The sequence below is a fragment of the Protopterus annectens genome, chromosome 1.part1 (assembly GCF_019279795.1).
Source record: "Protopterus annectens isolate FY-2018-M chromosome 1.part1, PAN1.0, whole genome shotgun sequence".
Taxonomy (NCBI): Eukaryota; Metazoa; Chordata; order Ceratodontiformes; family Protopteridae; genus Protopterus; species Protopterus annectens.
Window position 1 is genome coordinate 1,382,702,810 of NC_056726.1, and position 144,179 is coordinate 1,382,846,988.

A 144,179-nucleotide genomic window follows, 5' to 3' on the forward strand; every position below is an offset into this window, starting at 1 on the left:
CTCATTTTTCTGCCTCCTCATTGATTCTTAGAAAAAGGTCTCTAAGGAGTAGAAGAACAGAATCCCTTGGCACACAAGCTGTTCCCTTCTTGCTCACATCTGTAGAGTATTTCTTTTACTTTTCAGCCAAATAGAGAAGATCCATCAAATAGAGTACTGATGAATAAAGACTTGAAGGTCTTCACAAATTGGCATAGGTACATGAAAGCATGTCTCCTAATGGCTATGCCTGAACCAGCCACCCTTGAGTTACCCTCTGCTGAGTGAGATATCAAACTCATAGACATGTAAGCTATAGACTTAAGGGTGGCTACTTGTAAAGAGACTCTATTTTGGTCCTCCACAGATATGAACCCAGACATAGATTGAAGATTTCTTTTGTTAAATCTCTTTGTAGTCTCATAAAGTTTGCCAAATAATTGAACTACCACAGAGCAAAGGTCACTGAAGCATAAACACATGTACCTAATCTGTTCAAGGCCCTTGATTCCCTGTTAAGAGGATGTACAGAAGAGCTCTGCTGTGCAAGCTCTTCCTTAATGGCTGTTGCCACAACTATGGCATCAACTGGGACCCCCTTACTCCAGTGTGTCCTGTCCTTCTGGGGAGCAAAGATCTAAAGGTGGTAAAGATATGTGATCAGGAGTGTGCCCTTTCTTTAGGTAAAGAGAAGGCCTTCTCCACAATCTCAAAGGCAGAGTGTCAAAGGGCGACCAAAGCTGGAGGTATGAGAGCCAATATTTCCTGCACTGCAGACCCCTGAATTCCTCGAGGCTCTCCACAAGAGGATGAAGGCAGACCCAAGCTATTCAGCACTCCCCCAGATCTGGTGCTGACACTTCAGCTCCGACAGTCTTCCTCCTCTGAAAGGCTCTGAGCTGGATGGGTCAGGGAAGTTACCGGAGTCGAAGAATAAACTGTCTTTGGATCTGACAAGGACACTCCCAGGAAACTCTGATTCAAGGCTCTGAAACCACAGGCTGGATCTGAGAAAGATAAATTAAAGGAGGACTTGTAATGGTCAGGCTCATGGATCAGATGGGAGATGGACACAGAATTACCCCTATCTGAATGTGAACTCTGAGGAATTTCCTCATCCTCCTAGCCATTTTGGCCTTGTACAAGCTCCTGGAGCACCTGAGTGAGGAAACTAATAGATGGTGGTCTAGAGTGTTCATGTGGAGACTTCTGTAAAAATGGAGAAGGGAGTTGAACTGGATTTGAGGAGATTTTGTTTTTGAAATAGTGGGATCCATGGTAGTCAGATCTGATTTCTTTGAAAATTTTGATGGTGGCTGTAATGATGGACACAACAAAATGGCCAGCACAAATTAGGTGAACCACCAATAACCATTTATTGTAAAAACAATAAATAGACAAAATGCTACAGAATGTTACAGACTGGTTTCAACAAAAGCCTTCTTCAGTGTAAACACAAATAACAATCAAAATCCCATCCACAGTAGCACCTAAATACATAGAACAAGACACACACCCCTACCTTTCACCAATTATAACATATCATTTAAACCTAGAGGAAACAAAGCCCCTAGTTTAATTATCCAATCTGTGCCTACTGGTAACAGAGAAGAACAGTCTATGGAAGGAATATCTTTAATTGGATGTTTCCTATGTGGACACTGCACTGCTAGTTTATTGGCGGCAAACAGCTGCCATCCATCTTATATTGTTAATCATATTCCCAAGTCCCATTTCTTAAGGGTCATCATCTCAAGATGAGCTGCAAAAAATAATCAGGAATTGATTGATAGAGTTCATGCTAGGTGGTATAAGGATACTATTATACATCAGGCTCAATGTTTTGCACAGACTGTGCATAGATCAACTTTGTTGAGATATAAAATATGTTCTAAGGATGACCATCAGATGTGTTTTGTTACAATTTTTGCTGCTAATTCTACAGTTTTGTCAGCTGATTAATAAACATTGGGATATTCTTTTGACAGATAAAAATTTATGTCAAATGTTACCCCTACAATGTCAATACACATATAGAAAAGGGAAAAGTATCAAAAATGTTTTGAATCACTTTAAAAAGTCTGTGCCTACTGGTAATAGAGTACAAAAGTCTATGGAAGGAATACCTTTAATTGGATGTTTCCCATGTGGACACTGCATTGCTTGTCAATATGTTATGAAAATTAAACATTTTTCTTCTGCCAATACATCTGTGGTATGCATTATTAAGTGTTTTGTTAATTGTATTTCAGAGTGGGTGATTTGTTTGGCTGAATGTCAGTGTTCTGCATTTTATGTAGGACAAACTTCTAGACAATTTAAGATTCGTATTTCTGAACATTTCAGTGACATTCGTTTTCAAAGAATGTCTAAAGCTTTATATAGGCATGTTTTGCAACATCCTACTGCTAAGTTTAGATTTACAGCTATTGCTCATATTATTGTTAAAGGAAGTAATAAATTAGGTTGGCACAATATAATGAATAAAAAATAAATTTTTGGATAATTAAGCTAGGGGCTTTGTTCCCTCTAATTTTAAATGATATGTTATAATTGGTGAAAGGTAGGGGATGTGTCTTGCTCTGTGTATTTAGGTGCTATGGTGAATGGGAATCTAGGTGCTTAGGATTTCCCTCTCTCTTCCCCTCTTGGCTGACCTGGTGTGACTTAGTTTGAACTCTACAGTTCCCTACAAGATGGTGTCTACAGGACTGCAATCAGTTTCTCTCAACATTTAAATAGATTGAACTCTACAGTTCCCTACAAAACGGTGTCTACAGGACTGCAATCAGTTTCTGTCAACATTTAAACAGATTGAACTCTACAGTTCCCTACAAAACGATGTCTACAGGACTGCAATCAGTTTCTCTCAACATTTAAACAGATTGAACTCTACAGTTCCCTACAAAACGGTGTCTACAGGACTGCAATCAGTTTCTCTCAACATTTAAACAGATTGAACTCTACAGTTCCCTACAAAACGGTGTCTACAGGACTGCAATCAGTTTCTCTCAACATTTAAACAGATTGAACTCTACAGTTCCTACAAAACGATGTCTACAGGACTGCAATCAGTTTCTCTCAACATTTAAACAGATTGAACTCTACAGTTCCCTACAAAACGGTGTCTACAGGACTGCAATCAGTTTCTCTCAACATTTAAACAGATTGAACTCTACAGTTCTCTACAAAACGGTGTCTACAGGACTGCAATCAGTTTCTCTCAACATTTAAACAGATTGAACTCTACAGTTCCCTACAAAATGGTGTCTACAGGACTGCAATCAGTTTCTCTCAACATTTAAACAAATTGAACTCTACAGTTCCCTACAAAACGGTGTCTACAGGACTGCAATCAGTTTCTCTCAACATTAAACAAAGTAGGTTGCACACACAAAAAGCATTTGTTAAGCTTTCACTTACAGTGCTTTGTAATTAAGCAGGTCACCATATTGGTCAGCCATTGGGCTCTTTGTTTCTAATTGAGTGGTTGCCTCCTTCCCCTGTAACTGAAGTAAATTGACTCTTACATTAAGAGCTGTAATACTTATCTTATAGCTTTAGAACACCTTAGGAAACCTTGTAAACTGACATTTGAACAAGTAACCCTTGTAAAAATTCCCCAAATTGTATACTGTTGGTCTGTTTTTCCTGCTAAACATAAGTGAAATTACAGTGCTGAGTGCAAGTAACATTAAAATTAAAGTACTGAGTGCAAATAACACAGTGCTGAGTGCAGATTTTAGGCCCTTACATTCAACTTATCTCTGGTGTGGTGTCTTGAGTCAATCAGGGTATTCCTGTAACCACTCCCACTGCCTTCTCTTTTCCCCCACCCCCCTCTTTCCTCAAACAGGTTAAACTGCTACAATTCAATACAGGCATCATTTTCAAATCTAGGTGCGTAGGATTTCCCTCTCTCTTCCCCCCTTGGCTGACCTGGTGTGACTTAGTGTAAGTTTCTTCATTGTATGAATCTTTTACTGTTTTTTGTGTAACTGAATGACCTGCTGCTAAATTCTTATTCTGCACAGACTGCTCTATTTTGTTTCAGAGGCTCTATAAGTAGCTAGTGACTTTATTGAATTTCTGTGGTAATATTTGTGTTTAAACTGAACCTGTACCTAGAGAAAGTGTATAATCAGAGCTCCTCCTTGCTGCATGTGTTTTTTAATGTTTAAATTGCACACACACATTGAAGAAGTACTTTTATGACTTGAATAACTTGGGCTAGCTATACCTGAAGTGCTTTTACTGGCAATTTTCCAGTTGTACAATTCTGAATAATTGATTTAGTTTTTCTGGTATATCTTTAAAATCTGGCAAGTGTTTATTTACTGCATTGCTCTCTTGCTTAGGTTTCTTAGCTATAAATCTTAGTTCATTCTGAAGTATGCTACTTTACCCCCCACCCCAACCAAACCTTTCTGAATGCATTATTATATAATAACTGCCTGTTGTTGCCTTCATGCTTACCCTAGAATCTCTGCTTTTCTCTTTTCCTAGTTGAACTCTACAGTTCCCTACAAAACGGTGTCTACAGGACTGCAATCAGTTTCTCTCAACATTTAAACAGAGTAGGTTGCACACACAAAAAGCATCTGTTAAGCTTTCACTTACAGTGCTTTGTAATTAAGCAGGTCACCATATTGTTCAGCCATAGGGCTCTTTGTTTCTACTTGAGTGGTTGCCTCCTTCCCCTGTAACTGAAGTAAATTGACTCTTACATTAAGAGCTGTAATACTTACCTTATAGCTTTAGGACACCTTAGGAAACCTTGTAAACTGCAACAGCCCTGCTATGTTCGCTCCCCTCCCTGCCCCCAATTCCCTCCCGCCCCAGTACCTCTAAATGTATAGTACTATAGCCACTCCCCCACTTTCTAGATCCTATCTGCTTTCATCTGGGATAATTCCACCCACCCCCATTCTACTACCTACATTTTAATAGCACCTATTAGCTTTCATCTGGCATTCTCCCATCCCCCTTCAAGTACCTTTACCTCACCACTCTATATTCTGGTGTTGCATCACCAGGTAAAACAGTTCCTTAACTCACTAGCTGAATCACAGGTAATAATATACTCCTCTTTCCTACCCCTCTTGTTCACACCATACCTCCTTACCTTGTATAAAAAACAGTTTCTCACGGGATTTCAGGTTCCAAAAGGCCATACTATCACCCCAGCTGTAAATCCTTCCACCTTCAACCATACTTACAGTACCAGATCCTATCCAACATCTTGTTCTGTCTATCAACATCTCAACCCCAGGCACATTATCTCTAGATCCAAACACTACCACAAACTAATAAACAAATTCCTCAAGTTCATCACCAAGTATAGACTCAACCTAATACTTGGTGGTGATATTCACCCCAACCCTGGCCCACTCACTTCAGATACACATACCCCCTCTACTTGAAATCTAAGCTACAAACCTACAATTAATAGGCCAACTAACCTCTCTCCTAGTCTGTCATCTTAATATTAGAAGCATTAATAACAAGGTACATGAATTGCATGCACTTCTGGATGTCCACTCCCCTGAGATTCTCTGTTTATCTGAAACCTGGTTAAAACCTAACACTAAAGACAATGAAGTGTTACCACCTGGGTACAACATACACAGGCTGGATCGTGCTTCAAGGAAGGGGGTTGGGGTAGCTGTCCTCTATAAATCTGAGTTGAATGTCACCATAGACGTAATACAACCTCCTCAGATTAATAACTCAGAGATTATTGCCACCAAACTGCAACTTATTAAAAATAAATGCATTAATATCATCTGTATGTACATTCCCCCAGGTAACAATATATCTACATTTGAAGATATCCTGCACTGGCTATCATGTCACTACCCCCAAGAAACCCTACTACTTGGAGACTTTAACATAGACTAGGGCACCTGTTCCACAGAATCCCCAACCACCCATATTAACCTGCATGCATTTACACAAATCATATCCACCCCTACCAGGATAGGTAAACCCAACCAAAAAGAAAGTATACTTGACTGGGTACTCATAAACAGTCACCCCCAACTATACACCTCTGGTACCTTCTTTAATGGCCTAAGCGATCACCTTCTCACATATGTAATTAAGCACAAAACCATTAATTCCCAACAACCCTTACTCAGAAAGATTAGAAACAATAAATGCTTTGACCCTGCCAAATTCCAACAAGAACTAAACTCATGTAATTGGCCTATTCTAAAACACCTCCCCTTAGAGGAAGCAGTAGCATACTTTAACAACAAATTCCTTGAGATCCTTGATTTGCATGCACCTGTTCTTTCAAAGAGAACCAAGGCAAAAACTGCACCATGGCTTTCTATACAGTCTAAACTCAAAATTACCATTAGAAACAAAGCAAGGGCTTTATGGGGTTCTTCTAAAGACCCTCAAGATCACATTAAATACAGGCAATCCAGGAACGAAACCAAAAAATCAATTTTACAAGACAAAAAACAATACTACTGTAATTTACAGACAGTAAATCAAAATAACCCTCAGAAGTTTTGGGCAGGTTTAAATAATCTACTACATCCTGGACAAACTTCAACCCCAATCCCTGCTGCTACTATTGATAAAACCCCTGAAGATGTTTCTGATAGTTTTAACCAATTCTTTACTGAGACAATTCAAGCCCTAGCTAGCCAACTACCTCCTAGCTCCCCTGGTCCTGAAAGTAGCACCCCTAGAAACCTACTCGCGTTCAGCTTCCAACCAGTCACCACTTCACTTATCTGTACCTTGATCAAAAAATTAAAACCCACTACACTTTCTGCTGATCAAATCCCTGCCAAGTACCTACAATAATCAGCTGATGATATTGCTTAACCCGTCTCAATACTAATCAATCGAACCATAGTAGAAGCTAAAATTCCCAACATCTGGAAAATATCCTATGTAATCCCGCTTCACAAAGGAGGCAGCTCTACTGAATTCTCCAATTATAGGCCAATAGCTATACTCTCTCCACTTGCAAAGATTATGGAAAAATGTATTCATAGACAACTCATGCACCACCTAATCCAAAATTGCCTTATGGCAGACACTCAGCATGGCTTCCATCCTCATCACAGCACTACTTCAGCCCTCCTAGCCTTTACTAACACCATAAACCATAATCGCAACAATAATTATATATCCTCAGCCCTCTTTTTGGATCTTTCCAAGGCATTCAATATGGTTGATCACCAACTTTTAATCCACATCCTGCAAACATTCTGTCTAGATACTGAGCCCTCCAATGGTTTCAATCCTACCTGAATGGTTGACAGCAGGCTGTCCTCCGGCAGAACAAACTCTCTAACCTTCTACCTAACACCCTCAGAGTACCACAAGGCTCTATACTAGGGCTCTTGCTGTTCTCCATCTTCATTAATGACCTTTATACTGTCATCCCAAAATTCAGCTGTATCCAATATGCTGATGACTCTACTCAGATTTGCCCAGCCACATCTCCAGTAGAGTTATGGTCAGCTACCCAGACCACCTTTAATACAATAGAAAACTGGCTTTTTGAACATTGTCTGATCCTAAATCCCAAAAAAACTAAAATGCTGTTATTTTCACCAACACATAGGTCTACCGCTTTCACCTTTACCATAAAATCAAATGATGGCACAATAATCTCCCCTGACCCATCTACAAAACTATTAGGTGTCATCATAGACAATAATCTAAAATTTGACCTACATGTTAACCAAACTATCAAAACCATCAATAAAAACTAGGGTCGCTTTACAGAATAAAAGCCTTCCTAACCCCCCCAGCTAAAACTGCCATAGCTCGCTCTCACCTTCTTTCAACCCTTCTGTATGCATCTCCTCTACTCACAAGACTGTCCTTAACAAAATCTCAATTTGCTACAACCACATTGCCAGGTTTGCCACTGGGCTGCCTTTTAGGACACATCATTGCATCAATCTAAATCAGCTTGGGTGGCTTGAACTACCCAGCCTAATCCAGTATAACCAACTGATTATGGCCTATAAAATCCTCTATAATCAGGACAATACTCCTGCACTTAAAAATATTATCACCCCCTATAACAATCCTAGACCGCTTTGATCCTCTAACAAACTACTAATTCAGACTAGCAAATTTAATAACACAGCCGGTGATTCTCTCTTTGCAAACTCTGTAAGTAGATCCTGGAACTCTCTTCCAGCTGATATTATCTTACTTTCCACCTTAGATCAATTTAAAACTAGACTCAAACAACATTTGTCACTTAACTGGCTATGTCAATGTATCAAGCCTGGCTAACTCTCTCTAGAATGTGTAAAAATCTGTTAACTAGTTTACTGTGTAATTTAATTTAATCCTGACTTGTGCTCAGGATTAACTGTAACCTGTGGAACTTGTTTAACTTGCTTACTTATGTAATCTGTGTAAATAGTCTGTTTGTAATATGTAATGCCGGTATTATGTAATGCTGTATCGGCTTACCCTTGGAGCTTTTCTCCCCGGGCCTCTGCTGAAAATGGACATGCATCCAGTCGGACTATCCCAGTCAACAAATGTAAAATAAAATAAAAAAATAAATAAATAAAATTGTTATTTGTGTTTACGCTGAAGAAGGCTTTTGCCAAAACCGGTCTGTAACATTCTGTAGCATTTTGTCTATTTATTGTTTTTACAATAAATAGTTACTGGTGGTTCACCTAATTTGGGCTGGCCATTTTGTGTTGTATCTTTTGGTACTGGTTTGGCCCTGCACTCTTGCCATACCTGTATACTGCTGCTGTGTGTTTGGTTGTAATGATGAAGCCAAAGATGTTGAGGGATCTGGAGACCTCTTCCTGATATCCTTGCCTTTGGAGGATGAGTCAAGCTTCCCTTTGTCTGATTTCTTGGAAGGGATTTGAGCCCCAGTTGAAACTGAAGAACATGAAGGAAGAAAGCCTTTCAAAACTAGTTTGTTCCATCTGTCAGCAAGTGTTCTGCCACTGAAGCCAGCACAGATGAAACATACCAAATCTAAATGAGTAGCACCCAAGCAATAGATGCCTTCCCTGTTGGCATCTGAATTGGATATTTTGTGCCCCAAAAATGCATTTTTTGAAACCAGTTGGCTTGTCTGTCATACCAAAGGCCAAGAAGTTCTAATTAAAAAGGAAAGGCAAAAGGAATATCTTCATTTTATTTTTTATTTATTTATTTATTTAATGAGAAAATTACCAATAATAGTGGTAAGAAGTGCTCTGACATGAGTAGAAAGGGACAAAGGGGAAGAAAAAGAAAGGCCGAAGTATCAACAATGGTAATAGAAAGAAAGAAATACCACACCTTTGGTAGAAGTTAAAGGAAAGACCTGACAAGTAGATGTAAACATGAAAAGTCTGAATTAAGGGAGGAAGGTGAAGAGGAAGTTAAAGGGCAGCCTGCTGAAAAACATTTGATAAAAAACTCACTGTTTTATATTAAATTTCACCTGATAGCTCGAAAGTAAGTGGATCCACACCTGTAGCAATATGGAGGCAAATGAGATCTGGGGTATGTTAGTCTGGCGGGGCATTGTGGGCAAAGGGAGGAGCTCAAGAGTTGGATTCAAGGACCTGGGAGAAGTGTTTAAGTCAGATCCAAGTTGGATCCAAGACCCATCAGTGGAGGAATGAATGAAAATGACATCAGATCAATTATTTTTTAGCACCTTTATTGAATTATCAGTTGTGACACAGGCAAACTTACATTTATATAAAAGTAATCAAACCATATTAACAAGTTGTAATTTACAGAACATTTTTGTGCAAGAAATACTGCCCTGCTGGAGATATTGGGCTTGATTCCAAGATGAGAGCACTTTTGTGATTTCATATTAGTTATCCATTCATAGAAAAATGATTACTGTAACCATTGCTTATTTCCACAAATGACACAAACTGTGGGATCTGAGAAGTTAAGCTGCCTTTTCTTTTGGCCCCATGCACTCCACCCTACACTGCTGTTTATTTTTTTTTCCTTTATAGTTTCTTACCTGTAATATGTAGGGCAGCTATACACTGCACTTTCTCTCTTTTATTTGGCAATCACACACTATAAAATGCAGCTCAAAATTCTGGATACAAGAATTCCAGTTTTTCAGACAAATTATCATACAGCTTCATAGATGTGGATGCTGTATTGAAGACTATCTAAATTAAAATATATGTGCAGAAATGCAAAATTCAATAGACTGGTGGTTTACCGTCTTTCCATGAGCATGAGCTGGAAATGCTTTTACTTTTCAAAAGTGACATATGAAATACAAAAATGTTAAAGTTAACACTTCATCCTAAATTTAACATATATTTTGGCACTTACGCTGCCAGTTGTCAAAATAGAAGGAAACTAATCTCCTTTTGCAACTACTTTGTCTTTTTTTAAGTCTTCTGACACTACTAGAGTGTGATATTCAGAAATAATTGCATTCTTTGTGTCATTAACTTGAATTTGCTGACACAAGGTAATATACTTCTGTTGAAGTATTTCCAGAAAAGGTTATAACAAATAGGTGAAGATTAAGAAGTGCATTTACTTCACTTGATTACTTTAAGTGCTGAAAGTCTGATAACCAAATGAGCTTCCAGCAGAGCTGGTTCCAGTACTAGCTTCCCTAAGCAGTAGCCTAGGGCCCACAGGTTTGCGTGAGGCCCAGTGGCCGAGAGGCTGCCTCAAAACTTACAGTTCTTCTTTCAGATCACATGCAGAGTGCATCCTTATTAGCACCTGTGTGTGCTGCATGTATATTTTAAACATTGGAACACAGACAAGCCATTCCAATTTCTATTATGCAGTGTGTGTGTGTGTGTGTGTGTGTGTGTGTGTGTGTGTGTGTGTGTGTGTGTGTGTGTGTGTGTGTGTGTGTGTGTGTGTGTGTGTAAAATAACCCAGTTAGGAATGGCAGGTTGGTTAACTTAATCAGGCTCGAACATTGTACCTTGAATACAAGACCTTAAAACCTGAATCCTCTATACCGTCTATCAGACTGTCATCAGCAGATGTATTTTCACAGACTGTTGAGTTTCGGTGTATTTATAGGTTCATAGGTAGGTACTAGTATATCTGCCCAAAGGCATTTATAAGCCTAGCCAGAATGTGTTGACTTTCGCCACCCCCTTAGATTAGTCCCCTGTGCCTCTGTCCAGCAGAGCCACTGAAGTGATCCCCGGGGTAAACATTCTGGTTCCCATCCACTCGTCAAGGTTTCTTTTGAAGAATTTTAACGAGGAGCTCTGCCTAAGGTAGATTGGAATCTTGTTCCAAAGCATGGGAAGTCTCTGGGACAGGAATCTATCCCTCCAGCACATCCTATTTATTGTTGTGGTGAGTACAGCTAGAGTTTCTTCAGTCAAGCTGCATAGGGAATCTGTTTGAGAACAGTGATCCTCTTGGTGAGGTACATCTGTGGTCTTTCCAGCTGTTGCAGGTGTCTTACAAGGTACATTCCAAATGGGGCATTGTACTCTCTGATGGGTCTGATGAGAGATGAGTAGAGGGGCACAATGACCTCTTTTGATCTGGATGCGAACCCTTTTGTGATTAGGTGGGCCACATAGCTAACCACTTTGGCAATGTGATTATCAAAGGTGAGATTACTATCTACTTGGGTCCCCAGATCCCTTATTATGTCATCCGTATTTAGGGGACTGCCACCTATGTGGTAGTTTGTGTGTACTTTGTTTTTTCCAAAGGGGATGACTATGCACTTTTTAGCATTTAGCTTGAGGCCATGAGTTTGACACCAGGTATCCGTCTCAGTGAGACCCTTTTGGAGGATGCCTGTGTCAGCTGGAGAATCATTTATAGCCCCTATTTTGCAGTCATCTATGAATTTGGTCAGCCATAGTCCTCCAGTGCTTGCCTGTACCTCTGAGACGTATATGCCGAACAAGAGGGGTCCTAGGACTGAGCCATGGGGAATGCCACTTGTAACCAGTCTAGATTCTGACCTAACTCCTACAACTCTCACCATGTGGGTTCTGTCCGTGAGCCAGTTGGCAACCCATCTTGTGATATAGGGGTTTAGGTTCAGGCTGGTGAGCTTGTCTATAATACCAAAATGGGGAATGGTGTTGAAGGCCTTTGCGAGGTCTAGATAGGCTGTGTGTACCACCTTTCCCTCGTCTATAGCCTTGGTAACTGTCTCAAAGAAGTCCACCAGGTTTAGGAGGCATGATCTCTCCTTAACAAAGCTGAACTGGGTAGGGTCCAGTGTTTGGAAGTTCCCAATGTCTCTGTTAATGACATTGTTAATGGCATTTTCAAAGAATATTGAGTTTCTACATTTTCAAAGAATGCTGGGTTTCTGTGCATTTTCAGAGAATGTTGAGTTTCTTTGTATTATTCAAGGAATGTTGAGTTTCAAGTGAAGAGAAGTTTACTTTTGCTCATGCAAAGTCTGTTTTCAGTGTGTAACTGTTTTGTTTAGCAAATGGCTATCATCAGTGCTTGTGCTATAAAATTTGAACGCAGTGTTACTACCACAGCAGGTAGCATATTTGCCTTTGCTGTAGAAAGCTACCAATTCTACTCTCACACCACGTAGATGGAGTGCTGATATTGCAGTGCCCTTTAAGGAGGGATTGGGGTGCTGCACTCCTGAGTGCCTTCTTTGGATGAGATGCCTAGTAACTATGAACCTGTTGCCAGTTTGACTTGACAACCATTTCCTAATACCATATTAGCAGCGTGCCACTTCTTAATGTAACATGGACAATTTGTTCTTCAAAGGAAGCAGGCACTGAATTTGTACACAAAAGAAGAAAAAGTAATGTTGTTTACCAGCAGCAACCTGTTCATTATTTATAGATCTCTTTAATGTAGAATTATTCAGATGACTTCTTCTGCAGAGATTGTGTATATTAAGTGATATTGATGGATTGTAATGACAGAACTTTGAGTGGCCTTTTGTGGTTGATATGTTTTGTAATAGCTAGTTTTGTCATTATTGGTTCATATGTTTTGTTTCATTGCTTAATGGAAAAATGTTCCAACCTGCAATTTAAAACCTACTCTAACAAGTGTTGCAGTATTATAGAAGGAATATAATATAACACAACCAGAAATGTGAATCAAAGAGCACATACATGTATGCATGGTTCTAAAAATGTGTGCAAGGGACCTATGGTTTGAAAACAGCCCAAAGGTAAATTTAATCTGCCACTGGTCAAAGGCATTTTCATGAATGTGGGTTTCAATTCCATTTCAATAAATGTGAGCTTCAAGGGCAGAGAAGCTTACTGTTTAGCAAATGGCTATCAGTGTTTGTGCTACAAAATTTGAAATAAAACCTTTAAATATCTCTAATAATTGTAGAAGTAAAGCAGAAAATAGTATGCTCACTGAAAGATTTGAACAGTGTTTACGGTAACTGGAGAGAAATAGCCAAATAATGAGACACTGGAGTGGTTAGGGGGTACTGCTGGGGGAGGGGCCCAATTCATTATCCTGCACAGGGCTCCATTTGACCATGATCTGACTTTCAGTCTTAAAGAGATATAATACAACATGCTGCAAGGTGTAAGAACAGGGAGACAGCCTGACAGGAGGAAATTGCACAGTTGAGATATGAAGGTATAAATAGGGAAAATAGGTAAGTGGAAAACTTTCAGATATTAAACGCAAAGACTCATGTTAATCCTACATGAGACTCTAACAGTCTACATGGTAGTACTAGAAGAAAATCTCACACTGGCCTTTATATTATCAGGCAAGGGAAATGACGAGTAGTCTGAGAGAGAGGAAGGATAATTGACCCAGTGCAAATTAAGGCAAAATAGTAATGGTTTTATTTGTGTCCACAGAAAGCATGAAGAGATGATCTGGCCAAGTATTTCATTATGTAAGGAATATACCAGGACTCAAGACCTTAAGGCAATACAGAGACAAGCAGACAGGCTCCTGATGGAAATATCTGATAGAAAACTACAGGCAGTTATTAGGATATTTAAGAATAAAAAATCCTAAGCAATGATGAGTTTGTGAGAAAATTTAATAAACTATATATATTGAGAAACTAATGTGGAAGTTATATGGTTGAGGTATTCTGAGAAGTAAAGAAAAGGAAAATTAGCATTGTATTATGTTCTATCAGTGAGCTTTTTTTCATCAATAGTGGGCTATGTGGTCAGGCAACCTTTCAAAATATGATCTGGTATTCTTTCACTTAGGTGGTGGTATGATCTAGGTTCTACAGGGATAGGTTTGGGACATTTTTCAGTTGTATGAACAGTCTTAATACCATTGCATAGTAAATGGGATTATACAGAATGCTTTTAGGATTAACAGGAGACTTAGACAGGGGTACTCCATATCTTACATACTCCTTTTTATTGTTCATAGAATCCCAGCCGACAGAATTAGGGAAGGACACACATTTCAAGGATCAGGAGTAACAGATGGGTATATAGGATTAGTCAGTGTGCAGAATGTGCCTTGTTTTCAACTGATTTTATTCAGAGCTTCCTTGTTCCTGGGTTGGACACCTGTGACTACAAGACTTGGATTGCTTCTAAAACCATCAGGACCTACACAATTGATATAACTATTTTTTGCAGTTGCTCTTTCAATTCTGTGCTGCATTTATTGATTTTGTTGAATTTATCATTATTTTTCTGCCTACTCTTGTTAAGAAAACACTATCTGTTTGTTAATGTACTGCTCTTAGGTTGTTTTAACAGTATTTTCATATTTCCTAACCTCCTCTGGTACTGAAAAAGCTCTTCTGAGTTTGTCAAAATTCTCCTGAGTCTGCCAAAATATTCTCTTACATTGTGCACTTTTTAATGTATTTTGCTGAACATTTCTCAGGGTTAGTGAATTTATTCTGCAGGAATTCGATAAAGCATTTCTTACTGCACTTGAGCTCAAAACCTGTTCCTTTTACAGGAGGAGGGGTGTTTTGCACTGTGGTGGAAGCAGAGCTGAATTCAACCCATCAGAGTTGGAAACTGCTGGTTTAAAGTTTATTGTGTTTTTATCTGATTGGTTTCCTATGCCTTGTATGTAAGCAAACCTCTCTAGTTTAAAATCCTCTATAGGAGACACTCTCCATAGTCTTCCACTGTTCACATCTGCTCAAAGAGCTGGCGGTTTGTACAGATGGCAATACCACCATACGTCATCTAACAGGAGCTGATCAACATTTGGTGACTTTTGCCACAGGTCTAGAGAAATTCTGCTGAAATCCAAAGCATCCATGGCTAAAATAAAAAAGAAAATAAGTACTTTTTGAGTTTCCTTTGCCCTTTGCTGGCTATATTTTATTATTTTCCTGATTTTGCCACATTTTTCTACACTTTAAAAAAAGCTGTTCTGTTTCCATAAGTAGCTAGTACATAGCATAGACTAGATTCAGATCTGCTGAATCTAGACTGTACTGTTACACTTGAGCACTATTCCAGACATGTTACATTCGGAGGGCCCTGCCTGCACCCTTGTGTCAGAAGTGTGTTGTCTGAACCTCATCTAGTTTGGAGATTACTGGAGGAAAGTTGACTGTACCTTTCCATTGGTAGTTTAGCTTAAACGTGTTTAATTTAATTCCACCTGTATTTAAGCCTCTCATTTGCATGGGTTTACCCTCTTCTAACCAGATATGCTCAACATTTGACGAGTTTTGCCAGAGGTCGAACAAATAAGCATCCTGTGAGTTTCCTCTGCACTTTGCTGACTGTATTTTATCATTTTGCTGATTTTTTACTGTATTTTTCTGCACTTTAAAAAAGCTGTTATGTTGCTTTAAGTAGCTAGTACATAACATAGACTAGATTCATATCTGCTAAATCTCGACTGTATTGTTACACTTGAGCACTATTCCAGCCATTTTACATTAGGAGAGCACTGTCTCCATCCATGTGGCAGAAGTGTGCAGTCTGAGATTCATCTGAGTTGGAGATTACTGGAGGAAAGCTCACTGTGTGCTTTTCCATTGGTAGTTTAGCTTAAAAGTGATTAATTTCACCTGTTTTAAGCCTCACATTTGCATGTAGATGTGAACCTCTCAACAGAGTTCAGTGGTGCTCTTTATAAATGCAAATGTCTTGAAAGGCAATTTTCTCCTAGACATCTGTTAGTGAAGCCTCCCTGCTGTATTGTGGGAAACTCATTTGCACACTGAGAAGTGTTGCCACAGGTTTCACCTCTAGCCTTCAATAGAATAAGTCACTTTGTTAATCCTAGAGCAATATCTGGTCAAACTAGCACACTACCCAATAGTAGTTATGGTAAAAAAACTGCCATAATGGACGGTCAGTTTCCAACTATTTCTCCAGCCAGCCTGATTAACATGGGCATCCTGAGGCAATGTAGCAATTGCCTCATGCTTGCTGACAACCACTTACTCCTAAAAATAACAAACACAATATGTGAAAGACATAGTTACACTATGAATTTGGACTCAGTTGCCTCACATAACAACAAACCGGACATCAAACAGGTCATCTGCACACATACACGTCACCTCTCACACAAAACAAGGTTATGACACATAAACCCACATACATGGAGTTACTGAATAGAAGCCTACCAAAAGATCACAGACCTCCCAAGCATAAACCACTTGCACACACTGCAAAGCAAATAGAATCCATTAAACATAACAACATACACCAGTGTCTCAGCAAATAAGCCCATAAGGCAAAACATCTTAAAACCAAATGTCCTGGTCATAGGCCACACCATAATGAGACACACAGATGCCCTCCTCACCAGGCTGGACAAGGTCATGGTCATTTGCCTGTCAGTTGCCAGGATCAGTCAAATCACACATGCACTCAAGACACTCAACAATTACCGCTATGACTCTGTCATAGTACATGTTGGGGTAAATTATTTGAGACCTACCTCAGCATTAAATGAAAAGAGACATGACTGAACTCTCAGATTATATGTTCCAGGCAGTTATGTCCCTAGCCCTAAGCAGCATTCTACCTTCACCCAGGATAATACCACAATATAGACAAAAATGATTTACTTCAACAATTGGCTTAGCTTCTGGTGTCAAGTCAAGGGGGATTCAGTATCCATCAGTCTCGGAAGACATGGATGACAGACAAATCTGCTTTGCCAGAGATGGTCTTCACCTGTCTCCTCTAAGCTTTCAGATACAGGCAAAGGAACTTGCCTCCCCATAGTGCCTTTTTTAGGCAATGTCAAACAACAAAATATCCAATGTAAAAAAATCCACTCAAGGCAAACTCATAATTATGCTGCTTAATATTATGAGCCTAAACAGGAAACTGCACTCCCTGGAAGGACTCCTCACCTTGGAAGATGCTGACATCTGTGCAGTCACTGAGACATGGTTCAAGGCCGAAGACAGCACCCCGGCGGTGCAAAGCTACAATACCTTCCACACATTTAGACCCCCCAAAATGACTATGAAATAACCAAATGTGAAGGTGTATCCATCTTCATTAAGTCCAAATACACCTTGAGACTGGGCAAACAGCGTGATTCTCTTGAGCTACTCCAAGTCCATCTAACTATAGGTAAAGCACCCTACCACATCATTGCTAGCTACAAGTCCTCCACCATCAACCAAGAGAAGTATACCGCCTACCTGGATTTACTAGAGTCACTCACTACACAGCCAAACATTTTAGTCATGGGTGATTTCAACTATCTTTCCATCTATTTGGTGACATACACAAGCACAAACATGTTTGCCTTGAGGTTCCTGGACTTTGTGGATACAAATGCACTGGAACAGGTAGTCTGCACCACCACAAGGTGCTCAAATGTCCTAGACTTATTACTCACCAACATGGGGGGTCACTGTACTATCCTCTATACGTTGCCCTCCCTGGTAAGGTCAGACCATAAATCTGTCTCATTTGAAGTAACAATGAGACCTGACCCCCCCAAAACAGACACACACACACACACACACACACACACACACACACACACACACACACACACACACACACACACACAAGCAAAAAAATGAAAATTTTCTCAAAAGCAAATTACAGCCTATTAGGTGATGATATAAAAAGTTTCAAACCCCTGCTAACACAGCCAGCAATGACTCCTATGCACAGCAGTACACAGATGCCCTGTTTAACCACCTAAACAACTGTATAGACTCGGCTGTACCAGACTGGATCAAAGTCAAGTCCTCATGTAAAAGAAACAGTCACCCCAGTAGACCTCAAGTATAAATAGGTTATATAACAGAAGGAAGAAACTGATTCATACTAAGCTAACTGCCCTTGTGAGCCATTTTAAGCCTAGCCAATTACTCTTGTGAGACTCGAACCCTACAACTTGTGTTTGTAAGGCAAACATCTTAACCAGTAGGCCACCCTCCTGATGTCTAAGAACAAGAAGGAACTTACTCAGCAGAAGAAGAATGCCCTGCACAGCTTGAACAAGCAAATCAGATATCCTATAAAATCCTCTAAAACTAGTTATGAAGCTAAATTAACATCCCTATTATTATTTATTAACATTTGTTGACGGGGAAAGTCCACTGGGTCTGAGACCCATTTTCAGTGGAGGCCTGAGGAGAAAAGCTCCACAAAGCATTACAGTGACAACAAAGTTTAACATAAGCTTAAAAAGTATTACATGTTAAAGACGCAGAAGAAAACATATGTCAAAAATACAATTTACAGGATTTACATTATTCTACACAAGACACAAGAGAAAAACATATTTCAAAAATACAGTTCTCAGGAATTTGCTTTATTCTACACTAGAAAAGCATGGGCTTTGAAACAGTACTTTCTATGTTAAGAGTATAGTATACAATATAGTAGGTTTCCAGTAGTTGTTGTGAAGACTGGGTTTTGCAAAGATTTGCCAACCCAGTATTTGGTGAAAAGTGCTTTTTAAGGAGGTTAGCTTCTGAGGCAGGTTCAGAATGGATTCTTTAGATAATGTGTTTTTAGAGATAGAAGCAAAATCAAACCAAGAATGAAAACCACTTGGCACCACAGGACCCGGAAGCACGTAAACAAAGGCTTTCAAAATAAGCAGATGAAGAAATCAAACAGCTGCTAGATCTCCAATGAGCTCTTTTAATATAACTAGGCAAAGTAAAAATCCACAATATCTTCCAAGCGCTTTCACTCGACCACTTGCGAGCTTTTTCAAGGCAAAAAACATTGCTGGAAGTTCATTCACATTAAATACTTCCACAATCATCACATGACTTCCTGTGAACCTTTCTCAACAGGAAAATGACCATATAAGGAAATTCTAAAATGCATTCTTATTATCATTAAAAATTAATTTTCTAAAAAAATCTCAGCAACTGGATACCATGTTAAACATAAAATTAAATCAAACTGTTAAAATGTGCCAAAAAACAATTCTGCAAAATATTTTTATAATCACAAATAAGTGCAGTGACCCCTTTTTTTCATCGGGGATAAAATCAAAACTCCAAATTAAAACCTAGAGTTACTGAATAGCATTGTAAAACATTTCTTTTCTAAGTTTCAAGTGTATGACATAACATTCCATATATCTTATTATAAAATTTTGTAAATTCAAAAGTGAATAAAACAGTAAATGTCATGTTGTGCCAAACTGTGTTATAGACGGGCTTGCCTCAATTTCAGAACACTAATAATGTTAAGGGTGTCGTTCAGACCTGGGTATCTAGTAGCGTCTAAACGGAGCTGCCAAAATAGCTCATGGTATTCTAATTTTGACTCCCAACTACCACCTCTTATATCCAGTTGTACCTGTTCCAAAACCATGAACTTTATGTCCATGTCCTTACATGTTAAAGAGTGTTTATAAAAGGCATTACTTTCCTTCCTTGTATTGATGTCATTGAAGTGTTCATAAACTCTTCTCCTAAATACCCTTTCAGTTTTCCCAATGTAAAAACCATGGCACGTAACACAGCATCCAAGATAGACTACCCCCTTAGATCCACAATTAAAATGTTTGTTAGAGTGGAACTTAAATCTTCTAGAGGGAAGGTAGAAGGACCCGAATTCAGCATAGCGTGGCATTGCTTGCACATCCCACATGGATAAGTGCCTAATTTCTTTCTATTCTGATTCTGTGGATCCTCTAACCTAATTTCTAAAAGTTCTTTCAAATTCCTGCCCCTTTTCCTAACAAAAGAAGGGAAACTGGGCATAGAATCCTTAAGATCTTCCTGAAGTCTGAGAATGGGCCAATATTTCTTGATAATCTTCTCGATCTGGTCTGAGTTGTTAGAGAAAGTATGTATAAAACTATTTTTTGACTGTGGAATGTCTTTTGAAGGGTTTGGTAACATCTCATTAACCCCCACCCCCAATAAAGGGGGATATTTATTTGCCCTCTTCTCAGAAATTTCTACAACTAGTGCTTCTACCAGGGCTTCCGGATATTGTTTCTCATTAAAGAATCTCTTTAAAATGGAAACTTCCTCAATGAAGAGTTTGTCCGTGCTGGACATTCGTGAAGCCCTAATTAGTTGGCCCTTCACTATCGCCTTCTTTTGATAGAATGGATGTCCACTGTGATAATTTAGGAATGCATTTGAAAAAGTGCTTTTCCTGTAAATCTTAGACTGAAAGCAAATATTTGAATAGTCCTTAACCAGTGAAATGTCTAAATAATCAAGTTGATGTTTACTGATCTTATAGGTAAACCTAAAAAATGTGGTCGTCATGTTGATGTAATCCATAAATTCCATTAAACTTCCTTCGTTTCCCATCCACATAAAGGAGATGTCGTCCAGAAATCTCCTATAGTACAAAATGTCCTGATACCATGTACTAGAAAAATATATTTCCTTTCCCATTGGTATAATACCAGATTTGCGTACATGGAAGCACAAGAGGCACCCATTGCCACACCTTTTTTCTGACGATAAAATTCCCCCTTAAAATGAATGAAGTTATTTTCTAAAACTAAGTCCATAAATTCCAAAATTAAGTTAGTAAACTTGGCCCCCAGTTGGACTTCATTAGATAAGTAAGTACCTAACCACTCCAGGCCCGTCTTGTGTGGAATACTAGAGAATAAATCGACTACATCAACAGTGACCATAAACATCTCAGGTAAAAATAAACTCTGGTCCACTCCTTTTAGGTAGTCCCACGAATCCTTACATATATGTTTAATTTTCTCTACATGTTGTTTTAAGGAGAAGTTGATAAATTTAGCTAAGGGTTCTGTGACACTTCCACCTCCTGAAACTATAGGTCTAAATTTAAGGGGGTTCAAATTCTTATGTGTCTTTGGAATTCCAAAAATCTGGGCAACCTTGGGTTTTTTTACTAATAAGTAGTTATATAACTTCTCATTAATAGCATTCTGCATTAAATGGTCATATAATAAATAATTTATTTTAGCTTGAGCTATATTGATCTCATTTTTTGAGACAAGTTCATATTGATCGGTATCCTGTAACACCGTGTGCAAAGCAGCCTCATATTCCCAGGTATACATCAAGACAGCCCCTCCCCCCTTGTCTGGTTTCATAACCCTACACCCCTCCATTTTAAGATTTTTAATTAGAGTCAACTCATCCTCAGTAATGTTGTCAGATGTTTCACAATAATCTTTCTCCTTAAGTTTCCTAATGTCAGTCTCAACTAACTCCTCAAAAATTTTGATGGTGGGGTGAACCGGGGGGTTAAAGGTGCTTTTTCTTATGAGAGTCCTTTCTGAGTTTCGTTCATCTTTAAACAATAAATTAAAATTAAGCTGCCTCATGAAAAGCTTTAAATCAATCAAGGTTGTAACCATGGGGGAAGGCCTAAGGGGAACATAATGAAAACCCTTAGAAAGTAAACTAAAAAAATTGTCCGTTATTAATAAGTCGGTGTAATTAAAAATGGTAAAATTGCCTTTCCTATGTTTAATTTGTTTACCTTGAAATAATATGGTACTATTGTCCTCATCAACTGTAGATCTTAAAATTAGTTTGTTGGATGATTCCAACTGTTGTATTGTTCCTCGCCCCTCCCTCTCCTCTGGGGATAATAAAAATCCTGAGTAGACGGGTTCCTGTTCTTCTGTGCTATTCTCTCACTTCTTCTGAGATTGTCATTTCCTCCCCCTATAGGTTCCCCTTGCCTATTACTTTCACCCCTTTCATGAAAGACATTTTCAGTAGTATTGTTGTTACTTCTTCCTTTTATAATTGGGAGGGGGTAGGCTCTACCTTCCTTGTATTCTGTTAAGTCTCTCTCTAATTTCCTAATTTTTCGATTAAGTACCCTAGAACAATGCTGGTCTACATCACTAAACAACTTGTCATAGTCCCTCTTAACTGAGCTAAAAGTTTCATTTTTTAACATGTTTACGTTAAGCTCGTCTAAATCTTTAACAAAACAGTCATTTTTTTCTCATAGTCCATCACCATACATTTTAACATGTCCAAACCTGCTTTGTTGAAAATTTCACAAAGCTGGTCATATAAAACAGAACCATGTTGTACGTTGTTGGGGAACTTAAAAAACCTCAAGCCTTTAGGAATTCTCTGTACATTAATACATTCATTTAGATAATCAACTTCCATCTATTTGTTCTTGTAAGAATACAGTTTGTCTTTAAAGTCAAAAAACACATTTTCAAGATTTTAGTAATTATCATGAAGCACAGTACCTTTTCTGAAATTAAACTGTTGTTTTGTCCAAGATTTGAAGTCAAAGGACTTCCTCTGCTCATTTGACCCAGAAGCAGCCTGGTTGTTTGTTTTAACTTGGTCAAAACAATTCGAATTCAAATTACTAGGATTACATCCTCTCTCAGCGTTCCTTGTAACATTTCCAACCCCAACCACTTCAGCAAGTGTTCTGGGGGAATTGTTAAATTGTTGTTGGTTCCCTGGTATCTGGGAAGCTGTTGGTTGTGTCCGTTGTTCAAACATTGAAGTCAATTGTGTCAATAGTGTTAAAACCTGTTTAAACTCAGCCCTAGAAACTGGGGCTGTGTCAGCATCTTCAGAATCGGCTCTCAGTACTGCCGGAGTGTTGGTGAAGCCGCTGGCTTCCGTTCCTTCTGCCATGTGTAAAAATCGACCAAAAAACACCAAAACTAGAAGCAAAATCAAACCAAGAATGAAAACCACTTGGCACCACAGGACCCGGAAGCACGTAAACAAAGGCTTTCAAAATAAGCAGATGAAGAAATCAAACAGCTGCTAGATCTCCAATGAGCTCCTTTAATATAACTAGGCAAAGTAAAAATCCACAATATCTTCCAAGCGCTTTCACTCGACCACTTGCGAGCTTTTTCAAGGCAAAAAACATTGCTGGAAGTTCATTCACATTAAATACTTCCACAATCATCACATGACTTCCTGTAAACCTTTCCCAACAGGAAAATTACCATATAAGGAAATTCTAAAATGCATTCTTATTATCATTAAAAATTCATTTTCTAAAAAATCAAAGGTTTTAATTTGGAGTTTTGATTTTATCCCCGATGAAAAAAAGGGGTCACTGCACTTATTTGTGATTATAAAAATATTTTGCAGAATTGTTTTTTGGCACATTTTAACAGTTTGATTTAATTTTATGTTTAACATGGTATCCAGTTGCTGAGATTTTTTTAGAAAATGAATTTTTAATGATAATAAGAATGCATTTTAGAATTTCCTTATATGGTAATTTTCCTGTTGGGAAAGGTTCACAGGAAGTCATGTGATGATTGTGGAAGTATTTAATGTGAATGAACTTCCAGCAATATTTTTTGCCTTGAAAAAGCTCGCAAGTGGTCAAGTGAAAGCGCTTGGAAGATATTGTGGATTTTTACTTTGCCTAGTTATATTAAAGGAGCTCATTGGAGATCTAGCAGCTGTTTGATTTCTTCATCTGCTTATTTTGAAAGCCTTTGTTTACGTGCTTCCGGGTCCTGTGGTGCCAAGTGGTTTTCATTCTTGGTTTGATTTTGCTTCTAGTTTTGGTGTTTTTTGGTCGATTTTTACACATGGCAGAAGGAACTGAAGCCAGCGGCTTCACCAACACTCCGGCAGTACTGAGAGCCGATTCTGAAGATGCTGACACAGCCCCAGTTTCTAGGGCTGAGTTTAAACAGGTTTTAACACTATTGACACAATTGACTTCAATGTTTGAACTACGGACACAACCAACAGCTTCCCAGATACCGGGGAACCAACAACAATTTAACAATTCCCCCAGAACACTTGCTGAAGTGGTTGGGGTTGGAAATGTTACAAGGAACGCTGAGAGAGGATGTAATCCTAGTAATTTGAATTCAAATTGTTTTGACCAAGTTAAAACAAACAACCAGGCTGCTTCTGGGTCAAATGAGCAGAGGAAGTCCTTTGACTTCAAATCTTGGACAAAACAACAGTTTAATTTCAGAAAAGGTACTGTGCTTCATGATACTTACAAAAATCTTGAAAATGTGTTTTTTGACTTTAAAGACAAACTGTATTCTTACAAGGACAAACAGATGGAAGTTGATTATCTAAATGAATGTATTAATGTACAGAGAATTCCTAAAGGCTTGAGTTTTTTTAAGTTCCCCAAAAATGTACAACATGGTTCTGTTTTATATGACCAGCTTTGTGAAATTTTCAACAAAGCAGGTTTGGACATGTTAAAATGTATGGTGCTGGACTATGAGAAAAAAATGACTGTTTTGTTAAAAGATTTAGATGAGCTTAACGTAAACATGTTAAAAAATGAAACTTTTAGCTCAGTTAAGAGGGACTATGACAAGTTGTTTAGTGATGTAGACCAGCATTGTTCTAGGGTACTTAATCGAAAAATTAAGAAATTAGAGAGAGACTTAACAGAATACAAGGAAGGTAGAGCCTACCCCCTCCCAATTATAAAAGGAAGAAGTAACAACAATACTACTGAAAATGTCTTTCATGAAAGGGGTGAAAGTAATAGGCAAGGGGAACCTATAGGGGAGGAAATGACAATCTCAGAAGAAGTGAGAGAATAGCACAGAAGAACAGGAACCCGTCTACTCAGGATTTTATTATCCCCAGAGGAGAGGGAGGGGTAGGAACAATACAACAGTTGGAATCATCCAACAAACTAATTTTAAGATCTACAGTTGATGAGGACAATAGTACCATATTATTTCAAGGTAAACAAATTAAACATAGGAAAGGCAATTTTACCATTTTTAATTACACCGACTTATTAATAACGGACAATTTTTTTAGTTTACTTTCTAAGGGTTTTCATTATGTTCCCCTTAGGCCTTCCCCCATGGTTACAACCTTGATTGATTTAAAGCTTTTCATGAGGCAGCTTAATTTTAATTTATTGTTTAAAGATGAATGAAACTCAGAAAGGACTCTCATAAGAAAGAGCACCTTTAACCCCCCGGTTCACCCCACCATCAAAATTTTTGAGGAGTTAGTTGAGACTGACATTAGGAAACTTAAGGAGAAAGATTATTGTGAAACATCTGACAACATTACTGAGGATGAGTTGACTCTAATTAAAATCTTAAAATGGAGGGTGTAGGGTTATGAAACCAGACAAGGGGGGAGGGGCTGTCTTGATGTATACCTGGGAATATGAGGTTGCTTTGCACACGGTGTTACAGGATACCGATCAATATGAACTTGTCTCAAAAAATGAGATCAATATAGCTCAAGCTAAAATAAATTATTTATTATATGACCATTTAATGCAGAATGCTATTAATGAGAAGTTATATAACTACTTATTAGTAAAAAAACCCAAGGTTGCCCAGATTTTTGGAATTCCAAAGACACATAAGAATTTGAACCCCTTAAATTTAGACCTATAGTTTCAGGAGGTGGAAGTGTCACAGAACCCTTAGCTAAATTTATCGACTTCTCCTTAAAACAACATGTAGAGAAAATTAAACATATATGTAAGGATTCATGGGACTACCTAAAAGGAGTGGACCAGAGTTTATTTTTACCTGAGATGTTTATGGTCACTGTTGATGTAGTCGATTTATTCCCTAGTATTCCACACAAGACGGGCCTGGAGTGGTTAGGTACTTACTTATCTAATGAAGTCCAACTGGGGGCCAAGTTTACTAACTTAATTTTGGAATTTATGGACTTAGTTTTAGAAAATAACTTCATTCATTTTAAGGGGGAATTTTATCGTCAGAAAAAAGGTGTGGCAATGGGTGCCTCTTGTGCTTCCATGTATGCAAATCTGGTATTATACCAATGGGAAAAGAAATATATTTTTCTAGTACATGGTATCAGGACATTTTGTACTATAGGAGATTTCTGGATGACATCTCCTTTATGTGGATGGGAAACGAAGGAAGTTTAATGGAATTTATGGATTACATCAACATGACGACCACATTTTTTAGGTTTACCTATAAGATCAGTAAACATCAACTTGATTATTTAGACATTTCACTGGTTAAGGACTATTCAAATATGTGTTTGTTTTCAGTCTAAGATTTACAGGAAAAGCACTTTTTCAAATGCATTCCTAAATTATCACAGTGGGCATCCCTTCTATCAAAAGAAGGCGATAGTGAAGGGCCAACTAATTAGGGCTTCACGAATGTCCAGCACGGACAAACTCTTCAATGAGGAAGTTTCCATTTTAAAGAGATTCTTTAATGAGAAACAATATCCGGAAGCCCTGGTAGAAGCACTAGTTGTAGAAATTTCTGAGAAGAGGGCAAATAAATATCCCTTTATTGGGGGTGGGGGTTAATGAGATGTTACCAAACCCTTCAAAAGACATTCCACAGTCAAAAAATAGTTTTATACATACTTTCTCTAACAACTCAGACCAGATCGAGAAGATTATCAAGAAATATTGGCCCATTCTCAGACTTCAGGAAGATCTTAAGGATTCTATGCCCAGTTTCCCCTCTTTTGTTAGGAAAAGGGGCAGGAATTTGAAAGAACTTTTAGAAATTAGGTTAGAGGATCCACAGAATCAGAATAGAAAGAAATTAGGCACTTATCCATGTGGGATGTGCAAGCAATGCCACGCTAAGCTGAATTCGGGATCCTTCTACCTTCCCTCTAGAAGATTTAAGTTCCACTCTAACAAACATTTTAATTGTGGATCTAAGGGGGTAGTCTATCTTGGATGCTGTGTTACGTGCCATGGTTTTTACATTGGGAAAACTGAAAGGGTGTTTAGGAGAAGAGTTTATGAACACTTCAATGACATCAATACAAGGAAGGAAAGTAATGCCTTTTATAAACACTCTTTAACATGTAAGGACATGGACATAAAGTTCATGGTTTTGGAACAGGTACAACCGGATATAAGAGGTGGTAGTTGGGAGTCAAAATTAGAATACCGTGAGCTATTTTGGCAGCTCCGTTTAGATGCTACTAGATACCCAGGTCTGAACGACACCCTTAACATTATTAGTGTTCTGAAATTGAGGCAAGCCCATCTATAACACAGTTTGGCACAACATGACATTTACTGTTTTATTCACTTTTGAATTTACAAAATTTTATAATAAGATATATGGAATGTTATGTCATACACTTGAAACTTAGAAAAGAAATGTTTTACAATGCTATTCAGTAACTCTAGGTTTTAATTTGGAGTTTTGATTTTATCCCCGATAAAAAAAGGGGTCACTGCACTTATTTGTGATTATAAAAATATTTTGCAGAATTGTTTTTGGCACATTTTAACAGTTTGATTTAATTTTATGTTTAACATGGTATCCAGTTGCTGAGATTTTTTTAGAAAATGAATTTTTAATGATAATAAGAATGCATTTTAGAATTTCCTTATATGGTAATTTTCCTGTTGGGAAAGGTTCACAGGAAGTCATGTGATGATTGTGGAAGTATTTAATGTGAATGAACTTCCAGCAATGTTTTTTGCCTTGAAAAAGCTCGCAAGTGGTCGAGTGAAAGCGCTTGGAAGATATTGTGGATTTTTACTTTGCCTAGTTATATTAAAGGAGCTCATTGGAGATCTAGCAGCTGTTTGATTTCTTCATCTGCTTATTTTGAAAGCCTTTGTTTATGTGCTTCCGGGTCCTGTGGTGCCAAGTGGTTTTCATTCGTGTTTTTAGAGCTACTTTAAAGGTTTCTGGGTGGTCAATTTGGGTTATTTCAGATGGTAGGTTATTCCATAGTTTGGCAATAGAATGGGAGAACAGACATTTTCCAGCTCTTTTGTTGGGTTTTGTTACCGTAAGCAAGAGTTTTCAGGGAGATCTTAGAATTCTTGTAGGGGTGTAAGTTTGTAGGATTGAGTCGAGGGCTGGGCATTCATTAGGTTTATTGATTAGTTTATGGGCTAAGGTTATTTGGGTGTATTTTAGATGGTGGGAAAATTCTATCCATTTTAGTTCAGTGATTCCTTGGCAGTGATGAGAACAGTGTTGTTTTTCGGAGGTGAATTTGGCTATTTTATTGTTGCAGGATTGTAGTTTATTGCTAAGGGTTGTGTGAAGATTGGTAAGAATGGCACTACCATATAGAAGGGAAGGGATGAGTAGGGTATTATCTAGTTTTTTTTTTTTTTTGGTATATTTATCCATGTAGAGCTTGTGGCGATATAGTTTGCCTAGTTTGAAATGAGTTTTCTTTATTGCATTCAGGATGTGTGGTTCATAAGTGAGTTTGTTATCTATTGTTATGCCTAGGAGTGTGGCTGTCTTAACTAGTTTTATTTCTGTGCCATCTTTAGCAATGACTTTGAAGTCAGTGTCAGGTGATTTTGTAGAGAAAAGTACAAGTTTAGTTTTTTGGGGGTTTAGCGTAAGTTGTGCTTTAATAAGCCATGATTCGATAGAAATAAAGGCCTGTTGTGTAACTGTGAGGAGATCTGAGAAGTATTTGGAGGTGGATATCAGAGTTGACTCATCGGCATACTGGATGAGATTCTGAATTCAAGGGGCTTTGTGAAGGACATTGATGAAAATATTGAACGTTAGTGGACCTAAACTGGATCCTTGTGATACTCCTATATTGTTGGGTTGGTAGCCAGTTTGCACATTCAGGCACCTTAGTGATTGTTCCCTGTTCTGTAAGTAAGATGAAAACCAGTTTAGGGATCTTGGAGAGCAGCCTATCCTTGATAGTTGAATTACTAGCTTAGTATATGAGACCGTGTCGAAAGCCTTAGATAGGTCCAGTAGGATTACAGAGGTAGGATGCCCTGCATCTAAGGCTTTGTTGATGTTGTCAGTGAAAGACAGAAGGGCAGTGACAGTGCTATGCCCTGGACAGAAACCATGTTGGGTGGGGGATAGAAGAGCATTACATGAGAGGTGGTTAAGTATTTGTGAGTGAACACATTTTTCCAAGATTTTTGATAGTGGGGAAGAGTATATAGATAGGGCGGTAGTTAGAAAGATCATGGTAGTTTCTCCCTTTATCTAGTGTGGTAATGATACATTTTTTCCATAGAAGAGGAACATAGGATTCAGAAAGAGAGAGATTTGTGAGGATTGTAACTAGGTATGCTACTGCGATAGCTGCTAGTTGCAGATATTCTGGGGGAAGATTATCTGCAAATAGTGAGCAAGGTTTGAGTTGTTTTAAGAGTTTCAGGATTAGGGAGGTGGGTACAGGTTGGATAGTGAAGGAGTTGGCTGGCTGAGTTTTAGTGTAATCTGCAGGGGAGGGGATGTGTTCAGTAGGTTGGGGAAGGTGTGAGTTTGGGCTGGATGGCCAGTCTTTGAGTAGTTTTTGAATGGTAGAAATGAAATGGGTATTAAAATCTTGGGAAATTTGTTGTAGTGTTTTTTTCTGGTGCTGGGGATGGGTTTTGGATGGTGCCTGGGTTAAGAAGAGAGGAGACATATTTCCCACATTTTTGGAGATTGTCGTATGAGGTCTGTGCTTTGCTCCAGCAGAGTGAAGAACAGCAACAGTAATCCCCTTGCACAAAGTGAGTCCATCAACCGATGTATTTCTTGACTGTGAGCAATCAGTATTAATATTCATTCTTAGGATATTTAAAACTGACTTTTGTTTACAGCATTCCCTTGAATTACATTATAACAACATCTTCCTGCAATTACAGTGCCTTACTATCTGCCATAGCAATAAGAGCATTACCAGCTCCAATTCATCTGTGTCATGCTCACATGTTCTTGGACATTCAGTTGTTCAGACCAGAGGCTATAAATAAGACATTTCAAAACAACTTAGGTTATAATTCTATGTAGGTGGGTAAACCTTTCAAATATGCCCTTTTTGATTCCATTACAATTTGTATGAGTTGATAAAATTATTTATTTGTTAACACTGCATGCTCCTCATAATGAAGAAGACCCAATGGGATACAGTACCCACAGTAACTGATAATCATAGTTCAAATTAAGGATGTGATCAATATAGTGAATAGTACCACCTTCATGCTTAGGTTAGAGTTTATTGCCAATGAATATAGACTATGAATCAACTTTGCATTGGCCACCCACTGTGTGTTCTGCTGAATATAGGAAAAGCTGCAATTTTTTGAACTCACACATTCTATATATAAAAAGGTGTATTTATTTCTGCAGAATTTATATTTGGGGTGCAAGTAAACTATGGTGTGGAAATTTTATTTTGAAGGGGCAACATGGTGTCCATCAGCAGGGCACCAACTGCTCAAGCTTCAAATACATCAATGAAATGATTCAGTGAAAAGAATAAACCTGAATCAGCAAAGAATGTAAGTGCATTTAGGAAGATGTGTGGTTTTGTACCATTATTTATCCAAATAAAGAAGTGATTGTTAGTTGTAGTCTACCCTGACATGACATCCGTAATTCTGGCCAATACATTTCCATTACATTGCATAATGTGCATCATGGTCCAGAGTTACTTTTAGGTAAATAAAACAACTGAAAAAACAACAAAATGCCAGGACCTCCAAATAAAAAACTTTATTCTCTCTGGGAGTCAAAGATGGCCACTGTTCTGCAAGCACTGCTAATCCTTAGTTCCTCTATTCATCTGGAATAAAATTAACCCAGAAGACAAACCAGAACATATTTCGACAAAATATCTTGAAACTTCAACTTTAATTAACATTTAAAACAAAATCATCAAGAAGAAGAACCTGATCTAACAACTAAACAACTAAGATTGAAACAGATTCAGTGAGGCAAGAATAAGCCGTGTGCCTGGTAGACCTTGCATTCTGAATTCTACACACAAACCTGGGGATATCATCACCACAAGATGTCGAAAGAAGACAAAAATATGGATACTACTACATCCAAAACTAAACATTCTGACTTACTATCTCCTGAAAAAGACATAAACTCTAAGATACAAAAAATAATAAAACAACCAGATACCTCCAAATCTGGAAACAGAAACAAACCTGATCAACCAGCAAACCTAGAGGATATCAAAACAGCACTACTTCCTATCCAAGAAGCAATAAAAGATCTATATTTGCAACTACAATCATTTGGGGATACATTCAACCAAATAATAGAATGGATACATATGAAGCCAAAATCATTGAAAATGAGGAGAAAATATTTTTAATCACAAAAAAAAACTGATTCTCATGATGTAGAAATACAAAACATCCAAGCAAAGATTACAGATCTGGAAGCAAGGTCCAGAAGGAATAATATTATCATAAGAGGCATCCCAGAATCTGTAACTCACAATGATCTGATTTTTTCCATCACCCAAATCTTCACCATTCTGCTCAATGAACTAGGAAAAGCTCAGCAAATAATAATAGAAAGAGCACATAGAGCTCTGAGAGAAATCCAGGTATCATATAAACCCAGAAAAGTATATGCAAAACTTTTAAACTTTCAAGATGTTAACACAATTTTGTTGTCTGCTAAGAAAAATGGTGGATCTCTTACCTGGAATAATAACACAATATCACTGGCTCAAGACCTTCCCCTTCAAATAAGGCAAGCCAGACAACTTCTTCCCCCTTACTGCAAATTCCTGATTGAAAGGAAAATAAAATTCCAAATGAAATACCCAAACTCTTTAATTTTCTACCTGGATGGAGTCAAACATGTGATCGCTGATCATAAAGAAGCCAAAAATACTTTTCTTGCTGTGTTTAAAAAGGTCCCCACTCTAGATCGATAAATACACTCACCGGAAGGACTTCTGGGCATTAAATGTACATCTGCAAGCATTGCGACAATCCAAGGTCTGCTGTTGCCCTTTGACTCTGGGTTGGGCCTTATTAGGCCTCTAGTAATGGTGTTTTACCATTTTTTCTTCTTTGCCAAGCCACGAGGAGCTAATGCGGAAATTCAGAACTGCTTCTGCTTCTATTTTCCCATGATAGGAACCAAAAGCCTCTGCTTCACGACTGTCAGGTATTCTTAAAGGATGACACTTCCGGGACATCTAGACTGTATAATTCGTCCCCCCTATGAGTGTTTACACAGTCGGTTTCCCTGAAAGAACACTCCGTAGAGCCTGAAGACTAATTTAGCTATCTGTCAAGGGGAAAAAAATAAATAAAAAAAAAAAAAACAAGACTGCAACCAAATGCGATCTTGTTGTAATGGCGCTCAAAGATAAGCTTTCTGTCCTGGTTAGGAAGCTTAAAATCAGTTAGTTTAACAAGTTTTTATGCTAATACCTAAACCCAAGTAGGAAACTTCGGTTTAAGTTGCGACAACACAAAATTCTGACATCTTATCATTAAATTCACCTATCTAGCTATTATATATCCTACGGATATATATTACAGACCTAAAAATGCAATAATTAAATGGACATGCATCCCCTTAAGCAGCTAAAATGAATGGGTTGTGTCAACACTAGGAATAAGCAGTTCTTATTTTTTTTTTTTTTATTTTTTTTTTTTTATTTTTTTTTTTTTTTTATTGCTAACTGCCCCTGCCCCATTTTTTTTAAGCCCAGCCAGTAGTTATTGTGAGACACTCCCCCCCACCTTGTTTGTAAGGCAAACACCTTAGAGAAACATGTCCTCTTCTTTGGATTTACGATGCTCACAGTTTTCCTAGCAAGAAAGTAAACAAAAATAATGCTGTGATTTTCAACCATTTTCCTAAATGAGATTTTTATATGGTACATTTGTAAAATAATTACTTTCCAGTGTAACTAAATTGGTAACTAATTAATATGAAATTTGTTAAACTACAGTACTGCAAACATTATCAGCAAATAACACAACTAACCCACCAGCTACATAATCTAGCTGCAAGAGCAAATCTTTTCCAGCTACCTGATGTTAAACTACACATCTTGCAAATAAACTAATATACAATTTAACCTTAACAATTAAAATGTAACCAAGTAGTAAAAGGCACTAGGCTCGTATACTTTTGCATTTATCGTGCAGTTACAAGAGGCAGAACTAAGCCTGTAATGCTGGTATGTCTTATTTAAAAATAAAAGGGGAAAAAAAGGGGAAGTTATAACTGATATGTCACTTTGACATATCTTAGAAAAGGAAAGAAAAGGGCTCATAGTGACCTGCCTTGAAAACCCTGAAATGTTATAATGCTCAATGGCTACTTTGACATACCAGCCTGGTCTAAGAATCATAGGATGTACTTGCAAAGAGTGCTAGATGTATCGAGATTCATGGAACAAAGATGATCAGGTGTGATATCCTGTTGGGCATCTGATCGGGGGATGTGGGGGTCGTGAGGGTGCAGAGGGCGGTCTTCTGGATATAGAATAGATAGGTGGGTGTCGGCATTTAGTTTTGAATTTCTCACTCGGGATCTTTGTTTTGTGAATTTCTGGTACTTGAGGTAATTTGCTAATAATCCCATTGCCTCAATGTTAAAGTAATGAAGTTTATATGTAAAAAGTCTTTTTCTGTAGTATTTGCCTCAAAATTGAGATATGTATTGTAGTAGCTCTGCTGATTAACTTTTTTTAAATCCATTCTAGGGATATGCTGCTATAAGCCATATTTATCAAACTGTTGTCTAATTTGATAAAAGGAGAGACATGTTTGCTTGGTTAGTCATATTTTCATGCTTGTACTTGATGCAAAGTTGACTTCACTATCTCTTCAAGGTATCTATATGTTTTTATACATCCATATGTATATAACTAAAGATACACACACTAGTATTAAGTAAACTCCTTTCTCAACCCACTATAAACCAAAATGAGACACAACATATAACTTTAATCCTCTGTACCAACTGGTAGCCTTAGACAGCCAGTCTCTAAATACCATGAATAAGGGGATTAAACATTTTGTTCCTGAGGATTTCTTATAGGAAACACCAGCATTATATAACCTATAAGGGTAACATCAAATGTTTTGGGTGATAGATTCGCTGACTAAAAAGTTGGGGATCAAAACGAGACAACTATACTTATAATAGATTGTTAAAGATAGCCCCAGACATATAAACATTCACACATGCATCCACGTTCACACGCACTCATACACTCATATTTTGACACAGATAGCTGTAACTATAATATTACTATCTGAATAATCTGGTTGTATACCATCCTGGTAATGGAAGGATGCTGGCCCCTTTCCCCCCCTCATAATACTTGCTGTAAATGATCATATCAGTTGACATGATTGAAGAAATACATTTAGACATACTAAGAATAAAAATAAATATCTAATTATTCTAGATTACAGTTATAATGTTTGTAAATATTAGTTCTAATATTGACTTTCGAGGTTGCTCTTCTCAACTACTGCTAATTTTCTAGGATATACACCTTTGATGTTATAACTTCTTCATATTAAAATTTGTTTCTAGGGAGTCAGTTTGTTAAGCTTTGTCAATGTTGTTAAAACCCATGCAGGGATACTCGTCTTCATTCCTTACTTAAATGTTAAAACACAATATGTAAATACTCTTTTGAACTATAGATCTATAAACTTAATAACTACTTATTCCCTGCTTTATTCCTGGTCCATGGGGGTAGTGGTTAGGCACAGAGCTGGGACAGGAATAATAAGAGGCTTTCTTAATTCGATCTCATCAAAATATAAACAAAAACTATTAACTCTAACTAATACACAAGTCTTATTTTACCGACACGCCAAACACCTCAATGTGGGAATTTGATTCATGGAATATCAAAGGGCTACAGAATAAAAAGAAAAGAAAACTTTTTTTACACCTCATTTTACAAGCGAAAGTGAATTTTATACTAGTGCAGGAGACACATCTAACCCTTGAACAATGGTCAGAAATTAGGGGAAAAAAATGGATAAGGGAAATTATAGCTTCTGAAGGTAAAACCAACAGTGCTGGGGTAGCTATAATAATTAAAAAACAATATCAAGACAAAATTCTGGAAACTAATGTGGACAAAGAGGGGAGGTGGCGCTATGTAACTCTTTCAACTCCAAATCTTCCTAAGCCCATTCTGTTAATAAATATCTATGCCCCTTGTAATAATCAACACTCGTTTCTTGCACCTTTATACCATATTCTAAACCAATTCCAAAACCATTGTATGATTCTAGGTGGTGATTGGAACACGTACCAAAATCCATAACAGGACAAATCAAGTATAACTCTATCACATAACAAACAAGCATCTCTAACATTAAATGAACTCGAACATGATTACAAACTATACTATCCCTTTAACTATGGAGATAGCCCAAATAAATCTAGTAAATTTACGTTCTGCTCCAATTGCCACAAAATGTGGTTGAGAATAGACTTCTTTTTAATTTCGGAAGCACTCATCATTTTAGACCCAAAACTGAACATCCACACTAGATACCTTTCAGACCACTCCAAAATTACTCTAAATATTAATGGAAACCCAAAAATCTGTACAATAAAAAGAGGTTACAATTGGTCCCTGAACCCCAATCTTCTAACCAAAAAATAGATAATTAATGAGATTTGATCTATTCTGAAGTCAACCCTGTCTAACATTCTGAATTCTCATATACCCCTGGATATTGAATGGGCAGCAATCAAAGCACAAATTAGGGGAATATTCATTGAAAAAGCAGCTTACTATAAAAAAAATTCAACTTAAAGAGGAGCAGGACTTGGAAACAAAAATACAACTACTCAAGCATGACCTATTAACTAATTTTAATACTCAAACAGAAACAAAAATCTTGAAACTTCAAAAGGATCTCTACCTTCTACATAACAATAAATGATCCTTTCATGAAACCAAAATGTTAGCTAACTATGCTAATGAAGTCCAAACACCATCCCGAGCACTAGCCAGAATTATAAACCAAACCAAACCCCCCTCTCAAATATCTAAAATAGTTTATGAGAACAAACACTATACTAAAAATGATGATATTATTAAAACCTTTGAGTTAATATAGTCACAAACCTATGGAGAGCAACTAATACTACCCTCAAAAGAAGATAGATCACACTTTCTCCAAAATCTCAATTTCCCGAAATTAGACCCAAGCCAGCAAGAAAAATTAACCCATCTCTATTGATGAAATAACCTCAACAATTCAGCAAATGAAATCACATAAAGCCCCTGGCCCAGACAGTCTCACTACCGAATTTTATAAAACTTTCTACCCCATCATAGCCCAAATTTTATTCCATATACTGAACTATATAATAATAACAAAATCAATGATGTACACTTTAATGCATCTAAAACTATTTTTATACTTAAAGAAAAAGCAGACCCAAAAAACCCAGATAGCTATAGACCCATATCACTATTAAACACTGACACCAAAATCTTAACAACTATACTTGCAAACAGACTGAAAAACTTAATTGATAAAATTATTTCCCCTGAATAGTCTGGTTTATAACATTTAGACAAACGAGCGATAATGCATTAACACTTAATACACTAATCTCATATGCTAATCAAAACAATCTAAACATATACACACTTGTTATTGATGCCCATAAAGCCTTTGATAGAATAAATATAACATTTTTACTTCAAACTCTGCCTTACTTTAGCATACCCCAAAAATGTATCCAAATCCTACAAATATTATACAATAGCCCCTATACATCTTTATATATTAACAAAACCTGGTCCAATAGAATTCCAATTAAAAATGGAACCCGTCAAGGATGCCCACTATCTCCTCTACTTTTTAACTTATATCTAGAGCTTCTCTTCCTAAATATAAAACAAAATATATATCATAACCCCCAATAATTTATAATACCAAAATCTTCTTATCTGCTTTTGCTGATAATCTGAATATTTATTGTACCACACCAATTTCGGATATAAATAAATATTATCTGCTATTGAACACTTCTCAATGATATCGAATTACAAATTAAACCTCAAAAAATACTAACATCTTCCCCTTAAAACTCCTAAACCATTCTCTCTTCTACCACTGGTAGGGAAATTAAAAACTGAAGAAGTAATTAAGTACTTAGGCATTACATTCTCTACAAACAACAAAGATTTTTACTCAAACAACATAAAGCAAAAATGTCAAGACATTTCACTAGACCTTAATAGATGGAAAAATCTAAGGCTACCATTTTTGGCCAAAGTCTCTGTAATTAAAATGAATGTCTTACCCAGATTAGTCTATATTTTCGTGACTTCCCAGATAACCATACCTAATACATTTTTTAAACAAATACACACCGAGCTTGCTAAATTCATCTGGGAACCCAAAAAAAACAGAATCTCATATGACAAATTAACGACCCCCAAAAATAAGGGTAGCTTAGACCTTCCAAACTTTGAGACATACTACTTAATTATAAACACAAGTAGAGTTTTATGAATAGCTGAATACAACCCAAAAGATAAAGCTTGGTATCCACACTGGATAATAATATACCATAATCATATTAAAAGCCTGGACATCAACCCCAAAGCATTACCATTTCTAAATACCATCTTAATGAAATCTTGTAACTTAATGGAACCCCTTAAACACTCCATTGCACTAACACAAAAACTATTCAAATCCCTAAACCTTATACAAGCTATGATGACATTACAACCCTTACATAAAAACCCTACTCTTAAAATAAATAACCAGACTCTAAACCTAAACCACTTCCCTTGACTAATAAACACAACCATCCAAGTCATATATCCATATTTAAATTGCTCTGTACAAGAAATAAGGAACCAATTGAACCTTCCCAAATCATACGTACTGATCCTGAGACAGATCAGAGAGTTATGGACCAGTTATCTCCATGACACTATCACAAATAATGAAGATATAGCAACTTGTAACTTACTTTGGAAGACTATCCTCTCAACTAAAAAAATTACCACATATACCTACAAAATGATCAAAGACATTACATTCCAGAAACATATACTCATTTCTGACTATTGGAGAAAAAAACTTTCATCCATTGATAACCATCAATTGAATAAAGCAATTAAACTGACAAGAATATCTATACCCCTTCAAAAACTAGCTTTTACTCAACTCATGATCTATAACAATGCGTATTTCACACCTGCTATTCTACATAAATTTAATCCTATAAAATCTCCACTCTGCCCACACTGTAAAAACCAATCTGCTGACTTACTCCCCCTTTTCTGGAGCTGTAAATGTGTATTTAAACTTTGGAACTCCCTTAAACTTCAATTACAAAAGACAGGCTATCAGACATCCACACTCACCTGGGAATTTGCTCTACTACCTATCCTCCCAAATAATATCTCCAAAAACCAAGCAATTACCCTGATTAATATTTTTCTTTTAATGAAACTTTATATAGCTACCAACTGGCTTAACTCAACTAATAACTCATGGGAGAATTTTAGACTGATGGCGACTAAACATCTATTAGCCCATAAAATAATAATTAACAAAAGGGACAAAAATATTAAACTTAGCAATTTATGGGAACAAATTTTTAATATTATTCTTGCATAACCTACCACAAATGACCATACTTCATTATAACTAAGAGTTTTCACAACATCTTATATCCCTAACTCCTAAAAGTGTCTTTTTTCTCTTTAAAATTTTATTTATAATAACCCTTGCGAAATTACTTCTTCTGCTCTGCTGAATTTTGAAAGCATCTATGTATATAGTGTAGATAGTAATGTTTGATTGATTAACCTCTTTTTGCATTACTTTCAATGTATAACAATTGTTTAATGTTAATGTGTCTTTTCTTTATCTGTTACATTTCATTTATTGTTCTGCTTTGATGTAAAGAATAAATAAAAATTATTGAAAAAAAAAAACTTTATTCTCTCTGACGTCTCAGCAGAAATGCCTTCTAGGAGTACATACTTCAATAGCTAAAACACATATCTTATATACAATTAAAATTAACACAATCAAACAATTAATCAATTAAGAAATTAAGAACCCTTATTCTTTAAAGTAACACTTGCCAATTAAATTCAGCATTCATTCCCTTAGAAACCAAAGTGTCAAATTTCAATATATAAATAGCTTCTTTAAAAAGAAGTTTATTTTTTCCACTAACTTCCCCAAGATAAATTTGATTCACTTTCTCCAAAATCATGGCTTGTAAACCCCTAACAGAACCCCCGTGTGCTTTTCATAGGTTGGTACTAGGCTATCAGCCCTAGGGCCTATACAAGCCTAGCCATAACAATTCACTGGCTATTTCTTCCCACATTATTTACTTTCCTGGACCCCTGTCAAGCATTAATATGCATTCAGAGAGAATGTCAACGCAGGTACTACAAATGAGTGCCACTAATATCAGAGTGCACCACACAATCATTCCAAAGTCACTGTGCAGATTATCACAGCTACACAGATAGCATACACATTGGAAGCCACTACTAGTAACTAAGGCCTGCCCTAATACATGGTACAAATTACTACCAGACTGTAACACATGGCCTGTCAGTTGCTCAAATGGTGGACATATTCTGATATTTATACACCATCTTACTCAAGGACACACTGCATATGTTGCCTAGTACTCTGTTAGTGATGCCATTAACTAACATATTTACCTTAAACATATGCCTTAATTGTAGTGGAAAGGGTAGCCTCACTCTGGGTCTGCCTCTACAACAAGGCTGACACAGCTCCGACAGTTACTCCTACAGCTTGTTGTCCTCCAGAGAGTTCACACTCTCTGCCTATGTATATTACCTGCTGCACCAACTACAGTCTGAAGCACACACATATCTATGTAAAAGTTTCTGCTACAGACGTACCCTTTACAATGATGCGATTATGTCCAACACCTCATATTAGAAAGGGGTCCTAATCTACATGAAGGCTTTATATATAGTCTATAGGCTTTATATATATATATATAAAAAATGTTGTGCCACTGAACTTTGTTCTTTTTTTTGTCAATACCACGAATATGTTCTAATACCCTTACTTTAAAAGCCCTTTTAGACTTTCCTATATACATTTTGGCTGGCATAATGGTTAAGGTGTTTACCTCACAAACACAAGATACAGAGTTTGATTCTCACCTCTGGGAAATTGGCTAAGCTTAAAAAGTGCCCCACAAGGGCAGCTAGCCTACTACTTACTTAGGGGTTGGGAGGGTGCCTAATGGTTAAGGTGTTTGCCTTACAAACACAAGGTGCAGGGTTTGAGTCTCACAAGGGATAATTGGCTAGGCTTATAATAGCTTGCAAGGGCAGTTAGCTTAGTACTAATCTATGAACCTATGGACATCTGAGGGCATAAACTCTGCCCTTGGTGTCACATCTAAATTCCCCTCTAACTTCAAATATTTGCCATTAATAAACTCGAAACAAGGTACAATAAACTTTCATGCCTTACATTTTCCGCATCCTATAGTACCCCATTTACCCATAGTTCTAACTAAACTCTCACTCAGACTCTTAAATTTGGTTTTGACCAAAACATTTTTTATACTTCGGCCAACTCTATATGAACTTAGTAATTTCTTAGGCATCCAAGTGTAGCCAGCCTTCAAAGAATATAAAAATTGCCATTGTTGTTGAACAATAGCCATTAACATCTTACTAAACCCACTATATGTGGTTATAAAATACATATTATGGTCCTCTTGTTTGTTAATATACTCACCATTGCCTAAACTATGTCTATTAAGCTGTTTTCCCCTATACTCACTATTACTGTGTTTTCTGCTAAATATAGGAAAAGCTGCAATTTTTCGGGTTCCCAAGTTCTATATATAAAAAGGTGTATTTATTTCTAAAGAATTTATATTTGGGGTGCAAGTAAACTATGGTGTAGACATTTTATTTTGAAGGGGCAACATGTTGTCCATCAGCAGGGCACCAACTGCTCAAGTTTCAAATACATCAATGAAATGATTCAGTGAAAAGAGTAAACCTGAATTAGCAAAGAATGCAAGTGCATTTAGGAAGATGTATGGTTTTGTACCATTATGTATCCAAATAAAGAAGTGATTGTTAGTTGTAGTGTACCCTGACATGACATCCGTAATTCTGGCCAATATATTTCCATTACATTGCATAATGTGCATCATGGTCCAGAGTTACTTTTAGGTAAATAAAAAGACTGACACTGACTCTGGAAGAGTTTCTGTAAGCAGGCCTGCACTTTCTGAACCCCTTGATGTGTAAGTTGTGGTCCCTCACACTCACACTCACACTACTTATGTATACTAACTCTGAGATCACTGATCCTCAGACTAAGGGGATACAAGGTAGTGATACAACAGTGCCTAGTCCTCATAACATTAAACTGGTTAGGACTACCACATCACCTAGCTCTTTCTAATCAAATTATAACACACAGACTTTTCTATAAGACAGAAAATTGCTTAACCCTTAACAACATCATGCAACACAACTCCCCCAGTAGAATTTCACACTCAAGGTAAAAATCACTATAACCAAATGATCTAATACTGTAGGTGACTCTCTGTATTCAAATAGTGTAGCCAAACTATGGAACCATATCTGTCTACCACTGACATCCATGGAAATTTACTCAGAATGCAACTCATATAAAACACAACTAAATTGTCATCTGTCATATTAATGTATCTTCTCCTGTACATGTCAAGGATAAATGTCACTGTTATCTTCAGTTTGCCGTATCATGAATCAATTTCTCTTTATTCAGAATCTTATTCCCTAGAACCAGACTTCCTCATTACATAAATAGTTTAACTAGCATCTCCCAGCCATAAATTATTTTGTGACACTGCTCACTATGCACCTGTATACTTCTACTATAAACCTAATGCTAGCCATGTATATAATTGTCTCTGAATTTGATTTATGCTTCACCTCCTAACTATAATATTAACAATATCTGGCCCACCTAATTCCTTCCCTCACCTCCATTTCTTTGAATTGCTAAGCACTAGTCACATGATCTAATATCTATCTGCAAACCCAATAATACACCTCTTCAGTGCTCAGTGTTCAACATCTACTAATGCAAAAGTATCTTTTATAATAGTTCCCTGTACTTTCCTATGAATGTAATCTAATTAGCAAATGTATGTGTAATTGTTAATGTATATTATTTAATGTCTGTTCCTGTATAGTACTGAATGTCCGTTTAAAAATGCTTGTAATATGTTGAAGCTTTTCTCCCCAGTCATCCACTGAAAATCAACTAAATATAGTTAGAAAAATCCAATAAAAAAAAATGAAATAAAATAAATAAATAAAAATAACGGATTCTTATGTAATAATACAGTTCCCTATTAGAACTGCGAAGGTCCACTTACGTGAATACAGAAACATTGACAAATATTCAGTGAACCGCGAAAACACTGATCACCCTGAAGTGTCAAAATCAAAATGTCGAATCGTCATAGTTGGCCCTTCTGTGGTACAGTTCCTTAAGGTAAGTGTGCAATAGTTACGGACCGTAGGGTTAGGGTGCGGGTTAAGGTAAGTGCATAGATAGTAATGTATGCAAGGTTTAGTGTAGGGCTAGAAGTAGGGTTTTGTTTAGTGTATGTATGTGATTTATTTATTTTGTTTGGGTAGGTAGCATGTAGCGGGCGGTGGGGTTGGCCAGCTATGACGATTCGAGATTTTGAAATTCACGGTGTAGGGCATTTGGTGTTTTCGCGGTTAGTGCAATATGTGTTGCTGTTTTCGTATTCACTGAAAAGGTCTTTCGTCCTTATAATATAGACCCAATAACTTTAGTGTAGGTGCTATATTTAGTCTGGAATTTACAATAATTACTATTACTGGGGAGGGTACAGCACAAAAGATTTGTGTAAAAAAATCAAAAATGTCTGGCTACTCTGTGTAGGCAAACAACATTCTTTTACAAGTACAGAAAGTATTATATCTTGGGTCATTTATTTTTCTTTCAGGTATTAAAGGGTTTTGTGGCTGGTAACTGGCTCAAGGGTTCAAAAAGTAAACATAAGTGTTTAGCACTTACCTAGACTTTTACCTTAAAACTATGTAGTGGGACTCTTAAATATATTTCAAATGTTGGCAAATTATAAATTACTCTGAACTGTTATTTGTAAAAGTGTTTCAAGAAATCAAACATTCTGAAAAAAAAATAATTAAGTGATTTTTTTTCAGGCAGAATGGTTTGCAAGCAGACATTTATCAGACATTTGGTCCCTGTCTGTTGTATACTGTATTTTCATTAAATAAGTCCTATTTTAAGCCAACACATCTGGTCCACATGGGATCCGTACTGATCCCCGAAGGAATTTTCAACCGCAACAAAAATGGCCGAGCATACTTACGCGAAAGTGCTTTTCACCGAAAAAGCAGTTTTGCGGAAGTATGCCTGCAGCTAGAGGGAGTTGTGGGGGAATGACTGTAGCGGAGACCGTACTGTGGTGCGGATAAGGGAAAGCTTCCCTTCTCCTCACTGTAGTGCGATCTCGGAGTGAGAATATTATATAGGGGGTGTGGAGGGCACAGCCTCCCACATGGGGGGTGTGGGGGGCTTGCCCCCTACATAAATGTTAATTGACTGTTATTTATTTATTTTTTTTAACACACTTTAGCGAAAGTGCTTTTTTGGTGAAAAGCGCTTTCGCTAAAGTGTGTTCGGTGATAGTGGATTCGGACTGTTGAACTTTCATTCAAGCAGTCCTAGATCCGGTCCACATACCTGTCAAATGTTTCGATATTTACCGAATGTCCAGATTTTTGCATCATGATTTTGGTTTTTTATCATACAATTTGTGGTTTTCTTTTTTTTCCCCCAAAATTTCTTTACTTTGAGTTTTCCAAACAAAGATCAAACATCAACAATGTATTAATACATTGGGTACAAAATTAAAGGTGAACAGTATTTATAGATCAACATAAAACATCAATATTTACAACTGTACAAAAGTGCTATCAATTATTTTGTTGCATCCATTTAATGAGCTTACCCTGTTATGGAGAAATCTTGTCATTGCCTATCTATATAAATGCTGAAGGTATAACTTTGCGCATAAATGCCTGTGTCTTTATGATTATGTGGGCGAATTAAGCTAGCAGAATGTTAAATATCTGTTCCCAATTTTTTAGTTTCTTAACACTGTTATTTTTTGAATCAATTACCCATTTATGAGATAGCATGTGTTTAGTTGCCATCTTTTTGAATTCGGACCAATTGATGTTCATTCTGTCCCCCCATTTGGATGCTATGTATAGTTTCATTAATAGGAATAATGTGATATATATGGTCGCTTGATTATGGGATATTCCTGGGGGGGGGGATGTGAAGTAGTGTGTATTCCCATGCAAGAGTTGCTTTTTCATGGCCTTGTTTTTGCAGTTGGATTTTTAATGAGTTCCATAATTTAAATACGCATTTGCAGCTCCAAAATATATGAGATAGAGCTGCTTCCTTTGACATACAATGTGGACAGTTTGGTGAATTAGAAGAATTAAATTTGTGTAATATCGAGGGGGTAAGATAGACATTGTTGTTGATCACGAGTTGTGTGTAAGTTAACTTTTTCAAAGGCAATGCTTTATGTGTTAATGTTAAAGCTTGATTTAATTGCTGTTTAGTTATTTATGAGTTACTTTTAAGCCAGTAGTTGAAAATAAGTATACTGTCTTGGAATTTGATCTCTGCTATTAATTTGTATGTGTTGATTATCATTTTTTCCCCGATAGTATTGCGTTCCATAGAGTTTCACAATTGGTTATATCCACCATGTTTAATTTGGTGTTTTGAAGGTGTCTGGAACATACTTATCTAATTTATCTCAAGATAACTGTGTATGATTTTGGTAAATTAAGTTGAGATCTCAAGTCTGTAATTGTATAGTTGTGGTAAGGGTAGAAATCTCAAATTCTCAAGTCTTTTAAGAAAGGGTAGTTGTTGAGATTTATCATTGAGTTGTTAATTTTTAAGTTTGGATTATTATGGATTGGCTGAAATATGACCACTGCTGGCCCAGGATCTAGGGACGTGAACAACTTTTGAAGTATAGTAATAAAGTGTTTTAGAGGGTCAATGATCTTATAAGCTGTTATATCTTTTGTGGTTAGGAAAGGAAGAGCTCTAGGATTAATTTCTAGAGATTTCATATAGCAGTGATATATTTTCAGCCTGATAGGAGGCCATTTGTTGGTTAAAAGGGCAAATTCTGCTATCTTTAGTATTCTGCTACTATTGATAATGGTATAGTATAGTTTAAAATCTGGTAAATTTAAACCTCATTTTAGTTTTGGTACAGATAGTTTCTGGTATGAAATTCTTGTTTTTTTAGGCTCCCAAATGAACTTAGCCAGGAACGTGTGCATTTGTTTGAATAATTTATTATGTATTACCACTTGTGTGGTTATAGATGTATAAATAACTCTGGGGAGAATATTCATTTTGATTATCGAGACCTTGGATAGCAATGGTATTTTCAGATTGTTCCATCTGTTGCAGTCTAGTATTATCATATTCCATTTATTCAGTATATTATTCTGATAAAAATCTTTTTTGTTTAGGAAAAAACGTAATCCCGAGATATTTGGTTGAGTCTTTTATTTTAATTGTGTCTAAAAGTGGGATTAATGATAATAGTTTGGGAGGATTTAAGGGGAAAATATATTTTTTAATAAAGTTTATAGATATACTTGAGAAATAGTCAATTGCTTTTAATAATTTGGGTATGTCAGTGTTGGGGGTGGTGAAGTAAATGTTTAAATCATTGGCGAAAGCTGTGTAAAAGATTTTAGAGTTGAAGACAGCTGGAGGTTATGATATGTTTTCTGTGTAATGTACAGAAACAGCGGTTCGAGGTATAGACTGAATAAGAAGGGGGATAAAGGGCATCCTTGTCTCATCCCGTTTTTAATTTTTATTCTGTTTGATAAAGTTCTGTTAATATATAGGTTAATATAAGGGTTTTCCTACAGTATTTTAATTATTTGCATAAATTTGCTAGGGAACCCAAAATATGGTAAGAGTTGAAGTAAGAAATTGATATTCACTCTATCAAATGCTTTATGGGCATCGACCACCATTGTGCATATGAGAGTTTTCTTAATGTTTGCAAAGGTTATCGTGGCTTCAAGAGTTAAAGTGTTATCACAAGTCTGTCTAGATGGAGTAAAGCCTGATTGTTCAGGAGAAATAATGTTGGTTATAATGTCTTTAGTCTATTTGCTAGAATTGAAGTAAGAATCTTAGCATCTATATGTAGTAATGATGTTGGTCTGTAGCTACTAGAGTCTTTAAGATCTGACTGTTCTTTCAAAATAAATTTTTTTTTTGAGGCATTAAAGTGTACATCATTTATTTTGTTGTTTAGTATCAAGTTTAGTACCTGTTGTAATATTTTAGCGACTAGTGGTGTAAATTACTTGTAAATTTCTGGTCTGAGGCCATCCGGCTCTGCAGCTTTATTTGTTTTTAGATTTTTAATTGTGTTGATGATTTCTTTTGTTGATACTGGGTTTGTTAGATTATTTTGATGGTTAATATCTAGTTGCAGGAAGACTATATCTTGAAGGAAAGATTCCCTGTCCGTTTCTGAAGATGATAAAGATTGTTCTTCATAAATCTGAGTATAGGGTTGTTCATAAAGGTTTATTATAGACTGGTTATTTAAATATGATTTGTTCTGGTGGTACATTTCTGTTATAATGGGTGTGGATTTCTGTAGAGTAGTTAGTCTCGCTGAGGCCCTGGATGGTATTTAAATACTCTCTGCATATTTGGCCAAGTTTCTCATTTCGTTAAATACGTTTCTTGTCTCTTTTAGGTTAAGTTCTTTTTGTGTTTTTCTTAGGAGGTCTTCAGTGTTTTCGTTAGGTCCTGACATTAGTTCCAATTCTAATTGCTTTATTTTTTCTTTTAATATAAATTCTTTCTTGGAGAATAATTTTTATAGTGTGTTGCTTTGTTAATCAAAAAGCCTCTAATTTGAGCTTTTATTGAAGCCCATTCAATGTCTAGTGGTAGTTGTGAATTAGCTAGATTTAAAGTTAGGGAGTTTAGCAGCATAGTTATGCCTTCTACCACATCTTGCTTAGTTAAGAGATTGGAATTCAATGCCCAGTTGTAGCCTCTGTTAGTTGTTGTTGTTTATTGTCCCATTCAATAAAAAGTGTGATTTAAGAGTGGTCGGAAAATAATCTGGTATGTGTATGGGTTATGACATTCATGTTAAGGAATGTTTCAGAGATTAGAAAGAAATTAGTCCTCGACCACATTTTGTGACATTGTGAATAGAAGGTGAAATTTTCTGTTTTATTGTCTCTCCCAGAATACTTAAAGGGATCAAATAGTTTGAAGTCTTGTTTCAGTTCGCTAATTGCTAGCATGGTCTGTTTGTTATATATTTGATTGGGTCTATATTATTTAAATGAAGATTCAAAATGTCGATTACAATATACACAACAGCTCTTAATCGAAATATCATAAACACGAAAGCTTTAAACATCTAAATAAAGAGTTACAAAAAAACATAGTCGGCCTCTTCGAAAGAATGTAAACACTGACGTAATAACATCTAACATGCTTACAAGTTAAATGTACATTACACAAAACAATTAATGCTTTAATGAATATGTATTTAAAAAGGTAGGACATTTTAATTTATATAATTTAAACGTTGTATATGAAATAATTAGTCAGTCAATTATTGTTACTATAAATTGTAGGAAATAGTTTGCTAATTGTGAGTCACATCGGCTGAGGTACACTATGGCAGGCAACACTCAATATTCCCCTGATGTTGTAGGTGAATACTATGAATGTGTAAAGTCACAGAAAGGAAAGGAAATGCTTAATTTAGAAGGATATTTGTATAACTTAGAAAAGGTGTACAAAGATAAAAAATACTGGTGTTGTAAACTAAAATTGAAGAACCATTATAAAGGTCGAGCCATTACCACACATGAAATGAATGGTGAATTGTTAATGAAATATTGAAATGCATGCTGCATCACCATGCATCTGATGCTATTGAAATAGAAAGGTATATTGCTTGTGACAAATTAAAACAGTTTTCTCATACATGCAGGGATACTCCTTCATTGGCAGTTGATGATATTATTGCAACTACATCCACAGAATATTCAGTTTGTTTACTTAGCAGGAGATCTATGCTTCAGCAGGCGAACAGGGTGCGACGTAGGAAACTGATAAATTATTCGCCTGTGTCAACAAGTCTAGAGATTGTAAACCCTAGTACACATACATTAAAAGAAGGTGAGTTTCGGCAAAAAAGGATGGTGGATATACAAAATAATATTCATGTCTTAGTGTTTTCCACTATTCAAAATTTGAAAGATTTGAGCACATCTGTTATGTGCTTAATGGATGGAGCATTCTTAACTAATGGGCGACTGCGTAGGCATTTAGATAGCATACACAGATCAATAACAGTAGCAGGTGGTACAAAGTGTGTTTGCTAGTGTTTTGTTTAATGACAAAGAAATCCTACAAGTGTTACAACTTTATGTGGGAGTGTATTTCCCAATTACTCTCTGATGCTGATTTACATGTTTCTGTTAAATTCATATTATCAGACTTCGAAATGGCAGCCATTAGAAGCGTGAAAACTAACTTTCCTGATGTTTTAGCTAAGGGTTGCTATTTTCATTTTGCTCAAGCCATATGGAGAAAGTTGCAGAGTTTAGGACTAGCCACTTTATATGGCAAATCTATATATTTTCAAATGTCTGTAAAAAGGTTGACTGCTTTAGCTTTTCTTGAAGAACGTGATGTTTTACCAGCATTTACAGAAATGTCAAAAGTCTTTCCTTGTGAGGGTAAAGATTTACTGACATATTTTTCAGAAATATATGTATTGGATAGACCTTGGATACAACAGACTACACTGACTTCTTGTACTCGATTTCCTGCTATGTTCCCCTGTAGAATTTTGGTATGTGTCAAAGTTAAATTATCTCTACCATGAACTCAAAACCACATAGAGGGATGGCACATAAGAATTAATTGTCTACTGGGATGACGGATTTATGATATACTTTCTGTGCTATCAGTTCGGTTTACCTTTATAATGCCAAATCACAGTGGTAAGAATGCTCATATGAGCGACTCGTAACTACGAAAGTGAAAATGGCGATAGTCCTTAATGTTCGAAAAAAAGCAAATCAAAAAGCAAATTCGCTGTTTTTCGAACATTAATGTCAAACAGAAAAAAAAAAAGAAGTGTAAATCAGGGGGCCAAGCCCCTCTGCACCCCAAGCCCCCCATACCCCCCTACTTTAATATTCTAACTCCGAGATCACACTACAGTGGGGAAAGGGACCATTTCCTGATCCCCCACTATAGTGCAATCTGCTCCACAATGTCAAATGTGCAATGAGCGAATGTCAATGTGCATTTGCTCATTGCACATTCGAACCCTTTTCCGTTCGGCGTTTGCAAATCTTGTAAATTGCCTTTCACCCAGTTACTGTTTGCCTGTGTGCAATACGCACAGCTAAAGGTAAACCATCAGTTCTTGTACGAGAACAAAATAAAGTTGATGAAACAAAACATAGGTTGCAATCTGCATCTCCGCCTTCACTTGAAAAAACGTAAAACTGTGCTTCAATATCAGCGACTTCAACAAGTGTTGAGTAACAAGTCTGAGTACAACATAGAGCAGTTCCTTAGAGCAGTTGCTGTTTTGCTGAAAGTGTAAAATGGTCTAAGTGTTTCACAATTGCAGTCACTATGGTGTATTAGGATATATACAATATTTTTATTTGTTAGTAGCACGTTAGTTTTGTTAAAGTAATAGTTACAATTTAAGTAGACGATAAATTTCACTATATGTTTTCTGAATATGGAAACGGAACTTAGATAGGACACTAGGGGACTAGTGTTAGCCAAACAAAACTTTTTGATTAAATGATTTTCGGATATTTTAGGTCTTGGTTATGTGACAAATCATTTAATTTTGTCAGTAATGCTGGATTTGACATTTTGAAATTTCGCTTAAATAACATAGACCCATTTTATTTGGATTAGATCTATGTTTATCTGGATTTTGATAAGAATTCCAGTCACCCCCAATAATTATAAAGTTATCTTTGAATTCTGTTAATAAAGCATATAGTGACATGATAAAGTGCTGTTGGTTGTTGCATGGAGCATAGATGTTTAGCACTAATACTGGTTTTGGGATGGCAGGGTTGGCGTAGACTATATAGCACCATTTACCCTCTTTGTCAGTATCAGTTTTAATTATGTTGCCTAGGAAATCTTGCTTGATTATTATTGCAATTCCTTCACTATTTGTTTTCCTCTCTGAAGCTGTGATTTGTCTTATCCATTTTTTTATTTTCTATGTTTGTTCATTGTTCTTTTGTAAGATGAGATTCTTGAATTAATATTATTTTGGCTTTGGTTTTAAATACAAGATGCAAAAATAGATTTCTTTTGTTTTTTTAATTGAAGGCCTTTAACATTCCATGATTCTAGTTCCCACATTTATCTAGGTAGTGTCCTTGATGTCATAAAACATTTATGGATAGTATGTGCATTGTTATTCAGGTAAGCTAATTTTTCATGTGCTTGATTATGGCACCTGTCTATTCCCATCCCAACACCATGCCTAATCATTACTTCTCTGGACCAAGAATAGTAAGGGGAAAGAAAGATGTTTTTAGTGTATGAATAATATTTTCCACTTATATGTATAAGGGAGTATTCTTTATCCATTGCAATTTCCATATGTTTCCCCTTATAGTCAATAATAACAACAATGTACAGAAAGCCTAACATATCAATTCTAAAAGCAGCACTTCTTAATGCTAGTTCCTCTTCTCTTCACCTGCAAGATACTTATGAAAACAATTATGCAAAACAATCTACTTATACATTTATACAACTTGTTAAACCTCTTTTTATTTATCTAGTATTTTTTGAGCATAAGCAGAGTATTAAGTGAATCAAACTCTTAATACTTTGAAATTTTAACATGTCATTAGGTCAATACTATATTCTAATAGTCACCTAACATACTCTTTGTTATGGCTCCATATCTGATTTCCTTTAGTTCATCAGATGTTTTGCAGTATTGAACATAATCAACATATTTAGTACCCAGAGATACATTAGTTATTAAATATTTAACACTCATAGTATTAGGAACAGTTTACATTACTTCTGTTTCCACTGTTGGCATATAACCAAGACTAATACTTGAGTAGTACATGCTTCCTGCTATGTATGAGAGTAACATAAGACTATTGGGAAGGTAAGTTAGTGTTCCTGTTGGTACTTTGAAATTATATTATAAGGCTTGTCCAGCAACCTGACAGGTAAAGTTGGAGCAACTTTTGTCTTTTCAAAGGTACCCATTATTAACAGATTATTTGTTAACCTCTCTCCCTTATTGTTACACTTTTATAATACAATCAGAATTAACAGAGCAGCTTCCTGAGCAAGCATTCTTTTATCACTGTAAGAAAGAGAGAAATAAAACAACACTTCTAAAGTTATGTTATGTGAGAGGTTTCTCAACAATTAAACCTATAATATGAGATACACAAGTTCAAACTCTTTGATTGTTGTAAAGTATTGCTAGTTCACGTACAGCAAAGCATGTTAAAAAATATAGCAATTTGTATACATTAGCTTATATTTAGTGAATTACTTTTCAAGCTTTCTAGCTAGTGTCAAGTATTACTTTGCGGTCTTTCTTCTCAAGCAGCTATAGGCTGTTAGAATTAAGGTATTCCACAAGTATTACAGAATAAACTCATTTAAACTGTTTTTTATTCAGTACCTTATGATGATCAGAAAAAGCTGGGACTCATGGCATAACAGTCTAGTTATTATAATCCTGCTGAAATCTTGCTTCTCCAGACTTGCAAAGTTTCATGTCTTCATATTGAAGTTTCTTGTTGCCAGACCTTGTTTTCCCAATGTTTATCGCCTCAGGATACTTTGTAGGGGGAAGATAATTCATTGCAGAGTCCTAGGAGGTAGTAACCTTTAAAATGGTCCACCCAGCAAACAAAAAATGCATTTTCAGTTCCTACTGCAGTATTTTAAGTTACCCACTCACCTCGTGGTCGGCCGCGGCATTTTAGAGGCCTAGCAAAGCAGGAGCCAGCTTAAATTAGAAGGATCTGGATTAAAGTGACACCCAGATGGTCGAAAAAGCATCTGGAGCTCATTTTACTCAGAATTGTCTTTCATTTTGATTCCAAAGAGGGAATTTCTTTGAAAACTGTTTGAAAGGTTGCTTTAGCCTCCTTTTGGTTATCAACCTTGTATTTTCCATCCTGAACTTGGAAAAGGAGTGAGTTTGGATATTTCATTTTGAATTTTATATTTTTCTCTATTAGATATTTGCAAAAAGGAGAGAACTGCTGCCTTGCTTGCCTTATTTGGATGGGAAGATCCTGTGCAAAGAAGATTTTATTTTTATTCCAGGTAACAAAACCTTTCTTTTTTGGCAGTGAATAAAATCTTTGAAACATCCTGGTAGTTTAAAAGTTTGATGTAAACAGGTCTGGGTTTGTTTGTTGTTTGAGATTCTCTTAAGGCATGGTGAGCTCTTTCTATAATTTTCTGTTGTGAGTCTTGAGATTCCTGCAACAGCAGTTGTAGTATTTGTTGGATGGTCATTATCAGATTATTGTGTGTCATAGTTTCAGGTATTCCTCTGATAATTAGATTGTTCCTTCTAGAGCGGGCTTCAATGTCTATTAGTTTAGCTTGCATAGCTTGAATTTTTTTTTGACTAGACTCAGCTTTTTGCTGTACAGTGTATATTTTTATTTAATTTTCCAGGATTTTAGATTCTGTTTTTTCCATTCTGTTCAAAATTTGGTTGAAGGATTCTCCAAATGCTTTAAATTGTAAGGAAAGGTCTTAAATTGCTTGCTGTATAGGCAGTAATGCATCTTTTATGTCATCTAGGTTGGCTGGCTGATCAGATTTATTTTTAGACTGAGCTTTTGAAATATCCATTAGTTTTGTAGTCTTCTGTCTTTTAGGTATCTTTCTCAGGTGAAGTCAATACTGTTGAGGCTGCCCACTCAAGTTTGCTAGCCTGTGCATTTAATATACTGTTGTTTTTCTGCATTTTCCTGTTGCCTTCTTGAGAAAAAAAAATCCTTGTTTCCCGCCTTTCCTGACTAGAATAGTCCCCTATACAGGCTTTGCTGTATTCTGGACTTTGGGATAGTTCCTGTGTTGCCCATTACCTTACTTGGATAGAAGGAAGTTTCTTTGCTCACCAGTGGGAGTGGGGAGCCTTGAGCAGCCTATCTGCCCCTGAAGGAGTGACCTCAGCACAAGAATCTTGTAGTAATTGGTCGTTTTGGGCCATTTTTAGCTCTTTGAAGTTCCCTGCTTAAAAATCCGTGTTAGTGCTCGTTTGCACGCTGTTGCGCGATTTAGCGTGAAGTTGCCCATAGCGCAGCATTGGGCAGCACCAGTTAATCTAGTTTAAACTATTTCTGGCTCCGCAAAGTCTGCTCTTCAGTTTTTCCCTTAGAACTGCTCTACTTTCAATCTAAACAGCCTATTCTCTATCTAAAAAGCCCAGCACTTGCTCCTAAAGCATTTATACACAGGTAAAGCACTCTTAAACAAAAAGAAAGCACTACATCCACCTACAATCCCCTTGAATACCCATTACCCTATAGGTCCTTTCTGACTCAGTTACACAGCAATCCCTTACACTATTCTAGCATGTCGAAGGGTCAATTACTGGCGTCCCCTCCAGTTCAGCTGGTGAATCTGGGAATCTTGAGGCAATGTTACAACTGCCTCATGTACACAGACAACCCTCTCCTCCTCCCAACAAATACAAATATATGTGAGAGATGCGACTATATAGCCAAACTGGAGGCTGAGCTCTCTCGACTCAGTACTGGCAAAACCAGTCAGGAGGAGAAGGTAACCACACTCACCACAAAGCCAGTCTCACATAGACCTATCACAACTGCAAACCAAACACATAAACACACAAAAACATACTCGGAGGCTCTAATTAAAAATCTACCAAAGCAACAGAGGCCTCCAATGCAGACATCCAAGCAACCACTACCTCAAAACACAGCACATGCAACACATAGTTCACAAAGTCAGTGTGCCAAACAGTCACAGCCCTTAAGGCGAAACAACATGCCTGATACACTTGTAATAGGTGACTCCATAGTCAGACACACTGACATCCCGCTCACCAGACTGAACAAGGAAAAGGTTACAGTAAGCTGCCTGTCGGGTGCCAGAATCCGGCACATAACACAAGCACTCAGGTCACTCCAAAGCAAGTACAAATATGACTCAGTCATTGTCCATGCCGGTGTGAATGACCTGAGATGTATCTCCCTGGACTACATGAAAAGAGACATAGAGGAGGTCTCTGATTATGTAGCCCAGGCCGGTATGACCCTGACCCTGAGCAGCATCTTACCCTCACCAAGAATGATGCCATAGTACAAAGACAAAATGATCAGCTTTAACAATTGGCTCAATTACTGGTGTCATTCTAAGGAGATCCAGTGTCTGTCTGCTTGGGATGACATGCTTGACAAGCCACGCTGCTTTGTAAGGGACGGCTTGCACCTGTCACCCCTAGGCTTCCGGATATTGGCCAAGGCTCTTGCCACCCCATAGTGCCTTTTTTAGGCAAGGCTCAAAAGACAAACCCACCTCCCTAGAAAACACAAGTGGAAAAAACTAAGGATAATGCTGCTCAACGCCAGAAGTCTAAACCTCAAGATGCACACTCTCGAAGCCCTCCTCAGTATGGAGAACATCGATGTCTGTGCAGTGACTGAAACCTGGTTCAAGGCTCCTGAGAGCACCCCAGCACTACCAGGTTATACCTCATATCATGCTTTTCGGCCTCAAAACTTGGACAGAACCACAAAAGGAGGGGGAGTATCCATATTCATCAAAGATACCCACACCTCCAGGTTAGTGGCAACGCACGAAGCATCGGAGACCATCCAGGTGCAACTAACCGTAGGCAAAACTGCCCTACAGTTTGTAGCATGCTACAGACCACCCTCTCAAACTCAGGAACCCCACTCAGCCTTCCTGAAGACACTGGAGAGTATGAATGTCTCTCCAAATACCATCATATTGGGGACTTCAACTACCCAAACATAGACTGGGAGCATTACTCAAGCCCCAACACCCTAGCCCAAAGGTTCCTAGAATTCATAAACTCAAATGCGATGGAACAACTAGTCACCACTCCCACAAGAGGAGATAATATACTAGACCTGATCATCACAAACATGGGGACACAATGCTCCACACCGGAAGTATACCCCTCATTGGTGAGATCAGACCATAAATTAATCTCACTGGAAATCCACATCCCGCCCCCACCCCCAGCACAAAAGACCACAGTGAAGAATTTCTCAAAAGCTAACTTCACACTTCTTAAGACTGAAGTGGTATCCTTCAAGGCCCCTGGGCCAGTGAAAACCACAGCCCACACCACTGAATCCTTTATAAAAGCTTTCTACGGACACCTTCAAGAATGCATGGATCATGCAATCCCAAATAAAACCAAGACCCATTCCCCCAAAGGCAGGCGTCCTGTCTGGTGGACCCCAGCCATAAACAAGCTTTACAACAGGAGGAGGAAGCTATTACATGACAGAGCAAAATCCCCTAAAGGGAAGGCATCTCTGATCAGTACTAGCAAAAAACTACGATCACTCATAAAATCGTCCAAGGCCAACTTCGAGAGAAAAATCGCAAAAGACACTAAAGACAATCACAAGGCCTTCTTTAGTTATGTTAGAAATCTGGGTGGAAACTCCCAGATATGCTCAGAATTAGTCCAAAATGACAAAAAATACACTGAACCCACAGACATTGCCAACATACTGGCAGACAGGTTCAGTGCAAATTTCTCTCCCCCCCCCCAAAAGGAGAAATATCTATCCCAGCAGAGTGTAGCCTCCCTGACGTCTCAGATGCCCAGGTGAGAGCCGCCCTCTCCAAAGCTAAAAACACAGCATCAATGGGACCAGATGGTATCCCGGGTTGCATGCTACATGAACTCCAAGAGGAACTAAACCCGCACATAAGGCTGCTGTTTAATCTTAGCCTTACTACAGGATACGTACCCAAAGAATGGCATACAGCAACAGTGGTCCCACTCCACAAAGGAGGTGCTTCTACGGACCCTGGAAATTACCGCCCCATAAGCTTGACGAGCCTGGTCTGCAAAGCTATGGAGAGGATCATTATGGAACTCATAAACAAAGACATTGGGGACCTACAGACACTGGATCTTACCCAATTTGGCTATATCAAGGGCAGATCCTGCCTTTTGAAACTGGTCGATTTTTTTGAAACAGTCACTAAGGCCATTGATGAGGGTAAGTCAGTTCACACAGCCTGCCTTGATCTTGCAAAAGCCTTCGACACAATACCCCACTCGGGCATCATAGACAAGCTCACTAGCTTAAACTTAAACCCATATGTCATAAGATGGGTTGCAAACTGGCTCAAGGACAGAACCCACAAGGTCAGAATTGCTGGAACCATGTCAGACTCTAAGCCAGTCACAAGCGGTGTCCCACAGGGCTTGGTCCTGGGTCCCCTGTTGTTCGGCATTTATTTTTCCGAGGTGCAAGCAAACATAGGAGGATTGTGGCTAACAAAGTTCACAGATGACTGCAAACTGGGCACCATAATTGATACTCCAGCGGACACAAGCATCCTTCAGAAAGGCCTCATAGAAACGGATAACTGGTGCCAGAGCCATGGCCTTAAACTGAACGCCAAAAAATGTATAGTCATACCCTTTGGGAAAAACAAAGTACCCACAAATTACCACATAGGTGGTAATCCATTAAGTAAGGAAGAAGTAATCAGGGACCTAGGGACCCAAGTTGACAGTAACCTCTCATTTGACACTCACGTTGCCAAGGTGGTTAGGAACACCTTCTATATTACCCACCTTATCATGAAAGGATTCACATCTAGATCAAGAGAGGTCATTGTGCCCCTGTACTCTTCCCTTATCAGGCCCATAATTGAGTACAATGTCCCATTTGGGATGTACCTTACCCGACACCTGCAGCAGTTAGAAAGACCCCAAAAGTACCTCACCAAGAGGATCAAGGGTCTCAAACATATGTCCTATGCTGCCCGGCTGAAGAAACTCCAGCTCTATTCAGTCGCATACCGCCTACTCAGAGGCAATCTATGTCTGTCATACAAGGCCATGTCCAATCGTGAATTAATGGACATGCTCCACCTCAGAAAATCCAAATCCACCAGAGCCATGAGAGCGAGAGACTTGAACCTCAACACAGGAATAAATAGGACGTGCTGGAGGGACAGATTCATAACCCAGAGGCTCCCTACACTCTGGAACAGAATCCCAGTCCATGTTAGGCAGAGCCCCTCACTGACTCTCTTCAAGAGAAATCTTGACGAGTGAATGGGAGATCGTAGGTTTACCCGAGGGTCACTTCTGTGTCACTACTAGACAGAGGCACAGTAAACTAAACCCTAAATGGGCATAGTATTCTCATTCCAAGGGGTGGTGAAAGCCACACACACTCAGGCTAGGCTTATAAATGCCCTAGGGCAGATAGCCTAGTATGAACCTATGAATCTATGAACCTATGAGTATTTAGTTTTTGTTGTAGAAGTTTCCATGGTGTTTTCTTCCCTTGACATTTTGTATTTAGGTAGAATGCAGTAGTTCAATGACTCAGCAGGGTCTCAGTACCAGATGTCATCAGCTTTATTTTTAATCTTAGTTAATCCTTCTGATTTTTGTATTTTCTTCTTCTTTTTGGCTTTTTTGTTTATGTAGTGTCTCTTAGATGAATTTCTCTTATTTTATTGTTGATTTAGTCCTCTGGATTAGCTAAAAGAGTTTTTTTCCCAGGTAATATCAGAGAGCTAGAAATAGCAGTGCTTACAGAACCACCACCATCTTTGATCTTGCAAAATTTGTGGTTTTCTTGAAAATCAATGTGGTTTTCTTGAAAATCAATGAAGACTGAAGTCACCAAATAGGTTCATAGGTTCATAGATAGGTACTAGGCTATCAGCCCTGGGGCCTATATAAGCCTAGCCAAAAAGGTTCCCTGGCTTTCGCCACCCAAGAAAATTATTTTCCTGTTTCCCTGTAATATTCAGCCCTTGCCAAGTTTCAAACCCAGGACCCTGTTAACTAGAGAACAGTTGATTAACGCACTAAGCTACTCATATTTTATAGTGACATTCATTTGAGTTTCGGTGTTAATTTACTTCAAAAAATGCATATTACTGCAGACCCTGTTACTCTATCAACTTTTTAAGTTTATAAGAACAATATTTAAAATTTGTCCCTGATTTTGGGACTTTATCTTTCCGTTTTCTTGGTATTATGCAGATTTATTGCATTTAGAGGTTGAGAGTTAAAATATAGTTTGGCTTATAAGTCAATAGAAGGTGTGCTAAGAGCAGTGAGGAAAAAGTTTTATTTATTAACAATAAGGTGTCTAATGCCCCTAACAATCTAAATAACTATTCTTTCTATTTTTAATCAAAGCAGGTGGGTCAAGGAACAGCAGCCTCTTTATATGCAATAGAATTGTATACATCAGACATTAAAATAACTTTTTCATTGCATTTAACTGAGGGATAACCACCTTCATTCCTCCTTTTTTTTAACAAAAGAGAAAGGATTATATAAAGTGTCTTAGATTGTCAGGAAGGCCATGTCAGATGTTGTACTCTGTACACTTTCCTTAACACACTGCCAAAACTGAAGGTATCAACATATGCTCTTGTTTTCCAGTAAATATGGCCCAAGCAAAAGCGTAAGCAATTCATTTTTTGTTATTTAGTTTGAGGCCGTGTTTCTGGCACCAGGGCTTTTAGTCTATCCGTATAGGACAGGTTTTTGAAGCCCTAGATTCTCCTGGTCAGGAACCTCTGTGATTTCTCCAGCTGCTGCATGTGATTCACGAGGTACATGATGAAAGTGATGTTTTACTCAATGATGGGCCTGATAAGTGAGGAATACAGGTTAGTTATGACTTCCTTGTTCCTGGAAGAAATACCCTTACCAGTGAGGTGAGACATGTAGAAAGCCCTCCGTATGATGGAGGCAACACAGTGGTCAAAACTTAGAATGCTTTCAATCTGGGTGCCTAGGTCCCTCACAACTGTTTGTGTGCTTTGGATATTGTTATTAATGTGAACATTTGTGGAGACGTCACTCTCCCCAAAGGGGATGATGATACATTTTTTGTTATTTAGTTTGAGGCCGTGTTTCTGGCACCAGTCATTTGTCTTGTATTATGTCTACATCACTAGGAGAGTTGATGACAGCACCCAGCTTGCAGTCATCTGCAAAAGTGGTCAGCCACAGACCTCTGGTTTTGGTTTGCACCTTGGAGAAGTATATCCCAAATTCCGCTCATTACGGGTCTACTACTTGAGGTAGCTGCCCTATTTTGAGTGAGTGAGTTCTATCAATGATAAACGAAAAAACGTAGCTGGATGCTGCTGGTTATATAAAACAATTTATTCCATAAAACAAGTACAACACGTAATGAGCGCTTTCGGGTTGATCCCCTTCATCAGATAAAAGCATTACATCACATTGCTGTTTTTAAAACACATCCTACCCAATCATCAATTAATAAAAAACCCGCCTTTTGCTGAGTGCTGGTTTGAGCGGAACTACATCATTTAATCCTGGATCCCTGTGTGCTGTCAATTCCAGGATCCATTTAGTCTCAGCCAATTCAGTGTTCAATTTGATATCACCCCCCCTATGGGTCAAGTGCAAATTCACAATCACTCTGAAAGTAAAGCTATGCAAAGGATATTTTTTCAGATGTCTAAACAATGCATTACTTTCATTTTCATTTCTAATGTTAGACAAATGTTGAAGTATCCTTTCTTTCAACATCTGATTGGTCTTCCCGACATAATAGCTCGAACACGAGCTACACTCAGCTATATAAACTACATCAGTAGTATTACAAGTTGCTTTCCCCTTAAAAACATATACCTTATTATTATTGGGGTGGCAAAATTCCACCCCTTTTTTAATAAAGGCACATGCCTTACAGCGACCACAAGGGACTGTCCCTGCTCTCCCCATAACATTTGTCCGGACTGAAAACCTCTCTTCTCTACATAGAACATCTTTTAAATTTTTGTTCCTTTTGTATACAAAACGCGGTTGAGTGCCCACCATGTCTCTAAGAGACTCATCACTAGTTATGATGTTCCAGTTTTTACGTATAACGTTGCTGACCCCTCTAATATCACTCCCATAAGTCAATGTTACCTTTCGGGTACATGATCTAACATCCTTTACCACATGGTTGTTGCAAGATGTATTTAGCCATGGTTTATATTTATCGGACCTATATGGTTTGTTCTTCTTTATAACCTCCTTAACCATTTTCTCATTGTAACCTCTGTCAATGAAACATTGACCCAAATGTACCAATTCCCCCTCAAACTGTTGGTCATCCTTACTCAGCCTGGAGATCCGTCCTAACTGTCCCTGAACAACATTAGGGAAAGTGTGTCTTGGATGCATGCTGTCAAAAGACAGCATCGTATTCCTCCAACACTCCTTCCTAAATAGCTTGGACGAAAAACTTCCATTTTGCTGTATTAAACATACATCCAGAAAATCCACGGCCTCCTTAGACATGACCACACTAAACCTAAGGAAGGTGGTAGTGGTATGGAGATAATCGACGAAGGACCTCAACTCTGTATCTGTTCCCTTCCACAGAATAAAAATATCATCCACAAAACGGAAATATTTATATAGTTGTACCTTCCAAGCATGATTACCAAACACAAACAACTCTTCCCAATGGGAGAGCACAAGGTTTCAGTGAACATTTCGATTTGGTTGGAAGTGTTTCTCAAACCATATGTGGCTTCCATAGAACATATATTGAAAGACACAGGGCATTTCTTGACATTGATTGGTGACATTAAGCCAGGGGGATCACCAGGGATATGCTTAATGGCCACCCTGGATGTGAACAATTTGTTCACAGTTATCAACAATGATTATGGGATATGGGCCATCAAGACCCTTTTAACAGCTAGGGGACTTTTACACAATAAAGTGGAGTTGGTCGTTGAACTGTTAACCTTGGTATTGGAAAACAACATATTTCAGGGAACAGATAGTGTGTATAGGCAGGCACAGGGGATTGCTATGGGCACCCCCTGTGCCAATACCTATGCAAACCTTGTGCTCTCCCAGATACAGCCATACCCGGCTATCGCAGGATACTGTGAAAGTCCAACGATATTCGCACAGGAGATGGCTAGCAACATGCCGGTGTTTACTCCACCCAGGGGCAGTCAAGTTCTACTTTATGTGGATGATATCCTGCTTGCGGCACCTACCCAGCAGCAATATAGGGAAGGTACAATAGCATTATTGAAATATTCAGCAGAACAGGGACATAAATTAAGCAAGCAGAAATTGCAACAATGGAGAATACAGGTCAAGTACCTGGGATATGTGGTATCCAAGGAGGGTAGAACATTAGATGACGATAGGAAGGCAGCAATTTCACAAGCACCCAAGCCAACTACCAAGAAGGGAATGATGTCCTTCCTGGCCTGACTAACTGTTGTCGAAGCTGGTTACCAAACTATGCTTTGGAATCTGCTCTATTGTCTGCTTTAATCTGTAATACACCTATGGCAGCACAAGATATACTACACTGGATTCCAGTAGCAGAAACAGCGTTCTGCAGACTAAAATGATTGATAGCTTCAACATCTGTTTTAGGACTCGCGAATAAGCATAACACATGTTTCCAGACTGTAGATTGTAAGCAGGGATATATGACGTCAGTCTTGACGCAACAGCATGGAAGTAAGCAATGCCCCATAGCTTACTACTCATCGCAGTTGGACCCAGTGGCATGGTCATTGCCACATTGTGTACAGGCAGTTGTTGCAGCAGCCATGGCAGTACAGGCCTTGGCAACAATGGTATTATCCCCCCCTCTCACTGTGAGAGTGCCTCATGCAGTTGTGATCATATTGCTGCAAGAGAAAATAGCATTCCTGACCCGTGCTAGACATCTTTCTTGTTTGACCATACCCCTGAGTCAACGTCATATGGTGATTGAACGTTGTACAACATTAAACCCATCAACGTCACGTCCGACACCTGTGTATGGCACACCACACAGTTGCCTACAGGAAATGGAGCACATAACTTTACACAGACAGGATATCACTGATATACCCTTAGATGATGCAGAGGTGACAGTTTATGTGTACGGATCATGTAGAAAGAGTCCTACAGGAAAGAAGCAAGTAGGTTATGCAGTAGTTATTGATAATGAGATTGTAGAAGCCCAACCCCTGCAGCATAACGTGTCTGCTCAAGCAGCAGGGTTGATAGCTTTAACACGTGCTTGCACTCTAGCGAAAAACAGATGTGTGGACATTTATACCGATAGTCAGTATGCTGTCTCTACAGTGCATGTTTATGCGCAGCAGTGGAAGAATAGGGGAATGATAACATCCACTGGTAAACTGATTAAACATGCGCAATTGATCTTGAATTCATTAGATCCCATTCAGTTACCCACTAAAGTAGCTAATTGTAAATGTGCAGCTCATACAAAGCAACAGGATAAGATTAGGAAAGGTAAGGCACGAGCTGATGCAGCTGCAAAACAAGCAGCCTCACAGTCAGAAAGTGTCATTTTGAATGAGGAATGACAATCCTCAGAGATTCTACATATAGCAATGTTAGAAACAATGTAAACATCAACTACGAATGCAGAAAAGCAGACGTGGGTAAGACGAGGAGCAATCCTTGAAGACGGACTGTACATATCCACAGTGAGAAAGCCAATATTAACGTCTAAGTCATTCAGATATGTGGCTTTGGTGAGCCATGGGTAGAGCCATGTCTCAACAGGGGGGATGGTACAGTTGGTTAACAGAATATTCCTAACATACGGAATTAGGAACCACATACAAACATTTTGAGCAGCGTGTCATATTTGCAGTAAACATCATGCACAGGGAGCATTTCAACCGAAGCGAGTGAGTTCTCCTACACCACCATATCCGTTCCATACTATTTGTATGGAGTTTATACAGCTGAATAAATGTGAAGGGAAGAAATACTGTTTAGTGATTGTAGATATATTATCAAAATGGGTAGAAGCATTACCAACCAGGTATCCGGATGCAGCAACAGTGGCAAAGGTCCCAGTAAAATAAAGTATCCCTAGATCTGGCATACCGGAGAGAAGCTACAGTGACAATAGAACACATTTTGTGAACCAGACAATCCAGCAACTTGGGGGATTATTTGGGATTTTCTTGAATAATCTTTGCATGTACAACCCACAGTCAGCATGACTGGTGGCGAGGTACAATGGGATCCCGGGAAATAAGTTGAGGAGGTTGATGAGTGACACCCAGACAAATTGGATTTGCTGTCTACCTCTAGCATTGCTGAGCATGACAACAGTTCCAAATGTAAAGGGTTTGACCCCCTTTGAAGTAGTATTTGGAATGGCATATTATGTGCCACAGTGGAAAGCTGTCATGCCTGCAGAGCTGGAGGTCGATGGTTCATTAGCAAGTTACATGAGAGGATTGTTAACCAATAACACTGTTTTGCAGTTAAACTCTTTTTCAGAAAAAGAGCAAGCGAAGCCGGACGCAGAGCTGACTCCAGTATCCTGGGTGTGTTTGTCTGTTATCCAAACAAGTAACTGCCCGAGTCCAACGTGGGAATGTCCGTACCAGGTACTGTTGGCAATGCCTACTGCAGTAAAGTTTGCGGAAATGTCGTCCTGGGTTCACCTCACCCTTTTCAAACCTGTAAAGGATATCCAGTCTGATTTACATGTTGTAGCCGATATACCATAGAGACAGAATCACTCGGGGCAGAGTGTATAACAATACAAAGCAACCCCAAAGACATTTGGTTTACTGTCCTAATGATCATACACCTATTAACCATGTTTGTGGTGACTTTACTTTTGCTGTGATCTTTCCTGCATATAACTACATAGATACAAATAGTGATACGTGATGAACTGGCCACAGATTGGCATCCAAACCTCAACACATACCTAGGCATGACGCGTGTGCATGTACAGACTATGAACATTTCAAATTGCTGTGTTTGTACTGCCATACCTACATCATATGGAGGACTACCGATGTATGTTGTCCCCTTGGGGATAGATGGAGACATGTGAATATTTACCTTTTGATACAGGTTCTGTGAGATCACAGGACAAAGTGGCACTGTACTTACCTGTTACACAAAAAGGAATTGTTTGTTTTCATAAACATGATACAGTCCAAGTTGGTGGGAGTAATTGTAACCTAACTGTCTTACAATTGTCATATAACAGCCAAAGATTACAGTACTAGTTGTAGCACCATTCATGATTTGTATTTAAGCTTAATGAGAACAACGTGGAAAGATGTGCAGAAACATCCTGAATTGTATAAACAGTCATCTGTTATAGACAGGAAAATGTTACATGCAGAGTTAACCCGCATCAGTAGTAAAGTAGAATATTGTTATTTTGTTTGTGGGAAAAAAGCATATCAATGGTTACCTGAGAATTGGTCCGGCAGTTGTTTTTTGGGTTACCTGGCTCCAGCCATATGACATACTGCAGAATTGCCTCTGGGTACGAAACGAACTTTAAGAGATATAGCTCGAAGAACTGGGAACTCAGTCGAGAAACCTACTAATGCAGTGGGTGAAATGGAAGCTGTTTGGAAAATCATTCTTCTGCAAGAGATAAATGAAAATTGACTCATATGGACTCGAGTGACAGTGTTATATCGTGGCCTGGAACAATACCAGCTTATGGAGCAGTGAAATCAATCAGGGAACTGAGGAAGTTGTCAAAACCTCTCGGAGGAATGAGCAATGCGACTATTCGCTCTCGAACTTGTGACTGATGAACTGAATGCAATGAGAACTGTTGTGTCACAAAATGTAATGGCTCATGACTGCACCCTGGCGGCGAAGTGGTGCGCTTGGCGCTTATCAAAGAAGACTGCTGTGTCTAAGTACCACATAATAAGCACGATATCAACCACCACCTAGAGGTAATACAGCAGGTATCAGCCATGGCGGAACCAGGCCCAAACCCACTGACGAACTATTTCCAGAAACCATTTGGTGGATGGGGTTCACTCAAAACTGAAAATCTTGATTGCCATTTGTGTTGTTCTGCTCATATTGTGAGCATGTGTCTGTTGCGGGATACTTTGTATGAAAGTATTAGTCAGGGACTCTGTTGACGTATCTGTAACCGAGACTATGTATCAAGACGTGTAGTGGGATTTGTTAATACCAAATGAAATCCTTTCTGAAATGTACAACAAATGACTTGCCTAGTTAAACATTCCAGAGAGGAAGAGGCTAGGGAATGAAATAATGTTGTATATGTTTCTGGATAGAATAGAAGCAATCAAAGGAGGGAGAATGTTAGAAAAATATATATTTAAACATATATGACGTGCTAGTTTAGAAGCAAATAGTGTATAATGCATATTATTCTATTTTACAATATGGCAGTAGAACTTATCATGCATGTAATTGCCTGTAGTGTAGCTGCAGTGTGATCGAACCCTGACCCTGGCAGTAACCAGTGCAGCAGGCATATGTCATTCAGCATTAGTTATCTGCTGGGTTAGAGAATAATAAATGTATGTACAGGTATATCTTTCATCCTTCCACTGAGGAGGATGGCCTTGTGAGCTCTATCTAAGATAGAGTACAGCTGCTCACCAGAGAGACGAAGGAACCTAGTAGGCGATGAAGTGACTATTGTACCCGAACAGGCTTGGAACCTTGACAGAGCAGTATTTACAGAAGGACAATATAATTGACTATGTGCCTCGCAAGGCTGTGCTATTCTCATGGGAAAACATTTAATAAGCATTACCTTAGCACCGTTGTAGGAATACAATATTGTGGACTATAGTGATGTAAATGCCCTGTGACTGACCACATCATTAAGGTGGGCAAAAGCTGATTGTAAACACAATACTCATACAGCTGTTTCTTGTATAGAGTCAGACAAAACTCTATACTTGTACTGCATAGTTATTTGCCTCCTGGTGCACACTATTAAAACATTGTGAAACTGAGTCTCCTGTGTTATTGACTGTCATCTTGAAAAGAGTAATGAGTGTTACAGTTTGATTTAAACAACGTAATTGACAGATGTGTATGGTCTAGCATGGGAATAGGTCAAGCCAACCACCACAATCACCATATGTACCACATACAAACAGCCAGTAACACGCAGTAGTAATGCATGAAGGCATACACGACTGTGGGAATAGCACAGGACATATGGCACGTGCCAAGTGCAGATGCGTGACACCAAACCCCAGGATGGGGCTCCCTGCAAAGAGGAACATGTGCCAAACACACCTCCCACAGATGTACTGGCAATGACAACACATGCCAAACACACAGAAACACTACCGTCCAACCCACGACTGCAACGGAGGCTGGTCAAACACCACTATGAAGCATGCACAAACAGGGACATGTGTAACCGTTGCCTTAACACCCCCCCATAGGCCAAAGAAGAATAGAATGGACATATGCATGTAATGTTGTGAAGGATGTGTAGTAGTCCTCAGTATCACAGTGGTAGGGACACAGATACACTGTAATCAACCGTGGCGTATGTGCACTGTAGACAGCATACCTGCAGGTAATACAGAGGACAATCACGTGCCACAGAAATATACACATGAGAAAGAGGATAGGGGATAGACAAGTGTAAATGGGACAAACTATGTATATAGGTTCATAGGTCCATAGGTACAGGGTAGGCCATCTACCCAAGTTCAGCCATAACCCTACACCATAGTTAGGATTCCTTTGCCAACATTCCTGTCTGGAGATAAAATGCTTATGATATTGCTGTACCTCTGTCAAGCAGTGATACTGATGTAATCCCTGGCCGATATCTGCAATCCCCCATCCAATGGACAACATACCCCCGAACAAGGCTAGCAAGGATCTCTGCCTCACATGTACTGTGATGTAGATCCACAGCATTGTGAGTGTCCGGATGACGTATGTGTCACTACAACACATCCTATGAATGACCGCGTCAAGGTTCATGTCACCTGCCCTCGTGGTTCCGAGGGATGCACATACAGTAGTTGAAGCATAGACATGACATATGGGTCGACATGGCCTCGTATGTCAGGCACAGGTCAACACTGAACAACAGGTATGTGACTGAATGGGGCAGGGGTCGTACAAGTGGGGCAGCATTACACAAATCCATGACAGCCTGCATCTGTATGACAATTAACCTATGAGGCCTTCCCAGCTGCTGTAGGTGTCGGGTCAGATACCCTCCGAATGGGGCAATGTAGTCAATCATAGGTTTAACACGTAATGAGTACAAAGAGACAATGACCTACCCTGATCTAGATGTGAATCCCTGCACAAACAGGTGGGCAATGTAGAAGTCCCACCGAACCATGATAGCAACATGTGTGTTGTACGAATGTTGACCGACAACCTCTGTCCCCTGATCCCTGGTAATCACCCCTGCGCTCAGTGGACTGCCACCCATATGCTGGACAGGGGTGACCTAGTACTCCTCGACAGGTATGATGTTGCATTACCTTGCATTTAGCTGTAGGCCATGTCCCTGACAGCAGATATGCATATCTGGGGGGCCCCTTTGAAGGATATCCGTGTCAGAAGTCCGTCCCACTATGGCACCCGTTTTGCAGTCATCTACAAACAATGTCGCCCATAACACCCGTGTGTGTGCCTGTACTGTGGAAATGTAGATGTATAAGAGGAGTGGACCCAGGGAAGAGCCCCGTGGGACACCGCCTGCGACAGGCAGTAGGTCTGACATGCTGCCAGCAACTATGACCGCGTGGGCCGTGTCACATAGCCAGTTTATAACCCATCCTGTGATGTACGTGTTCACATCCAAACCGATGGGTTTTTCAATGATACCTGAGGGGGGTAATGTGTTGAAGGCCTTTGCCAGGTCGAGGTAGGCTGTATGGACTGCAAGACCACCATCAATGGCCTCGGTGACTGTCCTGAAAACGTCAACCATGCTTTAAACACATGAACCGCCCCTGACCAAGCCAAACCGTGTTGGATGCAAAGTATGCAGGTCCCCTATGCCTTCATCTACGAGCTGCAGTATGATCCCTTCCCATGTCTTTGCAGATAGGTCTCCTCATGGTAATGGGACAGTAATAACCAGGGTCAGTGGAGGCATTGGCCCTGTGACGTGGGACTACAGTCGCCGTGCGACACAACCTGGGTACATTACCCGAGGTGAGGCTACAAAGAAACAGCTGTCCTAACTGTGGGTCTAATTCCTCAATGAGATCATGGAGTACACAGTCGGGTCACCAGCTGGTCTCATGGATGCTATGTTCACTACCCTGGAGAGAGCATGTCCCACCCGTGTGTCACAGAACATTTGGGGACCACAAACCGCTGGGACAGACATCTCTTCATGTGGGGGGGAGGGTGTGGAGATGTCCTCACCGAACTTGTCAGCCCGTATTTTGGCAATGTGTGTATGTTGAGTAAACTCCACATCATCGTGAACCCAGTCAGAGCATATGTGGGAGAGAACTCCCAGGTGTCCAGCATAGCAAATGAAGGCTGTATGGTTGTCAGCCAGGTCCATGTAGATATATCTGTGGAACGTGCCCCGGACCATGTCATGACAGCCTGTAGCTGTACACATATAATGACCAAGGGTGTCATACCTCACAAGGTGTCTGCTCCGCCTTGTAGTAGCCACCTCCTCTCATTGTACAGCTTGTGTATGGCTGGGGTACACCACACTGGATGCTTGGCATTGGTAAAATGAACCACAGTTGGGTAAGGGAATGCCTGATCTATGCAGTCCTGTAGGTACCGGTAGACGGCATATGTAAGTGATGCAGTGGCTGCAGTACTGTTGACCACTGGCTCAGGGTCCTTAAAGGAGACCACAGTAGTGTTCAGAATTGTGAATTCTGCCTTTGAGCAAGCCATGTGTATGGTAACCGGAAACACCCACAGCAACGGACGTCAATAGCAGAAGCCATTGTACAAATAACATAGATTAACTTCGGCATGACAATATGTATTATCATACACTTATTGACACGTGTCTGCTAATTACACTTGCAAATGGCCGGTAAGACCGGGCTAAAGTTCCCGTGATTTACCTAGTCTGGAGGTGTTGTTCCGACAATAAAGTGCCGATACTTCCCAACCGTGACCTCTGGGGATTAATTAAAGCGGTTGTTAACCTGCAACATTGGATGTACACCATTTGGTTCCGGTCTCGGAAAACATGGTTTCCGTAGCACTACACACTATGGGTAGTCAAGCAGACATCCGCGTTTGGTGAACACACAGCAGCAGTCAAACCCAGTGGCCACACGGACACAGTCCGACAAGCTCTACACTTTACATATGCACATTGGTGTCCATTGTAGGACCCAAAAATTTCCTGCACGGATTGCGTGCCAGCTTCCGTCATCACCCACGTGAACTCATTGTCGTGACCACGTCACAGCTACACATATGCACCGCAAGCGTGTTCAATGTTGATGATAGCTGTCCATGAAATGCAGCACATATGCACAGAAATCCCCAGGGTACCGAGTCCATAGAAGTGCGTCCACATCACAGTCCCGCACACATGAAGGATGTGCAATGGGTAGTGCTGACTGTTGCAGTCAAGGGATCCTGGGTATGTAGAAACAGGGCTCGGCGTTGTTTTGCAGGTAAGCCTTTGTCCCGCCCCGTGGGAGGGATGTGTGCATAGCACCTGCCTTACTCCCCACTAATAATGCAAAGCATCCACCGGAGAATGCTACATGCAGGTGTGAAATGTGTAGAGCCCTATACCAGTGTCCAGTAGGCAATTCTCATGGATGGACAAGCGTACGACCAAGATGGCACCCACAACTGCAAACCCGAGGGAATTACACAGCCGCGTTAAAGCATAACACAGGGAATATACATAGGGACTACAGTTGACATTCCCCATACAAAGCTGGACCGCCGTGCAAACACCGGCGTACACAGCACTCAATCTGCCAGCAACAAAATGGGGAGCACTCGCTACCATACAGCGGAACAGATGAGCGACCTGTGGAACACATACTAATGGCACACCCACAACGTCAACTAGGATATATAAACTATGGCGTTCCCACCTATGAAGAAAACATGCTTCAATGAATACATAGGGGATCAACATGTTCCGGTGGTGTTATGTTGAAAATACAGTGACGGATATGTCCTATTGGGACGTCTGAGGTTTATTTGAAGCAGTTGATAACCTGCATCTTTGGATATACACCAGTTATTCACAGTTCTAAAACACCTGGTATATGTAGCACCACGTAGAATGGGTAGTCAAACAGACATCCGCGATTGGGGAACATACAGCAGCAGTCAAAAGCACTGGCCAGTTGGACACAGTCCAGCAACATCTAACTTTACATATGCACATTGGTGTCCATTGAAGGACCCAAAAATACCTTCTCACAGAACCCACTCCATCCGTCTCCGAACAACAGACGATGCTATAGCCGTGACTACGGCACAGTTAGACATATGCACCACCAGCGTGTTTAAGGTTGATGACAGGTGTCCATGAAATGCAGGACATATGAACAGAAATACCCAGATCGACGTGTCCATACATGTGCGTCCACATCCCAGTCCCGCACGCATGAAGGATGTCTAATGGGTACTGTCGAGGGTTGCAGCCATGGGATTTTGGGTATGCAGAAATGGGGCTCTGTGTTGTCTGTCAGATAATCCGTTGTCCCGCCCTGTGGGAGGGATGTGGGCGTAGTACCTGCCTTACTCCCTACCAATAATGCAAAGCATCCACCGGAGAATGCTATATGCAGGTGTGAAATGTGTACAGCCCTATACCAGTGTCCAGTAGGCAATTCACATGGATGGACAAGGGTACGAACAAGATGGCACCCATAACTGCAAACCTGGTGGAATTACACTGCCGCAGTAAGGCATTACACAGGTAATACACATAGGGACTACACTTGACATTCCCTATACAAAACACACAGAGAACCAGCTGAGAAAGTCCAAAGCAAAAATGAGGTACTGTAGAAACGGTCAGTGACCACTCAGAGCCCACCAGGAATTAAATGCAGTCACCATAGTTTATTGAAGCGCTTTTCGTCTGTTTCATAAGCAGACTCCATCAGAATACATACAATGCAGTTCAACTTACTACATTTAAAACCCTTAATTGGTTAGTAAATTAGATGTGCTAAGTATTAATTAAATGCCTTAAAGGCGAACAAGCTAACACTTTACTCGGGTTACAGATTTCACACAGTGAGTAAATCAGACATTGCTTCAAAATGTATATTCTTCATAGAAAAGTAATGATATATGTCTAAATATGAAAGAAGAACCAACATAATGTTTTCCAAATGTCTGAGTGTATAAGCTACATATATATGTTCTAGGGATTGTGCCAATATATTAAAAGAACTAGAGACACCTAGTAATATAAATGAACCATAATATATAGAGATAAACCTTATGATTATGACTAATGTAAAATATATCAATGAAATGTAAAGATTCAAAATGTGGTGAAGTAAATATTTATTTAGACGGTTAGTTAAATAAATCAATTCAGACATCCTTGTCAAAATACTAAAACAAGGCCAGCGAGGTGCTCTGCCTCACATGTACTGGGATGTTGTTCCACAGCATAGTGAGTGTCTGGGTGATGAATCTGTCCCACCAGCACGTTCTATTAATGACAGTGTCAAGGTGTATGTCACCTGCCCTTGTGGTTCTGAGGGATGTAGATTCTTTAGGTGAAGCATAGTCATCAAATCCGGGTTCGACATGGCCTTGTATGCCAGGCACAGGTCACCTCTGGGCAAGTGGTATGCGACTGAATAGAGTTGGAATCCTTTCAGTCGGTCAGCATAACACATATTCCTGATACCCTGCATCCGTTTGTCTATGAAAGGGGTTGGGAGGGTGGCCTAATGGTTAAGGTGTTTGCCTTACAAACTCAAGGTACAGGGTTTGAGTCTCACAGGGGATAAATGGCTAGGCTTAAAATGGCTCGCAGGGGCAGTTAGCCTAGTACTAATCTATGAATCTATGAAACTGTCGGGGCCTTTGCAGCTGCTGCAGGTGTTGGGTCAGATACATTCTGAACGGGGCATTGTACTCAATCATAGGTCTAATGAGTGATGAGTACAAGGGGACAATGACCTCCCCTGATCTAGATGTGAATTCCTTCATGATCAGGTGGGCAATGTAGAAGGTCTACCTAACTACGTTAGCAACGTGTGTGTCGAACGAACGTTTACCGACAACCCGGGTCCCCAGATCCCTGGTAACTCCCTCTGTGCTCAGTGGATTGCCACCTATACGGTAGCTAGGGGTAACCTTGTTCTTCCCGAAGGGTATGACTATGCATTTCCCGGCATTTAGCTGTAGGCCATGTCTCTGGCACCAGTTATCCATATCTGTGAGGCCCTTCTGAAGGATATCTGTGTCAGATGTGTGTCCGACTATGGCACCCAGTTTGCAGTCATCTGCAAACATTGTCAGCCATAACCCCCCTGTGTTTGCTTGTACTTTGGAAATGTAGATGCCGAAAGATAGTGGACCCAGGACTGAGCCCCGTGGGACAACACCTGTGACCAGCTGTGAGTATGACATGGCGCCAGCAACTATGACCGTGTGGGTTCTGTCACTCAGCCAGTTTGCAACCCATCTGGCGATGTATGTATTTACATTCAAGCTGACGGGTGTATCAATGATACCTGAGGGGGGTATTGTGTCGAAGGCCTTTGCCAGGTCGAGGTAAGCTGTATGGACTGCTTTACCCTCATCAATGGCCTTGGTGACTGATCCTAACAAGTCAGACACGTTTAAAAGGCAGGATCTGCATTTGACCAAGCCAAACTGGGTTGGATCCAAAGTATGAAAGTCCCCTATGTCTTTATGTATAAGTTCCATTATGATCCTTCTCCATGGCTTTGCAGATAAGGCTTGTCAAGGTAATGGGGTGGTAATTACCAGGGTCAGTGGAGGCACCATCCTTGTGAAGTGGGACTACAGTCGCCTTGTGCCACTACTTGGGTACGTATCCTGAGGTGAGGCTAGGATTAAACAGCTGTCCTAACCGTGGGTTTAATTCCCCATTGAGTTCATGGAGTACACAGCTGGGACACCATCTGGTCCCATGGATGCTGTGTTTACTGCCTTGGAGAGAGCATTTCCCACCTGTGCGTTACAGATGTTCCAGGATCTACAATCCTCTGGTATAGATATCTCTCCATGTGGGGGGGGGGAGAAGTTAGCACCGAACCTGTCAGCCAGTATGTTGGCAATGTGTGTAGGTTCAGTCATCCTCACATCATTCTGAACCCACTCTGAGCATATCTGGGAGTGTCCTCCCAGGTGTGCAACATAGCTAAAGAAGGCCTCATGATTGTCTGTCGACTCCTTGTTGATTTCTCTGTTAGATTTCCCCTGGATGATTTCATGACAGCTTGTAGTTCTTCACATACAATGAGCAAGGGTGTCTTACCTTACAAGGATTCCGCTCTATCTTGTAGTAGCTACCTCCTGTCATTGTAGAGCATGTTCATGGCTGGGGTCCACCACACTGGATGCTTGTCTTTGGTACAAAGAGTCTCAGTTTTGTATGGGATTGCCTGATCCATGCAGTCCTGTAGGTGCTGGTGGAAGGCATATGTACGTGATTCAGCAGTTTGAGTAATGTTTACCACTGGCTCAGGGGCCTTAAAGGAGACCACAGTAGTGTTCAGAAGTGTGAATTTGGCTTTTGAGAAAGGCATATGTATGGTAACCGGCACCACCCACAGCATTGTATGCCAATAGCAGAAGCTATTGTAGGTTGTCCAAACACACGTGTCCGTACACATGGAACATCATAGCAATAAACCACGCCCAGATGTGGGTAATGCTAGATATACTCACGGCAGATGTGGTGCGTTCCCGAGTCCAACGCCCGAGGGACCACACACATAGCCGGCCTTAGGCATAGGCCAACTAGGCAGCCGCCTAGGGCGCCGCTCTACTCGGGGCACCTTTACAGCCTTTATATTGTGCAGGTAGACCAGGACGGGGGTAGCGGGTGATGTGGCGGTGGCATCATGGAGTCCTTCTGCCTAGGGCACCACTTGACCTAAGGCCACTCTTGCCGTGGGTAAATACAGCAGTATCCACACCCAGAGGCGGGTCATTGCTAGTATAACATATCATCTATGGAAAGGAACCATATATTCCCAGACATAATGGCACAGCATAATGCCTGTCCGCCGCCCAAACGCAGACATACGGCACCCGCGGCGGTGCGGACGTACTGCGCGAGATGTCCATTATCAATGTCGACACCGTCTCGCTCTGTGAAACAAAGTCAACATAGCGATTCAATACTAAACAGCGACGGAGAGGCCGATGTCCCTGTTGCTGAGCTGTTCAACATGTTCTGCCATGTTAAATGTGTGTAGCAGAGCGGGACTGGGCCAAACTAAGCAACGGACATGTCCGTGGCTCAGTGAAAGCCGTCACGCAATGTTAAACCCATGTAATATAGCGAGACAGGTTATGAATACCGAGGGTTAGTAATGGAAATAGGTCCGTTCGACCAGACCATGTGCAATTACTATAACAAGATCTACAACGGGTACGCCGGCCAATCAGTGCACATGGTTAGGAATAATGGGGGGGGGACATGGTATCATAGACACAGACAAACCGTGCCCATGTGACTCATCTAACATTCGTACAAGGTCAGGGCAGTTCCATACACTGGGCGGACAAGACCAAACCCAAAGCACCACAGGAACACCCTGACAATCGAAGGCCTGTATGCATAGGGGATATAAGCCCCTGTGATTTGAACATCCCTGCGGTCACGACATATGCATCCTGGGCCAGGAGCGGGAGGGAATAAGGAATGTTTAACATGTAGTACCGCACCTTTCCCAGCAGGAGAATGGATGCCAGTGACGTGCGTGAGTGCGGGGGTGGGGGGATATGTAAATGTAGCTAAGTACCATGGGTATGCATATTAATGACACCGAACAGCTAACGTGTAGTGGTCACAGTAACCGGCAAACGTGAATGCAGTCCCGTTTGAATTACGAATATAGAACATATAAATGTGAACGTGTATGTAATGCGTCCATGCTGCAAAGACTGTTACATGTATAAAGGTGTGCGTGCGTTCTGCACACGTCCGTCAACCGGATCAGAGATATGTTACCGGAATAGTCACAACTGACACAGACCACGTAACCACACAGACCCAGTAAACATATGTAGACAGAATACGGATATGCATGTGCGCCTGCGCGTAAACCACAATTAGGGAATGCAAGTGCACGTGTGCGTGTGTGATCCCCTCGAAGCAGGGCAGGTTAAGGATGTGTCCTCCACGTCAACCAGACATGTCTCAGAAATGTCAGCCTCTGAAAGTATGGAATCGGGCAATGCCATGTAAAGTACCGTTAGAGATAGTGAGAAACACACGCTATGTGATGAGACAAACATAGAATGTGAATAGAAGAACATATGTGTTAGTAGTATGGATTGCTGACGGTTATGCATCAGTAACTCGAACCACTTGTCAGAAGGTGCCCCCGTACGAATTGCGTTCAGTTGGCTCACACTTGTTGACCGGGCTAGGCTAGCTGGATATATGTCCAGTGTCAGCAGAGGCCCGTGGAGAAATGCTCCACACACAATAATAGCACAACATACCAAAGTACTCATATATGTAAACAAAAAACGAACAACAATAGAAAGTGTCCTGAAAGGACTGCTCACACACAGATCCCAGATGACAGACAGATATATGGCCGGTGGAAGCACGTCACATTTATGGGATCAGGTCCCTAAAGAAGCAAGAAGGTCACACATGACACGCCAGACAATTGCCAGATAGACACTGGTCAATGTAACACACAGCAAGATTAAGGGCCAACCAGCCGTACAACATGCCAGAACCTGTACAGTGGAAAGGTATGGCATGGTAATTGATGTGTGTACACAGGTAATCCACACACAGTCACAAAGAAAGGTATGAAATGAGGGGTTCACATGTATATATCTACACACATCAGTCCGACGGCCCGTATATATGACGCATGGACATAGATTTGTCACTTGAAACAAGATGTAAACAACTACAGTTTATTCCATTTCATATTGATATAGTTATAATACAGTCATATTCACATGTAACATTGTGACTCTTATTTACATTCATATTTATACAAAATATGCTTTAATTGTACGTATTGATTCCATGATTTGGAATCGTAATGCAACAGTTATGCACATTGATATACAATATCATGATCAACACACTACATTCTAAAGTTTACCCACAACAATTATCAACTATGTTTCAATATACTGAGTGTATTGACCAATATTGTAGTTATATGAACACATTGTTGTTGTAATATTGTTTCCATTAAGTAATGTATGCAACACTGATTTGTATATGTCGCGTTATCATCAAGACTTGGAGCACTGTCCACTTAACCATGAGCAGGTGTATTGATTAATTGACTTTAAACTGACTCTGAAGGAAGTGTATAAGGGACGACTATGTAATGTATTTCGTACTCCGACGATGCCCCATGTTAGTGGGTGAAAGAGCTCAGTATCTTTTGACTGTGGAGTGTATCGTTTTTGTCATTGTCTGTTTTGGCCTGATATATGTTCAATGATGTCTTTTATGAAGATGACCAGGACTCAAGGTTTGCTGTATTTCCGCTTACTGGCACGTGGATATAGATAGGCCAAGTAATACATAATATGGGTAGTCAAACAGACATCCGCGATTGGGGAACATACAGCAGCAGTCAAATCCACTGGCGGATGGTGACAGTCCAACACGTTCTACACTTTACATATGCACATCGGTGTCCATTGTAGGACTCCAAAAATTTACCCATTCGTATTATCAACCAGCTGCGATCGATCCAGACGGTGTGACAGCCGTGACTATGGCACAGATAGACATATGCACCACCAGCGTGTTTAAGGTTGATGACAACTGTCCCTGAAATGCAGGAAATATGAACAGAAATCCCCAGATTGTCGTGTCCATAGAAGTGCGTCCACATCCCAGTCCCGCACACATGAAGGATGTGTAATGGGTACCGTGGAGGTTCGCAGCCATGGGATCCTGGGTATGCAAAATTGGGGCTCGGTGTTGTTTGGCAGATAATCCGTTGTGCCGCCCCGTGGGAGTGATGTGGGTATAGCACGTGCCTTACTCCCCACCAATGATGCAAAGCATCCACCGGATAATGCTAAAGGCAGGTGTGAAATGTGTACAGCCCTACATCTGTGTCCAGTAGGCAATTCCCATGGATGGACAAGTGTACGACCAAGATGGCACCTATAACTGGAAACCTGGTGGAATTACACAGCTGCAGTGAGGCATAACACAGGAAATACAGATAGGGAGTACAGTAGACACTCCCCATACAAAGTCAGACTGCCGTGCGAATACCGGCGTACACAGCACTCGATCTGCCAGCAACATAATGGGGAGCACTCGCTACCATACAGCGGAACAGATGGGCGACCTGTGGAACACATACTAATGGCACACCAACAACATCAACTAGGATATGTAAGCTATGGCGTTCCCACCTATAAAGAAGACATGCTTCAATGAATACATAGGGGATCAACATGTTCCGGTGGTGTTATGTTGACAGTACAGTGACGGATATGTCCTATTGGGACGTCTGAGATTTATGTAAAGCAGTTGCTAACCTGCATCTTTGGATATACACCAGTTATTCACAGTTCTAAAACACCTGGTTTACGTAGCACCACGTAGAATGGGTGGTCAAACAGACATCCGCGATTGGCGAACATACAGCAGCGGTCGAAACCACTGGCCATTTGGACACAGTCCAGCAACATCTACCTTTACATATGCACATTTGTGTCCATTGTAGGACCCAAAAATACCTTCTAACAGAACTCCATCCAGCCGTTTCCGACCACCAGATGATGTGATAGCCGTGACTACGGCACAGTTACACATATGCACCGCCAGCGTGTTTAAGGTTGATGACAAGTGTCCATGAAATGCAGGACATATGAACAGAAATCCCCAGATCGACGTGTCCATACATGTGCGTCCACATCCCAGTCCCGCACACATGATGGATGTGTAATGGGTACTATCGATGGTTGCAGCAATGGGAGCTTGGGTATGCAGAAATGGGGCTCGTTGTTATTTGGCAGATAATCCATTGTCCCGCCCCGTGGGAGGGGTGTGGGTGTAGCACATGACCTACCCCCCACTAATGATGCAAAGCATCCACCGGATAATGCTAACTGCAGGTGTGGAATGTGTACAGGCCATAAAAGTGTCCAGTAGGCAATCCCCATGGATGGCCAGGCCTACGACCAGGATGGCACCCATACCTGCAAGCCCGGTGGAACCACACAGCTGCAGTAAGGCATAACACAGGAAATGCAGATGGAAAGTACAGTACACACCCCCCACAGAAATCCAGACGGCCGTGCGAATACCGGCGTACACAGCACTCGATCTGCCAGCAACAACATGGGGATCACTCGCTGCCATACTGCGGAACACATGGGCGACCAGTGGAACACATACCAATGGCACACCAACAACGTCAACTCAGACGGTCAGAGGATGTTGAAACACTGGCGTTCCCGCTTATAAAGAACATCCGTCAATGAATCAATAGGGTCCACATGTTCTGTCTGTGTCCTACTGGGCTGTCTGAGGATTACGTGAAGCAGTTGCCAACCTGCAGCAGTACATCAATACTATTTGGGTTAATCGTAGTAGAACATGGGTTTCGTAGCACAACATAATATGTGTAGTCAAACACACATCCGCGAATGGGGAATATACAGCAGCGGTAACAATCACTGGCCACATGGACTCAGTCCAACATGTTCTACATTTTACATATGCACATTTGTGTCCATTGTAGGACCCAAAAATTTATCCGTTTGCAATGCCAACCGGCTGCGATCGGGAGACCCAGATGATGTGACAGCCGCGACTACGGCACGGCTACATATATGCACCACCAGCGTGTTCAAGGTTGTTGACAACTGTCCATGAAATGCAGGACATATGCACAGGAATCCCCGGATAGTCCAGTCCATAGATGTGTGTCCACATCCCATTTCCGCACACATGGAGGATGTGCAATGGGTACTGTCGGGGGTTGCAGCCATGGGCTCGTGGGTATGCAGAAATGGGTGTCGGACGTGATTGGCAGAAGATCCGTTGTCCCGCCCCGTGTGTGGGATGTGGGTATGGCATATGCGTTACTCCGCACTGATAATGCAAATCATCTACCGGAGAATGCTAAATGCATCTGTGAAATGTGTACAGCCCTACACCAGTGTCCATGAGGCAGTTCCCATGGATGGACAAACGTACGGCCAAGATGGCACCCATAACTGCACACCTGGCGGAATCCCACAGCTGTAGTCAGGCAGAAGACAGGGAATAGATTTAGGGAGTACAGCAGACACTCCACATAGAATGTCAGGCCACCGTGCGAATACCGGCGTACACAGCTGTCAACCTGCCAGCATGTGAATGGGGATCACTCGCTTGCATAGCGGAACAAATGTGCGACCTGCGGAACACATACTGATGGCACACCCACAACGTCAACTAGGAAGGTTATAGGATGGTGAAGCTATGGCGTACCCACATATAAAGAACATCCTTCAATGAATTAATAGGATCTACATGTTTCGTTCGTGTAAAGTTGACAATACAGAGGTGGGAATGTCCCAATGGGATATCTGCGGATTGGTGAAAGCAATTGTTAGCTTGCAACATTGGAATCACACCATTTGGGTACAGTGGCGGATAACACGGTTTACGTAGTACTACATAATATGGGTACACAAACAGAAATCCGTGATTGCTGAACATACGGCAGCAGTCAGACCCACTGGCCAGATGGACACAGTACAATACGTTCTACACTTGATATATGCACATTGCTGTCCATTGTAGGACCCAAAAATTATGCGTATGCAATGTGAACAGGCGGCGATCTAGAGACCCAGAATACCTGATAGCCGTGACTACGGCACAGCTACATATGCACACCAGCAGCGTTTTCAAGGTTGGTGACAAGTGTCCATGAAATGCAGGACATATGGATCGGACTCCCCAGGTTGCTGAGTCCATAGACGTGCATCCACATCCCATTCACGCACACATGGAGGATGTGCAATGGGTACCGTCGAGGGTGCAGACATGGGATCTTGGGTATGCAGAAATGGGGCTCGGTGTCGATTGGCAGATAATCCGCCATACCGCCCCGTGGGAGGTATGTGGGTATAGCACATGCGTTACTCCCCACTAATAATGCAAAACATCCACCGGAGAATGCTAAATGCAGCTGTGACATGTGTACAGCCCTCTACCAGTGTCCAGTAGGCAGTTCCCATGGACGGACAAACGTACGGCCAAGATGGCACCCATAACAGCAAACCTGGTGGGATCACACAGCTGTAGTAAGGCAAAACACAGGGAATACAGATAGGGACTACAGTAGAGACTCCACATACAAAGTCAGACCGCCGTGCGAATACCGGCGTACACAGCACTCAATCTGCCAGCAAGTGAATGGTGATCACTCACTGCCATACCGCGGAACAAATGGGCGACCTGCGGAACACATACTAATGGCACACCAACAATGTCACCTAGAAAGGGTATAGGATGTTTAAGCTATGGCGTACACACATATAAAGAACATCCTGCAATGAATCAATAGGCTCTACATGGTTTCTCCGTGTTAATGTGACAATACAGAGGCGGGAATGTCCCAATGGGATATCTGCGGATTAGTTAAAGCAATTGTTAGCCTGCATCATGGGAACTACACCATTTGGGTTCGGTGGCGGAAGACCCGGTTTACGTAGCTCTACATAATATGGGTACTCAAACAGACATCCGTGACTGCTGGACATGCAGCGGCAGTCAAACACACTGGTCAGATGGACACAGTCCAATATGTTCTACACTTTACATATGCACACCGGTGTCCATTGTAGGACCCAAAAATTTATCCATACGCAATGCAACCTGCTTGGAGCGGGAGACCCAGATGAAGTGGCAGCCGTGACTACGGCACAGCTACATATATGCACCACCAGCATGTCCAAGGTTAATGACAACTGTCCATGAACTGCAGGTGATCTGCACATGAATCCCCAGATTGTCCAGTCCATACAGGTGCATCCACATCCCATTCACGCACACGTGGAGGATGTGCAACGGGTACTGTCGAGGGCTGCAGCCATGGGATCGTGGGTATGCAGAAATGGGCCTCTGTGTTGATTGGCAGATGATCCGTTGTCCCGCCCCGTGTGAGGGATGTGGGTATGGCACATGCGTTACTCCACTAATTATGCAAATGACCCACTGGAGAATGCTAAATGCAGCTGTGAAATGTGTACAGCACTATACCAGTGTCCATTACACAGTTCCCATGGATGGACAATCATACGGCCAAGATGGCACCCATAACTGCAAACCTGGTGGAATCACACAGCTGTGGTAAGGCACAACACAGGGAATACAGATAGGGACTACAGTAGAGACTCCACATACGATGTCAGACCGCCCGTATAATACCGGCGTACACAGCACCCAATCTGCTAGAAGATGAATGGGGATCACTCGCTACCATACAGCGGAACAAATGGGCGACCTGCGGAACACATAGTAATGGCACACCAACAACGTCAAGTAGGAAAGTCATAGGATCCTGACACTATGGCGTTCACGCTTATGAAGAACATCCGTCAATGAATTCATAGGCTCTACATCTCTTGGTTGTGTCCGTTTGACAATACTGTGGCGGACATATCCTAATGGGACATTGGAGGATGACCTAAAGCTTCTCCTAGCCTGCATCATTGGATCTACACCATCCGGTTTCAATTTAGAATACCCTGGTCAACGTAGCACTACATAATATGGGTAGCAACCACACATCCGCGATTGGGGAACATACAGCAGCGGTCAAACCCACTAGCCAGATGGACACAGTCCAACAAGGTCTACACTGTACATATGCACAATGGTGTTCATAGTAGGACCCCAGAGATTCATCCCTATGCAATGTCAACCAGCCACGATCGGGAGACCCGAAAGAACTGACAGGAGTGTCTACGGTACAGCCAGACATATGCACCCCCAGCGTGTTCAGGGTTGATGACAGCTGTCCACGGAATGCGGGACATATGTACAGATATTCCCATATTGTAGAGTCCATAGAGGTGCGTCCACATCCCATTCCCGCACACATGCCGGATGTGTAATGGGTACCGTCGAGGGCTGCAGCCATGTGATCCTGGGTATGCAGTAACGGGGCTCGGTGTTGTCTGGCAGATAATACGTTGTCCCGCACCGTGGGAGGGATGTGGGAGTAGCACGTGCCTTACTCCCCACCGATAGTGCAAAGCATCCACCGGCTAATGCGAAATGCAGGTGTGAAATGTGTACTGCTCCATACCAGTGTCGAGTAGACAATCGCGAGGGATGGACAAGCGTAGGACCAAGATGGCACCCATAACCGCGAACCCGGTGTAACCACACAGCTGCAGTGAGGCATAACACAGGTAATACAGATGGGGAAACCAGTAGACACTCTGCATACAAAGCCAGACCGCTGTGCGAATACCGGCGTACACAGCTGTCAATCTGCCAGCACCGGAATGGATATCACACGCTCCCGTACCGCGGAAATAATGGGTGACCTGTGGAACAAATACAAATGGCACAATATCAACGTCAGATAGGAAAGCCATACGATGGTCAAACTATGGCGTCCCCACCAATGAAGAACATCCTTCGGTGAAGTAATAGTGTTAATGTCAATTGACCATGGAATACACATACTCCACATCAAAGACCCGGTGGCACTTTATGGCACACAAAGCACGACACACATAGGTAGATGTAACGTTTCGTCCACGACAGGTCACATGTGGTATCCAAAGGTTACTCCATAGACATGTAAGCGCTATCACCCGTACGCTCCGTGAGACGTACACATAACATAGATGCGCCCAGGCTTTATATATCCCCCCTTACACTTCCATGTGTTACTTTCTGTGCAAACAATGAACATGTAACCACAGCATAGAAAGCACAGACACAATGTTAACCACACACACATATGTTAACACCTCAGAAGGCATCCTATTAACACATGTATCATATGTTAATGTACTATGCCGAATACTCATCATTCAATGATTTAACAATGTATATGGCAGATATGCATAGCATATCACTGTAATATAGCGGTACATAACTGAAAGAGTGGACAAATGTGTGCTAACCGTACAGCTGTACCTAAACTACATTCCCGTTACGGGGGCTTGCTCCACCTGCCTCGCAAAAGAGGCCTCATCTGTGTTCCATCAGTCAGGCCTGGTGTGTGGCCAACCCTCCACCTACTAATCCAAATAGATCCGCATTCTATAGCATAGCTGATGAGGTCCCCCCTCTGGTATTACAACCTGGACGTCGTAAAACACCGACTGTAGACGAATGCCTTGTGATGTGCCCACATCCGGCCGTAGGCATACGGCAATCCTGCGGCTGGCCAGGGCGCCGCACTAGTAGGGCCACCTGTCCAGTAGGTGTGTCATGTAGGTATACCAAGATGGGGTCACCATGTGCTGTGGTGGTGTGCGCCAAGGAGCCCTACAGCCTAGGGCAGCAGTCGATCTAAGTCCGCAGCCGTAAGAGGGGTAGTACGGTCTGCAGGTATGTGCAGACATGCACATGAAACAGCGGTCCACAAGGATTACCCATGGTGGCGACACATGCACAGATGGCTGTAGCGGGACACACACACGGCCATGCATACAGCACAGGTACACATACACACACCATAACTAGCCAAGTACACACAAGGTGTATGGCGTGTACGGGTACACTGTCAGGACAGCAAGGATAGCTGTCTGTCACAATATTCAGCAGATGTCAATACGGTGTTCTGGAATACGGACAGTGCATGGACAATGAGTGGATACGCAACGTACCACAGTCATATGTGTCAGCCGTGCAAATATGCGATACATGGGAAAGACAGCCATCCATGCTAGAGCAGCATTACGGCCACAACACAGGTACGTAGATATACAATGACAGAGATACAGACGGACACATGTGGCAGGCCCGGGTGTGTAATGTACACAGCATCACCCCACCACACCATAGCATGGTGCACGTGGAGATCACGCTACGCGGTCGCCGACCACAACAGACACACAAGCAGTACACGAACTGCGTACCACCATCCAGAAACACAGGGATGGTGGCAGGATAGGTGTGTTCTGCGTAAACCACAAGGCAATACCGTATGAACCCATGCAGCTGGGAGCATGGACACACACACACATGTGGCAGGCATGGTGTTTGACCACACCCCACATACCCAAACGCACAAACGTACGACACAGGTATGGAATGCGCTACGTGGACCACCGAGCACACCACCAGCAGAGGCACATGTACAGGTGGGTGGCAACATCCGTAAAGGAATGGCCGCTGATAGCCAAGGTTTGTGTTGCAAAGCGTCTAAAAGCATGTTCATCTGCAGAGGCAGCTGGAAACACACACACACGGAAGGGCCGGGAGTCGAACCTACGCCTATCTACATGAACTCACTACAGTATGAAGCATTTACAGAACGCTACCGTGTTTACTGAGCACAGCGCTGTCAGAGGCATACTTCTAGGTGGGTGACATCACTCGTAAGACAATAGCTGGCAATAGCCAAGGTATGTGTTGCGAAGCATCTAAAAGCATGTTCATCTGCAGAGGCAGCTGGAAACACACACACACACACACACACGGAAGGGCCGGGAGTCAAACCTACGCCTATCTACATGAACTCACTACAGTATGAAGCATTTACAGAACGCGCTACCGAGTTTACTGAGCACAGCGCTGTCAGAGGCATACTTCTAGGCGGGTGACATCACTCGTAAGACAATAGCTGGCAATAGCCAAGGTATGTGTTGCGAAGCGTCTAAAAGCATGTTCATCTGCAGAGGCAGCTGGAAACACACACACACACACACACACACACACACACACACACACACATGGAAGGGCCGGGAGTTGAACCTACGCCTATCTACATGAACTCACTACAGTATGAAGCATTTACAGAACGTGCTACCAAGTTTACTGAGCACAGCGCTGTCAGAGGCATACTTCTAGGCAGGTGACATCACTCGTAAGACAATAGCTGGCAATAGCCAGGGTATGTGTTGCGAAGCGTCTAAAAGCTAGTTCATCTGCAGAGGGAGCTGGAAACACACACACACACACACACACACACACACACACACACACACACACACACAAGGGCCGAGAGTCGAACCTACGCCTACCTACATGAACTCACTACAGCATGAAGCATTTACAGAATGCGCTACCGGGATTACTGAGCACAGCACTGTCAGGAGGCATACCCCTAGGTGGGTGGTATCATCTGCAGAGACAATGCGTCCGATAGGGAATGAAGACAGAGTGCGCAGTCACGCAGCCTGTTACCATCCCAAGGTGGCCGTACAGTAACACGTTATTGCTGCAGTCGGGAATACCAAATAACTACTGATCAGTACATCACGACAGGGATACGGGATGCACCACATGACAGTTTACCCTATGAGAGGGCATCCAGCGTGCAGGATGTAGGCAGCCAATGTGGCATGACAGCCACATATGTGTCACCTGGATGGTCACCATGGCTATGCAGGATGCCATTGGCCATGGCTACATGCCTAGTAGCAGACATCGGTGACGACTGTCGTGTGTACCCCCGGCGGGTGTACTGGCCATGCCTCCCACACCTAGCAGTTGCAAAGGGGAGACAGACATGCTCATGGGGTATCAACGCAGTCGGGCGCGGTGTGCACTGTACTGTGTGTCTATCTACACAGCTGCTTACTGGGCATGCTCAGACACTTAGACTCGGCACAGAGCAGACATGCATACACATGGTGCGATGGCATGGGTGGCAGAATGTGGACCATCGTGTATGTCGAGCCACACAACAGCAACCTGGGCATGCCACAGACGTGGCTGTTGCGAAGGGGATACAGGCATGCACCCGGTGTATTACTGCAGTCGGACGCGGTGTGCACTGTACTGTGTGTCTGTCTACACAGCTGCTTACTGGGCATGCTCAGACACTTAGACTCGGCACAGAGCACACATGCATACACATGGTGCGACAGCATGGGTGGCAGAATGTGGACCGTCGTGTGTGTCCAGCCACACAACAGCAACCCGGCCATGCCACAGACGTGGCCGTTGCAGCAGAGAATATCCAGGTGCAATTAACCATGGGTAGGACTGCCCTACAGTTTGTTGCATGCTACAGACCACCCTCCCAAACCCAGGATACCTGCACAGCCGTCCTGAGGACACTGGTGAGTGTGCATGCTCTCACAACAGCACCGTATTGGGTGACATCAACCACCCATACATAGACCGGAAACATTACCCATGACACAACACCCTATGCCACAGGTCCCGGGTGTTCATACACGTGACTGCTGTGAAACAGCCATGAACCATACCCACTAGGGGACGATACCAGTTCTGCCCATCACACATGGGAGGATATGCTCCACACAGGATGTACATCCCTCAATGGTGATATCAGACCATATAGTGGATCCACTGGTAATCCACATCCTGCACCCAACACCGGCATGGGAGACCTAAGTGACGACCTCTCCACAGCAAACCACACACATCATACGACCGGTGTGGTACCCTACAACTCCTCCATGCCAGTGGTGAACACAGGCCGCACTGCCAACTCCCTTACGAATGCCTTCTCTGAGCACCCCCAGGGATGTCTGCACCAAGCGATCATGATAACATCAGGACCTTGTCCACCAAAGGTAGGCACATGGTCTGGTGGACCCCAGCCACTGACAAACTGTACATCAACAGTTGGAGCTAATACATGACAGAGCAATATCAGTACCAGGGAAGCTATCACCCATTCATACCAGCATCAACATACCGCCACACAAACAATCATCCAATGCCGCTTGTGGGAGTGGTACTGCAGAGGGCACATGAGACAACCATAGGGCCTTCCTTAACTGTGGTAAGGACATGGGTGGGAGCGCACAGTCATGGCCGGAAATGATCCAGAATGGTACAACGGTCACTGCACCCACAGACATTGTCAACAAACCAGCGGACATGTTTGATGCATACATCCACCCCCCCCCCAAGAGGGGACATATCCATCCCACCGGAGTCTAGCCTCCGAAACATCTCATATTCCCTGGAGTGATCTGATATCTGTTAGGCGGTGAACACAGCACCAATGGGCCCCGATGGTGTCCCTGGCTGTGTGCTACCCAACCTCATTGAGGCCCTCGACCCACACATAAGGCTGCTGTGTCATGTTAGCCTTACTACGGGCTAGGTCCCCGCTGGATGGCATACGGCAGCTGTGGCCCCACTATGCCAGGGTAGTGCTCTTATGGACTGTAGACATTCCCACCCTATCAGCCTGACAAGCCTTGTCTGCAAAGCTGCGGGGAGGTCCATACAGGTGCCCATGAATACAGACAGTGGTGTACAGCCAATACCGGAACATACCCACAACGACTTAGTCAAGGGCAGATCCTGCCTCCCAAACCTGCTCGTCCTGTCTGGAGCGGTCATCAAGGCCATTGATGGGGGTACGTCGGTTTGCACACACTACCATGACCTGGTGGGAGCGTTCAGAACACACTCCACGTGGTACTCATGGAAAGGCTCGCCAGCGTACATGTGGGGACATATGTCACACGATGGTTCTCAGAATGGTTGGAGGTCACACCACACAGGGTTTGTGTTCCTGGTGCCGTGTCAGACTCTAAGCTGGTCTCAAGTGGAGGCCCACAGGGCTCAGTCCTGGGCCCCTGCCGCTCGGCATTCGACCATCCAATGTGCATGCAAACATAGGGGGATTGTGGCAGACAAGGTATGCAGATGACTGCACACCAGCCACCATACCCAACACCCCATCTGACCCGGACATCCACCTAGGTCGTCATAGACATGGATAACTGGTGCCAGAGCCATGGCCTGCTGCTACATGCCACAGAAGGTGCAGACCTACCCAGTGGGAAGGACATGTTTGCCCCGACATAACATGTACGTGGTAATCCATTCAACATGGTGGACGTGTTCATGGAAATGGGTACCACACCTGTCAGTAACCTCTGTCAACACACACTATGCCAATGTGGGTGGGAAGACATTCCACTGTGGCCACCTGGTCTGGAAGGAATCACATACACATCAGGGTGTTCATTGTACCTCTGTACACATCACACACCAGAGCAATGATTGCGTACAATGGCACATCTGGGCTGTACCTAACCTGACACCTGCAGCACTCGGAAGGACCACAAACGTTCCACGATGCGGGGATAAAGGTGCTGGGACATGTGTCACACGCTGCCCGACCAAAGGGACTCCGGCTGTATACCTTCCCAGCACGTCTGCTCTGTGGTGATCTGTGCCTGACATACACGGCCATGTCCAACCTGGGTGACATGGACATGTTCCACCTCCTAGGCTCCAGGCAAACACGGCCACAGAAGCGACTGTCAGACACCTCACCACAAAGATGACTAGGACGTGCTGGGGGAACAGGGTCAACGCCCAGAGACCCCCTACAACACGGAGAAGATTGGCAGCCCATGTGAAGCAGAGGACATGACTGCCTTTGTCCAGGGGTAATCATGACGTGTGGATGTGTGACCATAGCTATGCGCCAGGCATCATCTCTGTTTCAGTACTGGACAGGGGACAGGAGACTGATGGATGTGGTATCCTCATCCTAAGGGGTGTTAGCGGCCACACACAGTCTTGCTAGATTTACACATGCCGTAGGGCACATAGCCTGGTATGTACATGTGCGCCTATGTACCTATGTAGGGGTCCATGCCAGTTGCGGGTACCTGTGCTATGCTGATATTGCCAGATGTGCCTGTGGGTACCCCACAAATACACGTGGGGAACTGATAACAGTGCTCCCAGTAGGCACATGCAAGTACACCATAATTGGCATACGGGTTAACTGAACCAACATGGTGCTACACATGTAACCACCATGCATACTGTGTACACAGAGCAATGACTGCTGCACCTGCACTACATGGTATGTCTGCTGCATGATGTCAGTGCACGACACACATCACATACGCACCTGTCACCTGCCATACACAACCACCACAACATACACATCGCGTACTATGCAGACACAGGTATCACATACACCTCTCACTATCTTGTCCACCCTGTGCATCAGATTATGTTTGCATAACCATGCACTGATGGTGTAGGTCACGGTTCTGCGGCAGAGACTTCATCATATGCACAGTGTGATATGTGTGCCACAGGTATAGGCTGTACCAATGGATGACATCATGTGTGTGTGTAAGGGCCTGTGCATTTACTGGGCATGACTGTGCAGAATGCACATGGATGTGGTGGAGCCCTACAGTTGTGTTTGCTGTGTGTGGGTATGTGTGTACACAGTTCAGTGATGCCTACACGGGGTATACTTGGCAGCCCCAGACTGTACAGTGCAGGTGGTACGGCTCACTGTGTCCGCCTGCAGCGACTTGACCCGTGCCTGCCTGGGGTCGCACGGGCACTACCGGGTGGAGGTATAGAGTGGCCACTCTCCGATGACACATGTCCGCTGGAAATGTGTCCATGCCGGGGCCGTCCAGGGCCACGTCCATGTGGCCTGCTGTGTCCTGGTGTGGTTGGTGTAGTAGCAGCTGCACTGCTGCTGCTACCAGCACTGTGTGGGTGGGCATGGGAGGTGGCACGCACACATCGACCTGCACTTGGTGGTGTTACTGGGCCACACCCACGTGCCCTATGCCTCACCCCTACCAGGTGTTCCAGCATGGACAGCTCACGCTCACGGATGGCCATGCCTCGGTCGAGGATCCCAGCCATCTCACCCAATCTCCTATCCAGAACATCGGCAAGATGCTGTTGGGCATTCGCCAATGACTGGATGTTCTCATTTAAGGAACGGATTGCAGACCTCTGCAGCCTCTGCCCTTCCTGGTTCTGCCATTCGGCACATGCCTGCGCTGCCATTACAGTCTGGAACATGCGTCTGGTTATACCAGCTGCTGCACCCTGTACGGCAGGTGTATGTCTAGCAGTGCTCCTCCTACGAGAAGCACCTGCCACATGCCTGTGTGGCACTCCACCAGTCATTACACTGGCATCATCGTGTGTACCCGCACCTTCTGCAGCCACCACACATTCCTGCTCGGTGCCAACAGACGCTGACTGTCCGTCATCTATGGGCAACGGTGTTGGGGTATGTGTCGGCATCTGAACCGTGTGCGGGGATGAAGGGAACGTAAATGTGATGTTCTCCAATGGCACAGTGTCTGCCTGTGACGACCCTGCCTGTGCCTCATGCACATGGTCATCACCACTAGTATCTGTGGGGACACTAGCATCAGATGGACCGCAGGAGGGGAACGCACCTACAGCACCTGTCAATACAAAGACATACCGTAAGTTACATTACACACACGCAGACACACACACAGACACACACACACACACACACACACATGCGGACACACACACGCTGACACACACACACGGACACACACACATGCAGACACATCATGCATGTGATATTGCAGGTGGCATGCAGCATTCCCACACCACAGGCCAGTGAATGCAGCCCAGACATTAATAGTGGCAGTATGCATACTGCCCTGGAGTGCACACTACAACAGGCAGTTGTCTTTTAGTGGGCATGCAGTACACACATTCATGGTAGTTTGCATGCATCACCGTGATACACCATGTGGCCACGGGCGGGTTAACAGTACACATGGCTGCCGTCACTATGTCATGTACACCGCAAACATGTGCGGTATCATGTGGACATGTGACGATGGTGTCCCACCACATGCACCACATCACAACGGATGTCACAGTGCAGTGTTATGTGTACAGTCTACAGATACAATGCATGTGTAACACGGATGTCTGTGCAGGTGTGGTTGGTGTGAGCTGTGTACATAGCTGTACAGTGGGGAGTACGGGCACTGTGCCACTGCACGGTAGCAGGACACAGGTATGTTTCTGTGCGATGCGTGACCTGGACGCATTACATTGCCATGTCTGAAAGTCAGTTCAGCTGCTCAGCAGCACGTATATGGTGGACATTGGTGGCACCTCTAGTGGCTGCAGACAGGCATTCCATTTCACTGCTGTACCACATCGGATGTCCAGGGGGTCCACTACAGTGATGAGCCCACTATGTGTGGACAGGGTGCAATGGTGACTACCCACTGTGGATGTACTGTGTGGCAACATGCCTGTAGGTATCACCCATGGCCTTGTTTGTCTGGGTCATCGACAACTGTGTGTGATGGTCATCGTGCACATGGCCCTGTGGTGGCCCATGTGACATACAACCGTACTAGTCAGAGGTGTCACATTCCCTAAGGCTATGCAGACATTGTGGATGTCTGCTATGTCGTGCATAGGTCATGTCATGGTGTGACACTGTTGCAGACAGACATCCACGTGCATGGGACATGTCATGTGCCATGTCACAACGTGTGCACCCAATGCAGGGGCATAGGTCACAGTGGTAACACCTGTGCTCTGGCCAGATCACAGCTCACTATGTGGTACTGTGTGCATACCGCAGAGGCATACCAATGCATACTACACATGCAGCCATTGTGGAACACCTACACCATTGTATGCATAGCTGACTGCACATATCACACCAATGGGTTATGTGGTGTCATGCCACTCTATACTAACAGTTGTATCTACTGTGCATGGGTGGTGTGTGTGTCGGGTGGTGCAACCTGTATACCGTGACTGGGACACACCCAGGAGTGCATAACATACCTGGACACATGGGGAATATCAATACACCGTATCATGCCTTTTACTAGCAACAGACTTACCTGCGACAGACCCTTGTCTGTGCGACACGCCAGACGTACCTGTATAGAGATGACACAAAGGTATACACATTATCCATTACTATCGCTTTGGTAGACTGTGCATGTCACATCATGCACATGTGTTAGCATGTGCTATGCACATGTCTGCAAACACAACATAGCATACTGTAGTATGCATCTTGTGTGGCCATATACCTGGCATGTGTTGCTATATTATGTGTTGTACTATGACACCCACTCCTACGTCGCTTATCATACAAACATGCAACACTGACTTACCAGGCAGCTCCAAGCTCGTTGGTTGGGAGACACCCACCTCCACGATGGACACGAGGGTTTCAGCGTGTTGTTCCATGGGTGTCCCCAGACTGGCCAGGAGCTCCTCCGTGGCTGTGAGTGGGGGCTGGGTTGGTGGACCACCACCTGTCCCACCTTGTTGTCTGGCGATTGCAGCGGCACGCTGTCTCGCATGCCGGATTAGGTCTGTGCAGTGCCTGCGGATCTGTTGATATGTGCGGTTGTGGCCGCCCAGGGTGTTCACCCTCCTGTGCATATCTTGCCACATCTCCTCCCGTTGTTGTGCCTGCAGTGGCACATGGCTAAACAAGATGTCATAATTGTCATGTAGCAACGGTATTATGACCTCGTCTTCCTGTCGGCTAAAGGCAGCAGCCGGGAACGTGGCATTATCTGTAAGACATAATGATGGTGACAGGTCACATTTACACTGCTGTGCTGGCATACTGCTGGAAATACATTGCTATGACATGTACAACATCTGCACAGTAATCTCTGCAAGGCATCATGGCAGTGACACAGCCGATTTGTTGCCGTCACACCATTGAGCAGTGGATGTCATATCATATCTGTGTGTCACCTCATCACACTGTACACGCACCATGTTGATGTTAGCCTGCTGTGGACATGTGTACCTGGCTGCACCTGTGTCCATATCAGTTGGCACGGGTCCCCATGTGACAACAGTTCTACTGTTCACCTGGATGCTGTGTATATGTCACTAGACATCACATAAGTGGCCATTATGAACGTCAGCAGTGGCACTGTACACATACACATGGACACCTGCACATGCATGTGTTGTGCCATGTACATCCACACAGCACTGTACGGGTGTTGGACAACTTGCCACGGCTCACCTGTGTTGCACATGTGATACACATGGGACAATGTGTAACCATGCCACATTAGCAGGAAAGGTCATGCATACCATGTACATACGCACATTGTCCACAGCAACACACAGCACCTGTAACACCACAGGGTGCATCACTGCAACATTACTGCTGTGGATGGTTGATAGTGACAGTGCCTTTTGTCCATCGCACCATGTAGGACTGTGATAGCACATGCAGCCTTGCTGGGCAGGGCTGCATGGTATGGCAGGGTATGCCACATACATGGCACTGGGATGTGATCCACCTGGGGGGTGATGATATTGGCAGGGTGGCTGTCCATTCCATATGTCATTGCTATGTGTATATGGACATTACACATGTCTATCACCATGGTGTGGACACTGGCCTTATGCAAGGTAGGCTGCACGCTGCTTGGTGGGGGTGTGTCTGGTGCATGCAGGTCTCGCACATCCATGCATACACTGTAACCCTGACAGGTGCTATGTGCTGCGATATTGATTAACACAGTGCTGTATGTGGAACAAAAAAAGAAGCCAAAACACCGGTAAACCAAACAAAGAATGCAAAAACCAGTGTAGGAAGTGCTGAACTCCAATAAATATCCAAAAAATTCGAAGGCAGGTTCCAAGAAATTTATTTTAACGAAGGTAAAATCCACATATAACACGTTTTCGTCCACACTGTGACTTTTTCAGATAAATACACAAAGTGCAGTAGAGGTCTTTTATACTGAATAACTTAATCAATCATTCAATTAACTTTTGTAATTGCGTTTCTAGATTTAAAGAAACAAAACACAGAAATCCTAAATGGTCATAGAAGTGTGGTTTCGAAGTAAATATATGCCAATACAAAATAGACAAAGAAATATAAACATTTTTAAAAAAACTTTGCTGAACACATATCAAATAAACATTTTTTTTGTATATAAACCTTATGAATAAAAAACATATAATGTTAGATCATATGCAATTTTCTAAAAATATATTTATATACAACATGCCTTTAACTTTAGTAAAGGCATGATAGAGGTGTAATCATTAAGACCTGGTTCCCTGTAAGACTCGAGCAATACTTGCCAATAAGTTTCTTGATATTCTAGACGTGTTTCCCATGGTCCACCCCTATGATCCTTGAACACTGTTTCTAAAACTAGAAACCGAAACTTAGCAGTAGGGCAGGTATTAAGATGTCTGTAAAGGGCATTTTTGGAATTTGCTTTTTGCATCTCATATACATGTTCATAAATTCTCCTTTTGAGTGTGCGTTCAGTTTTTCCCACATAAAATGTGGGGCACACCAAGCAGACAGCCAAATACACTACCCCCTGTGTATTGCAATTAGAATACCTACTAGATCTAATATATCTGTTTCTAGCAACCAGGAAAAATACATCACTGTGTAGGACGTATTGACACTGATTGCAAGAGCCACATCTATACGTGCCTGGCCTTTTATTAGATTTGTGACGTGTCTGGAATTGTTGTTCTAACAAATTTTTCATGTTTCTTCCCCGTTTAAAAACTATACCCACGTTCTTGTTTTTAAATTTTTCCAAATCAGTGATTTCTCTAAAATTTTCCCATTCATCCATAATAATATTTCTGATACTTCCTGAATTAGCACTATATTCAGTAATGAAGGCCTTGTTGAAATCAGTTGAAAATTCACTACTGTTGTTAGTACAACAAAGGCCTCCAGTACTCAGAATGGGTTTATATTTGCCTGTTCTACCCAGCAGAACTTCTTCCCTGATATGAGAAAGTAGTTTGTGTGGATAACTCCTGTCTGTAAACATTTGAATGAGTTTATCACATTCTAAAGAATAATCTGCATCCTCAGAGGTCATACGGGACAATCTGACTAGTTGTCCTTTTACGATGCCCCTCTTTTGATGCAACGGATGACTACTATGGAAATGAACATAACTGTTGGAAAAAGTGGGCTTTCTGTATATATTGGATCTAAATTTGCCCGTTTCAATGTCAAGAGAAACATCAAGATATTCCACCCTGTTTTCCTGTATGTGATGGGTAAAGGTAAGAAATGAGGTAGTTGTGGCTAAATATTCCATAAAAGAATCAATGGCCTCCAGTGGGCCAGTCCAGAAAATGCAGATATCATCTAGGAACCTGAAATAAGCGTTCCAGTGCTCTGTAAAGGCACTGTTGAAAACAAATTTCTGTTCCCACACTGAAAGAATGATGTCTGCATATGTGGGGGCACAATTGGCCCCCATAGCGACTCCTTTGATCTGTTGGAAATATTCACCTGAAAAATATATAAAATTATTTTTCAAAACTAACTCCATAAGATGCAGTGTAAAGGCAATATCATTGGTATTGACATTAGGACACATGGCTAAGGCTTCCTCCAGCCAAGCCAGTCCAATGTCATGCGGAATAACAGAGAATAAATCCACTACATCTATGGTCAAAAACTTTAAGTTTGGAACTAATAATTCAGGAGTAATATTTTTCAAAAATTCCCAGGAGTCTTTAAGTAAATGGCTGGCTCTGGGCCAAAGCTCTTTGAATCTCCAATCGAGGAATTTGGAAAGGGGTGAAATTTTAGAGCCCTGTGCTGCAACAATGGGCCTAAGGGGGGGATTTTGAATATTCTTATGTACCTTAGGTACCCCAAAAATAGATGGTACCCTAGGATATAGATTGTTCAAAAAAGTGTAAGTACCAAAATCAATAACATCTGAATCCAAGTATTGCTTTAGAACTAGGTTAATTTTCATATAAGCAATGTTAATTTCATTAAGGGAAACAGTAGAGTATCTGGAATCGTTGTTCAATAGGGCTGACATTTTGCCATCATATAAGATCCTGTCCATGATGACAGTGCCACCTCCCTTATCCGGTTCCATAACCCTAATGTTTGTATTATGTCCCAAGTCATGTAGCAAATTGCTTTCTGGGACAGTCAAGTTGGCCCGGTATCCACCTGTTTTGAAATAATTCCTGATTTTCATTTCCAGCCTAGTCTCCAGATTTTTGAGCTGAGGATGTAAGGGTGGATTATATGTACTAGGCCTCTTAGGAATGTTTGATGGCTCAAAGTGATCTGTCCCTAACAAATGTTCTAAATTAAGTTTTCTAATGAAAAGCTTTAATTCCATAATGACCTTGGTGATATTACTGTTTCTCCGGGGTATATACTTGAACCCTTTAGTAAAAAGATCAAAAAAGATATCCGTGATCTCTAAATTACTGTAATTGTAAATAGAATACCCCTCTCTACTGAAAACATGTCTATGCTCGTCATGACAAACCAATTGGGTAGTTATATTTCTTCTTGCCAAAATTGAGTTTGGTACTGATTCATGTTCCTGTATTGACCCCCCCTCCCCCTCCCTCGGTGGGGGTGATGGACTGGCGAAAAATGATCTTCATTGTTGGAATTACGTTGATTACGTATTCTCTCTGATCTCCTGGGCAAAGGGTCAAAATCACTGTTCTGTGCTCTGTCCTCTGTAAATTCATCTAAATCTACACCAGGTTCTATATGGGTAACCACAGGGGAACGTTTAGAAAACTGTCTGTTGTTTTTAGGAGGCATAGGATACTGACTGCCATCCTGATATTCAAGAATATCCCTGTATAGTTTTTTGTACTTCCTATTCAAAATATCGTTGCATCTGTTGTCAACTTTTTTTCTTATATCATAATATTTCTGCTTATTGACACCAACATTAAATAAAACATCGTTAACAATACATTGATGAAAAGACTCAATGTCATGATTTAACAATGCAATGTCTCTGTTGTTTTGATGTATGATAGCCTGGACAATGTCCAGCCCGCATTTATCAAAGGCACTAATCAGTTCCAAGTGAAATTCAGATCCAGCCACCATATTGTTTGGGTATTTGTATACCCGTAAGCCCTTGGGGACAATACGCTTAGAAAAACATTCATTAAGGTACATGTTGTCCAAAACTAAACCCTTGTACCTGTAAAGTGAAGTTTCCAGCGCTGCCATACTGTCCCCAAAGGTTCTGTGATTGCCGATAGCTTTAGAATTGTCATTGCAAAAATCAAAAGTTGGTGCTGCTTTGAACCAAGTATCAAAGCTGGATGGCGGCGTTTGTACAACCGGGGGATATTCCGGTGAAAAGGAAGACTTGCTCTGTCCCGGACGCAGGGCTTGTGGTGTTCTGCAAAAATCTGTAGATCGCAATTCATTGTCTCGATTGGAAGTAGATGGCATTCCCTGAGCTGGAAAATTTCCAGCCCCAATATGAGATTCAGAAACATGATCCATGGCCCTGGGAACATGGTTAGAACCAGCCAGAACCGTTTGAATTCCCTTACCCAAGGGAAGAAGTATATCAATCAGCTGACTGAGCTGACCAGTCAGCTTCCGCATTTCTCCTAGTTCGAATCGAACAGAAGAATCTTGGATATCGGCAGCTCTAGCTCCCTCCGTGGAGGCTTCCATGCTGAAACAAGGAACAAAAAAAGAAGCCAAAACACCAGTAAACCAAACAAAGAATGCAAAAACCAGTGTAGGAAGTGCTGAACTCCAATAAATATCCAAAAAATTCGAAGGCAGGTTCCAAGAAATTTATTTTAACGAAGGTAAAATCCACATATAACACGTTTTTGTCCACACTGTGACTTCTTCAGATAAATACACAAAGTGCAGTAGAGGTCTTTTATACTGAATAACTTAATCAATCATTCAATTAACTTTTGTAATTGCGTTTCTAGATTTAAAGAAACAAAACACAGAAATCCTAAATGGTCTGTGCTGTATGTGGCCACACACTGCTATCCCGTGCACATGGATGGTTGCCTGTACTGACGTGGGTATCACATATGTCTACATCCAGTGCCTGCTGCCACTCCCATGTCTGCTGGTGCACTGCACACTGCCATCCCTCCCTCTGGAAACGTGGTGTTGGGCACAGCATAGGTATCCATGTATGGGGACAGGGATGTTCACATAGCAGGGGCACTGATGGTATCGTCAATCTGACCATACACGTATGACACACCCCTCACATATACAACCCATTCATTATGTTGCTCACAACAGTGACACAGCTATACTGCTACGCCGGAGACATTCACAGATGTACATACACAGATGCATGCACATCCGTCTGTGGCATGGCCTGGACTATTGGTGTGGTTCGGCACATAACGTGTTTGAGTGCGGCTGGTGCAGACCTACTGTGCACATGTCTACACAGTAAACCTGTTCTACAGTAGGCATCGGTGATGTGCTGTGCACATATCATATCTGCACATTTTGTTGGTGTCTGTCTATCCACGGGCCAGTGGTGGGACACACAGGGATATTGTTGAACATATCTGCATGCAACCCTGTACTGCTGTACCGCTAGCTTCTCAGGTGCTAAGGTGTCATAGACATGCACACCATACCCGCACATGTGTTAGTGGGTTGCCACCCGTACCCATCTCCTCTTGTGGGTTGCTATCATCCCACACCCTCTTTGTATTGTATGTTCAGGCTATGCACCTGTGTGGGGCTTGTGGGCATGCAATGCAGTACTATGTGCCTTTGCACCCATCGCAGAACAAGTCACACAGGTACACTGGCGGCCGTACACTGCACAGCTTGATGTCGGCACATCACATGTTGTACACACGTAACACATCTTCTGTGGGACATGGTCAAATGTACAGGCATGTCCATCAGTCACATGCCACTGCTACCCCTACATGACGGCTATGCGGGACATGTGGCAGTACAGCAACTGTCACATGTACATGAGCAATGCCCCCCTACCTGCATCACGTGGTACTGCCTGTGGGGCATGTGCGTCTGCATCCATGCTATGGCCATAGATGACAGTTGTACATCGATATGTGCAACATACCTCATTGGGAGTTCTCATGTGCACATGTTCAACATGTCAACGCATTGTTTGTGTCTGTCAGACAGTCATTGTTGTGCATGGTTTACATGGCAGCCATGGCGTACTGTGTGTGATTCCAAGTACTTCATTGGGCTACCAGCATTGTACATTATCACAGCACATTCCAGCCATCACGTAGCCATCCTAGATGACAGTGTGAGGTGTTCTGCCATGTGCACATATGTCACACTGTACGAGGGTGACTGACACACATTCTCAGGACAGGGTTCTGACTGCTGTGGATGTGTGTCATGCTGTCGACAACCATGACTGCGCCAGATGGTGTCATCTGGATGTGTAACATTCACAACACACACCTACCTTCACGTAGCAACACATCATCCACAACAATGGACATCCCTGCATGAACACTGTGTGTAGTATGTCTGTATGACCACTGCATGCACCACTGGTAGCCACCAGCATGGCTGCCAACAGCAGCAGTGTGTATCCTGTGTGAACATGGGTTACACCATTCACAACACACCTGAGTCAGATGGCCCTGTTGTGGGTCACAGTGCAGTTCCACACATCATGTAACAGTATGCATCATGCACCGGTATGTTGCGAACATGTGAAAGTCTGTGCAGGTCAACATATGCACACATGACACATCACCTGGTACAACATGTCTGTCTTACCACATGCTATTGTGACCACCCTGTGATGACATTGTACAGGCTACGTGGACTGGGACATCTGATGGCTCAATGGTGTATTCACCCTCTGGGTGTGTGTCTAGCCGGGTGTACAGTAGGCAGTGGTCTGCACACGGGGATACTGTACATTGGCCTACTCTGTCACTGCGACTGTTGACTATGGTCATACTATACTTATGCAGGCATGTGGTATTTGTCCAGTGTGACAGTCGTGGTCAACCACAGTACTGTGGCACACATGACCTGCGGACATCTGCCTAGGGTGTGGGGCCCACATGTACATCTTCACATGCTATGCTGCCTCTGCAGCGGTGTCACATGTCTGTCACCAGCAGGGCTCTCACAGGCAGGCACGGCATGCAGTGATGTGTGACAATGCTTGCACCCTCCACTGTGCTGTACACAAGCACTGCACACACAGTACAGCATGCCTGACGTTTATCTGCGGTGCCTGGGACCTGCCTCCATGCTCTGCAGAGCACACCTGCCAGTCCAGATTGTACACAGATCATACCTCCCAGGCACATAACTGGACTGCAACACACACAGGTGAGTGGATCCCACATCACACAATGATTTACACACATACTATAGTTTTTTCAACAACAAATGCATCATAGGTACTCCATGTTCAGATACCCATGTTTGTGACCGCTAGACACATTGTGACACGCAACGGTGAGTACACTGTACACCACAGGTTACATGCTGGCTGTGTTATCATACTGTACATTGCACCTCGGACAGTTGCTACTGCCATGTGCTGACAGCGACACGCACTTCCCTAGTATGGACTCCCATGTACCCACACATGCTTGGCCATGCACTACACATAGCTGGGTGACACATTACACAAGACATACCATACCTACACTACCCTCGGCATGCACCATACCTCCATGTGTCTGTGTGCTATACCTACGGACATCCCCCCTCTGGTTGATGAACATATATGCTTCGCCGCCCTGCTAGCCACGCCCTGGACACACACCCATCACAGCATACATGGTACATGTGCTCAACGGCCGGTACTACCGACATCTGCTGACGGGGGTAGTTAATGGCATGGCACCCTGTCAGCCGGACAGTATACATGACTATGCTGACACATATCACAGTGCACTTCTGCTACATGTACGCAGTGGTAGGGACCATGCTATTCCACACAGAGACATGGTGGTACTGGACTTTCACTGACACCATGGTGGTATTCATGTTCCATGCACATGTGCTGTATGGGCGCATGTGCAGGCTGTTCCACGGTGGGTATGTTCAAATGTGTGTGGTGCATCACTTGACAGTCATAGTGGGTCCTCGTGGTCCATCACATACTCCACAGCTAGCTACCTACACATGACCGCCATACATTGCAGTGTGGGCACTCACGCAGTGTGGTGGTATGTCTGTGTTGTTCGGCTACATCCACATTCAATGTAGCATACAACAGTCACCCAGGCATTGCCAACAGAGATGTTGTTGGCAACATGCCAGCCAATGGGATACCTACCCATAATACACACTCTCACTCACTACAGGGTTCCATTCCATAGATGGACATCGCATTGTCCCTGTGGACACATACATGGTACTGCCATGCACACGTTCTGTCCTAGTACACTGTCCCAATGTCACCTCCAATCTCCCTAGCTGTTATATCCTGCCAACCTGGTTGTTATGTGTCTCTGCAGCAGCCCACTGAATTAACTGCTAGCCCATTCATGGACATTGTGTACCTTGACCACCACACCACCGCATCTATCACACTACACATGGGTGGTAGTGCATTGCACGTGTGGGACTGCATTTGTACACCCATGACTGGACCATTCGGTATGGCACTGGGCCACATCCTCACATCCATGCTTCACACACTCATTGACGACCTTCATGCCTTTACTGGCACCCTTGTTGGGCCTCTGTGTGCCACAGCACACCACATCCACATGCTGCCCACCTGTCATACCATTGCATGGGTGGTTGGTGTGGTACAGAGGGTAACAGATCAGACATTATCCCCACATTGCCCTTCAGCACCATTCCACATTCTGGTAGTGGCAATGTACACATCCACCATCACATCATACCCTGTGTCTCAGGATGTTAGGCTATGTGACTGCTGGACAGGTCACACAGTGGTGCAAGCATATCATGCTACCTACGACATGTAAGGTACATGTGGCATTACACAGTCCTCAGTCATGTGGCCCCTCATGTTCACTATTTGCTTACATACACAACATGCTGTCATGGAGTAATGTCCATGCCTACATATCCCACATCTACATACCTGGCAGCATTCTAGCTCCACCAGATCATACTGCTAACAACCATACAGGTGTCGGTGTGGCAGATATATCATGTAGATGTCATTCGTCAGATACATCACACATGGTGCATACACATCACCTTTGCATAGCGACAGTCATCCACTGGGTATCACATGGATACTGTCCCTATACATGCATATCACATTGTACATGGTTGCTGTACACACATGCCCCACATGATGCTGTGGTTGCCATATTCCACTGTGGCGTGGGTACACATCTGCAGGGCCACATATCTCGACTATGTGTGTTGCTGGGACATTGGTAGCCTTTGTACTTGTGCCATACACACATCTACACACGGGCAGGGTTACAATAACACATTCGTGGTGTACCTTCCACAATGGCTACAACTTTACATGCCATGGTATAGTCATGCCGTGATGTATACCAGGCTCAGACAGTTTACATATGCAGATGACAGACGGGGAACACATCTGTACTCATCTGCATACCACTTACACAGGGGTGTCCTCTACTCTGCCGTGGGCCATGTCCTCCGCATTACTGATGCATGTAGTACTCCTACATGGCGTTTGCAGTGGGCGGGTGAATGAAGCACTCCTGCATATGTGCACACATGCCACATTGCTTAGCCTGGGCTTCTGTGTTACCTCCGCAGACTAGACACACACCATGCTGTACAACATAGGTCCTGTGCACATACCACAGGGACACACTGTGGCACTGGCCATGTGATAGCTCCCTTGCTGATAGGGTGACACATACACATGGGACCACCACAGCGGCAGTACTGTGTAGACATGCAGTTGACATCCACCTTTGCTGTTCAGTGGACACTACCATGGGGGGGTGACACTACTGTGTACATTGCACATGTGTTTACACATGGACCTGCCAGACATCATTGTTGCACACATTGCACCTGCTACAGATCGTTTGGACATGGTTACTTGCTGTTCCTTCCATTTCGGGTGGCTATTCTGCTACTACTCTGTCCCATATGTGCAGGCCATACATATCCTGTTAATGTACATAACACTAGGCCATACCTCCATCATGCATGCTATGCCTGTGATACTGTGTATAATGTCTGAACATATCCATCATGATAGCTTTACATTACACATACTTGACATAGTCACCCCTACTGCGAGGCATACGTGCACATCATGCACACATTACGTATGACATCGATGATATATGCCCATACACATGTGTGTTGTGACACTATACATACATGTCCTATCCCCTGCTGTGGCACTTCATTGTCGGACATCCACTGCCAGCATCAGCGTGGGTGGTGGCATTGTTCTGTGTTTTAAATCCCTATGCCAGCCCTTGGGTTATCCCGGCTGTGTACATGATGTCCCACTACTGTGCACACGGTGTCCACAGTAGTTGGTATGCTCATCGGGTTACCACTACATACCCACCTTTCACCACTCTCTGCTTTATGGACAGGTATCTTTACTTACAAACACCGTTCACATACAGTGCAGATTCGTCATACATATCGTGCGTTACACACCAGTACATCTCGTGGGTTCTACATACCTTTCCTGTGTTGCTTTCCCTATTCCGTTAGAATCTCGCTAGTAACAAGTGAATGGCTCGTGTGGGAATATAGTCTTTGTTCGGTATGAACATACAGTTTGAATATCCTGGGAGTCTTCCTTATATCCGTCGTCACCTGCGGCATGTGGGTTCATCACACCAATAGCTGTTCCTCGGTGTCTACTTATGCGCATATCACCTATGCATCTCCTCCATTAAATGCGGTACGCGTCGGAACTAGGGCATGGTTCATTCCTCGTCTGGGCGTTGGTTATTTGCACTACCTTCATGGGGATGGTATGTATTGTGTTATGTTATGTGTGGCTGCCACTGCTATGTGTGGCGTCAGGTACATTTCGCTGTGGTGTTAGCCGTGGATTGTGTGTGTTGGGTATGGTATTATGTTCGACATGTGGGTGTCCGTGTCCTGGCGGCATCTGTCGATGGTGTTTTGCATTCTGATGTGTAACATAGCTGTTGTGTTCCTGTACACAATGGATGCAGGTATGCATCCGCTGCTGATAGTGTTTCCCACGCGAGATGTTGCGGGTATGCCGCTGTCATTGACTGCCTGGATGTTTTTGCTGCTATTTCGGCTTGTATCCCTTTGATATGTGCAATGGGGTATATCGGTGGCTGTGGGTGACGGGTACGGGTTGTGGGCCTTGCATTTGTACATACACGGTATGCTTGTGTGTGTGCTCCATCCCTGCCTGGGGAGCTGCAAGTTACCTGTCTGTTGTTCTAGGAGTGTAGGTTTTGTTGATGTCGTCTGGTGTCGATACCACCTGCTTGTGTGCTTCCTGCATGTATTCCTCCGTCACATCGGTAGTATATCTGCGGCTGTTCGTACGTGACGACTATCCCTTGGCATTTTGTCATGGATATTTATGCTCATTGTGGTCCTGTACTTGGGACAGCCTGTATGCTACCGGTTGCCACCTATTCGGGTGGCGATTGCTTGTTTAACACTCGTAGAACACACAGCGGTGTTTACGGGATGATACGTGTCCACGATCGGTGCCAGGGTAGCACATGCGTATTTCCGCGGTACATAACTATTGCTGCGTAACGTTGCCGATGTATCGTGTTGAAATTAACATGTCGGCGCCATACATACGGTCATGGTTTGCACATGCGTCCTTTGCATCTCATGTTGGCTATACCCCTGTGGTACATTCTGGGACATTTTCACTTTGCATCGTTTTACGTCGCCAGGCGCCTAGCCAGTGAGGAGCTGTCAGTACTACTTTGTGGGTACTGCTGTACATACGCCTGTGGTTCCTATACTGTATGCCTACACATGTAATTCCACTCCGCCTGTCACATCTCACCTACATACACATTTTACAGTGGCACACACATTACACTCGCACAGCGGAACACACGACACCCTCACCTCACACATACTGCCGCTTTCGCAGGGACGGTTGCACACAGTACCTACGTTGACCACATCGCCGGCGGCGGTGTCTACCTCCGCACTCATATCCTAAGAATATTACCCGCACATGTCCTGTTACTGTATCGCGGCCTGGCGATCATCCCGACTCGCGAATATGCATTTACGAGGGTTGACCTTTCCATGGGTGGCGTTCCCTGCTCTGTCCACCCTCCGGGATAGTCGGGTTGTCGCTCACTATGTTTACTATGTAGAGATTTCGCGTCTTACTTCTCTGTAACCTTGCATCCCTGTGATTCCCTGTTGAACCTGTTGTACATTATATCTGTGTATGTGTACATATATTTCTACGTGTGTAATGATATCTATCTCCATATCTCTGTATGCACATATGTACATATGTAGACACCTTGCGCCGAACGTGGAAGCATACGGCTACGCCGTCTGCTGTCGGACCCGCGTGCGGTTGAGGTGTTGGCGTTCCATGCTCCGCTGGCTGTTGGGTTGCAGTGTTTGGGTGCTACCTATGTTGGAGTCACACATGGGACTGCACATACAGTACACATTACGGGCGGCCATGTTTGTGTGCCGTCCATTTCACTGTGTGTGCAGGTAGGGAGTTGTCAGTCCATAGGGCCTACACTGTCAGAGTATGTGCTATACGTTCCCTCTTTGCCAAGGCATAGGCATATTGGGTACGCCTCCGTCTGCCTACTGGGGCTGGCAGAGTGTGTTCATGGGGCTGAATGCCCTGTGCCTGTGCTTGCCTTGGCAGTTGTGGCGGGCTTGGTGGCCCTACACCATTATGTCCCTGCAGCAGCTGTTTCCGCAGGATCATATTATGTAGCATAGCACATACTATGAATATGTGGGCACATGTGCCTGGAGAGTACTGCAAGGCTCCACCAGATGTATCCAAGCACTGGAACCATGATTTCAACATCCCAAACACACGCTCTATGATTATTCTGGTTTGTGCGTGTGCCTCATTATGGCGTTCTTGCATGTGTGTGTGTGCATTTCTGATGGGTGTCATCATCCATGGCTCCAGTGCGTAGCCAGCATCCCCCACAAGGTGACCTTGTGTGATGTCCCCCCTGGCGAATACCTGATACAGCTGTGAGGCATGCCAGATATGGGAGTCGTGGTAGCTTCCAGGGCTGCCAGCACACACATCCATGATAATGCCCTGCGCATTGCACACGACCTGGCAATTGATGGAGGGTAATCCCTTGTGGTTTATGTAGCGTCTACCCTGCTCCCCGGCTGGTGACTTGATTTCTATGTGCGTACAGTCTATCGCACCCAGTACCTCCGGGTATTGTGCCACACGGTGGAAGTGGCATATTGCTAGCCAACTCCTCCTGAGATCTGGGGAAGGATATATACTCATGGGCATGTCGTAACATGGCATCCAGAAACTGGTGTAGTACCCTGGATGCTGATGCCTGTGAGATGCCCATTATATCCCCGGTTGGCCTTTGAAAGGTACCTGTTGCCAGTATTCGCAAGCTTACACATACCTTTGTGTCCACTGGGATGGGCTCCCCTCTGTTGTCTCTTGTTCTCAGGCATGGCCAGCACAGCTCCACTATTTGCTGTAACGTGTCCCTGTCCACCCTGTAACGCTCTACTATTTCCAGGTCTTGCAGCTCCTGGTAGGTCGCCCTTGGTCTGAACACTCTCCTTCTCCTCTGAGGCCTACGGTAGTTGTCGGCACCCTCCTCCGCACCTCCGTCTGTCTCTAACACATACCGATGCATCACGGCCACGGCAGCACCCAACATATACATTTTAAAGTTCCCTGTGTGTTTACACCCTAAAGTGCGGCGTTTGGGAATATGCGCTGTGTGTTGTGTGCATTCACACTTTATAGTGTTGTGCTCTACACCCGGTGATGTCATTGGGTGTGTCTGTGCTGCCGTATCTGTGTGTTATCTTCCGTGTTTTACCGTTGGCACTGCAACGCTGTTGCCTTTGGTGTTACATTACACTTGCCTGCATTGGTTTAGCTTTACACCTTAATTTACTGTTTCTGCAGGTTGCACCTACTATTTCCTGGAGTGCATCCTGCAGGCACATGGCATCTCATGCATTTTGTCTGCCGCCACCGTTATGCTACCTCTCTACTTGGCTGTGCTGTATCGGTTATTCGCTCTTTGCAATTCTGCTACATCCCCTACTTTCTTTGCATTCATATGCCTCCCCTTTCCTGTTTTGCGGGATTCTGCATGCAGAGTTGTCAGCTGCCGCCGATTGCCCTTCGTGGGTTGATTGGTGTTGATTGCTCATTACGACTCCAATTACACTGCTTCCGCATTTCCTCATATTCTCCGCATCACCTTCCTGTATCCGTGGTTGTTGACGGGGTGGCCGTCACATGACTGGGTTGGGGAACGTAGTCATCCTCGTACACATGCATCTGTGTGCGCATTCTGTACTCTCAGCGCATCTATTTCCTCACACGCCGGTGCTGATGCTGTGATGTGCATTGTACAGCCCCTGTTTGCTGGGCTCCAATGTGCTTCCTCCTACAGTGGCACACCCCTCTGCGATTGACATGTATTCCCTCTAGGCCACTCCTCAGTGTATTACCACTGCGCCGTTTGGTGCAGCCTTACGCCAGCGGGGGTTTTACGATTCAGTATTATCTGCCTCATTTGCATGGCATTGACTACTAATACATGGTTAAGGCGCCAGACACCGCCGCCACTCCTTGGCAACCCTTGCGCTGTGGTTGTGGCTTTCCATGCATACTATGGTGTATTGTGGCTGTGATGTTGATGTGTCTTATACTGCTCTTTTATGACATTGTCATATTAATTCATTGTTCCGCACCTTCCGCGGACATGTCCTGGGGTTCTGCTGTGGTTTTTGCGTACATACCATTTATGTCGTTATTTACGTTTTCTGCATGTTTTCCTTTGACATTCTCGGTGTCTTTCCCCATTGGCATGTTGCACCAGTATGACACCTGACGTTGGCGGCCTTCCGTTACTCCTATGTCATGTTTGGATGACTGTAAACCGTTTTTTTTTTTGGTTTACATTGCCGTGCCGTTATGCTATGCCTGCGCCACTTCGTGGATCGCTATTTGCCTTCATTTGCATGGTGCAACACCACACATGGGGTGTTTAACATACCTACGCCGGAGGCGGCGCAACTCAGGCATACGCCGGTGGTGCACATGGGATTGGATCGTACCTGAATCGCTCGGCGGCCATGTCTGGCATTGGGATGCCTACGCCATGCGTGTGCCTGGCGCAAGGTTCATGAATCCCGGGGCCAGTGTATACTTACAGTTACATCAGAGTTCAAAATCACTGAAAATGTTTAAAACAACATTACAGGACAGTCTCAAATAAATGAAAAACATTTAAGCTAAGCTTTGATATATTCCTGACTGAATCTAAGAAAATTATACTGTTCCCTAGTATCTTACTTCAGAGAAAGTGAGACAGATATGGTGAGTGGATCTTGATGTTGTCAGGTCAAAGACAAAATACAGAATACAGTCTTTCACTAAGAGACTTCTCAAATTAATATCTCAAATATTACTGCTGGAATAGCATGCAAAATGGCTTCATTTCTTGTCATCTGGCTGTGTCCCAGATGAAAACACCCACTGATTCAGCTGGTAGCATTTAGCATCTACCTGTGAAAATGCATAGACAAGGGCTTTTCTTAGATCTAAGGCAGATCCTGGAAATCATAAAACAATAAAACACTTCCAAGACAATACATAAAATGTTTAGTTCTACACATCGTGTCTGTTACTGCACTGAAACTGAAAGATAACATCCTTTTATTACATGGCTATAAGGTAATTTAATTTCAGCTATTTTTCTGAAGTTCACCTCTTGTGTTCCAGTTTCCATTGTTAAAATATATACATCTAAACAGTTACAATAATGCAGGTACATTTCTGTTCTAATCCAGTAGGGCATGCTGTGGTTACATCTTTAAACAGTACTTTGTAAACTACCTCTTTAGCACACATCTGTACAAACCATCTTATGTGACATACAGTTCTAATATATTTGTAACACAAGCATGTGAATCATGTTGATATTCACAAATAGGATCATAGGATCATAGGAAGTTACTAGGCTAATGACCCTAGGAGCCTTACAAGCATGGCCAAGTTTTACCCTTATTTTCCTGATCAGCACCTATCATCCCTGTCCAAGATGGACATAGGTGGAACCCCTAGGGTGAATTTATAGTTACCCATCCAATCGTCCAAATTGTGTTTGAAGAGGGTCAATGAGGTGCTCTGCTTGACATGAAATAGGAGTGTGTTGCAAAGGTGTGGCAAACTCTGGAAGACAAAATCTCTCCCTCCAGCAGGTTTTATTAAGGTCACATACCAAGTTAACACGATTAGAGTGAGTAACCCATGAACCATTTGACTTATGGATATGCATTTCCAATAAAGCAGGATCAAACATTGCTTTATACATAAGGTAGAGATCTCCTCTGAGTAGTCTGTATGAAACAGTCATACAGTGATGCAGTGATTTCAGATGATTCTCGTAGGACAGATGCTGAAGACCTTGAATTTTCCTTGTGAGGAATTTTTGTGGTCTCTCCAATTGCTGCAGGTGCTGGGAAAGGTACATAACAAAAGGGGTATTATACTCAATTTTGGCATAAGTGAAGAGTACAGGGAGGTTATAACTTCTTTTTTTTCTGGAGGCAATGCCCTTACTTATGAGGTGAGCAATACAGAATGCCCTTCCTACCACAGTGAAAAAATGTTGATCAAAGGTAAGGTTGCTGTCAACCTGTGTGCTAGGTCTCTCACCACTGAGTGCGTATTTAGGGTGGTGTCATTGATGCGGTACTTAGCAGGAACATCACTCTTACTGAAAGGGATGATAACACATTTTTTGCATCAAGTTTAAGGCCATGACTTTGGCACCAGTCATTTGTTTGTGTAAGACCCTCTTTTAGGATGTTGACATTGTTTGGAGATTCTATGTCCACTCCCATTTTGCAGTCATCAGCAAACTTTGTCAGCAACAGACCTTTAGTTTTAGCTTGCACTTCGGAGAAGTAGATTCAAAACAGTAGAGGTCTCACACACCCTGTGGAATACCATTTACAGGTCTGTTGTTGGAGGTGGATTCCCCTATTTTGACTATATGGGTTCTATCACTGAGCCAGTTAGTGACCCATCTAATGATATATGGATTGATACCTAGCTGGGTGAGTATGTCAATTATGCCTGAGTGGGAGATAGTGTCAAAAGGCTTGGCTAAGTCTAAGTTTGCTGTATGCACAGGTTTCTCCTCATCAAGGGCCTTGGTGACTGTTTCGAAGAAGTCCACCAAGTTTAACAGGCATGATCTCCCTTTGACAAATCCAAATTAAGTAGGGTCAAGTGTTTGGATGTTACCAGTGTCTTTGTTGATAAGGTCCTGATGATTCTCTCCATGGCCTTGCGGATAAAGCTAGTCAGGCTAATAGGTCTGTAGTTCCCAGGGTCAGTGAAAGCACCACCTTTCTACAAGGGGATAACAATGGCCTTTTTCCACTCAGGTGGGACAAAGCCAGTGTGTAGACTATGTTCAGACAATACTGACAGGAAAAGGTGCTAATAGTTTAGTTTCCAGAATATAACATTACCAGTTTTCAGTTATGCTCTTATCTGTGTTTATTATTACAATTCCAGATAGCTGGGCTGGCATTTCCATTCATGACAACAGTCTTTAGCAGATGTGGCCAATTTGGACTCAAAGGTAGCTTTAGAGGACTTCACTAATACCCTTATTTGCCTGTTTAGGCCAAGGAGAGATTGCTTCCAGTTTGGCACCTGTTCCTTCTTGGTCCTGAACATTAATTTTTGTCTTTTTTGTTGTAGAGTTTATTTATAGCTGATGTCCACCAGACAGGTTTACTCTTCCTTGAGGAGGAGGATTTTGTCCTGTCAGGTATTGCTGAATCCATGTATTTATATAAATGACTGTATAGTACTTTAGTGTAGGTCTGGACATTAGTGCCAGTTGCTACTGTTGTGAAGGAGGCTGTGTAGCTGTTTAAACCTTCCCTCAGGAGGTTGTAATCAGCTTTGGAGAAGTTTTTTTTTCTTTATCTCTAGCTGGGGGGTGGGGGGCAGTGGAGATAGTGACTTCAAAGGTGACCAGTTTGTGGTCTGATCTTAGCAGGGATGATGACAATGTGGGGATGCTGCAGTGGTTTCCTACGTTGGTTAGTACCAAGTCCAAGATGTTTTCCCCTCTTGTGGGGGTATCAACCAGCTGGTCCAAGGCATTGGCATTGACAAAGTCAAGGAATCTTTGAGCATTTGTGTTCTGACTTGAGCAGTTCTTCCAATCAATGGTTGGGTAGTTAAAATCACCCAGCATCAGGGAATAGGGTTGAATCCTAATAGAGTCAAGGAGGTCCAGATAAGTGGCATGGGCATCCTGAGTCAACCTTGGGAGCCTGTATCTAACTATGATTTGAATAGGGGTCTTGTCATCCATTAACTGCACCTGGAGCATCTCCTGTGCGTCATACTGTTTGACCAGTCTTGAGGTGTGTATATCTTTAATGGCTTACTATCAAAATGTCAAGGTGACTTACCTCGACCATTCATATCCCGACCTGGAACAATGAAAAAGAATTATGATGATTCCTTAGAATGTCAATTCCTTTGAAGGAAAGAATTGACATTTGACCACTCACCATCCTGAAAAAAACAGCCAGTATGAGGCGGAAAATGTCCTAATGTTTTGCAGGCCCCCCCACACACCCCCTGCTACTTATATATTCTTTCCCCAAGATCACACTACAGTTAGGAAAATGGTAATTTTCCCATTCCCCACTGTAGTATGATGCCCTTCAAAATACTGATGCTATAAAATGCGAACACAATCTCCATATCGACATTTCACAGTCGATAGAAATTGTGTTCACAGTTTTGCCTCTCTGCCGCTTCGTGTTCATCCTTCTAACTGTCAAGGTAAGCCACCTTAACATTTTGATTGTAAGCCATCTTTAATATATACTGAAACACCACCTCCTTTGTATGTATGATAGGATGAGTAACCAGGTTATGCTGAGGTGCTCTCTACAGTTTTGAACCAGGTTTCCTTTACTGCATAAATGTCAGCATCTTCCACGGATAAGAATGCTTGCAATGAGTGCAGTTTCATGTTGAGACTCCTAGCATTCAGCAGCATGACCTTTAAATTGCATTTAGATGAGATTCTCATGTTGGTAGTTTTGACCTCAAGACATTGTCTAAAAAAAAGCACTATGGGAGAGGAAAGAGCCTTTGTTCAGTGCCCGAAGCCCAAGGGAAACAGATGCAGGCCATCTCTGGCAAAGCTTCATGGTCTGTCAGTCATGTCTTTCCAGGCTGACAGGTAGTGGTTCCCCTTAGAATGACACCGGAAACTAAGCCAATTGTTAAAGTCAATCATTTTTTGTTTGCATTGAGGCATCATTCTGGGTGACAGTAGAATGCTGCTTAAGGCTAGTGACATACCTGCCTGGAGCACATATTCAGTGAGCTCCATTGTGTCTCTCTTCATATAGTCCAGAGAGGTACAACTCATGTCATTCATGCCAACATAGGTTTGTCAGGCACATGTCACTCTGTGGGTTCAGTGATTTTTGTATCATTTGAGCGTTGCCACCAACCTGGAGTTTGCGTTGCCACCAACCTGAGGTGTGGGTATCCTTACTATAACAGAGTCATAGCAGTACTTGTTGAGGGACTTGAGTGCATGGGTGATGTAGTGGATTCTAGCACCTGACAAACAACTTACTGTGACTTTCTCCTTATCCAGCCTGGTGGGGGCACATCTGTGTGTCTCACAATGGAGTTTCCTATGATTAATATATTGGGTTTATGGTTAAGTCTTGATGGCTGTGAGACACAGGCATGAGGAGTATGTGTGGTGTGTAGTGTGGTAGACTGTGGATTGTGTGTGTGTTTTTGTCTCGGAGGTCTCTTTTGTTTAGGTATGTTTTTGTTAAGAGGTTCCGCATATGTAGAAGTGTGTTGTGTTGGTGTGGGTGATGTTTAAAGGTGTGATGTTTGTGCAGTCAACCTTCCCAGTGCCAGGCATACTGGCTTGTGAGGGAGAGAGCATAGATTCTAGGTTTTTAATGTAATTGTATCTCTCACAAATTGTGTTCCTAGGTGGTAGTAAAAAAGGGTTATCCGGGTACATGAAACCATTGCTACACTGTCTCAGGATGCCAATATCAACCAGATTGGCAGGAGAAACTGTAGAAAACTGTCCGTCCATATTTGTCAGAGTCAATGAGGGGGATGAACTAAGGGGGCTGAAGGTGGAAAGATCTGAGATGGGTACTAGTAGCTTGTGTTTTTAGAGAGGCTGTAAAGAAGCTTCACTACCTCAGGATCAAGTGAGTGCTAGTAAGGGAATATTTGAAGGTGGAATACTTTGCAATGGGTGAAATCACTGCAGCGATGGTGCTTGATGTGCAAACAAGTGCAGCCCCATGCAAACACAGGGTTTAAATACCGGAAAAGCTGGAAGGATCTAGAAGCTCAGATTACTACCTATTCCTGGCTAGCCCCTGCACTTTCAACCAATCGGTTGTGCAAGAGAAGGTCAGGCAGCCCTCTTACTCCACTAACAGAGAAGGCAGGTCCTTACCAGCATAAGATGGTTGCCAGGAAACTCAGCAATCAAAACAACCAGGCCTGGATGCATCAAACCTATATCCAGACTATCCTACTTGACTAGAATACAGAAAACTCCCAGAAAATGCACAGAAAAGCACAGATAGAGCATTCACAAACAGAAAATACAACCCTCAGTATGAAAAAACTGTTTACAGTTAAGTCATTTAGTAAAAATGCAGTTACAGTAACTAAACACTATTTAGCATGGAAAATACAGTTAAAACAGTATACAACAGTACAAGAATGCAGTGAAACAGTAAAAAAAGCTTTATAACAGTTCAGGATGTAGTAGATTAGCTGTACAGCACAACAATAAGAGTTAGGAAGGCCTAGTCATTGAAATAAATGTAAAAATAAACACTTATTCTGCTATTAGAGCCTCGGGGACTTTCTGCTACATCACAGTGATGAATCACACCACTCCTCAGCCTGATGGAAAGCAAGTATCCAAATACATTTATGCTAGGATCTTTATTTTTCTCCAAACAAATTCCTGTTAATGATTGGCACTGTAATAGAATGGGCAACTCTCTTCTGATAGTATTAGAAAAGCATGTATTACTGTTTCTTTGTTCAGCACAGGTTATGTTTTTATGCCTCATTTGCAGATTATAGTATTCTGTGGTTTCCCAAGCAATGAATCACAGTAACACTGGTTAGTGACCATAAAACTATATATTTATACTCTGGTGTATGCATGGTCCAGGATTAGTAGGAGTCACCCAACATTTCAGCATACCTGATAAACATCTATATTCTTATAAAGAGTACTTCAAAGAGAGCTACAACAAGGGGATTTAGTGCCCTGAGTAATACACCCATGTGCTCTGTAAGCTGTCAGTAAGGGATCGCACTCATGTCCGCTTATTAGACAATCTGAAATTATTGATCAAGCTTCCTTTTGAAGCTGTTGAGCACTGACTCTGGATAATGGGAATGTTTCTTCCTCTCCTCATTTACATATGTAAAAACTTGCAGCATGGCTCTCTCATTTGCTTTTTGTCTTAATATGGTATAAATTTAATATCATAAACCAGTAACATTGCAACTTAAAACCAGTCTCTGTGTGCTATTCATGACATAGAAGATTTATTTTGTACAGTTCCTCATGCACATATTTATTTATTCATTTGGTTGTTTTACATTTGATAAAGGATAAGTCCAAGGCCCAGGGAGAAAAGCTCCATTTTACAGAACTAAATATAGATAAATGCATATTATAAACTTAAAAAAGTAAATATTGAAGACACTAGGTACATTCAGTTTAAGATAAATAAAGATGATACACAATTACACTTAGTTTAAGGTAATATTGTATATATACAGTCAGGTAAGTCAGCAGAATATGTGTGATTGCAAGTATATTTAGAAAGTATTTACATGTCACATATTATGGTAGCATGTAAGGATGAGGTTTAACTCAATCTCCAGAGTCATAGTTAGAGATGCTTGTAACTTAGTAGTAGAGTTATTAGAGGTGAGAATACGGATAAGACTTGTGGTTAGGAACTAACCAGGATTGGAACAGGAACATAGCCATGTGTTAGTTAGGTAAGCCTTTAGTGTTTTTTTTAACTATACTAAGAGGCATTGGATGGTATATGGATGGGCAGTGTATTCCATATTTTTGATATGAAGTTGAAAAAGAGGGAATCACCAGCTATATTTTGGCCTTAGTTACCTCAAGAAGAAATGTATTGCTGGAGTGGAAAGTTCTATTGCTGGAGTAAGGGTGTAGTAGATTTTGGAGTGTGGGAGTTTTCTCAGGCTGATGTAGGATTTTATGGGCTAAGGTGAGGTGATTGTATAAAAGAAGGTGATGGAGTTCCAGCCATTTAAGTTGTTTTAGAGCTGTACAGTTGTGTGACCTATAAGGAGAGTCAGTGGCAAACTAGCTATTTTGTTGTAGCAGGAGTCAAGTTTGGCTAATTCAGTCTTTCTAAGGTTAATGAGAATTGGAGAGGCAAAAAGAGTGTTGAAAGGTGATGTGTGTTTTCAATGGTAGACGGTGTTTTTAGTATGAAACTGCTTATTTCTTTACAGAACACCCATTTTTGTGTACTTTCTTTATGGTCTTGGAGATGTGAATATCAAATGTCATATTATTGTCAATCTGTACACCTAAGAGTTTGGTTTGAGTAACAGAAGAGATTGTGGTATTGTTGCCTGACATGACATTGAATGAGGGGTTAGGAGCTACAGATCTCGTAGGCAGAAAAAGCAGTTGTTTTGTTTTGTCTGGATTTAGAACTACTTGGGATTTGGTAAGCTACGCTTCAACAGAAAGAAAGGATTTGTGAGTTAGTGTGTGTAGTTCTTGTAAGGAGGAGCAGCACATATTAGTGTTGAGTCGTCTGCATATTGTATGACAGAAGCATGTGGGGCAGAAAAATGGGTATTGTTTGTAAACAGATAGGAATCCCAGGATGGAACCTTGAGGAACTACTAGAGTGACTGGAAGAAGAGGGGAGAGGTCTTGCTGCCATTGTACTACTTGGTGCCAACTGTCCAAATAGCTTTGGAACCAAGCAATGATGGATTTGCTGAGATTTAGCTCAGAAAGAACATTAATGGGTTTACTATGTGAGACTATGTCAAAGGCCTTAGGGAGAGGTCTAGAAATGCAACACATACATATTTAGCATTGTTTCTGTGGTGATTTATTGTGCTGGTGAAATACATTAAATATATGGTAGTGCTGTGGAAGGGGAGGAAACCATGTTGAGTGTTGGACAGGAGATTATGAGCATGAAAGTCGTCTATTATTTGGGAATGAATACATCTTTTTACTATTTTAGATAGAGGGGAAAGAATAGCAATAGGGAAGTAGTTGGTCATTTCAGTGGAGGCACCCCTTTCATAGTGGAATAGTATGAGCAGTTTTCCAAATTGCAGGGATATAATTTTCAACTATGGATCTGTTAATAAGTATAGCTACTGGGTAGGCAGTAGTATCAGCAGCAATTTGCAGAAAGCAGAAAGGCAGTTTGTCTGAAGCTAATGTAGGTTTTAGTTTATTAATCATTTTTTATTTTGTATTTATGGAGATGGGCTGAAAGAAAAAGGTGTTGTTGTTAATGTGAGAACTGGATGGTATGGGTGGGGGGACTAGGGGTTAGATAAGGCTAGAATGTACTCCGTGAAGTATTTATTGAATTGAGTTGGTATGTCTTCTGTGGTGTTTGAAGTAGTTGGGGAGGATGTACTAGATCTACCTGGTAGGAATATGTTATTAATGGCTGCCCTGAACTTTTGAGGATTGTTTTGGTGCTTTATTTGTATGTTGTGGTAGTAGTTAATTTTGAATAATTTAACAGCTTTCTTTGCTCTATTTCTGAGCTCTAGGTAGTTTTATATGAGAGCACAAAACAAATAAAATACCTTAAGGTATATCAGCCCTGCTGGGGGGACTCAGATTGCTAATACTGGCCCTGTAGGATAGGACACTTGTAAACAAAATGTTATATGGAAAACTAAGATGGGCTGGTAAAATTTCAAAAGGTACTCCTAGGCTCAATGAATAAGATTGGAAGGGGACTAATGGAGGCTCAAAGTGGATTTATTGGGATTCAAAGGAGTCAGTTAAAGACAGAAATAGGTTCATAGGAGTTTACTAGGCTAACGACCACAAGGACCTTTTTAAGCCTAGCCATGCATCCCGAATATCTGACAAGTTCTGACACCCTTGATAAGTGTAAGCATGGGCTTGGGAGATTAACCATTTACAGGTTACCTGTTTGCATTAGAGACACAGGTGGCAAACCAGGGATGAATTTCTGGTTTCCCATCCAATTGTCCAAGTTGAACTTGAATTGGGTTAGTGAGGAACTCTGCTTCACATGGATGGGGAGCCTGTTCCATAGGCGGGGTAGTCTCTGGGATACATACCTATCTCTTCAGCAGATCCTATTTATATCACATGCATGGTTTAAGTCTTTAGAATAGGTAATTCTGGTACTGTTTGTTTTGTGGATATGCAGGATGTCCATCAGAGTGGGGGTCTGACAATGCCCTATATGCCAGGCATAGATATTCCCTCAAAAGCCCGTAGGAGACAGAATACAGGGATAGGGCCTTGAGAATTCAGCATAGGACATATTACTTATGCCCTGTATTCTTTTAGTGAGGAACCTCTGTGGAAGTTCCAGTTGTTGGATATGCCTGGTTAGGTACATACGAAAGGGGGCATTGTACTCAATTTCAGGTCTGATGAATGTCAAATACAGTGGAACAATGACTTCCTTGGACTTGGATGTTATACCTTTGTTTATAAGTTGCGCAACATAGAATGATTTCCTCACCACTGTAGACAGATGATGATCAAAGCTAGGTTACTATCTATGTGTGTCCCTCAGTTCCTGACTACTGGGTCAACTCTAAGGGGTGTGTTGTCAACATGATAGTTACCAGGGATGGATGACTTCCCTAAAGATACTATTATGCATTTCTTGGCATTTAGTTTTAGTCCATGGCTCTGACACCAGTTGTTTGTCTATGTCAGCCCTTCCTGGATAACATTTGTGTCAATATGAGATTCAATGACACCTCCTAATTTGCAATCATCTGCAAATTTAGTCAGCCAGAGACCACAGACATTGGCCTTGACTTCTGAGAATTAAATACCAAAAAGGAGCAGTCCAAGGACTGATCTCTGAGGGACTCCACTTGTGACTGGCCTCTTTGTAGAGGTGGACTCCCCAATTATAACATCCTGGGTCCTGTCTGTGAGCCAGTTGGCTATCCACCGGGTGAAATATGGGTTTGTATCTAACCTCTTGAGTTTGTCAACAATGCCCAAGTGGGGTATTGTATCAAATGCCTTGGCTAGGTCAAGGTAGGCAGTGTGAACGATTTTGCCCTCATCCATTACTTTGGTGACCTTCACAAAGAAGTCCACCAAGTTGAGTAGGCATGATCTGCCCTTGACAAAACCAAACTGGGTTGGATCCAGTGTCTGGAGGTTTACTATGTCTCTGCTGATCATCTCCATGATAATTCTATCCATGCCTTTACATATAAGACTAGTAAGACTTATGGGTCTGTACTTTCCAGGGTCTGTAGATGGTCCACCTTTGCATAGAGGGATGACTGTTGCCTTTCTCCATTCATGAGGCATGAAGCCTGTTTGGAGGCTACAGTTAAATAGTAATTCCAGAGGCCCTAATAGGTCATGTTTCATGCTATTTAGAAGGCATCCTGTGATATTGTCTGGGCCCATTGATGCAGTGTTCTTGGTCTTAGAGAGATAATTAAAGACCTGTTTCCTAGTGATAATAGGGGAGTTATATTTGATGATATTTCCGGAGGGAAGGTTGAGGGGAAGAGAGGAGTAAAGTTGGAGTTGAATTTATGGGTATAAATATATCTAAGTGTCAGCTGCATATTGGAGTACAAGTATTGGATCAAGGTGACCAAGGCAGGGAATACCTTGCTAAAGATGTACAAGCTCCTGACTCCTCAAGCTTGATATTTAAGTGACTGGGGAATAAGATTATTATGTTTCAGTGGGAAAGGGGGTTGCTATATAGCTTAGCTGTTTTCACTGGAAGGATTCAAAACAGTGGAATGACTAATATACAAACAAACATAATATTGTGCATGAATGAGACAAGTGGAAAACTAGAAGCTGATGAGTTGCAAGAATGGGTACAAATTACTTGAAAATATAGAATGATTGATGTTTTCAGAAAAAATGAAACGTTTAGCAATGTACATTATAAGCAAAACCTAGATGTTATTGACAGAAGAGTCTCACCATAAAAGTAACAACTGACTGGAAAAAGGAGTTGAGTAAGTCAGTTCTGAACACCAGCTGAAGTAATATATTCTGAGCAGTAGGCTTAAGAGCCAGCCATAATACTGGGTGGCATTTCACTTGTAAAAAAATTACATGCTTCTGGCCCCCTAAGAAACACATATGTGGACTAATAAATTGTATCACAATGCTAGAGGAAGTGTGGAGTAGAACTTGGCCAGCAGCATATATAATATGCACCTACCTTAAGTTACAGAAATGTTGTGCAGAAAATAAACAATGTAGGGAAGAGGTCCAAAAATGTGCTGTACCAGCATCTGCTGAGTATATTTTGTTAGGAATCCTAAAGGTAATTGTTGAAATAACTGCTGTGCAAACATAAATGCTAGGCTTATTTTGCTTGTTAGGATGAAGCAAAGAGCTGCAGAAAAGGAATTAACATATGTTTGATGCTTACACCCCTACCACTGAAATTTACAAAACGCTTGACAGCTTACAACCTGTTATTAAGTGATAATGATAAAATTGATATTAGACAACTTGTAAAGTGTCTTATCAGACTTCATTTTTAATCATCATTATCATCCTCATCATCAAGCCCATTTTTCAATTTTCTACAAGAGGTATGAATGTTGTGTCAACTGTTTCCACCTCTGTCAATAAAATGCCACTCTCCTACCTTCTTTGATAGTCATGGCTGACCATCACATGTCTTCTCTCTCACAATCCATTCATTTGCTGGGCACCCTTGTTTCCTGTTACCTTTTTTTCTGTCTCTCCCAAATCTTGTTCACTAATCTTCATCTGCTTTCCTTCACCTATGCCCATACCATTGTAATCTGTTCTCTTTGACCTCTGAAAATGGAGCTCTTTTGGCTTCTTCTCTGATGTCATAATTTCTTCAGCTGTCCTACAGTGTGCATTCTACCATCTGTCACAGACACTTCATCTCCATCGCCTCTAGCCTCCTCATTTGCTCTAATTTCACTGCCCAGGTTCTGTACCTAAAGAGATGATTGTCATATCACTGTACGCACCTTACTTATCAGCTTCTTTGGCATGTTTCTATCTCACACTACCTCTGAGACTCTGTGCCATTTGGATGCAGTCCCTCTGATTCCAGCTTTGGCCTCCTCATTCAAACTTCCTTTCTTTTCAATCACCCCCCACCAAACAAGTGAAATTGTTAACGTGTTGCACTACATTAACTTTTATGTCAGATTTCAACTTTTTCTGATTATCCCTCTTGCTGCCATGACAACTGTTTTGTCTGTATTCACTTTTATCCTATTTGCCTTTGGTTTTGCATTCCATTCCAATATTATTGGCTGCAATTCCTGTTCAGAGTCTGTTGTAATTTTGCATCAACTGTATACAGCAGATATGTTGATCTGTCCCCTCCATCTTGTTTACTACTGTAGTCCTCAGTACGGGCAGCAGTGGGCTCAGAGCTGAACAATGATACACCCCACTCACACTGGGAACTCTTCTGTGAGTGCAGACATTGCTTGCACTTGTGGTGTCATTGGGTATTTGTACATAGCCTGTATTAATTCTACCATTGTTTCCAGGACTTTGAGCCATCAAAGGGCTGCCAAAATCAACTTTCTTGAGACTTTGTCATATGCTTTCTGCAAGTCTAGGAATGCTTAATTGGCCTGTTCCCTTATCTGTAAATTCTTCTCCACTATCTTTCTCACTGCAAACATCAGGTTGGTTGTGCTGTATCTTAATCTGAATCTGAAGTACTCATTTCCAAGCTTAATTCCTACTTCTCTGTACATTCATTTATCAATCACCCTCTCCAGCACCATCATGCAGTGTGACAGGAATGGGATACCTCAACACCATCCACAGTTGTGAATTTCCCCAATCTTCTTCTACACTGACATCTAGAATATTTGCTTTCCAGTTACCTGGGGTACACCAATACCCTCAGAAGCCATTTGCCCCTTAACACACCCAACATCTCAATCATATCTGATCTGATGTCATCTGAGCCTGCTAATCTCCCTGACTTCATTTTCCTTAGTGCTGTTCTTAAATCTTCTAGGGTGGGTTGTTGTTCCTCTTTGATCATATACAGTAAACTCTCAGTTAACTGGAACTCAAGCAACCAGAACTCTCAAGCAACCAGAAAAAAAAATCAAAGAAATACAGTACAATATGAACAGTTCAGTTTTTCATGTGTTGCACTTTGTTTTCCCCTTGCAGAAACATACTTTATGTTTTTAGAGTTTTAAAAAGGAAGATGCATAGTTATATTATTTAGAAAGGGTGCAGGGATTTAGCAATGTTTATTTAACCTGTCAGCATAGTTTTTAATGTTTTGTGTTATTTTCATTATTTTATTTAGTTAGAAGCTTGCTTTATTATGAAACTAGTATAAGGTGAATGTATAACAAAGGATATTAATAAATTTGCTGTCTATTTGCTTTAATATAGGGTTATATATTAGTATTTTATTTCTCCTCTCTTTTAATGCATGTGGTTTATGTATAGATAGCTAATACAACTGAAAGTGCATTATTATAGTGAACGTGCATTATTATAACCTACTGAAAATGCAGTATTTATTTACTTTATTCTTTTTACATGTACTACTGTTACATTTTTAATTTGATTTGTTTAAACAGTAATTAACCAAGGAGATGTAGTTTATGGCAGTGTTTGTTAGGGAATGTTTAGTTTAGGCTTTGTCGTAGTGAAGTTAGGTTTTATAGGTCTTAATTGGGATACATGTGTGAAATTTTACATTGTGGTGTTTTTATATCTGTTGTTTCTTTTAAACCATTTGTCATTTTATATTATACAGGACCTATTCATCTCCTGGTCTGGGGTTAGAGTGTGTATGCACTGGTTGAGGACGGGATATAAGGATTGCTTCCAGATTATGTATGGTTTTGAATTTACTGTTTTTTGTTTTTTCCATGCTCTCTCTCCAAAACTTTCATTTTACAGTGAATCTTTGAAATGTGGGAAGTAGATTCATGGAACGTTAAAGGGCTCCAGAACTTGAAGAAGAGGAAACTGGTGTTACATGTACTGTTGCAGGCTAAGGCGTGGTTTATCCTACTCCAAGAAACGCATTTAATGAATGATTAATGGGGTGACGTTAAAAAAAAGAAATGGATTAGAGAAGTAGTAGTATCTAAAGGTAAGTCAAATAGTGCTGGGGTAGCCATAATTATTAAAGATCAATACAAGGAAAAGATATTAGATTCTAATACAGAAAAAAATGGACGGTGGTGCTATGTCATTCTTTCGTCTACCTTATTTGATAAACCTATTTTACTTTTAAATATGTATGCTCCCTGTAATGACCAACAACTATTTATAGCATCACTATATTCAATTTTAACACAATTTGATAGATATTATGTAATTGTTGGAGGTGATTGGAATACCTACCAGAATCCGAAGTTGGATAGATCTTGTCCACAAAGAGCATTTAACAAGCATTCTCTATTAGCACTGAATGATCTTAAAGAAGACTTTCAATTATATGATCCATTTCACTATCTGAATAACGATAATAGTACAAGCAATTTTACCTTTTATTCCCCATGTCATAAAATGTGGTCTAGAATTGATTTCTTCCTGATTTCAAGAGTATTGATCAATCTAGAACCTACAGTTATGATACATGCCCATTATATATCAGACCATTCTAAAATTTTGTTGAGTTTTACTAAGGGGGTAAAAGATACTTTGAGACAAAGAGGTTATAATTGGTCTCTTAATCCAAATCTATTGAATAAGGAGGATATAATACTGGAAATTACAAAGTACCTGAAAGACTTATTGATTGGTTTAGGGAAACAACAATTTGCCCCAGATATTGAATGGGCAACAATTAAAGCTCAAATAAGAGGGACACTTTTGCAAAAAGCATCTTATTATAAAAAGATATTAAACAAAGATATTCAAACTTTAGAAATAAAAATTAAATTACTTGATCAAGAACTGATTAGGGATTTTAATGAGCAAACAGAGAAGGAACTGATTAAATGTCAAAAGGAACTATTTTTACTTCAGAATAGTAGATTAACATTTCAAGAGTACAAGACGTTAGTGAGGTATTCCAGTCATGTTCAAACACCATCGAGAGCGTTAGCTAGGATCATTAATCAAACAAAACCAAAATGAAAGCCAAACTGGAACTCTCGACAACACAATAGTTCAATAAGCACAGAAACAGTTCTAGTTAAAAAGTCACGATCCACGATTTATTTTCTATTATTCAAACACAAAATAAAATCACTGGTTTAGCGCTTTCATCTACGTGTTGTAGACTTCATCAGAACATGATCTGCTAGTAACAATGGTCTTTATATAGTGTAAAAAACCGCCAAAATTAGAAATTACATCAATGAGCTGTGCATCAGCTTAAAGTTGCAGATACATCCCAAAATACATTCATTAACATTAAAATACAATAATTAATTAAACTTTTCTTGTTAGAAACTGTCATAAAATTGAATCATATGAACTTCATTAATTAATAAACCTTTTAAAGTGCTGCATGTGCATTGTAAAAGAAATGTGCAAAAATGTATGTACAACCTTGCCTACGAATACTGCTTGAAATATCTAAAAACGCATTTAAAATATATGTCATCCCTAATAATAGAGTGCTGCTCTAAAATTAATAAACCTGATTTAATTTAATTTATTCATAATATCTAATAATATGCAACATATATAAATATACAATATTGTAGTAGATGTAAAAAAATGTGAATAATACTTATTATTATAAAAATAAAAATACATGTACGGTACATTTAATTAATTTCATTAAATTAATTTCTTATGAGAGGTTTGGTGGGTATACATTCATTTAATCCCGGGGGTATTGCTGCATTTAACCTGATTTGCCATTTTATTTCTTTCTCTGATACTAGGCCCTTAGTGTCTCCCCCCCTGGGATTAGTTTTTATCACTTCTAGGATACCAAACAAAAATCCAATACAATTTGGATTACTATTTAAATGCCTAAACAAGGCATTGTTGGTATCCTTATTACGTATGCAATATAGGTGATCATATATTCTTTCTCTTAATCTCCTATCCGTTTTGCCTACGTAAAAGAATCCACAGGTTGAGCATACTGCTAAATAAATCAAGTGTTGTGTTTGACAATTCCCTTTGCTAAAATATATCTTGCTTCGAAGAATGTTGTCCAATATTACGCTCTCTTTGGTTATAATATTACTACACTGGTTACAATGGTCACATTTGGTGGTACCTCCTTTTCCAGAATATATTTTTTTGTTGTTCATGTTATTCATTCTTATTTCAAGTATGCGTTTTAAATTCTGGTCAGTTTTATATACATATATAGGCTTTGCTCCCAACTTGTCACTAATTCCATCATCACTAGTGATTATATTCCAATTCTTATCTATAATCTGTTTAACTTGATTAGCCTGCTTACCATACTTTACTATGCAGGCTTTTTGGAAGCTTTGGCCTTCTGACGCCTTCTTATAGGCACTATTCTTAGTATTAGTGAGTGCATTAGATGGACCTACACCCAACACTGGTGTGTACTTTTTCCCCCATTCCTTAATAACATACATAGTAACATCCTGAACCAAATCCTCAGGATAGCCTCTATCTATAAATAATTTCTTCACAAAATGCATTTCCTTAAGGAAATCCTCCTTGACCGTAGTCATCCTAGCAACTCTGATTGACTGTCCTTTAATAATGCTTTTTTTCTGGGAATACGGATGATTACTGTTATATTCAAGATAACTGTTACAAAAAGTTTCTTTTCTAAATATTCTGGACTGAAATTTATGGCCATCAGAATATATATAAGAATCTAGAAAATTGATGCCAGAGTAATCAACATTGTATGTGAACCTGAGGTATGTTGTGGTATTATTAATATATTCAACAAACTGGATGAATTCCTCTTTTTCTCCCTTCCATAAGATGAAAATGTCATCCAGGTAACGCACATAAAGTGACATATACTTATACCACGGTGAGTTAAGCACAAATTCTTTCTCCCAATCTAATAAAACAAGGTTTGCATAGATGGGGGCACAAGCTGCCCCCATTGCCACGCCATTGTTCTGCTTATAATACTCACCATCAAAGTATATGAAATTATTATCCAAAACTATATTAATAAATTCATGTATTAATGCTTTCTTATCTTCACTTAGTGCACTAAAGTTATACACACTTTCCATGAACCTAGTAATACCTTCCTCCTTAGGTATACATGAGAATAGGTCCTTTATGTCTACACTAGCAAAAAGTAATTTCTGATTCCATAGTTCATGTGTAAACTTCCCCAAAAATTCCCATGAATCTTTAATAATATGTTCACTATTCTTGTATATGCTCTTGATTAACATTTCAAGAGTACAAGACGTTAGTGAGGTATTCCAGTCATGTTCAAACACCATCGAGAGCGTTAGCTAGGATCATTAATCAAACAAAACCAATCGTACAGATTTCAGAAATACAATTTAATAATAAAATATATTCTAAAACTGAGGAGGTTCTTAATATCTTTGAGAAAATATACACTAATATTTATGCTGGACAAAAGGATATGACCCCTAACAGGAATTATGAACAATTTCTACAGTCAATTAAGTTTCCAACAATAGGAGAGGACATTCAAAATGACTTGGTTAAACCGATATCTGAAGAAGAAATCGTATATGTAATTCAGCATATGAAATCACATAAATCACCAGGTCCGGATGGCTTGACAGTGGAATTTTATAAAAAATTTGCAGATATTTTCGGTAAGATACTTTCAGTTGTGTTTAACTACATAATTAGGAATAAAATTAATGATCCACACCTTAACGCCTCAAAAACTATTTTTATATATAAAGCCAATTCAGATCCTCAAAATCCGGATAATTATAGACCGATATCATTAATAAATGTAGACATGAAAATTCTAACCTCTATTATAGCATCTAGACTGAAGAGAATCATGACTCATATCATTTCTAAAGAACAGACTGGTTTTATGGCAGGTGGACAAACCAGTGATAATACACTCACACTACATACTATGTTAGAGCATGCTAAGCAAAATAATTTAAATATTTATGCCCTTATAATTGATTCCCAGAAAGCCTTTGATAGGGTTGATACAAATTTCTTGTTTGATCTTTTACCGTATTTTAATATATCACATGAGTTTGTCCAAATGTTACAAATATTATATAGTAATCCATATACTACATTGTATATTAATAAAAACTTCTCTAAAAGAATACAGATTAAGACTGGAACATGCCAGGGTTGCCCTTTGTCCCCTTTATTATTTAATATCTATCTTGAACCATTGTTTTTATATATTAAACAAAATGTTTATCATAATGTCCCAATAATTTATGGAACTAAAATATTAATGGTAGCCTTTGCTGACGATCTTAGCATTTATTGTGCATCTCCATTATCAGATACTGAAAAATTATTGAAGGCTGTTAATGAGTTCTCAAAAGTGTCTAATTATAAAATTAACTTGAAAAAAAAACAATATATTCCCTTTAAAGACACCTAAACCCTTTTCGTTACTGCCCTTAGTGGGACAGGTATCATTTAAAGAAAATATTAAATATCTAGGTATTGAGTTCTCTACTGATAATAAAGACTTTTATAATAATAATATTAAAGCAATCTGAGAACAAATAATTTCTGATTTTGGGAGATGGAAACATTTACGACTGCCAATATTAGCAAAAGTTTCAATTATCAAAATGAACATATTACCATGATTACTGTATATTTTTAGGTCAGCCAATTTATTACTTTCAAAGTTGTTTTTTAAACGGATTCATAAAGAATTGGCTAAATTCATTTGGGAACCAAAGAAAACCAGGATATCTTATGATAAATTAATGACCCCAAAAAATAGAGGAGGACTGGAATTACCTAATTTTTAAATGTATTATTTAATTGTAAATTCTAATAGAATTTTAATAATTGCCAATTATGATATAAATAATACTAAGTGGACACCACCTTGGGTAGTTCTGAATTATAAATATATTCTAAAGTTAAATATCAATCCTAAAGCAATACTTTTTTTAGGTAAGGATACGTTGAAATTCTATGGGATTATTGAACACATCAAAACGAACATACTCCCTTTACATAATTTATTTCATTCATTAGATTTGGTTCAACATATGATGGTTTTTCAACCCTTTCATAAGAATCCTATTTTAAAATTGAATAATCAACTAATTGATTTCAACAAGTTTCCATTGATAGTTAATCTAACTTTGATTGATATATATAAACATCTTGATAGTTCGGCCAACCAAATAAGACAAGAACTTAACTTACCTAAAAATTATCTGGTTATTCTGAGACAAATTAGAGAACTCACTATAAGCTATTTTAAAAGTTTTAAACCGGAAGAAGAGGCTATTAATAGATGCTCTTTGTTGTGGCAAGCTCTCCAACAGGATCTTAAATAGATCACGACAGCAAATCAATTAATTAAATAATTTCAATTTCATGATAAAATTTTGTTATCAAACTACTGGGAAGAGAAAATCTTACTGACAGATAGAAGTAATATGTTAAAAGCAATTGACTTGACCATCAAATCTACTTCTCTTCAAAAATGAATATATACCCAGTTGATGATTTGGAACAATGCATATTATACACATCTTACCCTGCATAAATTTAATCCCAAAAATTCACCAACTTGTCCATACTGTAAGAATCAACCAGCTGATCTTCTTCATATGTTCTGGAGTTGTAAATGTATTTTCAAACTTTGGAATTCTCTTAAGATTCAACTTCAGAAGGTGGGTTACCAGAGTGCAACGTTATCATGGAAATTTATGATTCTGCATATTCCCCTGAGAGAGATCCCTAAATCACAAATTATTATATATATTAATATTTTTCTATTAATGAAGCTTTATATAGCTGCAAATAAATTTCCTCTCTCCCCAACCTGAGAACAAGTCAAACCAAACAAGTCAAATCAGTAAAATGTCAACTCCATATTCACTCACTCAGTTTGCTTCAGATTGCACATTCTGTTTCTCTGATCACACACACACACACACACACACACACACACACACACACACACACACACACACACACACACACACACACACACACACTCTCTTCAGCTATCATACAGCTCTCCGATCTCTCACATACAGTTGCTTCTGCTTTCATATATGCATTCATGCTCACTCTTTCTATTCAATTCATTCAGTTCCAGTCCACTCAGTGTGCCACTGAAAACCATTCTGTGTGCCATGCTTTCTAGTGGAAATATAAGTTTAAAATATTATTATTCCAGCCAGGCTTTTAATTACTGTATTTCAATATTAAAATCAAATCAATATAGTGCTTATGGTATGGTATGGTATGGTATGGTATGGTATGTATGGTATGGTATGGTATAGTAAAGGGTACAGTATTTCATAGGTTCATAGTTGTGTACTAGTCTAATGGCCCTGGGGCCTTTACAATCCTAGCCATAGGATTACCCTGGCATAGTGCCACCCGACCTTAGTTCCCAGCGGCTCTGTCTAGTGGAGCCACTGGAGGTATCCTTGGGGTGAATTTTCTGTTTCCCATCCACTCATCAAGATTTCTCTTGAAGAGGGTTAGCGATGTGCTCTGCTTGACATGTATGGGAAGTCTATTCTATAGCATGGGCAGTCTCTGGCTATGAACCTGTCCCTTCAGCAAGTTCTGTTAATTGTGGTAATGAGGTTGAGGTCTCTGGAGTGTGTGGTGCGGAGGGATTGGGATTTCTTTAGATGTAGCATTTCTAACAGAGCTGGGTTAGACATGGCTTTGTAAGTCAAGCAGAGATTGCCTCTAAGTAGGCGATATGAGACAGAGAATAGTTGGAGTTTTTTGAGTCGGTCCATATAGGACAAGTGTTTAAGGCCTAGGATCCTCTTTGTGAGGTACTTTTGCGGCCACTCCAGTTGTTGCAGGTGTCTAGTGTCGTACATGTCAAATGGGGCATTGTACTCGACAGTTGGCCTAATGGGGGAAGAGTAGAAGGAGACAATGAGCTCTTTCTTCCTGGACGCAAAACCCTTAGTGATGAGATGTGCCACATAGAAGGACTTTCTGACCATAGTGGCCATGTAGTGATCAAAAGAGAGGTTGCTGTCAACCTATGTTCCCAGATCTCTTATAATGCCTTCTGTGTTCAGTGGACTACCATCAATGTTGTAATTCGTGGGGACCGGGTTTTTCCCAAAGGTGATGATGACACATTTTTGGCATTGAGCTTAAATATAGTTCTGACACCAGTCATTGGTCTCAGTGAGGCCATTCTGTGGGATGTCAGCATCACATGGGGAGTTAATAATAGCTCCCTACTTGCAATTGTCTGTGGACTTTGTCAGCCAGACTCCCTTCATGTTGGCCTGGACTTCAGAGAAGTAGATACCAAACAGGAGATGACCCAGGACTGAACCCTGTATGACTCCACTCGTGGCTAGTCAGCAGTCTGACTTGGAGTCAGCTACTTTCACACTGTGGGTTCTATCTTTGAGCCAGTTTGCAACCCACCTAGTGATATAGGGGTTGGTGCCTAGCTTAGTGAGTTTTTCTATGATTTCTTAGTGGGAATGGTATTAGAAGCCTTGGCCAGATCAAGGTAGCCTGTATGAACCACCTTGCCTTCATCCACAGCTCTGGTGTCTGACTCAAAGAAGTCAACCAAGTTGAGCAGGCATGATCTGCCCTTCACAAAACAAAACTGTGTGGAATCCAGAGTTTGGAGATTCCCTATATCCTTGTTTATTAGGTCCATGATGATGCATTCCATAGCTTTGCATATCAGGCTCGTCAGGCTAATGGGGCGATAGTTCCAGGGTCTGTAGTCATTCCTCCTTTGTGGAGAAGGATGACTGTAGCAGTGCACCATTCGGTAGGGACAATGCCTGAGGTGAAGCTGTGATTGAACAGGGCACACAGGTGAGGTGCCAGTTCACTCTGTAGTTCATGTAGAACACAGCCAGGGATATTGTCAGGTCCCATAGAACCTGTATACTTGGCCCTTGGACAATGCTGTTTTAACCTGTGCAGCAGTAATACTGGGTGTCTGGCAATCTACTGGTATTGTGATTGCTGCTTTGTGGGGGTGGGGTAAAGTTGGCACTGAATCTGTCGGCCAGTATTCTGGCAATATCTGTTGGCTAGGTATAGGAGGTACCATTGTAGAGTAGCTCAGAGCAGATCTAGGTATTGCTGTGGAGATTCTTTACATAACTATAGAAGGCCTTGTGGTTGTCTTTATAATCTGCTGCAATTCTGTTTTCATAGCTAGCTTTAGAGGATTTGATGAGGGATCTCAACTTTTTTGTTGAGGCTGATAAGGGAGTTTTTCCCATCGTGGGACTTCACCTTATTCTGCATCAGTTTCCTCCTTCTGTTGTAGAATTTGATTATGGCAGGGGACCACCAGATTGGCTTCCTTTTTTTGGGGGAGATTGTCTTGGTTCTATTGGGTATGGCGAGATCCATGCATTTGTGTACATGTTCGTACAGTGCATTGGTGTATGATTTGATGGTCATGCAACTATTTTCCATTTGCATGGATGCCGTGAGGTTAGCCATCTCTGTTTTTAGGGGGCCAAAGTTAGCTTTGGACAAGTTTTTTCATGGTGGTTGTGTTTGGGGGGGGGGTGAATTTCCAAGGTGATTAGTTTGTAGTTGGATCTAACCAGGGAGGAGCTGACTACTGGTATAGAGCAATGGTCACACATATTAGTAATGACCAGGTCAAGGATGTTGTTACCTCTAGTGGGGGTAAGAATGAGCTGGTCCAGGGCATTGGAATTAATGAACTCCAGGAAACATTGGGAAAGTGCATTGGTACATGAGTAGTTTTCCCAGTTAATGGAGGGGTAGTTGAAGTTGCCTAGTAAGAGAGTGATAGGTTGGACCCTAACATTCTCCAGGGTGCTTAGGAACATGGAGTGTGAGTCTTGGGACATGGTTGGGGACCTATAGCAGGCTACAACCTGAATCTCTGTCTTACCAAATGTTAACTGCACCTGAATTATCTCTGATGCATTATGTTGGGCTACTAGTCTGGAGGTGTGTGCATCCTTTATGGAAACACCACTGCCTTTGGAGCTTCAGTCCAAGTTCTGGGGCCGAAAGGTGTGGAGTGAGTTATAGCCTTGTAGTGCAGAAGTGCTTTCTGCTGCCTTGAACCAGGTCTCTGTTACAGCACAAATGTCAATATTCTCCATTTTAAGGAGTGCTTTGAGTGAGTGCATTTTGAGATTTAGACTTCTAGGTCTATTTCAAAAGTTTAACAACATACACAATGTCATTAAGAGATTGTGAATACTAAGGGGTTGTCAGGTCTATTTAGTAAGGGATTGTCAGGTCTGTTTTTAATAGTAACTCTCAAGCAACCAGAAACTACACTTATCCAGCATCTAGCAATCCCCATGGGTGCCAGTTAACTGAGAGTTTACTGTACTGTATATGGGCAGTACAGCTTCTGTGGAATTTTCTTCATTCAGAAGCTGCTGAATGTACTCCTCCTATCTGCCTTTGATGTCCCGTGGACTGGTGAGCAGGTGGTTGCTGGCATCCATTATGAAGGGTGTCAGATGACTATCTTTATTTATTTTACTACCTTTTAAACAAAAATGGAAGCTTGACTACACAGATTACTAGTTGTATAAAAAGTGGTCAAAATTACAGCCACTTATAGCTAACAAACTGTTTAACTTTAAAACTATTTTGAAACATAGTTATACGCAAACTGTTTAAAAATAAATTTTACAGTTAGACAGTTTATATGCTGCCTAATAAGTACCTATATTCACAATCCCTTAATGACACTTTGTATGTTGTTAAACTTTTGAAACCCCCTTACAGTTTCACAATCACCCAGGCCAGGACAGATGCCCCATTCACCCCACCCTTCTTACAATACTGATGAGTCAACATATGAAAAGGAAGAGAATATGGAGAACATTTCAGTAAAGACAAACCTGGTGGGCGAATAAAGGGAGGAATATGGCAGAGGATAATAGATGGTGGAATTAAATGGAAATAAAGGTGGGATGGAATTATGCAGGAAGAAGTGGGGTTATGGGATAAGCAAACATGAAAGATAGAAATCTAGAATTTAGCAACAGAAGGTAGGTTTGTTTAGCTGTAAACACTGGGGTTATGTACACATATTTGATAGATATTTGCTAAATGAAATGCTGGTTTAACAGTTATGTATAGTTAGGAAACAATGTGAAGTAGATGTGATGTCCTGTTTGTGTTGTACAGATTAAGGATGTTTTAAAAAAGCAAGGATAATGGTAAAATGTATTGCTTTGTACAACTCCTCCAACACTGTTTATCAATGTACAGTTACTTATTTTTTTATTTCAAAACACCTGTTTCACATCACTCTCAAGACCAACACCATCCTCTGTCAACCACCCAGTTCATCAACTAGCATGCTGTTTACAGGTTTCCAGTGAGAGTCCGTATTGCTGACGTTAGAGATGGTGCTATGACTACAACTATCTTTTTACTCTAAATAAATACATAAATAAACATGATTTTCTTGGGAGACAAGATCAAGCTAACTTACCCTTTCTCCTAAGATCACATAATAAATTATTGGATTAATGTAACTTACACAAGGAATGTAGTCAGCTTTTTTGAATGTTACAGGGCATCATATTGGAGGTGATCATCTGGATGGGGATCATTCCACTGCCATCTGTGTATCAGTGGACTTGAATTACAAAAAATGTACAAAAATCATTAATGTATGAGGTGGAGCTTTTGTGAAGATTAAAGACTTATCCAGATCATTTTATAAAGCATTCTAAAACTGAAATCCACTTATAGCTTATGTCAGTCACTACAGACTGGTGTTTTCATTTTTACAGTAAATTCAGTTGACCACTGCCATGATCATTTATTTCTTTGGGAGGCTGTGGTGCAGTCCTGCTGAATGGGAGGACAGTTCTCCCTTACTAAATATGTGTGTATGTGTATGTGTGTATACATTTGGCAATAAAAGCATTTAAAACAAATTGCTAGCATGGTTTCATATGCAATCAGTAATAATTACAATTTTGTTTTTTTTTCCCTCCGTTGTTTTTAGTGAGATGTAACAGTTTATATGTAAAGTGTCACTTAATAGTCATACGTATTAAGATAAAATAATTATTTTCCAAGATTACCTCAGTACAGGGACCTCACAAAAGCCTCTTTTCAATCAACTGCCTCATTCAAAAAAACTAAACATTTCACAATTGAATGTGAAAGGAATCTATAGCCACATTTATTTATTTAACAATTGTTTACTGGGAAAGTCTGACTTGGACCGAATCCAATGTTCAGTGGGGGCCCGGGGAGAAATGCTCCAGATGCATGTCTTTGAAATAATGATTTGACATAATTTGACTTCAATCTTCCAATACCTGGATTCTTGAAAATTATAGTTTCTATGTATTTTAATTTTGCTCTAGCACCTGTGTAGAAAACAGCAAATATGAAAACAGAATACAAGAAGCTATACGAATATCACTTTCCCACTCCCCTAAAATCACACACACATACACACAATAGCAATTAATTTCACTTTCTTCATTTCCAAGCCTGGTTACAGATATCTCCTCTCTACAGCTTATGGTATGCTATATATCATTACAAAACATATAAAACATTAACAATCAGTTATGGAATGGCTGCAAGTCAAGCCTTTAGTTCTCTTTGAGCAACCTTACCTGCAATGTCCTTCCTCTTGACAATGTTCCATGACTGTTAGTCTTGCAACACAAACATGCCCCTTAAGATCTGAGGAAACTCTCAGTCACAAGGGGCATACCTTCCAATACAGCCTTTCAAGGCCAGTGTTCAGCTCCAGTCATTGATAGTACACCTTCAGTGGTCCTCTGGCGTCTGCTATTTCTTGTACCCATACTCATCAGGAGTGACATTCCAGCAGCAAATCCAAGCTCAACAAAGACAAGCAGGCCATTAGGCAGAGTTCATTATCCATGAAAGCAGTACCCCTTTAAGTTGTAGCATCTGCTATTTCCATCACATTATCTCCCCAGAATCAGACCAGAAGCTGGATCAAAAACACTCTGGTCAAAACCAATATGTGAGCCCAAGCCCTGCACAGCTGATACTACCCTCTCCATCTCAGACTCTGTACTTACAACTTGTTTCCCTTAATCATTTTGTTGTTCTATCTAATGGCCTCTTCCAGTTACTATTACATGTCTCACCTTGCTCTGCTTCTGTCTTTGGTATAAGCTAACTGCATCTTCCAGAGGTTTTTGGTCCTTAGAGCTATCAGCTGTTTTACTACCCTCCACTGAGCAGCAGAAGTCATCACACTTCTCTAAGGTATCAGTCTTCAGGCAGATCAAACCACCTTTCCCCGTGTGTATTATGGCTTGTAGTTTTCTTCCTGTGCTTCGATCCCAGCTCAAGCTCTCTGCACCATCTCTCACCAAGCACTATGCACCATTACTCATCAAGCTCTCTGCACCATCTCTCACCAAGCTCTCTGCACCATCTCTCACCAAGCTCAATGCACCATTTCTCACCGAGTTCTCTGCACCATGTCTCACAACTATTTATCTTTTGAAGGCCTACCCATCTCACCACAGTTCACTTTCTTTTAACTTGATGATTTTGATTGCAGGTTAATAGGTAATTACAAGGCATGCAGATCAGGTGACCAATAAGAAGCTTGGCCAATCCCCTAATTCTCTCAAAGCACTATCTGGTTAAGTAACTTTCTCAGTTTCATACAGTAGGCAAATAAATGGTCAGGAATTACTTCATTAATAGCTGTAATTCTCTGTGCCAGCTGCCAGAATCTAATCTAATTAGCATTATCTTCTAATCTCCATTATCATACCTCTCAACTGTACAGATTTTTGCAGAATATCCAGATTTCTGCCTCATATTTTTGGTCTGTTTTACATAAAATTGTGGTTTTCTGGCAAATTATTGGCAAATCATTAAAGATTGAAGTTAGAAAATAATGACAGACATTTGAATTTAAGACGTCATACCCTTCAGAAAATTCATGCTAATGCAAACCTGTTATTGTGTCAACTTTCTAAGTTTGTAAGAGCAATATTTAAAAAAAAATGTCCCTATTTGTGGGCCTTTGTCCCACTTTTATTCATGGCTTTGTCCAGATTTCTTGCTGTAAGAGGTTGAGAGGTATGCCATTAACTCAAATTACAAATTTAGTTATACAGCATTACTAGGCCAGGCCAGGGTGTGCAGCAAGACTTGTGTCATCTGTTTAACTCACAATCTAATGTGTATTTTTGCACTTAAGAAGTGAGATCATTTTAGTATTTATTTTTTAATCATTTTTTCAGGACTAATTTTTACACGTGCATTGAACATGTTTTATACAGCTCTACTAGTGAATCAGATTGTTTCGCTTTCTGGCTCACTTACATATATCTGCACACACAGATAAATATGAATACATATGAGTAAGAGGTAGGTATGGAATCTAATGAAAGAAATTAAATAAGTAAAACATAAAACCACTATGTAGGTGATGCATAAACAGATATTTATATATCTAAAAGGATATGCGAAACAACAAGTAGAAAATCAAAAATTGTCTGAGTAAATAGGGAGGAAGTCACTGAAGGGAATGGATGGCCAAATAACTCATCCTTTCTTTTTGATAATGGTTCACATGATTATCTAGCCTGTCTTTATCCTATACATCAAACAAAACCATGCAGCTCTCTTTCTCTCTGTTTCTCTGTTTCATACACTACCTCCATTTATGTCATTAGTAGACTCCATAAACCTCCTATGTCGTACTCCGCCACCCTCCTCTCTTCCTGCCTACACTTTTGTCATACTTATTACCTCCTTCTTGCACACTTGCTTCTTTAATCTGTCTGATCTTTGCATTAAGAAGACTGGATAGTGCAATAGCTAATCCAACATTGCTCTGCTTTGTTTTAGGTACATGAAGTCTCCTCTTTTTTTTATTTTTAAATATTTTTCAACCTACATAAAGTGTCTCCGAACATAGATCTTCTTTTCACATTAACTTGTGCCATTAGAGAGTCTCACTTTCTTAACATACTCCAAAGCATGCAAGCCTAGCCCAACATGTGTGAGGAACTCTTTCTCCTTAATCCCTCCTTGTTGTACATGCTATTGCCCCACAGTAAAGAGAGGATGTCACCATGTTTGCTCCCTCTTAATGTACTTGCATAAGCAGAACATTGATTTAAATGGTGTCCTACACCAGTGTTCATCATAATTAACCATATTTAACCATAGCCTTTAGACAGGCTTCATGTCAAATGAATGCAGGACTGCAATGGTTATCCTTCTACACAAAGGGGGATCTTTCATGGACCCAAGGAACTAGAGACCCATAAGTCTGACTAGTCTCATACGCAAGGCCATGGAAGGAATTATCATGGATCTGATAAACAAAGACATAGGAACCCTACAGACACTAGACCCTACCCAATTTTCTTTTGCCTAAGGCAGGTCATACCTACTTAACTTGGTGGACTTCTTCAAGAAAGTCACTAAAGCTATATGGATGAAGGCAAAACAGTCCACACTGCATACCTCAACCTGGCCAAGGCATTTGACACAATACTTCATTCAGGCATTGTAGACAAACATACAAAATTAAACATAAACTGATATGTCACATGATGGATAGCCAGCTGGCTCACTGATAGAATGCAAGAGGTTAGGATAGGGGAATGCTCCTCCAGAAATGGCTAGTCACAAGTGGAGTCCCTCAAGGACTGGTACTATGGCCTCTCCTTTCTGGCATCTACGTCTCTGAAGGCAAGGAAATTATCAAGGGCTCCTAGCTGACCAAGTTTACAGATGACTGCAAATTATGTGTGCTCATTGAATCCCCTAATGATACAGATACCCTTCAAGAAGTTCTGACACAGTCAAACAACCAGTGCCAGAACCATGGACTAAACTCAATGCAAAAACTATATAACAGTTCCCTTTGAAAAGTAGGCCACCTTTAGAATTTACCACAATGATAATACACACCTAAAAGTAGAACCAGTGGTCGGGGATCTAAGAACATATGTTGACAGAAACCTGACTTCTGACCACCATGTGTCTACTGTGGTGAGAAAATCATTCTGTGCTGCACAACATATATGTAAAGGCATGGCATCCAAGTCCAAGGATGTCATTTTTTCACTGTACATGGTTCTCATCAAACCAGTTATTGAGTACAATGTACCATTTGGCATGCTGCTGTCTAGGAACTTGAAACAGCTTGAGACACCAGAGAAGTTCCTCACTGAAAGGGAACAAGCCTTATGTGTACCATCCCAAAGCCCTATCCCTGTACTCATTCTCCTACAGACTGCTGTGCAGCGATCAAAGCCTAGCCTACTAGGTATCCTCTTATTCTACACTAATGAATTTGTTGCACATCCACAAAACAAACTGAATCAGAAATACCCATTCTAAGCACCTACACTTCGTCTGCAACATAAACAGGATATGTTGGAGGGGCAAGTATGTAACTCAAAGATCACTTCTTCTCTGGAACAGGCTTTTCATCCATGTGAAGCATAGCTCCTTCCTAACCCTATTCAAACCTAACTTGGACCAATGGATGGCAAACTGCAAATTTACACCTGATTTCATACCTGTGTCTCTAATGAGCAGGGGCAGCTTGTGAATGCTTGATTTGTACAATCCTATATTGCAACCATAGTATTCCTTCGGGTATTGATATGTCAGAAATCTTCTTTTTCTTTTAGCTATTCCCATTAGGGGTCGCCACAGCAGATCATCTGTTTCCATTTCTTCCTGTCCTCTGCATCTTGCTCTGTCACACCAACCACCTGCATGTCCTCTCTCACCACATCCATAAACCTTATCTTAGGCCTTCCTCTTTTCCTCTTACCTGGCAGCTTCATCCTTAGCATCCTTTTCCCAATATACCCAGCATCCCTCCTCAGCACATGTCCAAACCAATGCAATCTCGCCTCTCTGGCATTGTCTTCAAACTGTCCAACCTGGGCAGACCCTCTAATATACTTATTCCTAATCCTGCCTACCCTCGTCACACCCAGTGCAAATCTTAACATATTTAACTCTGCCACATCCAGCTCTGACAACTGCCTTTTTGTCAATGCCACTGTCTCCAACCCATATAACATAGCTAGTCTCACTACCCTCTTGCAGACCTTCCCTTTCACTCTTACTGGTACTAGTCTGCCACAAATCACTCCTGACACTCTTCTCCATCCACTCCACCCTGCCTGTACTCTCTTCTTCACCTCTCTTCCACACTCACCATTACTCTGAACTGTTGATTCCAATTTTTTAAACTCATCCACCTTTGCCAACTCTACTCCTTGCATCCTCACCATTCCTCTATCCTCCTTCTCATTCATGCACATATATTCTGTCTTAGGCCTGCTGACCTTCATTCCTCTCCTCTCTAGAGCATATCTCCACCTATCCAGGGTCTCCTCAACCTGTTCCCTACTCTCACAACATATCACGATGTCATCTACAAACATCATAGTCCACGGGGACTCCTGTCTGATCTCGTCTGTCAACCTGTCCATCACCACTGCAAATAAGAAAGGGCTCAGAGCTGATCTTTGATGTAATCCCACTTCCACCTTAAATGCATCTGTCACTCCCACTGCAGATCTCACTACTGTCACACTACCCTTGTACATATCTTGTACCACTCTTACATACTTCTCTGCCACTCCCGACTTCCTCATACAATACCACACCTCCTCCCTAGGCACTCTGCCATATGCTTTCTCTAAGTCTACAAAGACACAATGCAACTCCTTCTGACCTTCTCTGTACTTCTCCATCAACACTCAGAGCAAACATTGCATCTGTAGTGCTCTTTCCTGGCATGAAACCATACTGCTGATCACTAATCATCACGTCCCTTCTTAACCTAGATTCTCTATTCTTTTCCATAATTCCATGCTGTGACTGATCAATTTTATCCCTCTGTAGTTACTCTGCACATCACCCTTATTCTTAAAAAAAATCGGTACCAAAACAATTTTTCTTCACTCCTCAGGCATCCTCTCACTTTCCAAGATTTCATTAAACAATCTGGTTAAAACTTCCACTGCCATTTCTCCTAAAGACCTCCAAGCTTCCACAGGTATGTCATCTGGACCAACAGCCTTTCCATTCTTCATCTTCTTCATAGCTATCCTTACTCCCTCCTTGTTAATCCGTTGCACGTCCCTCAAAGTACTCTTTCCAGCTGTTCAACACACTCTCCTCACTTGTGAGTATGTTTCCCTCATTATCCTTTATAAGCCTTACCTGCTGCACATCTTTCCTACCTCGGTCCCCCTGTCTAGCCAATCGGTACAGGTCCTTTTCTCCCTCCTTAGTGTCCATCCTTTCATACAACTCTCCATACGCCTTATCCTTAGCCACCTCTCTCTTTGCCATGCATCTCATCTCCTTAATATTTTGATAAATTTGGGGTAAGCTTGGTTAGGCTTAAACTGGCTCTTGGGCCAACAGCCTAGTAGCCACCTATGAACCTATGGATCATTGTACCTCTAAGCCTGCATGGTTTTAGTGATAAAGCACTATACCTCCCATGAAACTTACTTGAGAGACAAAGAGAGCAAGCCACAGACTACATCACCTATCCTTTCCCTTTGTCAGGTCTACCAGTGCTTCAGGTTCATTCTCAAACACAAATGGCTGAAGGCATAACCTGACCCTCTTTCTTATTTAGCAAGCATGTGCACCACATTTTAACACTGTTACCATTATACGTATTCCACATACCCAGAGCTGGATCATCTACATACCTCCTCCTCTATCATTTCTGAGCATACATCATAGCCAGCTCTAGTACAAGACAGCCTAGGCACCTGCCTAGGGCCCTGGTGCCAGCCACCCCCTCATTCATGTCAACATTAAAATGTTTTACAGATGTACAGTCATACTCACTAAGCTCTTGACTGTGTATTAGTAAATAGAATTTTTTTTTTTTTTTTTACGATTGCTAGTAGCAATTTGCCTGCATTATAACTGGCTGACCTGCTAAGCTGGGTACACAAACACATTCACACTTTTATTTAAGCCTAGTTTCCCAACACATTGAAGAGTAGAAATTACTATTGCCTACTGATAATTTAAAAAGTAGCCGTTCCATATTTTTTATGGTTTTCAGAAGTATTGCCATTATTATTGGTTTAACTGCTAGGCCAGTCACCATGAAAAGCATGACAGTAACATCTTTTTCCTTTCTAAAGTAGCAGGTAGCAAGTGCTATCTGACTACACTGCATGACCTGGCCTGTGCACATACATAACATTTTACATTTACATCAGCAATGTCAAAGACAGAATTTCAGTGTCTGGATTGGGGGTCGGAAGGATCAGTTGCTCTGGGACTGTGCCACAGGCCAACCAATTAACACTAAGAACTCTTCCTGAGTTGAGGTCTCATCTTTTCCCTTCCCTCTTTCATCCTTTTACTTGAAGTTCATTTATATATATATATATATATATATATATATATATATATATATATATACTGTATGAGTATGTGTACTCGTGTATGCATATGTGTGCATGTGTGTGTGTGTGTGTGTGTGTGTGTGTGTGTGTGTGTGTGTGTGTGTGTGTGTCTGTGTGTCTGTGTGTGTGTGTGTGTGTGTGTGTGTGTGTGTGTGTGTGTGTGTGTGTGTGTGTGTGTACGTGTGTGTGTGTGTGTGTCCTTGTACATCACTGGAACAGGCTGGCACCCCTGTTCTTTTAATTATTAATATTTCCTGTATTTCCTGCATATTACTTGTTTTTCTCCACTTCTGAAGTCACTTACTTACTTTGACAATTACTTCCTATCTTCTTCATTCTTTTTCCTAAAACTTTCTAAATGTTACTTATGTCCATCACCTATGAAATCAAATAATTTAAGAATTGCTTTTTTCATTCATTTATAGTGCATATTATTTTAGGAATTCATCCAAAGTTGTATTTTTCTATGAAACAACTTATCAGCAGATCAGGATGTCTGCTTAAATTTGGAATCTGTCTTTATTTATGAATAAGCACAATCATTCATTAAATATCCTTGTTTTATTGTATGTTTTTGTTTCCACTCTTTTTTCTTTACACTTTCTTTCTTTATAGGTTCATAGGTTCGTATTAGGCTATCTGCCCTAGGGCATTTATAAGCCTAGCCAGAGTGTATGTGGCTTACACCACCCCTTAGGATGAGAATACTACGCCCTTTTAGGGTTTAGTTTACTATGCCTCTGTCTAGTAGTGATAAAGAGATGACCCCCGGGGTAAACCTACGATCTCCCATCCACTCGTCGAGATTTCTCTTGAATAGAGTCAGTGAGGGGCTCTGCCTAACATGGACTGGGATTCTGTTCCAGAGTGTAGGGAGCCTCTGGGTTATGAATCTGTCCCTCCAGCACGTTCTATTTATTTCTGTGTTGAGGTTTAAGTCACTTGTTCTCGTGGCTCTGATGGATTTGGATTTTCTGAGGTGGAGCATGTCCATTAATTCAGGATTGGACATGGCCTTGTACGTCAGGCACAGATCACCTCTGAGTAGGCGGTATGCGACTGAATAGAGCTGGAGTTTTTTCAGTCGGGCAGCATATGACATATGTTTAAGACCCTTTATCCTCTTGGTGAGGAACTTTTGGGGTCTTTCCAACTGCTGCAGGTGTCGGGTGAGATACATCCCAAATGGGGCATTGTACTCAATCATTGGCCTGATAAGAGAAGAGTACAGGGGCACAATGACCTCTCTTAATCTAGATGTGAAACCCTTCATGATAAGGTGGGCAATATAGAAGGTCTTCCTAACCACTTTGGCAATGTGAGTGTCAAATGAGAGGTTACTGTCAACCTGGGTCCCTAGGTCCCTGATTACCTCTTCCGATTAATGGATTACCGCCTATGTGGTAATTTGTCGGTACCTTGTTTTTCCCAAAGGGTATGACTATACATTTTTTGGCATTTAGCTTAAGGCCATGGCTCTGGCACCAATTATCCGTTTCTATGAGGCCTCTCTGAAGGATGTTTGTGTCCGCTGGAGTATCAATTATGGTGCCCAGTTTGCAGTCATCTGCGAACTTTGTCAGCCACAATCCTCCTATGTTTGCCTGTACCTCGGAAAAATAAATGCCGAACAAGAGGGGTCCCAGGTCTGAGCCCTGTGGGACACCGCTTGTGACTGGCTTAGAGTATGACATAGCTCCAGCAACTCTGACCCTGTGGGTTCTGTCCTTCAGCCAGTTTGCAACCCATCTTGTGACATATGGGTTTACATTTAAGCTGGTGAGTTTGTCTATGATGCCCGAGTGGGGTATTGTGTCAAAGGCTTTTGCAAGGTCAAGGTAGGCTGTGTGAACTGCCTTACCCTCATCAATGGCCTTAGTGACTGTTTCAAAAAAGTCGACCAAGTTCAGAAGGCAGGATCTGCCCTTGACAAAGCCAAATTGGGTAGGATCCAATGTCTGTAGGTCCCCAATGTCTTTGTTTATGAGTTCCATAATGATCCTCTCCATAGCTTTGCAGACCAGGCTCGTCAGGCTTATGGGGCGGTAATTTCCAGGGTCCGTAGAAGCACCGCCTTTGTGAAGTGGGATCACTGTTGCCGTACGCCACTCTTTGGGTACGTATCCTGTGGTAAGGCTAAGATTAAACAGCAGCCTTATGTGTGGGTTTAGTTCCTCTTGGAGTTCATGTAGCACACAGCCTGGGACACCATCCGGTCCCATTGGTGCTGTGTTTTTAGCTTTAGAGAGGGCGGCTCTCACCTGGGCATCTGAGATGTTAGGGAGGTTACACTCTGCTGGGATAGTTATTTCTCCTTTTGGGGGGGAGGGGGAGGAGAAATTTGCACTGAACCTGTCTGCCAGAATGTTGGCAATGTCAGTGGGTTCAGTGTATTTTGTGTCATTTTGGACTAACTCTGAGCATATCTGGGAGTTTACACCCAGGTTTCTAACATAGCTAAAGAAGGCCTTGTGATTGTCTTTTGTGTCATTTGCGATTTTTCTCTCAAAGTTGGCCTTGGATGATTTTATGAGTGATCGTAGTTTTTTGCTAGTACTGATCAGAGATGCCTTTCCTTTTAGGGATTTTGCTCTGTCATGTAGTAGCTTCCTCCTTCTGTTGTAAAGTTTGTTTATGGCTGGGGTCCACCAGACCGGTCGCCTGCCTTTTGGGGAATGGGTCTTGGTTTTATTTGGGATTGCATGATCCATGCATTCTTGAAGGTGCCCATAGAAGGCATTTGCAAAGGATTCAGCAGTGTGGGTTGTGGTTTCCACTGGCCCAGGGGCCTCAAAAGATACCACTTCAGTCTTAAGAAATGTGAAGTTTGCCTTTGAGAAGTTCTTCACTGTGGTCTTTTGTGCAGGGGGTGGGGGTGGGATGTGGATTTCCAGTGAGATTAATTTATGGTCTGATCTTACCAAAGAGGGATGTACTTCCGGTGTGGAGCATTTTGTCCCCATGTTTGTGATGATCAGGTCTAGTATATTGTCTCCTCTTGTGGGAATGGTGACTAGTTGTTCCATTGCATTTGAGTTTATGAATTC